The following is a 142344-nucleotide window of genomic DNA, read 5'->3' on the forward strand; positions in this document are numbered from 1 at the left end:
ATGAGATCGTAGAAGACAGACAACCCCTCAGATATGCCTTAAGTGTATCCCAAAGTAAGTTAATGTTCTGAAGTTCTGAATGTGACTGAATAAAGCAGTTCAGCTGATCAACTGTTCTATCGTCCGAATATATTAGTTTAAGCCAAAAGGGATTCAATTTCCATACTCTACCATTATTTAACGTCCCAAATACAAGTTTAAGAATAATCGGACTATGATCCGAGGCCCCTCTATTACCGTGTTCCACACTATCCACCCACCGCACCAGGTCACCGGATCCAAAGATATAATCTATGCGAGAAAGGGAACTTCTAGTGGATGAATGGCAGGTATATCCCCTCTCCCCGGGGTGATGCATCCTCCATAGATCTACCCAGCCGCTACCTTCCATGAACAATGTTAACTGAGTCGGGGTCGAAGAAGAGGAAGAGGACAAAGATTCCCCAAGCGACCCATCTCCCAACCGCATTCTATCTAAATTACTGTCCATAACTAAGTTGAAGTCACCCATACAAATAACATGTGCGTCCGGGTAGCTTAACGCAAAGCTCATTGCCATCTTAAGTACTGAAGTATTAGCTGGGGGGGGGGGTTATATATGCATAATATAACGTATTCGCGGGAATTAATGCATGAACAAAAACAAAACGTCCCTCTAGATCTCGTCGAGTCGTCTGGGCCTCCCATTGGACGTCTTTGTGTACTAATAGTGATACCCCTCTCGAGTAGCTAGTGTGAAACGCGTGAGCATACCACTGTACCCATGGTTTCTGTACACCTCTGGCTGTATCTCTAGTTAGATGTGTCTCTACCAGGGCCACAATATGAGGATGATATCGTCTAATTTGAGAGAACACCTTAATTTTCTTCCGGGGTGATTTAATGCCCCGAATGTTCCATGTCATACATATCAACTCAGACCCCATATCTAGCATTTAAAAACATGGTATGCATTGATGGTGAGAAAAGTCTGCTGATTACGCATGGGAAGTCATAATGGCTTTGGAGGCGGTTCTTACCCAAATACCTACTAAAACTAATTAAATCTAACAGAAGAAAAAAACAATTTGACAAAAACTGAACAGTAGAGGAGTAAGATCCTGTACTCCTACAGTCAAATATGAAAGGGGATACACTGAATCCTGCGTCCGGTATTGTTAACAACCTTAGCACCCACTTAGAGAGCTCCATTTATGTTACCATTGGACAAGGAGCATAAATTGGGAGTCTTTTCACATTAGACACCCTGCGAGACCGTAACCATTCGGCCGCCTCCGCTGGATCTGTGAAGAATAAGGTGGAACCATCATGAACAATGCGCAGTCGAGCCGGATAAAGCATGGAGTAAATGATACTCTTATCTCTAAGTTGTTTCTTGATGTCCATGAACCGCGCTCGCTGCTTTTGGAGTTCCATGGAAAAATCCGGAAAAATTGATATGGTAGCATTGTTGAATTTAATAGGGCCCTTCTGTCGTGCCAGACGAAGAATAGCATCTCTGTCTCTACAGTTGAGAAGACGTGCCAGGAAGGGTCGGGGTGGAGTTCCAGGGGGAAGAGGTCTTGTTGGGACCCTATGGGCTCTCTCCACTGCAAAAGTTGAAGAAAATTCTTCCCCCAGGGAGGCCATAAGCCAGTCCTCTAGAAATTTTTCGGGTTGCTGAACCTCCGAACGTTCCGGCAGACCAATAATTCGGATATTATTACGACGCAGTCTGTTTTCCAAGTCATCTGCCTTTTGTTTCCAGGCGTTTACTGAGCCAGCGGCTTTTGTCAACTTAGCCTCCATAGGGGTGATGGTATCCTCTATATGAGACACTCTTGTTTCAACCTCCGAAATACGCCCTCTCATAGCTTGCATATCATGCCGCAGTCGACCCACCTCAGTGTGTACGTCCTCAATTTTTTCTGTGAGAGATGATCTAGTGAGGGATATAGCTTGCATTAGCTGCTCTGACGCCTGTTTAAGAGTCAGTTCATCTTGTTCTCCCTCCTCATTACTATCAGAAAGACGATTTTTACGTTGGGTCTGTGCAGGGTTATTTCTGAGAGTGCGTGTATTATCAGAAGGATCCTCCCTGGCATACTTCCTTAGTTTATCAGCAGCCCCTGTTCCCTTAGAGTGATGCATGGCAGGCAGCTAGAGGGCTCTACTGGTTAATTACAGTTATATGTGTATACAGTGCACTCTCCAGATCCAGCCACAGCGGAGTTAAATGTAGGATTGTATTCCAGAGAGACCACTAGATGGGCAGCTGGGATATTGAGAGTGTTATATGCTGCAGTTTTAATATGCACCCAGGCTCTGTATGTTAGAGCAGATCCACAGGCTCCACAGGGGGAACAGCAGAGCGAGGGGGGGGAGGGTTAACCCCTCTAAAGTTATGGCGCTGGCAGGAGGAGTGCTTGTATGGCAGGGGGCACGGGGCCCAATCTTTCAGGGCACACACACCGTGCCACCTCCTTGCTGTGTCAGGCTAATCTTTCACCTCCTGATTTGCGCCGCAGATGAGGCTGAGAGCGCCGCTTCCCCCACTGTCAGGGTGCGCGCTGTGTTGATGTGCCCCCCCGTGGACACCGCCGTCCACCTCCGGTCCTTCTGCCCCCGCTCACCGGTACTTTCCAGCGATCACCGCTATGTTCGGGGAACTCCGCTTCCAAAAGGGAGGACGCCCGACACCAGGAAGAGCCGGCGCTGTGCCTGGTCTCCTCAGCGCGCGCACTCACAAGATGGCCGCCGCTGCATGTGGAGTCTGCCGCCCGTCCAGGCCACCACCGCTCCTTCGTCCCAGATCCTCACCGCAGCCGTCCGGAGGGCCCGCTGGGTTCCTGAGCCTATGCGGTATCAGCACCAGCCGGCACAGCGCGTTAATTAAGGGTCCAAGTGGCAGGATAAGTTCAGGATCGCTGGAGCTCACACGAGGTGCGTCTTTCCTCCTCAGTTACATAGCCACGCCCCAACGTTGTGGGTTTTTATTGGAGCCCTTGCAGTGTCCTATTCCATTGAGAGGAATTGATGCTACACCTTTGGCCAAGAATAAGCCTCAATACTGGACCCAGCTGACCATGTGCATGGCTCCTGCACATCAGGAGGTTATTCGCTTTCTGGTGTTGCATAATCTGCATGATGTGGTCGTGTTGGGGTTGCCATGGCTACAAGCCCATAATCCAGTATTGGATTGGAATTCCATGTTGGTGTCCAGCTGGGGTTGTCAGGGGGTACATGGTGATGTTCCATTTCTGTCAATTTCGTCATCCACCCCTTCTGAGGTTCCAGAGTTCTTGTCTGATTACCGGGATGTCTTTGATGAGCCCAAGTCCGATGCCCTGCCTCCGCATAGGGATTGTGATTGTGCTATCAATTTGATTCCTGGTAGTAAATTCCCAAAAGGTCGACTGTTTAATTTATCCGTGCCTGAGCACACCGCTATGCGCAGTTATGTGAAGGAATCCCTGGAGAAGGGGCATATTCGCCCGTCATCGTCGCCATTAGGAGCAGGGTTCTTTTTTGTAGCCAAGAAGGATGGTTCGCTGAGACCGTGTATAGATTACCGCCTTCTTAATAAGATCACTGTTAAATTTCAGTACCCCTTGCCATTGTTATCTGATTTGTTTGCTCGGATTAAGGGGGCTAGTTGGTTCACTAAGATAGATCTTCGTGGTGCGTATAATCTGGTGAGAATCAGGCAAGGCGATGAATGGAAAACTGCATTTAATACGCCCGAGGGTCATTTTGAGTATCTAGTGATGCCGTTCGGACTTGCCAATGCTCCATCAGTGTTTCAATCCTTTATGCATGACATCTTCCGTGAGTACCTGGATAAATTCCTGATTGTGTACTTGGATGACATCTTGATCTTCTCGGATGATTGGGAGTCTCATGTGAAGCAGGTCAGAACGGTTTTTCAGGTCCTGCGTGCTAATTCTTTGTTTGTGAAGGGATCAAAGTGTCTCTTTGGTGTGCAGGTTTCATTTTTGGGGTTCATCTTTTCCCCTTCTACTATCGAGATGGATCCGGTTAAGATCCAAGCCATCCATGATTGGACTCAGCCGACATCTCTGAAAAGTCTGCAAAAGTTCCTGGGCTTTGCTAATTTTTATCGTCGCTTCATCTGCAATTTTTCTAGTGTTGCCAAACCATTGACCGATTTGACCAAGAAGGGTGCTGATTTGGTCAATTGGTCTTCTGCTGCTGTGGAAGCTTTTCAAGAGTTGAAGCGTCGTTTTTCTTCTGCCCCTGTGTTGTGTCAACCAGATGTTTCTCTTCCGTTCCAGGTCGAGATTGATGCTTCTGAGATTGGAGCAGGGGCTGTTTTGTCCCAGAGAGGTTCTGATTGCTCAGTGATGAAACCATGCGCCTTCTTTTCCAGGAAGTTTTCACCTGCTGAGCGAAATTATGATGTGGGCAACCGAGAGCTGCTGGCCATGAAGTGGGCATTCGAGGAGTGGCGTCATTGGCTTGAAGGAGCTAAGCATCGCGTGGTGGTATTGACTGATCATAAGAACTTGACTTATCTCGAGTCTGCCAAGCGCTTGAATCCTAGACAAGCTCGTTGGTCGTTGTTTTTTGCCCGTTTTGACTTTGTGATTTCGTACCTTCCGGGCTCTAAAAATGTGAAGGCGGATGCTCTATCTAGGAGTTTTGTGCCCGACTCTCCGGGTTTATCTGAGCCGGCGGGTATCCTCAAGGAAGGAGTAATTGTGTCTGCCATCTCCCCTGATTTGCGGCGGGTGCTGCAAAAATTTCAGGCTAATAAACCTGATCGTTGCCCAGCGGAGAAACTGTTTGTCCCTGATAGGTGGACGAATAGAGTTATCTCTGAACTTCATTGTTCGGTGTTGGCTGGTCATCCTGGAATCTTTGGTACCAGAGAGTTGGTGGCTAGATCCTTTTGGTGGCCCTCTCTGTCGCGGGATGTGCGTACTTTTGTGCAGTCCTGTGGGATTTGTGCTCGGGCTAAGCCCTGCTGTTCTCGTGCCAGTGGGTTGCTTTTGCCCTTGCCGGTCCTGAAGAGGCCTTGGACACATATCTCTATGGATTTTATTTCTGACCTTCCCGTTTCTCAAAAGATGTCAGTCATTTGGGTGGTCTGTGATCGCTTTTCTAAGATGGTCCATCTGGTACCCTTGTCTAAATTGCCTTCCTCCTCTGATTTGGTGCTTTTGTTCTTCCAGCATGTGGTTCGTTTGCATGGCATTCCAGAGAATATTGTTTCTGACAGAGGTTCCCAGTTTGTTTCGAGGTTTTGGCGAGCCTTTTGTGGTAGGATGGGCATTGACTTGTCTTTTTCCTCGGCTTTCCATCCTCAGACTAATGGCCAGACCGAACGAACCAATCAGACCTTGGAAACATATCTGAGATGCTTTGTTTCTGCTGATCAGGATGACTGGGTGTCCTTTTTGCCTTTGGCTGAGTTCGCCCTTAATAATCGGGCCAGCTCGGCTACCTTGGTTTCGCCGTTTTTCTGCAATTCTGGGTTCCATCCTCGTTTCTCTTCAGGACAGGTTGAGTCTTCGGACTGTCCTGGTGTGGATACTGTGGTGGAGAGGTTGCAGCAGATTTGGACTCAGGTAGTGGACAATTTGACCTTGTCCCAGGAGAAGGCTCAACTTTTCGCTAATCGCAGACGCCGTGTGGGTCCCCGACTTCGTGTTGGGGATCTAGTTTGGTTATCTTCTCGTCATATTCCTATGAAGGTTTCCTCTCCTAAGTTTAAACCTCGTTTTATTGGTCCGTATAGGATTTCTGAGGTTCTTAATCCTGTGTCTTTTCGTCTGACCCTTCCAGATTCTTTTTCCATACATAACGTATTCCATAGGTCATTGTTGCGGAGATACGTGGCACCTATGGTCCCATCTGTTGAGCCTCCTGCCCCGGTTTTGGTGGAGGGGGAATTGGAGTATATTGTGGAGAAGATTTTGGATTCTCGTGTTTCAAGACGGAAACTCCAGTATCTGGTTAAATGGAAGGGTTATGCTCAGGAAGATAATTCCTGGGTTTTTGCCTCTGATATCCATGCTCCCGATCTTGTTCGTGCCTTTCATGTGGCTCATCCTGGTCGGCCTGGGGGCTCTGGTGTGGGTTCGGTGACCCCTCCTCAAGGGGGGGTACTGTTGTGAATTCTGTGGCAGAGTTCACTCCTGTGGTCACAAGTGGTACTTCGGCTGATTCTCTCTGGGAGATTCCGTTTGTGGAGGAAAGTGGTACTGCAGCTTCTGAGTTTCCTCCCTCAGGTGATCTGGTGAGGTCGTTAGCTGCTTCTCTACTTAACTCCACCTGATGCTTTGATACATGCTTCCTGTCAATGTTCCAGTGTTGGACTTGTGTTTCTCTGGATCATTCCTGTGGCCTGCTGCTCTGCATAGCTAAGTGCTTCTTTGCTATTTGTTGCTATTTTTTCTGTCCAGCTTGTCTATTTGTTTTGCTGGAAGCTCTGGGACGCAAAGGGTGTACCTCCGTGCCGTTAGTTCGGTACAGAGGGTCTTTTTGCCCCCTTTGCGTGGTTTTCTTTAGGGTTTTGTGTAGACCGCAAAGTTATCTTTCCTATCCTCGTTCTGTCTAGAATATCGGGCCTCACTTTGCTGAATCTATTTCATCCCTACGTTTGTCTTTTCATCTTACTCAGTCATTATATGTGGGGGGCTGCCTTTTCCTTTGGGGTATTTCTCTGAGGCAAGGTAGGCTTATTTTTCTATCTTCAGGCTAGTTAGTTTCTCAGGCTGTGCCGAGTTGCATAGGGAGCGTTAGGCGCAATCCACAGCTGCCTCTAGTTGTGTTTGGAGAGGATCAGGAATTGCGGTCTACAGAGTTTCCACGTCTCAGAGCTCGTTCTATTATTTTGGGTTATTGTCAGATCACTGTATGTGCTCTGATCGCTATGTACATTGTGTTACTGAATTGCCTATCATAACAGAGAGGGTGCCATTCATATCCTTTATGATCAGTGTGTCAAAGAAATTGATTTTGGAGGGGTCACAAGACATCGTGAAACAGAGACCAGGCCAAGAGGAATTGAGAAAATCAAAAAAGTAGGTCCAAGGACTCCAATGTGCCACCCCATATGCCAAAAACATAATCAATATATCGTTTACAAAGTATGACAGTGTTTTGATAAAGATGATTACTATATATGGCTGTTTCTTCAAAATCCGCCATGTAGCAGTTAGCGTAAGAGGTGCCACATTTGAGCCCATTGCTGTACCCCGGATCTGCAAATAAAAAGTATCCTTGAACATAAAAAAGTTATTTGTAAAGTACTACGGAGAGAAGTTCCACACAGAGATTAGTTTGATTCATATCCATGTCAGATGTGACAAGAAGTCGAAGTACTAATTGTATACCAAGTTGATGTGGGATTGAGGTATATAAATCCCTAACGTCGAATGATACCAAAAGGGCATCTTTGGGGATACTATCCAAATCCTTGATGATTTGTAAAAAGGCCCCAGTGTCAAGGAGAAAAGATTCAGTCCTTTGGATGAGTGGGGTGAGGAGCTTCTCAAGGTAAATAAAGATGGGAGAAAGAATAGGTTCAGTGGAGGCCACTATGGGTCTACCGGGAGGCTGTTCCAAATTCTTGTGAATTTTTGGTAGCGTATAGAAAACCAAAATCACTAGGTTATTTTTAGTGAGGAATTCACAAGTTTTCTGATCCAGAAGGCACAAACCGGTAAACTTAAGAATAGTGATGAGCGAGTATTCCCGTTGCCCGGGTTTTCCCGAGCACGCTCGGGTGGTCTCCGAGTATCTGTGACTGCTCGGAGGTTTAGTTTTGTTGAAGCAGATGCATGATTTTCAGCTGTTAGTCAGCCTGAGTACGTGTGGAGGTTGCCACCGCCCGAGCATGCTCTGGAAAACCCAAGCAACGAGAATGCTCGCTCATCACTACTTAAGAAGTATGTCACTAATTTTACATTGGATGTCATAGATGGGTGTTATGATGCGGTGGTTTAGGAGCAACATGGAACGAGCTCTGAATGAAGTGGTAACTGTACTGACCGCAGTCCCTAAGCTAAACACAACACTAGAAGTAGCCGTGGAATGCTCCTAACTCTGCCTAGGCATCTCGTCACAGCCTAAGAGCTAACTACCCCTAAAGATAGAAGCAGGAAAACTATCTTGCCTCAGAGAAAATCCCCAAAGGATAGATTAGCCCCCCACAAATAATGACTGAGTGGAGAGGGAAAAGACATACACAGAATGAAACCAGGATGAGCACAGGAGGCCAGTCTAGCTTGATAGATATGACAGGATGGGATACTGTGCGGTCAGTATAAAACACTACAAAAATCCACGCAGAGTTTACAAAAAATCTCCACACCTGACTAAAGGTGTGGAGGGTAAATCTGCTTCCCAGAGCTTCCAGCAAGACAGAATTAATTCATACTGATAAGCTGGACAAACATAGAAAGCACTAAACAGATAAGTCCACAATCTGTGAACAGAACAGAGCAAGCAAGAACTTAGCTTTGCTGAACTGGTCAGGAAAACAGGGAAATCCAAAGAGATATGAATCCAACCAGAAACCATTTACAAGTGGCACTGGCTGAAGGAACAGCCAGGCCTATATAGCCGAGCAGAAGAGACGATAAGTGGAGGCAGCTGATGACAGCTAACTCCAAGGAGCAGCCATACCACTTGAAACCACAAGAGGGAGCCCAAGAGCAGAACTCAGAAAAGTGCCACTTACAACCACCGGAGGGAGCCCAAGAGCGGAATTCACAACAGGTGGGGTCATTTCATAATTCTGAATAAATGGAGGTGTCATTCAGTTGTCAATGTACAGTATTTCTGATATATAGTCAGATTTATTCATAACAACAATTGCCCCTCCTTTGTCTGTTGGCTTGATAATCAAGCTGTTAGGGTATGTTTCCACGGTCAAGAATGGCTCAGTATTTGCTCAGGATTTGACACAGGTAAAATCTGCATCTGAGGTCACTGGCAGGTCACCTGCATTTTTTACATGCATTTTCTTCCGCATGCGTTTTTTCAATACATGTGTTTTTTTTTGTCACTTGAAATAAAGCTTACTGAAAGTTGGCTTTTTTGAAGGAAAAAAAAGTGATTTTCTGTTTGCAGATAGGGTATGTGCACAGGGTCAGTAATCGCTGCGGGTTGGACGCTGCGTACATCTGCACCGTCCAACCCGCAGCGTCCAGATGTTACAGCATAGTGGAATCCCATCTCCACTATGCGTTCAGAGACGCAGGCGGCAGACCTACGTGACCAGACATACGATGCTTCTTTCTAGACTGTCCGTCCCCGCAGTGTAAATTTCCCATAGGCTATCATTACATGCGGTAAAACCACATCTATTGATTAGTCACATGCGTAATAACTGCGAAAACGCTTTATCATGCGAGCAGTGTTGCAGCAAAACGCACGTCGGGGTGGCACCCAATTCAGGGGACTTCAGTACCGGGTAAGAGAACCACTATGTGTTATCCCTATGTGAGTTTTGATGCCAGTTGGCACTATATGAATGTTTCTCATGGGATTTCCCATAGGTTGGTCTGAACCTCGGGCTTACCAAGAGCCAGGCCCCTATGTAATAGCCAGATCAAGCATGACTTTGTGATAGTGGGTCAAATTAATAGGCTTGATGGTTCCGGGGTTTTTGATGCGGTATGTCTTTCCTTCCACACTATTACGCACAAATATTTATGCGAGTGTTACCTTTACTGTTATGGATATGGTACTGGATGTCAGTTAATGGTGTCCTCATTTGGTGTATTTTTACGTGTTTTTTATTGGATTTTTCAATAAACTTCGTACATTTATCATTTTTTTTTAGAAAGATAATGCTCCTGGGTCCTCCTTTTGGAAAATGAGAGCTGGTGTTTTTAGCACATTGGTGTCAATAACCATGGTCCCTTCTTAGGATATGAATATCAGCCAGCATCTGTCTGCATAGCCTTTCTGGCTATTAATTATAGGGGAACCCCAGCCTTACTGACCTCTCTGCTTTCGGGAACTTCCTGTGTGGCCGGGGTCACATTTTCGAGTGTGATGCGAGAAACTTGCCCGAGTCTCTCGCATCAACACCGGCAGTGCCATCGGCATTCGGGACTGGAGTGTGCGGCTGCATGTATTTGGAGCTGACAAGCAGCGGACTGTTGTGAATTCTGTGGCTGAATTCACTCCCGTGGTCACAAGTGGTACTGCAGCTTCTGAGCTTCCTCCCTCAGGTGTTCTGGTGAGCTCGTTAACTGCTTCATTACTTAACTCCGCCTGATGCTGCTATCCTTGCTCCTTGTCAATGTTTCAGTGTTGGATCTGAGCTTCTCCTGATTGTTCCTGTGACCTGCTGCTCTGTATAGCTAAGTGCTTTTTGCTTTTTTGTTGCTTTTTTTCTGTCCAGCTTGTCTTTTGTTTTGCTGGAAGCTCTGAGACGCAAAGGGTGTACCGCCGTGCCGTTAGTTCGGCACGGTGGGTTTTTTTTTGGCCCCCTTTGCGTGGTTTTGCTTTAGGGTTTTTTGTAGACTGCAAAGTTCGCTTTACTGTCCTCGCTCTGTCCTAGAATATCGGGCCCCACTTTGCTGAATCTATTTCATCCCTACGTTTTGTCTTTTCATCTTACTCACAGTCATTATATGTGGGGGGCTGCCTTTTCCTTTGGGGAATTTCTCTGGGGCAAGTCAGGCCTATTTTTCTATCTTCAGGCTAGCTAGTTTCTTAGGCTGTGCCGAGTTGCCTAGGTAGTTGTTAGGCGCAATCCACAGCCGCTTTTAGTTGTGTTTAGGATAGGATCAGGTGTGCAGTCTACAGAGTTTCCACGTCTCAGAGCTCGTTCTTGTATTTTTGGGTATTTGTCAGATCACTGTGTGCGCTCTGATCGCTAAGCACACTGTGTTTCTGGATTGCCTTCATAACACCTGTCATTAGCAAACATAACAGTACAAGGAGCCTAACTAATGATTCTCAATAGAGGGAAAGAAAAAGTTCTGACATCATTTTTTTTTTTTTTTCTGCTGTGTTCACTTTTTTTTTTTTTCCCCTAGACATTTGGGTGATTCTGGACACAGGTGTGGACATGGATATTCAGGGTCTGTGCTCTTCAATGGATAATCTCGTTATAAATGTACAAAAAATTCAAGATACTATTGATCAGAAATCTATGTTAGAACCAAGAATTCCTATTCCTGATTTGTTTTTTGGAGATAGAACTAAGTTTCTAAGTTTCAAAAATAATTGTAAGCTATTTCTGGCCTTGAAACCTCATTCTTCTGGTAATCCTATTCAACAGGTTTTGATTATTATTTCTTTTTTGCGCGGCGACCCTCAAGACTGGGCATTTTCTCTTGCGCCAGGAGACCCTGCATTGAGTAGTGTCGATGCGTTTTTCCTGGCGCTCGGATTGCTGTACGATGAGCCTAATTCAGTGGATCAGGCTGAGAAAAATTTGCTGGCTTTGTGCCAGGGTCAGGATGATATAGAAGTATATTGTCAGAAATTTAGGAAATGGTCAGTACTCACTCAGTGGAATGAATCTGCGCTGGCAGCTTTGTTCAGAAAGGGTCTCTCTGAGGCTCTTAAGGATGTCATGGTGGGATTTCCTATGCCTGCTGGTTTGAATGAGTCTTTGTCTTTGGCCATTCAGATCGGTCGACGCTTGCGCGAGCGTAAATCTGTGCACCATTTGGCGGTACTGCCTGAGGTTAAACCTGAGCCTATGCAGTGCGATAGGACTATGACTAGAGTTGAACGGCAGGAATACAGACGTCTGAATGGTCTGTGTTTCTACTGTGGTGATTCCACTCATGCTATTTCTGATTGTCCTAAGCGCACTAAGCGGTCCGCTAGGTCTGCCGTCATTGGTACTGTACAGTCCAAATTCCTTCTGTCCATTACCTTGATATGCTCTTTGTCGTCGTTTTCTGTCATGGCGTTTGTGGATTCGGGCGCTGCCCTGAATCTGATGGATTTGGATTATGCTAAACGTTGTGGGTTTTTCTTGGAGCCTTTGCGGTGTCCTATTCCATTGAGAGGAATTGATGCTACACCTTTGGCCAAGAATAAACCTCAATACTGGGCCCAGCTGACCATGTGCATGGCTCCTGCACATCAGGAAGTTATTCGCTTTCTGGTGTTGCATAATCTGCATGATGTGGTCGTGTTGGGGTTGCCATGGCTACAAACCCATAATCCAGTATTGGATTGGAATTCCATGTCGGTATCCAGCTGGGGTTGTCAGGGGGTACATGGTGATGTTCCATTTTTGTCGATTTCGTCATCCACCCCTTCTGAGGTCCCAGAGTTCTTGTCTGATTATCAGGATGTATTTGAAGAGCCCAAGTCCGATGCTCTACCTCCGCATAGGGATTGTGATTGTGCTATCAATTTGATTCCTGGTAGTAAATTCCCTAAAGGTCGATTATTTAATTTATCCGTGTCCGAACACGCCGCTATGCGCAGTTATGTGAAGGAATCCCTGGAGAAGGGACATATTCGCCCATCGTCATCACCACTGGGAGCAGGGTTCTTCTTTGTAGCCAAGAAGGATGGTTCGCTGAGACCGTGTATTGATTACCGCCTTCTTAATAAGATCACTGTTAAATTTCAGTATCCCTTGCCATTGTTATCTGACTTGTTTGCTCGGATTAAGGGGGCTAGTTGGTTCACTAAGATAGATCTTCGTGGTGCGTATAATCTGGTGAGAATCAGGCAAGGAGATGAATGGAAAACTGCATTCAATACGCCCGAGGGTCATTTTGAGTATCTAGTGATGCCGTTCGGACTTGCCAATGCTCCATCTGTGTTTCAGTCTTTTATGCATGACATCTTCCGTGAATATCTGGATAAATTCCTGATTGTTTACTTGGATGACATTTTGATCTTCTCAGATGATTGGGAGTCTCATGTGAAGCAGGTCAGAATGGTTTTTCAGGTCCTGCGTGCTAACTCTTTGTTTGTGAAGGGATCAAAGTGTCTCTTCGGTGTGCAGAAAGTTTCATTTTTGGGGTTCATCTTTACCCCTTCTACTATCGAGATGGATCCAGTTAAGGTCCAAGCCATCCAGGATTGGATTCAGCCGACATCTCTGAAAAGTCTGCAAAAGTTCCTGGGCTTTGCTAATTTTTATCGTCGCTTCATCTGTAATTTTTCTAGCATTGCCAAACCATTGACCGATTTGACCAAGAAGGGTGCTGATTTGGTTAATTGGTCTTCTGCTGCTGTGGAAGCTTTTCAGGAGTTGAAGCGTCGTTTTTGTTCTGCCCCTGTGTTGTGTCAGCCAGATGTTTCTCTTCCGTTCCAGGTCGATGCTTCTGAGATTGGAGCAGGGGCGGTTTTGTCACAGAGAGGTTCTGATTGCTCAGTGATGAAACCATGTGCTTTCTTTTCCAGGAAGTTTTCGCCCGCTGAGCGTAATTATGATGTGGGCAATCGAGAGTTGCTGGCCATGAAGTGGGCATTCGAGGAGTGGCGTCATTGGCTTGAAGGAGCTAAGCATAGCGTGGTGGTATTGACTGATCATAAGAACTTGACTTATCTCGAGTCTGCCAAGCGCTTGAATCCTAGACAGGCCCGTTGGTCGTTATTTTTTGCCCGCTTCGACTTTGTGATTTCGTACCTTCCGGGCTCTAAAAATGTGAAGGCGGATGCTCTGTCTAGGAGTTTTGTGCCCGACTCTCCGGGTTTATCTGAGCCAGCGGGTATCCTCAAGGAAGGAGTCATTGTGTCTGCCATCTCCCCTGATTTGCGGCGGGTGCTGCAAAAATTTCAGGCGAATAAACCTGATCGTTGTCCAGCAGAGAAACTGTTCGTCCCTGATAGGTGGACTAATAAACTTATCTCTGAACTTCATTGTTCGGTGTTGGCTGGTCATCCTGGAATCTTTGGTACCAGAGAGTTAGTGGCTAGATCCTTCTGGTGGCCATCTCTGTCACGGGATGTACGTACTTTTGTGCAGTCCTGTGGGATTTGTGCTAGGGCTAAGCCCTGCTGTTCTCGTGCCAGTGGGTTGCTTTTGCCCTTGCCGGTCCCAAAGAGGCCTTGGACACATATTTCGATGGATTTCATTTCTGACCTTCCCGTTTCTCAAAAGATGTCAGTCATTTGGGTGGTCTGTGATCGCTTTTCTAAAATGGTCCATCTGGTGCCCTTGGCTAAATTGCCTTCCTCCTCTGATTTGGTACCTTTGTTCTTTCAGCATGTGGTTCGGTTGCATGGCATTCCTGAGAATATTGTTTCTGACAGAGGTTCCCAGTTTGTTTCAAGGTTTTGGCGAGCCTTTTGTGGTAGGATGGGCATTGACCTATCCTTTTCCTCGGCTTTCCATCCTCAGACTAATGGCCAGACCGAACGAACCAATCAGACCTTGGAAACATATCTGAGATGTTTTGTTTCTGCAGACCAGGATGATTGGGTGTCCTTTTTGCCGTTGGCTGAGTTCGCCCTTAATAATCGGGCCAGCTTGGCTACCTTGGTTTCTCCATTTTTTTGCAATTCTGGGTTCCATCCTCGTTTCTCTTCAGGACAGGTTGAGTCTTCGGACTGTCCTGGTGTGGATTCTGTGGTGGATAGGTTGCAGCAGATCTGGACTCAGGTAGTGGACAATTTGATCTTGTCCCAGGAGAAAGCTCAACTTTTCGCTAATCGCAGACGCCGTGTGGGTCCCCGACTTCGTGTTGGGGATCTGGTTTGGTTATCTTCTCGTCATATTCCTATGAAGGTTTCCTCTCCTAAATTTAAACCTCGTTTTATTGGTCCGTATAGGATTTCTGAGGTTCTCAATCCTGTGTCTTTTCGTTTGACCCTCCCAGACTCCTTTTCCATACATAATGTATTCCATAGGTCGTTGTTGCGGAGATACGTGGCACCTATGGTTCCATCTGTTGAGCCTCCTGCCCCGGTTTTGGTGGAGGGGGAATTGGAGTATATTGTGGAGAAGATTTTGGATTCTCGTGTTTCTAGACGGAAACTCCAGTATCTGGTTAAATGGAAGGGTTATGCTCAGGAAGATAATTCCTGGGTTTTTGCCTCTGATGTTCATGCTTCTGATCTTGTTCGTGCCTTTCATGCGGCTCATCCTGGTCGGCCTGGGGGCTCTGGTGAGGGTTCGGTGACCCCTCCTCAAGGGGGGGGTACTGTTGTGAATTCTGTGGCTGAATTCACTCCTGTGGTCACAAGTGGTACTGCAGCTTCTGAGCTTCCTCCCTCAGGTGTTCTGGTGAGCTCGTTAACTGCTTCATTACTTAACTCCGCCTGATGCTGCTATCCTTGCTCCTTGTCAATGTTTCAGTGTTGGATCTGAGCTTCTCCTGATTGTTCCTGTGACCTGCTGCTCTGTATAGCTAAGTGCTTTTTGCTTTTTTGTTGCTTTTTTTCTGTCCAGCTTGTCTTTTGTTTTGCTGGAAGCTCTGAGACGCAAAGGGTGTACCGCCGTGCCGTTAGTTCGGCACGGTGGGTTTTTTTTTGGCCCCCTTTGCGTGGTTTTGCTTTAGGGTTTTTTGTAGACTGCAAAGTTCGCTATACTGTCCTCGCTCTGTCCTAGAATATCGGGCCCCACTTTGCTGAATCTATTTCATCCCTACGTTTTGTCTTTTCATCTTACTCACAGTCATTATATGTGGGGGGCTGCCTTTTCCTTTGGGGAATTTCTCTGGGGCAAGTCAGGCCTATTTTTCTATCTTCAGGCTAGCTAGTTTCTTAGGCTGTGCCGAGTTGCCTAGGTAGTTGTTAGGCGCAATCCACAGCCGCTTTAAGTTGTGTTTAGGATAGGATCAGGTGTGCAGTCTACAGAGTTTCCATGTCTCAGAGCTCGTTCTTGTATTTTTGGGTATTTGTCAGATCACTGTGTGCGCTCTGATCGCTAAGCACACTGTGTTTCTGGATTGCCTTCATAACACCTGTCATTAGCAAACATAACAGCGGACACTGCGTCTTTCTCCAGGAAAGTGCGCACATTCAGGTTCCCTGGCTTGTTTACCATTGGGGTTTTTTCCCCTTTAGATGTCCCATACTCTTGTGAAAGATCCCACGAATCCCTGACACTCCTGTAGTTTGTAATTGATAAAGGCCAGATGCGGCCGAAACGTTTTGCCTTGACTACATTAAAAGTCAAAAAAATTCATCTTTAAGTTGAGTGCCTAGTTTATTTTGTATTACTTCATGGTGTGGGATCCTACTACGGCACCTTCCTTAGTAGTGCACATGGTTCTCTATTGATACAGGGAGACTGTCCAGAAAGACTGCATCATGTGAGTATGTGAATGACAGAAAAACGACCGGCACATCCAAACTGGTGTGAATAGGTGCATACCAGGAGCAGCTACCTCCATATACAATATACAGAAAAGGTTGCACTCTATCGTGCCAAATGTCATGTCTAATATGAAATACATGAAATATGAATAGCAAAATGGCTTTTGAACATTAGGAAAAATATTTGAGAGACGCTTTGCACAGAATTTAGCCAAATAGTGTGAGCCCATCAACCATCGTCAAGGTGGTCTCATTAATCTGATAGGTCCCTGACCTCCTTGTCCAAATGTGAACACTTACCGAAGGCTAATGTCTTTATGCTTGGGTGAATGTGGACACCTCTCTCAGTAAAGCCTACATATTGGTTGGCCGGAACCAAGTGTGAATTAGATGTAATTAAAAACCACATGGTTAAGGGAGGAGGACTATGTGAAAGCAAACTCTGCTGTGACTGGAGAGGTGCGCCCTGATGGCCGTGCAGAGACAGTGACCCGTGCAGAGACAGTGGCTTTTCACAATATTTTCCCAGGCTTGAGTTCATATGAGGACATCCAGCAGAGGGCGCATCACCGCGACTCGAGGTAACTACAGGTCATTCCCCTGCATTCCATTCATTCCCTGGGTTTTTACAGCCATGAGCACAGCTGCATTAGCAGAGCTCCTGAGTGTAAAATGATTTAACTCCTTCAGATGGATTTACAGCGTGGGACAAGACTGAACGACGGAAGGTATGGAATATTGTTGTTGTTTTTTTTAACTTTGTTCCAGGTGACAAGGGTCTTCAGGTGGATTAAGAGTATAATAAAATACTAAAACACCCTGTGTCTTTATTTCATTAAAATAATTTGTAATAATGTGTGTGTTTTATTAACCATTTCGTACTATTGGATTAATAATTAATTATATATATATACTAGATGGCAGCCCGATTCTAAAGAATCGGGAGTCTAGAATCCATATATACTTTATTTATTCAAATGTAAGAATAATACAATTAATAAATAATAGTAAGAAAGAACAAAAATAATAGGCAGTATATGGAGAAAACACCAAACAAAAGTTCAAAATTGGTGTGAAAATGTCACTGAACCACTTCACAACTAAATATATATAGTTTTGGTAAATGGTATTATCATTTTTTTGACGAAATTCGGCAGGAGCTTGAAGAGCAACGTCACTGGGCCCGCCTCCACGCAGTAGAAACTTGCTGTGAGGTAAAAATTCAAAAATCACACCAAAATGGCGGGCGGAGTGTGTCACAGTATGGCACGTTTCTGATTGGTCGCTCGCAGCAGGTGGCAACCAATCAGACACTGGACACTGTTGACGTCACTTATCTCCGAACATTAGCTCCGGACATTAGCTCCGGACATTAGCTCCGGACAAAGCCACGGAAGTTGGCACAAATTGCAGGAAGTAGTATTCTAGGCAATTATATATTATATATATATATATATATATATATTATAGGTATATATATATACCTATTATGTTTTAGCGAATATTTGAGACCATGGATCCATTGTATGTCCGTTTTGCAAACCTGCGAGAAAATCTTGCAGTACGGATGCCATACGGATTACATATGGAGGATGACATGCGCAAAATACGCTGACACACCCTGCCTACGGATGACATACGGATTACTATTTTGGGAACATTTCTGCGTATTACGGCCGTAAAAAACGGACCATATTTTCATACGCTGAGTGTGACGCCGGCCTAATGCTGTAGATAAGCCCCCGATCCGACCTGAAAAATAAGTTTTATTAAACTCACCCCGGGGGAATGGTCCGGTCTGATGGGTGTCGCAGGCCTGGGTCCGGCACCTCCCATCTTCTTGTGATGCCGCCCTCCTGTTTTCATCGTCGCTCCCAGGCATCGCGCTTCTGCGCATGCGTACTTCTCTGCCCTGTTGAGGGCAGAGCAAAGTACTGCAGTGCCCAGGCGCTGGGCCTCTCTGACCTTTCCCAGCAGCTGTGCACTGCAGTACTTTGGTCTGCCCTCAACAGGGTAGAGAAGTACGCCTGTGCAAAAGCACGATGCCGGGGAGCGACAATGCAAGCAGGAGGGCGGCGTCACAAGAAGATGGGAGGCGCTGGACCCAGACCTGTAAAACCCATCGGACCGGACTGCCCCTCCCGTGAGAACATGTTGGGCAATATATGTGGATACACCTGGGTGGGCCATTTATAAAGTTGGATCCAAAATGGCCAACTTCAAAATGGCCGCAATGGTCACCACCCATCTTGAAAAGTTTCCCCCTCCCATATACTAATGTGTCAAAAACAGGAAGTTGATATCACCAACCATTCCCATTTTATTTAGGTTTATCCATATAAATGGCTCACCCTGTATAATAAGGGTATGTGTCCACGTTCAGGATTGCATCAGGATTTGGTCAGGACTCAGGATTTTATGTCAGTATTTGTAAGCCAAAACCAGGAGTGGAACAATTAGAGGAAAAGTATAATAGAAACATGTGCACCACTTCTGTATTTATCAGCCACTCCTGGTTTTGGCTTACAAATACTGACATAAAATCCTGACCAAATCCTGATGCAATCCTGAACGTGGACACATGCCCTAAAACTTATTTTTCAGGTCGGACCGGGGGCTTATCTGTCATGATCCCAATGGCAGGGGATCACAAAAGGACAAGCACAAAAAACAAAACAAGCTCTAGGGTGATGGAAACTGAGCTGACCGCGATCCTGAACCTCAACACACAACTAGCTGTAGCCGGGGAACGTGCCTGCGATGATTCTAGACGTCTCGCGCCAGCCGAAGAACTAACTTTCCCTATTAGAAGAAACACAGACCTCTCTTGCCTCCAGAGAAACACCCCACAGAAATAGCAGCCCCCCACATGTAATAACAGTGAAATGAGAGGAAAGCACATACGTAGTTATGAAAACAGATTCAGCAAAATGAGGCCCGCTAAAGCTAGATAGCAGAGGATACAAAAGTGAACTGCGCGGTCAGCGAAAAACCCTACAAAAAAACCATCCTGAAATCACTTGAACTCATCTTCCAACTCATGGAACATGAGGAGTAATATCAGCCCACTAGAGCAACCAGCAAAAAGGAATCACATATCTGCAAGCTGGACTAAGACAAAAATTAAGCAAAACGTGGAACAGGAAAATCAAAAACTTAGCTTGTCCTGAAGAATACAGAAGCGGGAAGCAGAGGTAACAAGACACACTGATTACATTGATAGCCGGCGAGGAAATGACAAGAAAGCCAGGTTAAATAGGAAACTCCCATATCCTGATAGAACAGGTGGACACCAGAGACCGCAGAGAACACAAGTCACCCAGTACCATCTGTAACCACCAGAAGGAGCCCAAAAACAGAATCCACAACAGTACCCCCCCCCGAGGAGGGGTCACCGAACCCTTACGAGAACCACCAGGGCGACCAGGATGAGCCCTATGAAATGCACGGACCAAATCAGCAGCATGAACATCAGAGGCAACCACCCAAGAATTATCCTCCTGACCATAACCCTTCCACTTGACCAAATATTGGAGTTTCCGTCTGGAAACACGAGAATCCAAGATCTTCTCCACAACATACTCCAATTCTCCCTCCACCAGCACCGGAGCAGGAGGCTCAAGCGAAGGAACAACAGGTACCTCATACTTCCGCAACAACGACCGATGGAACACATTATGAATAGCAAACGATGCCGGGAGATCCAAACGAAACGACACAGGGTTAAGAATTTCCAAGATCCTATAGGGACCGATGAACCGAGGCTTGAACTTAGGAGAAGAGACCTTCATAGGAACAAAACGAGAAGACAACCACACCAAGTCACCAACAAGAAGTCGAGGACCCACGCGGCGACGGCGATTAGCAAACTGCTGAGCCTTCTCCTGGGACAACTTCAAATTGTCCACCACATGACTCCAAATCCGATGCAACCTATCCACCACCATGTCCACTCCAGGACAATCAGAAGGCTCCACCTGACCAGAGGAAAAACGAGGATGAAACCCCGAATTACAAAAGAAAGGAGAAACCAAGGTAGCAGAACTAGCCCGATTATTAAGGGCAAATTCGGCAAGCGGCAAAAAGGTAACCCAGTCATCTTGATCAGCAGAAACAAAACACCTTAAATAAGTTTCCAAGGTCTGATTAGTTCGTTCCGTCTGGCCATTCGTCTGAGGATGGAATGCAGACGAAAAGGACAAATCAATGCCCATCTTAGCACAGAACGTCCGCCAAAATCTAGACACAAGCTGGGATCCCCTGTCAGAAACGATGTTCTCCGGAATCCCATGCAAACGAACCACGTTCTGAAAAAACAGAGGGACCAACTCAGAGGAGGAAGGCAACTTAGGCAAGGGTACCAGATGAACCATCTTAGAAAAGCGGTCACACACAACCCAGATGACGGACATTTTTTGAGAGACAGGGAGATCCGAAATAAAGTCCATGGAAATGTGCGTCCAATGCCTCTTCGGAATAGGCAAAGGTGACAACAATCCACTGGCCCGAGAACAGCAAGGCTTAGCCCGAGCGCAAACTTCACAAGACTGCACAAAAGAACGCACATCCCTCGACAAGGAAAGCCACCAAAAAGACCTGGCCACCAAGTCTCTAGTACCAAATATTCCAGGATGACCTGCCAACGCAGAAGAATGGACCTCGGAGATGACCCTACTGGTCCAATTATCCGGAACAAACAGTCTTTCAGGCGGACAACGATCAGGTTTATCCGCCTGAAACTCCTGCAAAGCACGTCGCAAGTCTGGGGAGACAGCCGACAAAATCACCCCATCCCTAAGGATACCAGTGGGCTCAGAATTTCCAGGGGAGTCAGGCACAAAACTCCTAGAAAGAGCATCCGCCTTCACATTCTTTGAACCTGGCAGGTATGAAACCACAAAATCGAAACGGGAGAAAAACAGTGACCAACGAGCCTGTCTAGGATTCAGACGCTTGGCAGACTCAAGGTAAATCAGATTTTTGTGATCAGTCAAGACCACCACACGATGTCTAGCACCCTCAAGCCAATGACGCCACTCCTCAAATGCCCACTTCATGGCCAAAAGCTCCCGATTACCAACATCATAATTCCGCCCAGTGGGCGAAAACTTTCTAGAAAAGAACGCACATGGCTTCATCACTGAGCAATCGGAGCTTCTCTGTGACAAAACCGCCCCCGCTCCAATCTCGGAAGCATCAACCTCAACCTGAAAAGGAAGCGAAACATCTGGCTGACGCAACACAGGAGCAGAAGAAAACCGGCGCTTAAGTTCCTGAACGGCCTCCACAGCCGCAGGAGACCAATCAGCAACATCAGCACCCTTCTTAGTCAAATCCGTCAAAGGCTTAACAACACTAGAAAAATTAGTTATGAAACGACGATAAAAATTAGCAAAGCCCAAGAACTTCTGTAGACTCTTAAGAGATGTAGGCTGCGTCCAGTCACAAATAGCCTGAACCTTGACGGGATCCATCTCAATAGTAGAAGGGGAAAAAATATACCGTATATACTCGAGTATAAGCCGACCCGAGTATAAGCCGACCCCCCTAATTTTGCCACAAAAAACTGGGAAAACTTATTGACTCGAGTATAAGCCTAGGGTGGAAATGCAGCATTTACCGGTGAATTTCAAAAATAAAAATAGATCATTATTTCCCCATAGCTGTGCCATATAGTGCTCTACACCATTCATTATTTCCCCATAGCTGTGCCCCATATAGTGCTCTGCACCGTTCATATTTCCCCATAGGTGTGAACCATATAGTGCTCTGCACCGTTCATATTTCCCCATAGGTGTGAACCATATAGTGCTCTGCACCGTTCATTGTGCCCCCTAGCTGTGCCATATACGGTGCTCTGCACCGTTCATTGTGCCCCATAGATGTGCCATATACGGTGCTCTGCACCGTTCACTGTGCCCCATAGCTGTGCCATATACGGTGCTCTGCACCGTTCACTGTGCCCCATAGCTGTGCTGTGCCATATACGGTGCTCTGCACCGTTCACTGTGCCCCATAGCTGTGCCATATACGGTGCTCTGCACCGTTCACTGTGCCCCATAGCTGTGCTGTGCCATATACGGTGCTCTGCACCGTTCACTGTGCCCCATAGCTGTGCCATATACGGTGCTCTGCACCGTTCACTGTGCCCCATAGCTGTGCTGTGCCATATACGGTGCTCTGCACCGTTCACTGTGCCCCATAGCTGTGCTGTGCCATATACGGTGCTCTGCACCGTTCACTGTGCCCCATAGCTGTGCTGTGCCATATACGGTGCTCTGCACCGTTCACTGTGCCCCATAGCTGTGCTGTGCCATATACGGTGCTCTGCACCGTTCACTGTGCCCCATAGCTGTGCTGTGCCATATACGGTGCTCTGCACCGTTCACTGTGCCCCATAGCTGTTCCACATAAATTTGTGCCGCCGCTGCCGCAATAAAGAAAAAAAAACACATACTCACCTCCCTTGATTGCAGCTCCCGGCGTCTCGTTCCGGCGCCTCCATTTTCCCGGCGTCTCTGCTCTGACTGATCAGGCAGAGGGCGCCGCGCACACTGTATGCGTCATCGCGCCCTCTGCCTGATCAGTCAGAGAGCGCAGACACCGGGAAGATGGAGGCGCCGGCCGGGAAGATGGATCGGCGCCCGGCGGCTGGAACGAGGACAGGTGAATATAACATACTCACCTAGTCCTGGCGATCCTCGCGCTGTCCCCTCCTGTCTTCGGTGCCGCAGCTTCTTTCTCTATCAGCGGTCACCGGCACCGCTGATTAGAGAAATGAATAAACGGCTCCGCCCCTATGGGAGGTGGAGCCGCTTATTCATTTCTGTAATGAGCGGTCCCACGTGACCGCTGAAGAGAGGAAGAAGCTGCAGCACAGAAGCCCGTGGGACGGCAGGGACAGCGCGAGGATCGCTGGGACTAGGTAAGTATACCCCAGCGCCCTCACCCCCTCACCTGCCGACCCCACCGCTACCGTGACTCGAGTATAAGCCGAGGGGGGCACTTTCAGCCCAAAAATTTGGGCTGAAAATCTCGGCTTATACTCGAGTATATACGGTACCCCAAAAAAGAAATCTTCTGGACTCCAAAGAGACACTTTGAACCTTTTACAAACAAAGAATTGGCCCGCAGGACCTGAAACACCTTCCTGACCTGCTGAACATGGGACTCCCAGTCATCCGAAAAAAACAAAACATCATCCAAATACACAATCATAAATTTATCCAGATATTCACGGAAAATATCGTGCATAAAGGACTGGAAGACAGAAGGAGCATTAGAAAGTCCAAAAGGCATCACCAAATACTCAAAATGGCCCTCAGGCGTATTAAATGCGGTTTTCCACTCATCACCCTGCTTTATCCGCACAAGATTATACGCACCCCGAAGATCAATCTTAGTGAACCATTTAGCCCCCTTAATGCGAGCGAACAAATCAGTCAACAATGGCAAAGGATACTGATATTTAACTGTAATCTTATTCAAAAGACGGTAATCTATACAAGGCCTCAAGGAACCATCTTTTTTGGCCACAAAAAAAAAAACCTGCTCCCAAAGGGGACGAAGATGGACGGATATGTCCCTTTTCCAAGGACTCCTTAACATAATCCCGCATAGCAATATGCTCTGGCACTGACAGATTGAACAAACGACCTTTAGGGAATTTACTGCCAGGAATCAAATCTATAGCCCAATCGCAATCCCTGTGAGGAGGAAGCGAACTGAGCTTAGGCTCCTCAAAAACATCCCGATAATCAGACAAAAATACCGGAACCTCAGAAGGAGTAGATGAAGCGATAGAAATCGGAGGTGCATCATCATGAACCCCCTGACATCCCCAGCTTAACACAGACATCGTTTTCCAGTCCAAGACTGGGTTATGAGTTTGTAACCATGGCAGACCAAGCACTAAGACATCATGTAAATTATACAGTACCAGGAAGCGAATCACCTCCTGATGAACGGGAGTCATACGCATGGTCACTTGTGTCCAGTACTGAGGTTTATTCATAGCCAAAGGTGTAGAGTCAATTCCTTTCAAAGGAATAGGGACTTCCAGAGGCTCCAGACTAAACCCACAGCGGTTGGCAAATGACCAATCCATAAGACTCAGGGCAGCGCCTGAATCCACATAGGCATCGACGGAAATGGCTGATAATGAACAAATCAGAGTCACAGACAGAATGAACTTAGACTGTAAAGTACTAATGGCAACAGACTTATCAACCTTTTTTGTGCGTTTAGAGCATGCTGATATAACATGAGCTGAATCACCACAATAAAAACACAACCCATTTTTCCACCTATAGTTTTGCCGTTCACTTCTGGACTGAATTCTATCACATTGCATTGTCTCAGGTGCCTGTTCAGAAGACACCGCCAAATGGTGCACAGGTTTGCGCTCCCGTAAACGCCGATCAATCTGAATAGCCATAGTCATAGACTCATTCAGACCTGTAGGCGCAGGGAACCCCACCATGACATCTTTAATGGCCTCAGAAAGGCCATCTCTGAATCTTGCAGCCAGGGCGCACTCATTCCACTGAGTAAGCACCGACCATTTCCAAAATTTCTGACAATCTATTTCTGCTTCATCTTGCCCCTGAGAGAGAGCCAATAAAGCTTATTCAGCCTGAATCTCTAGGTTAGGTTCCCCATAGAGCAAACCCAATGCCAGAAAAAACGCATCCACATTGAGCAACGCAGGATCCCCTGGTGCCAATGCAAATGCCCAATTCTGAGGGTCACCCCGCAGGAAAGATATAACAATCTTGACTTGCTGAGCAGGGTCTCCAGAAGAGCGAGATTTCAAAGAAAGAAACAACTTGCAATTGTTCCTAAAATTCAGAAAACTAGATCTATCTCCAGAAAAAAACTCTGGGATAGGAATTCTAGGTTCAGACATAGGAGCATGTACAACAAAATCTTGTATATTTTGAACCTTAGCAGCAAGATTATTCAGGCTGGAAGCCAAACTCTGGACGTCCATGATAAACAGCTGAGGTCAGAGCCATTCAAGGATTAAGAGGAGGTAAGACGCAGCCAGGCTGCAATTAAGGCTATGCAGCAAACTCTGAGGGGAAAAAAAAAAAAAAAAAAAAAAAACTTCCTCAGACTACTTTTCCTCCTACTTCAGCCAATACGATTACCACTTTTTGGCCGGCTATACTGTCATGATCCCAATGGCAGGGGATCACAAAAGGACAAGCACAAAAAACAAAACAAGCTCTAGGGTGATGGAAACTGAGCTGACCGCGATCCTGAACCTCAACACACAACTAGCTGTAGCCGGGGAACGTGCCTACGATGATTCTAGACGTCTCGCGCCAGCCGAAGAACTAACTTTCCCTATTAGAAGAAACACAGACCTCTCTTGCCTCCAGAGAAACACCCCACAGAAATAGCAGCCCCCCACATGTAATATCGGTGAAATGAGAGGAAAGCACATACGTAGTTATGAAAACAGATTCAGCAAAATGAGGCCCGCTAAAGCTAGATAGCAGAGGATACAAAAGTGAACTGCGCGGTCAGCGAAAAACCCTACAAAAAAACCATCCTGAAATTACTTGAACTCATATTCCAACTCATGGAACATGAGGAGTAATATCAGCCCACTAGAGCAACCAGCAAAAAGGAATCACATATCTGCAAGCTGGACTAAGACAAAAATTAAGCAAAACGTGGAACAGGAAAATCAAAAACTTAGCTTGTCCTGAAGAATACAGAAGCGGGAAGCAGAGGTAACAAGACACACTGATTACATTGATAGCCGGCGAGGAAATGACAAGAAAGCCAGGTTAAATAGGAAACTCCCATATCCTGATAGAACAGGTGGACACCAGAGACCGCAGAGAACACAAGTCACCCAGTACCATCTGTAACCACCAGAGGGAGCCCAAAAACAGAATCCACAACACTTATCTACAACATTAAAAAATGCTGTAGATAAGCCCTGAAAGGCGATGGCTGCATTTTATAGCGGCCAAAACAGGTGACAGGTTCGCTTTAAATCTTTCAATCTCACAAATGCAAGATGATCTTGACTATGTGTTAACGAGCACGATGGCTTTCAGCTCCTAGGTGTAGCAATATTTACTGAGAAATAAATTAATAAACATGTTAACAGAAATACTTCATTAGCATTGCTTAGAGGAGATACTTATTCCCCTACAGTATATTCAGGTCAATGGGAAATTACAGTGTCAGTAGATTTTACAATGCAAACTGCATACATTATACAATAGATTTCTTAGAACTCAAGAGGTTTGCCAACTTATTTTGATAGTTCATGTTAGAATGGCTCGATAATCCTTTTGGAAACTTTTTGTGCAAGCTCTGCCCTAGTCTGATTGACAGCTCCTCAGTGTCCCTCCTCCCTGCTGTCGATAAAATCTCACTATTCAGTACAAGCTGCAGCTGTCGTCAGGCTGGATCGAGTACATACAGACTCATGAGCTCACTCACACTTTAGCCAGATTATTTAACCATTTCAATATGGATTTTCAAAGTAAGTAATCCAGCCTCATCAGTTCTAAAAGATCTATTCAATACATGCAGTTTGTATTTTGAAATCTTGTCAGATAAACTTTAAAGTTAATGAGGTTCCAAACACAGACATATTAGTAGTCAAAGTGAGGAGGGTCTATTCTTAATGCAATAAGAAGGTCCCATCTCCTATTTCCTCTGCAGACATTGCCATTCATATGCAATCACGCTATACTGAAATGAATGGGCAACCTGCCACTGCTCCCTGATTATAAAGGCGGAGTTCACAAATTCGCGGTTAGGCTTCAATCACACATGCAGTTTTTTTTCTTTCTTTTTTTACACACTTTTTGAAAACCATGTGTGGACCATAAAGGAGGCAATGTGAAAAAGGAAAGACTTCAATTCCTTCTACATCCACACCACACCTTGGAAAACAAACTGCTCAGAACTGCATGTGTGAACACAGCACAAGAAAGAATAAAAGAGAACGACTTGCATGCTTATCCATCAACTTCTTACAAATACAGGCTTTTCAAGAAATCTGGATTTCAAACCGACACATGACCTGAAGCACATTCAGAAAATAAGCGGAGGTTCACTTCAGAATTAGCAGCGGCAACAGCTTGGCTTTGGAGTGCATTCTGGGTTGCAGCATGGCCTCAATGCAGGGTCTGTGCCTTTGTTAATCTCACTTTTGGCATAAGTCATACTTTTCAGAAATCTATCTCGCTCCTTTAGTATTTCATTGACAATTGGTTCTAGCTCTTCAGGGATAACTGGGTTCAGTAAGTTGTAGTTTTCGGCAGGATCTGTCTCCAGGTCAAACAGCAGAGGAGGGTTATGTTCCTTCAGCAAAGCAGTGACGTGGCAGTCAGGATCTGGAGTTGTCTCACTGTGAAATGCTCCTGTGGATAGAGAGAAACATGAAAAGTCTTAAAAGATAAATTTGGGGAATAAAACATAGATATGAGAGTAGTGGCCCATTTAGAAAAGTCTGTGGTCATCTATTGGCTTGTGTAAACAGATCGGTGAATTCAGGAGCACATCATCTGCTTACATCGAACAATGTGCTGCAGAGAACCATGATTTTGAGTCTTTGAGGTGGGCATTAGAATATCAGAATAACATTATACCCAGGGATTAATTATTTTTACTGCTTATAACCATGGATACCCTATGGTCTGCATAGGAGCTCAAGACACAAAACTCAAGGAGACTATTTGCAAAGTTACCGTACCTCATTTAAGGTGTTCAAAAATACAAAAATAGGTAATTCAAGTCAATTTAACGTGAGCAAGTATTCATAAAAACATCACATATGGCTACATGACATTTATTCATGGTGGACATTAGATAGTTTGCATAAAAACATAGACTCTTTATCTTATGTGAGTTTCAGTCATTCTTATGTTTTGTTATGCTGGAGGCCATCACATCAGCCCCCCTTCTCTTTTTACTGAAATGATACAGATGCTGTACATAGTGGATGCTTTCCTGAAACGGAAAGTACTTGCAAGCAGCATAATACAAAGAATAGCATGTTTACCCAGAATCCTTTGCAGTAGGCGGAGCTATGCAAATCATCTCTTTCCACCCCAGTCTAATCCACAGCGCTTGGAACCGCCAAGCGTGCAATGCTGCGGATTAGCTTCTAAATTTACACAGCCAACCAATTCCTACCTGTGGACACGTGTTTCGGGCTTTAGGCCCTCGTCAGCACAGGGCTGGAATTGGTTGGCTGTATGGAGTGGGGCTCGGTGTATTTCCTTTAAGTAGAGGGCTTTTCGGTCTCTTTCGTCCCGCTACATTTAGCCCAACTTGGGTCTCTCCCTAAGGTGGCTAGCATGTGTGTAACAGATGCTGTACAAATTCCATGTATTCTGCCAGCTCTACGCTCTCAGCCTTGTAAATGGAATAATGTAAAGGACGTGTTCACTTAAGAACGAAAACTTTTCTGATGTACCTTTTGTGTGTTGTAATATTTTATGCATTTGTTGACTATATATTAGTTCCATGTCACATGAAGCATCCTATAATTCTTAGAAAATAAATGCATATTATACAGGGTGGACCATGTGTATGGATACACCTAAATAAAACAGGAATGGTTGGTGATATCAACTTCCTGTTTGTGGCACATTAGTGTATGGGAGAGGGAAAACGTTTCAAAATGGGTGGTGACCATGGTGGACATTTTGAAGTCGGCCATTTTGGGTCCAACTTTATTTTTTCCAATGGGAAGAGGGTCATGTGACATCAAATTTACTGAGAATTTCACAAGAAAAACAATGGCGTACTTGGTTTTAACATAAGTTTATTCTTTCATGAGTTATTTACAAGTTTCTCTTTGTTTACAGCCATTGACATGTCGCAGAGGTTAAAACGTGAGGAGCGGATAGAAATTGTGTTGATGTCTGGTGAACGCAGTACCCGGGTCAATGCAGCAGATTTCAGTGCAAGACACCCTACGCAAGAAATCTGTCACCATTCCCATGCTATTTAGGTGTATCTATTGTAGGGATTTCACTCACTCAGGTGCGACGGCTGACACTCAGGAGGCATGTTCCTTTAAAAGTTCACAGGGTTTATTACTTCATAAACCACATGGCAAAAATAACAGAAAACAAATAGCCTTTTGCTCAGGAAAAGAAAAACAAGTGTCCAGTCCATCAGGCTCAGTCCTGGAGCCTTAACACACTCTGGAGGCTAGCACCTCCACACACATCCACTGTGTTAAGCATTAGGCTTTCTTTTATATGTCTAACCACACCCAGAACCTATCACATGACCAGACATGTGGTTGTGACATCACCACAGGTCCTGAAACACATATAGGTAGCTATGGTTACATCACAGCGGCAAGCCATCTATGTGACACATATCTCCCGTCGATTAGACACCCTTTAGCCACGCTACATACCTCCCCCTCTGCCTAATGCCATGGGGCTTGGCACTTTCGCCCACTAGACAAGGGATTCTTGACAGGGCATCAGCATTACCGTGCAGCTTTCCGGCCCTATGTTCCACATGGAAACAGAAGTCCTGCAGGGCTAAGAACCAACAGGTGACCCTAGCATTTCTACCCTTTGTTTCCCTCATCCACCTAAGTGGGGCATGGTCGGATATCAGTCTAAATTTACATCCCAGCAGATAGTACCGTAATGTGTCCACCGCCCACTTTATGGCCAAGCACTCCTTCTCTATGACTGAGTAGTTTTTTTCAGATGAGGACAGCTTCCTACTCAGATAGAGAACAGGATGCTCCTCCCCGTGTAGTTGTTGGGAAAGGACTGCTCCTACCCCAACATCTGAGGCATCTGTCTGAAGGATAAACTCTTTCTTGAAGTTTGGGGCCATCAGAACGGGTTGCTTACACAGAGCCTCTTTCATCTCTTGGAAGGCTATCTCTGTTTCTTCAGACCATTTAACCATTACTGATTTTGTCCCTTTTAGCAGATCACACAGAGGCGCAGCCATCGTGGCGAAGTTTGGGATGAACCTCCTGTAATATCCCACGATTCCCAGGAAGGCTTTAACTTGCTTTTTGGAAACTGGTTTTGGCCATGTTTGAATTGCCTCAACTTTACTGATTTGGGGTTTTATTTCTCCATGACCTACTATATATCCAAGGTACTTAGCTTCTTCTTTACCCAAGGCACACTTCTTCGGGTTTATTGTAAACCCCGCCTCTCTTATAGCATCAAACACCGCTTGGACCATTTCCAGATGACTCTCCCAGTCCGGGCTAAAGATGACGATATCATCCAGGTACGCAGCAGCGTATGCCTTGTGGGGTGCAAGGATTCTATCCATAGCCCTTTGGAAGGTGGCCGGAGCTCCCTGTAGGCCAAATGGCATCCGGACATACTGGAAGCATCCATCTGGTGTAGAAAACGCTGTCTTCTCCTTGGCTTCCTGTGCCATGGGGATCTGCCAATACCCCTTCGTCAAATCCAAGGTGGTTATGTACCTGGCGGGCCCAAGCCTTTCAATGAGCTCATCAACACGGGGCATGGGATATGCGTCGAACTTGGAGACCTCATTCAACTTTCTATAGTCGTTGCAAAATCTCCACTCCCCATCAGGTTTTGGGACCAGGACAATTGGGCTCGACCAACCGCTCTTGGATTCCTCAATGACTCCAAGCTTCAACATACGCTCCACTTCCTTGGAGACTACTTCTCGACGGGCCTCAGGAATTCTATAGGGCTTCACGTTCACGCGCACATGTGGCTCTGTCAGGACCTCATGCTCTATGACCTTCGTGTACCCAGGCAACTCAGAAAACAGGTCCCTGTTTTTCTGGAGTAACTCCCGACACTGCTGTTTCTAGGTCTTCGATAGCGTCTCCGCTATAGTAACCGCTCCAACCTCACCTTCTGGGTTGCTTAACAACGATGGAGTTACTGTCGGCTCTCTATCTTGCCACGGCTTGATGAGGTTGACATGGTATACTTGGAATGGTTTCCGTCTTCCTGGTTGGTGAATTTTATAATTTACTTCACCAAGTTTCTCGACAACCTCATACGGCCCTTGCCATTTGGCCAAGAACTTGCTTTCCACCGTCGGAACTAACACAAGAACTCGGTCTCCCGGATTGAACTGCCTCACTCTTGCAGACCGGTTGTAGACTCTGGCCTGAGCTTCTTGTGCCTGGAGGAGGTGTTCTTTCACGATAGGCATCCCCTTTGCAATCCTCTGCTGCATCAGGGCCACATGCTCAATGACGCTTCTGTGGGGCGTGACTTCGGCTTCCCAGGTTTCCTTGGCTATATCCAGGAGTCCTCGCGGATGTCGGCCATATAGAAGCTCAAACGGTGAGAACCCTGTGCAGGCCTGTGGAACTTCACGAATGGAAAACATCAGATAGGGTAAGAGACAATCCCAGTCTCTACCGTCTTTCTCTATAGCTTTTCTCAGCATGCTCTTCAGTGTCTTGTTAAATCTCTCAACAAGGCCATCTGACTGGGGATGGTACACCGAGGTCCTCAACTGGGAGATTTTCAGGGCTTTGCATAATTCCCTCATCACCTTGCTCATGAAAGGTGTCCCCTGGTCAGTCAGGATCTCCTTCGGCAGACCTGTCCGGGAAAAGACATGGACCAACTCGCGAGCTATACTCTTTGAGGAAGAATTTCTCAAGGGAATTGCCTCAGGATAGCGTGTGGCATAGTCCAGGATGACTAATATATACTGATGGCCCCGGGCTGATTTAATGAAGGGACCGACCAAGTCCATGGCAATTCTCTCGAATGGCACCTCAATAATGGGCAGTGGCACAAGGGGGTTCCACAAATGAGGAGTGAGAGCAGTTAGCTGACATGTAGGGCAGGACCTGCAATAGTTCACTATTTCCCGGTGATACCCAGGCCAATAGAACCTCTGCACAACCCGTTCCTGCGTTTTTTCCACCCCTAGGTGTCCACCCAAGATGTGTGAATGGGCCATGTCCAACACCTTATGTCTATATGGACCCGGCACTACCAACTGCTCTACCAACTCCTCCCTTATTTTCGTGACCCGGTACAACAACTCCCCACTCATTAAAAAATGGGGAAATCTTGTGTCCGCCCCCGGCTCCTGTACCACCCCGTCAATAACTGTGACATTATTAAAGGCTTCCCTCAGAGTGGGGTCCCTATGTTGGGCAGTCCCAAAATTTTCACCGGTCACCTCTAACTCCAGAATGTCAGATGAAGGGGACACTTCCTCCTCATCCCCAACCAGAACACAAAAAGGAAACCTGTCTGACTCTGGGTGTGGCGATACCTTTTTAGGGTTCATTGGTTCCCTACTCTTGCTAGCGACCTCAGAACCCTTACCCCATAAATCCCAAAACAAACAGAAATCTCGACCAATAATTATAGGGTGCAACAAGTCCCGAACGACGCCAACTTCATGGGACTCAGTGCCACACGCCGTTTCAATATCCACCCTGGCCATAGGGTAGTCCTTGGCATCACCATGTATGCACCGCACGCCAGCCTTCTTTCCCGGGAGCAGGTGGGGAGGGAAAGTGGCCGTCACCAGGGTCACTAAGCTCCCCGAGTCTAACAGCGCTGTTACTGCTCGACCGTTCACCTTTACAGAACACGCTTGAGGCCCCTCGTTGGGCGGAGAGTTTACACTGCAGGCTGGATATGCATAGTATGAACTACGGCGTCCCATGCTGCAGTCCATCTGCTCAGTGGTCTGGGAACAACGGGCAGCTATATGTCCTGGCCCGTGGCACCTCCAGCAAAAAATATCACCCGTAGGGACCTTGGGCACCACCTCCCCCGCCCTTTGTGACCTTGGACGCCCCACCCCTTTTTGGGACTCAGCACCTTTCTGGGATCCCCAGTACATCATGGGCTGCCTCCCAAAGGAGCCTTCCATCCCTTGGTATCTCTCGACCAGTCCGATCAGTTCGTCGGCATTCTGGGGATCACCCTGGGCAACCCAAGTCTGTATGGACCTCGGGAGGGAATGCACAAACCGATCCATCATCACCCGTTCTACCATCTGTGCAGGCGTAGAGGACTCTGGCTGCAGCCATTTCTGGACCAGTTGCAACAGTTCAAACATTTGGGAGCGAGGTGGATTGTACCGATGATAGGCCCAGCAGTGAACTCGCTGTGCCCTAACAGTCAGTGTCACCCCCAAACATGCGATAACCTCGGATTTCAATTTGTGATATTCCTTGGCATCCTGCAAGGTCAAATCATAGTACGCCTTCTGAGGTTCCCCCGTCAGGTAAGGCGCTAATACCTCTGCCCACTGCTCTGGCGGAAGTTTTTCCCTCTCAGCGACCCTCTCAAACACCGTCAGGAAGGCCTCAACATCATCCCCGGGAGTCATTTTCTGCAATGCGCGTCTTACCGTCTTCCGGACGTGGGTGTCATCAGCCAGACCTGGGGTTGGGGCGCTCGTCTTGCCCTGGATGGCGGTTGCCAGAAGCTGCATCTGCTGCCGTTGCTCCTGCTGGTTCTGTTGCATCTGCTGCCGTTGCTCCTGCTGGCTCTGTTGTATATGCTGCATCAACAGCCTGTTGGTCTCTTGCTGCTGTGACTGCAACAGCCTTTTGGTCTCTTGCTGCTGTGACTGCAACTGGACCAAGTGTTTCAGCAGTTCCTCCATTTTTCCCGGCAATGCTTGCTGGCTTACAACAGACTTGACCCAGGACATCCAATAATAGACTTATGTCTTCGCTGGGAACGCTGCCCGCACGTCTACCACCAATTGTAGGGATTTCACTCACTCAGGTGCGACGGCTGACACTCAGGAGGCATGTTCCTTTAAAAGTTCACAGGGTTTATTACTTCATAAACCACATGGCAAAAATAACAGAAAACAAATAGCCTTTTGCTCAGGAAAAGAAAACAAGTGTCCAGTCCATCAGGCTCAGTCCTGGAGCCTTAACACACTCTGGAGGCTAGCACCTCCACATACATCCACAGTGTTAAGCATTAGTCTTTCTTTTATATGTCTAACCACACCCAGAACCTATCACATGACCAGACATGTGGTTGTGACATCACCACAGGTCCTGAAACACATATAGGTAGCTATGGTTACATCACAGCGGCAAGCCATCTATGTGACACATATCTCCCGTCGATTAGACACCCTTTAGCCACGCTACACCATATAAATGGCCCACCCAAAAAAGTTTGCCTCATCACTGAATATAATGTTCTGTGTAAACTCAGGGTCCTGTTCCAATTTTTGTTTTACCCATTCTGCAAATTCAGCGCGCCGAACTGGCACCAGTCGAACATTCCTTTGGCGGATATTAGCTACTCACTAATGGCACCCTTACAAAATCCAGCTGCTGCAGCACCTCAAGGAGGATGAGCCAGATCGGCGCGCTGAACTTGCAGAATGGGCAAAACATGTCTACATTCTGTAGACAGCCCCTGTATAACGATGCATTGGGATTGGGAATTCCCCAATTTCTTAAATTGCTCTCTCCTGTAAATAGTGTAACGGTGCTAGAGAAGTAATACAAAAACATCATTTACTAAAATAAGGAAATTAAAAAGAAGAAAGCTGTAAAGATTGAGGTTCTCAGTTCAGAAACTGAATAACTACTGGGTAGTGTACAGATAAAGAAAGGATGGATTTACCTTGTGTATAGAAGTGAGCCTTGTATTTTCCCATCCTCAGGGCGTGGATCCCTCTTCTAGGATCAATAGATGAAGGATAATAATAAAAAGTGTTTCTTGGACTCTGCCATGAGATAAACACAATTAGATTTTACGTCTGTAAACTTTGAAAAGAATAAAATAAAATCAAGCAACAATGATCAAAAGGTATCGTTAACCCCTTCATGACATGGCGATTTTCCTTTTTTGTTTTTTTCCTCCCTTTCTTCCAAGACATATAACTTTTTTTATTTTTCCATCAATATAGCTGGATGAGGGATTTTTTTGTGGGACAAGTTGTAATTTTGAAGTACATCATTCATTCTACCACATAGTATTCTAGAAAATGGAAAAACATTCCAAGTGCGTTCAAATTGAAAATAAAAGCAATTCCACAATTTTTTTTTTTTTTTTCCATGTTCACTATAATGGTAAAACTGACCAGGCAATATGATTCTCCTGGTCAGTTCGAATACACCGATACCAAACATGCATTTTTTTATTATTTAAGTGGTGAAATAAAATTTTGAAAAAATTGCTTGTGTCGCCATTTTTCGAGACCCCTAACGTTTTAATTTTTTGGGATATGGGGCTCTGTGAGGGCTTATTTTTGGGCCATTTTTTGCTGATTTTTTTACCTCTTGGTGCATTTTATTGCAATGTTGCGGAAGCCAAAAAACTTTAATTCTGGAATTTTGATTTTTTCTTTTTCACTACGCCATTTACAGATTGGAAAGCATCACCAAACCAGGGATTCAAGCTTGAGGAGGATAATTTGCATATTCCAGGTGCCTTCTGGGAAAAGCGAAGAGTCTCCCTCAGCAAGAAGATCGTTGGGTACAGCCGGGACCAGCTGCTTGGAAAGCATCACCAAACCGCGCGCCTTACGGCGCGCAAATTTTTGCCTGTAGGACATTATTGCAAGAAAGCTTAGCTGAGTAGATTACACAAGAAGGAAAACACACAGCAAGTCAGCAGGATCTAGGAGCAACATGGCAGATGTGACAACCTACATGGTGAGCTGCAGCATGTGCTACATGTTCACAGATCGACCAGAAGAAGAATCCAATTTCACCTGTCAGAAGTGTAGACTAGTGGCCCTTTTAGAAGAAAAGGTACGGGGTCTGGAAGAAAGAATAGCAACTTGAAACTCATCAAAGAGAATGAAGGCTTCCTAGACAGAACAGAAGCATCTCTACTGGTCACAGAAGGGGAAAAAAGTGTCAGAGAACCTCCAAAAGCAGATGAGTGGAAGCATGTGACCAAAAGAAGCAAGAAGACCATGGAGAAATAACCAACCACACAACTGAAGAACCGATATCAAATCTTTGTTGAGGATGAAGATGGCACACCTAAGGATGAAGCAATACCAGCAAGCAAAAAAGAAAAGGGCACACAGCAACAAGTGACAGCAAAAAGTACAACCAAGAAGCAACGAAGAGTGGTGGTGGTGGGAGACTCACTACTGAGAGGCACAGAAGCAGCCATCTGCAGACCGGACATAACCGCAAGAGAAGTATGCTGCCTTCCAGGTGCAATGATCAAGGATGTGACCGATAGGATACCAAAGCTCTTCAGCTCCAAGGACGTCCACTGTTGTGAATTCTGTGGCTGAGTTCATTTCTGTGGTCACAAGTGGTATTGCAGTCTCTGGGCTTCCTCCCTCAGGTGTTTTGGTGAGCTCGTTGGCTGCCTTGCTATTTAGCTCCACCTGAGTCTGTCTTCCTTGCTCCTTGTCAATGTTCCAGTGTTGGATCTGAGCTACTGCATCTTTCCTTGGGCCTGCTGCTCTGCTAGATAAGTGCTTCTAGTTTGTTTTCTGTTTTTTCTGTCCAGCTTGCTATTAACTTTTGCTGGAAGCTCTGAGAAGCAAAGGGGTGCACCGCCGTGCTGTTAGTTCGGCACGGTGGGTCTTTTTGCCCCTTTGCGTGGTTTTCGTTTTAGGGTTTTTTGTAGACTGCATAGTTCTCTTTGCTATCCTCGCTCTGTCTAGAATATCGGGCCTCACTTTGCTGAATCTATTTCATTCCTACGTTTGTCTTTTCATCTTGCTAACAGTCATTATATGTGGGGGGCTGCCTATTCCTTTGGGGTATTTCTCTGAGGTAAGTCAGGCTTGTATTTCTATCTTCAGGCTAGTCAGCTCCTCAGGCAGTGCAGAGTTGCATAGGTAGTTGTTAGGCGCAATCCACTGCTGCTTATAGTTGTGTGAGGATAGATCAGGTACTGCAGTCTACAGAGATTCCACGTCTCAGAGCTCGTCCTATTGTTTTTGGTTATTGCCAGATCTCTGTATGTGCGCTGATTACTGCACGCTGTGTTGCCTGATTGCCAGCCATAACAGTCCACCCATTTCTTCTGATACATGTTGGCACCAATGACACGGCAAGGAAGGACCTACCGACAATCTGCAAGGACTTTGAAGAGTTGGGGAAGAAAGTAAAGGAACTGGATGCACAGGTTGTTTTTTCTTCTATCCTTCCAGTAGACGGGCATGGCACCAGGAGATGGAACAGGATCCTTGATGCGAACAACTGGCTAAGACGATGGTGCAGACAACAAGGATTCGGATTCCTGGACCACGGTGTGAATTACTTGTACGATGGACTCCTCGCCAGAGACGGACTACACCTCAACAAACCTGGGAAACACACATTTGCCAGAAGACTCGCTACACTCATCAGGAGGGCGTTAAACTAGAAGAAGAGGGGACGGGAAGAAAAACATTAGACTGGAACAAAGAAGACCCAGGAAAACATACTCAGAAGGGAGGTAAGAACATTTCTAAAACAATCCACAGCGAGGAGATTGGAACAAAACAAAATCCTCTAAATTGCATGCTCGCAAACGCCAGAAGCCTGACAAACAAGATGGAAGAACTAGAAGCAGAAATATCTACAGGTAACTTTGACATAGTGGGAATAACCGAGACATGGTTAGATGAAAGCTATGACTGGGCAGTTAACTTACAGGGTTACAGTCTGTTTAGAAAGGATCGTAAAAATCGGAGAGGAGGAGGGGTTTGTCTCTATGTAAAGTCTTGTCTAAAGTCCACTTTAAGGAAGGATATTAGCGAAGGGAATGAGGATGTCGAGTCCATATGGGTCAAAATTCATGGAGGGAAAAATGGTAACAAAATTCTCATTGGGGTCTGTTACAAACCCCCAAATATAACAGAAATCATGGAAAGTCTAGTTCTAAAGCAGATAGATGAAGCTGCAACCCATAATGAGGTCCTGGTTATGGGGGACTTTAACTACCCGGATATTAACTGGGAAACAGAAACCTGTGAAACCCAAAAAGGCAACAGGTTTCTGCTAATAACCAAGAAAAATTATCTTTCACAATTGGTGCAGAATCCAACCAGAGGAGCAGCACTTTTAGACCTAATACTATCTAATAGACCTGACAGAATAACAAATCTGCAGGTGGTCGGGCATCTAGGAAATAGCGACCACAATATTGTACAGTTTCACCTGTCTTTCACTAGGGGGACTTGTCAGGGAGTCACAAAAACACTGAACTTTAGGAAGGCAAAGTTTGACCAGCTTAGAGATGCCCTTAATCTGGTAGACTGGGACAATATCCTCAGAAATAAGAATACAGATAATAAATGGAAAATGTTTAAGAACATCCTAAATAGGCACTGTACGCAGTTTATACCTTGTGGGAATAAAAGGACTAGAAATAGGAAAAACCCAATGTGGCTAAACAAAGAAGTAAGACAGGCAATTAACAGTAAAAAGAAAGCATTTGCACTACTAAAGCAGGATGGCACCATTGAAGCTCTAAAAAACTATAGGGAGAAAAATACTTTATCTAAAAAACTAATTAAAGCTGCCAAAAAGGAAACAGAGAAGCGCATTGCTAAGGAGAGTAAAACTAATCCCAAACTGTTCTTCAACTATATCAATAGTAAAAGAATAAAAACTGAAAATGTAGGCCCCTTAAAAAATAGTGAGGAAAGAATGGTTGTAGATGACGAGGAAAAAGCTAACATATTAAACACCTTCTTCTCCACGGTATTCACGGTGGAAAATGAAATGCTAGGTGAAATCCCAAGAAACAATGAAAACCCTATATTAAGGGTCACCAATCTAACCCAAGAAGAGGTGCGAAAACCGGCTAAATAATATTAAAATAGATAAATCTCCGGGTCCGGATGGCATACACCCACGAGTACTAAGAGAACTAAGTAATGTAATAGATAAACCATTATTTCTTATTTTTAGGGACTCTATAGAGACGGGGTCTGTTCCGCAGGACTGGCGCATAGCAAATGTGGTGCCAATATTCAAAAAGGGCTCTAAAAGTGAACCTGGAAATTATAGGCCAGTAAGTCTAACCTCTATTGTTGGAAAAATATTTGAAGGGTTTCTGAGGGATGTTATTCTGGATTATCTCAATGAGAATAACTGTTTAACTCCATATCAGCATGGGTTTATGAGAAATCGCTCCTGTCAAACCAATCTAATCAGTTTTTATGAAGAGGTGAGCTATAGGCTGGACCACGGTGAATCATTGGACGTGGTATATCTCGATTTTTCCAAAGCGTTTGATACCGTGCTGCACAAGAGGTTGGTACACAAAGTGAGAATGCTGGGTCTGGGGGAAAATGTGTGTAAATGGGTTAGTAACTGGCTTAGTGATAGAAAGCAGAGGGTGGTTATAAATAGTATAGTCTCTAACTGGGTCGCTGTCACCAATGGGGTACCGCAGGGGTCGGTATTGGGACCTGTTCTCTTCAACATATTCATTAATGATCTGGTAGAAGGTTTACACAGTAAAATATCGATATTTGCAGATGATACAAAACTATGTAAAGCAGTTAATACAAGAGAAGATAGTATTCTGCTACAGATGGATCTGGATAAGTTGGAAACTTGGGCTGAAAGGTGGCAGATGAGGTTTAACAATGATAAATGTAAGGTTATACACATGGGAAGAAGGAATCAATATCACCATTACACACTGAACGGGAAACCACTGGGTAAATCTGACAGGGAGAAGGACTTGGGGATCCTAGTTAATGATAAACTTACCTGGAGCAGCCAGTGCCAGGCAGCAGCTGCCAAGGCAAACAGGATCATGGGGTGCATTAAAAGAGGTCTGGATACACATGATGAGAGCATTATACTGCCTCTGTACAAATCCCTAGTTAGACCGCACATGGAGTACTGTGTCCAGTTTTGGGCACCGGTGCTCAGAAAGGATATAATGGAACTAGAGAGAGTACAAAGGAGGGCAACAAAATTAATAAAGGGGATGGGAGAACTACAATACCCAGATAGATTAGCGAAATTAGGATTATTTAGTCTAGAAAAAAGACGACTGAGGGGCGATCTAATAACCATGTATAAGTATATAAGGGGACAATACAAATATCTCGCTGAGGATCTGTTTATACCAAGGAAGGTGACGGGCACAAGGGGGCATTCTTTGCGTCTGGAGGAGAGAAGGTTTTTCCACCAACATAGAAGAGGATTCTTTACTGTTAGGGCAGTGAGAATCTGGAATTGCTTGCCTGAGGAGGTGGTGATGGCGAACTCAGTCGAGGGGTTCAAGAGAGGCCTAGATGTCTTCCTGGAGCAAAACAATATTGTATCATACAATTATTAGGTTCTGTAGAAGGACGTAGATCTGGGGATTTATTATGATGGAATATAGGCTGAACTGGATGGACAAATGTCTTTTTTCGGCCTTACTAACTATGTTATTATGTTACTATGTATAGACCAGACTTTTTTTTTTTTACCAATGCAGCAATACCAAATATGCATATTTTTAATTTTTTTTGATGGTTTATTTTTAATGGGGCAAAAAGGAGGTGATTTGATTTTTTTTCCCTTCACTTTTTACTGTATTTAATAGTTGCGATCATCTGATCATTTGTGCAATACATAGCAGTGAATTAGTACAGCTAAGTACTGGAAAAAAAAAAAAAATCACGATATCCACGTGCTGGTGTTCACCGGAGAATTATAGGCAAAACACAGAAGAAAAAAGACTAGACCACTAATGGTATACACACCCATAAATAGTACGAAAAAATCAAAATACTTTAATTGCACCTCAGAGAAAGACAAAAACAGAATAAAACCATTTAAAATAGGCCTAAGTATAGGACCAATGACCATCACCCCTATATAGATCATGCATGATATGACATAACCAAAGCATAAAGTGCAGATACCAATCAATATAAATAATGTGCTTGGTTATGTAAATACAAATAAGCAATGTCTCTTGTTCATGGGTCTAGTACATCAAATGGCAAGAAGATATAATAGAACAAGCATAATATTGCAAATACAAAAGTAAAAACTGAATAATGGCATATGTAAAAATATAACGGATATGCAATGGTTTACTGTATGTAAACCATGTCTCATATCCTGTCAGGTTCGGTAATGATTTAGCAAAAGCCGACAAATGAATTACCGGCTTTTCTGCTATCTAGCTCTGCATGAAGTATATATATATATACTAGCTGAAGAGCCCGGCGTTGCCTGAGTATAGTAAATATCTGTGGTTAGTTATAGCACCTAACTTCTCTTATTTTCCCATCACCCCTCTCATTTAGCACATCACTTCTCTCATTTTCTCCCTCACACCTCTTATTTCCCCCCTCACTCCTCTCATAACCCCCTAACACTTGTCATTTCGACCTCACATCTGTCATTTTCTGATCACTCCACTATTTTCCCTTACTCCTCTCATTTTCACCTCACACCTCTCATTTTCACCTCACACCTCTCATTTTCCCCTCAGTATATACATGTTTGTCATCTCCCTTATATATAGTATACACCTATATGTCATCTCCTGTATATAGTATATACCTGTATGTCATCTCCCCTGTATATAGTATATACCTGTATGTCATCTCCCCTGTATATCGTATATACCTGCTGTATGTCATCTCCTCCTGTATACTGTATAAACCTATGTGTCATCTCTTCCTGTGTATAGTATATACCTGTATGTCATCTCTTCTGTATATAGTATATACCTGTGTGTCATCTCCTCCTATATATAGTATATACCTGTATGTCATCTCCAGTATATAATATATAACTGTATGTCATCTCCCCTGTATATAGTATATACCTGCTGTATGTCATCTCCTCCTGTATATACCTATGTGTCATATCCTCTTTTATATAGTATATACTTGTATGTCATCTCCTCATGTATATAGTACAGGTCCTTCTCAAAAAATTAGCATATAGTGTTAAATTTCATTATTTACCATAATGTAATGATTACAATTAAACTTTCATATATTATAGATTCATTATCCACCAACTTAAATTTGTCAGGTCTTTTATTGTTTTAATACTGATGATTTTGGCATACAACTCCTGATAACCAAAAAAACCTGTCTCAATAAATTAGCATATTTCACCCATCCAATCAAATAAAAGTGTTTTTTAATAACAAACAAAAAAACCAACAAATAATAATGTTCAGTTATGCACTCAATACTTGGTCGGGAATCCTTTGGCAGAAATGACTGCTTCAATGCGGCGTGGCATGGAGGCAATCAGCCTGTGACACTGCTGAGATGTTATGGAGGCCCAGGATGCTTCAATAGCGGCCTTAAGCTCATCCAGAGTGTTGGGTCTTGCGTCTCTCAACTTTCTCTTCACAATATCCCACAGATTCTCTATGGGGTTCAGGTCAGGAGAGTTGGCAGGCCAATTGAGCACAGTAATACCATGGTCAGTAAACCATTTACCAGTGGTTTTGGCACTGTGAGCAGGTGCCAGGTCGTGCTGAAAAATGAAATCTTCATCTCCATAAAGCATTTCAGCCGATGGAAGCATGAAGTGCTCCAAAATCTCCTGATAGCTAGCTGCATTGACCCTGCCCTTGATGAAACACAGTGGACCAACACCAGCAGCTGACATGGCACCCCACACCATCACTGACTGTGGGTACTTGACACTGGACTTCAGGCATTTTGGCATTTCCTTCTCCCCAGTCTTCCTCCAGACTCTGGCACCTTGATTTCCGAATGACATGCAAAATTTGCTTTCATCAGAAAAAAGTACTTGGGACCACTTAGCAACAGTCCAGTGCTGCTTCTCTGTAGCTCAGGTCAGGCGCCTCTGCCGCTGTTTATGGTTCAAAAGTGGCTTTACCTGGGGAATGCGGCACCTGTAGCCCATTTCCTGCACACGCCTGTGCACGGTGGCTCTGGATGTTTCCACACCAGACTCAGTCCACTGCTTCCTCAGGTTCCCCAAGGTCTGGAATCGGTCCTTCTCCACAATCTTCCTCAGGGTCCGGTCTCCTCTTCTCGTTGTACAGCGTTTTCTGCCACATTGTTTCCTTCCAACAGACTTACCATTGAGGTGCCTTGATACAGCACTCTGGGAACAGCCTATTTATTGAGAAATTTCTTTCTGGGTCTTACCCTCTTGCTTGAGGGTGTCAATGATGGCCTTCTTGGCATCTGTCAGGTCGCTAGTCTTACCCATGATGGGGGTTTTGAGTAATGAACCAGGCAGGGAGTTTATAAAAGCCTCAGGTATCTTTTGCATGTGTTTAGAGTTAATTAGTTGATTCAGAAGATTAGGATAATAGGTCGTTTAGAGAACCTTTTCTTGATATGCTAATTTATTGAGACAAGTTTTTTGGGTTATCAGGAGTTGTATGCCAAAATCATCAGTATTAAAACAATAAAAGACCTGACAAATTTCAGTTGGTGGATAATGAATCTATAATATATGAAAGTTTAATTGTAATCATTACATTATGGTAAATAATGAAATTTAACACTATATGCTAATTTTTTGAGAAGGACCTGTATATACCTGTGTATCATCTACTCCTGTATATAGTATATACCTGTATGTCATCTCCTCCTGTATATATTATATACCCGTGTGTAATCTGCTCCTGTATATAATATATACCTGTGTGTCATCTCCCCTGTATATACTATGTACCTGTATGTCATCTCCTCCTGTATTAGACCTCGTTCACACGTTATTTGGTCAGTATTTTTACCTCACTATTTGTAAGCTAAATTGGCAGCCTGATTAATCCCCAGCCAACAGGAAGCCCTCCCCCCTGGCAGTATATATTAGCTCACACATACACATAATAGACAGGTCATGTGACTTACAGCTGCTGCATTTCCTATATGGTACATTTATTGCTCTTGTAGTTTGTCTGCTTATTAATCAGATTTTTATTTTTGAAGGATAATAGCAGACTTGTGTGTGTTTTAGGACGAGTTTCATGTGTCAAGTTGTGTGTGTTGAGCTGCATGTGACTACATGCATGTAGCGACTTTTGTGAGATGAGTTGTGTGGCGACATGCGTGTAGCAACTTTTTGTGTGTCGAGTTGCATGTGACAGGTTAGTGTAGCAAGTTATGTGAAGAAGTTTTGCGCATGGCGAGTTTTGCGCGTGGTGAGTTTTATGTGTGGTGCTTTTTGAGTATGTGCAAGTTTTGTGTGAGGCAACTTTCACATGTGTTGCAACTTTTGTGCATGTGGCAATTTTTCCGCATGTGCAAGTTTTTCGTGTGGCGAGTTTTCCATGAGGTGAGTTTTGCACGTGTGGTGAGTTTTGCGTGAGCCTAGTTTTGCATGTGGCGAATTTTGCGCATTACGAGTTTTGAGCAGTGACTTTTGTGTTTCGACTTTTATGTGGCGAGGTTGGTGTATGTGTGGTGAAATGTGTGCTGAGGGTGATATATGTGTTCAAGCACGTGGTAGTGTGTGGTGCATTTTGTGTGTGTGTTCATATCTCCGTGTGTGGTGAGTATCCCATGTCGGGGCCCCACCTTAGCAACTGTATGGTATATACTCTTTGGCGCCATCGCGCTGATTCTCTAAGTCCCCCTTGTTCACATCTGGCAGCTGTCAATTTGCCTCAAACACTTTTCCTTTCACTTTTTCCCCATTATGTAGATAGGGGCAAAATTGTTTAGCGAATTGGAACGCGGGGTTAAAATTTCGCCTTACAACATAGCCTATGACGCTCTCGGGGTCCAGACGTGCGATTGTGCAAAATTTTGTGGCTGTAGCTGCGACGGTGCAGATGCCAATCCCAGACATACACACATACATACATACATACATACATACAGTGGGGCAAAAAAGTATTTAGTCAGTCAGCAATAGTGCAAGTTCCACCACTTAAAAAGATGAGAGGCGTCTGTAATTTACATCATAGGTAGACCTCAACTATGGGAGACAAACTGAGAAAAAAAATCCAGAAAATCACATTGTCTGTTTTTTTAACATTTTATTTGCATATTATGGTGGAAAATAAGTATTTGGTCAGAAACAAAATTTCATCTCAATACTTTGTAATATATCCTTTGTTGGCAATGACAGAGGTCAAACGTTTTCTGTAAGTCTTCACAAGGTTGCCACACACTGTTGTTGGTATGTTGGCCCATTCCTCCATGCAGATCTCCTCTAGAGCAGTGATGTTTTTGGCTTTTCGCTTGGCAACACGGACTTTCAACTCCCTCCAAAGGTTTTCTATAGGGTTGAGATCTTGAGACTGGCTAGGCCACTCCAGGACCTTGAAATGCTTCTTACGAAGCCACTCCTTCGTTGCCCTGGCGGTGTGCTTTGGATCATTGTCATGTTGAAAGACCCAGCCACGTTTCATCTTCAATGCCCTTGCTGATGGAAGGAGGTTTGCACTCAAAATCTCACGATACATGGCCCCATTCATTCTTTCATGTACCCGGATCAGTTGTCCTGGCCCCTTTGCAGAGAAACAGCCCCAAAGCATGATGTTTCCACCACCATGCTTTACAGTAGGTATGGTGTTTGATGGATGCAACTCAGTATTCTTTTTCCTCCAAACACGACAAGTTGTGTTTCTACCAAACAGTTCCAGTTTGGTTTCATCAGACCATAGGACATTCTCCCAAAACTCCTCTGGATCATCCAAATGCTCTCTAGCAAACTTCAGACGGGCCCGGACATGTACTGGCTTAAGCAGTGGGACACGTCTGGCACTGCAGGATCTGAGTCCATGGTGGCATAGTGTGTTACTTATGGTAGGCCTTGTTACATTGGTCCCAGCTCTCTGCAGTTCATTCACTAGGTCCCCCCGCGTGGTTCTGGGATTTTTGCTCACCGTTCTTGTGATCATTCTGACCCCACGGGGTGGGATTTTGCGTGGAGCCCCAGATCGAGGGAGATTATCAGTGGTCTTGTATGTCTTCCATTTTCTAATTATTGCTCCCACTGTTGATTTCTTCACTCCAAGCTGGTTGGCTATTGCAGATTCAGTCTTCCCAGCCTGGTGCAGGGCTACAATTTTGTTTCTGGTGTCCTTTGACAGCTCTTTGGTCTTCACCATAGTGGAGTTTGGAGTCAGACTGTTTGAGGGTGTGCACAGGTGTCTTTGTATACTGATAACAAGTTTAAACAGGTGCCATTACTACAGGTAATGAGTGGAGGAAAGAGGAGACTCTTAAAGAAGAAGTTACAGGTCTGTGAGAGCCAGAAATCTTGATTGTTTGTTTCTGACCAAATACTTATTTTCCACCATAATATGCAAAAAAAATGATAAAAAAACAGACAATGTGATTTTCTGGATTTTTTTTTCTCAGTTTGTCTCCCATAGTTGAGGTCTACCTATGATGTAAATTACAGACGCCTGTCATCTTTTTAAGTGGTGGAACTTGCACTATTGCTAACTGACTAAATACTTTTTGCCCCACTGTATATATATATATATATACATATATAATTATGTGTTTTCTTGAGTATTTGAGCCCATGAATCCATTATATGTCCATTTTGCAAGCAGGCGAGAAAATCTCACCATACGGATGTCACACGGATGACGATTCTTGTCCGTCTAAAACGGACCAATTTTTTTTATACGTTGTGTGTGACGCCGGCCTAAGACAAGATACCAGGAGGGGAGCGAGACAGAGCATGCGCACAGACCAATGGTATGAACCGAGGGAAAATTATACAGGAGTGTCCGTGAGAAAAAGGAAGAGTAATGCATAGAAATGTGATGAGAACAGCTAATAAATATTAAAAAAATAACAATAAAATATGGCGTGTTATGCTAACATAACTGAGTCCAGGACAATAGCGAACTGGACCTAAAGTGCAATATAGGGAATACTTTAAAAATACTTAGTAGCGACATTACAAATACCAGAATACATGGAGGCAAGATAAATATATAGGATGTTATAAATAACCAACTTAAATGGACCATGACTACTTGGCCAAAGGTTGCTTTATCCTGGTTTGACGAAATATGCAGTCAATCCAGATATGAATAAATAGTACAATGGTTTATCCAAGAGGAAGAAGTCAATTTTGCCCAAAAAGGTGTATTTGTAGAGAACATAAAACTGTGGACACTTTGACATTCGTTCGGGTTAGTGCATTCCAGAGAACTGGTGAAGCATGAGAAAAGTCTTAAAGACAGGAGTGGGAGTTTGGATTATTGTGAATGTTACTGTTAGATCATAGCTATAACAGATAGTGAACATAGGGTTGTTAGACACAGATAAGGGAGGAGATGTAGGATGGTGTGGCATTTGCGATAACTTTGTGGAAAACTGTGATAAGGTTATATTCTTTTCTATAGAGGATGGTAAACAAATGCAATGACAAACATCTTGGCATCTAATAGATCGGAGAGGTTATAGCTTGTTAAGAAAACAACTGATTAGTAGTTGCATGATGAGAATGAATCACAACGACAATACACTGTGCGCAGAATTATTAGGCAAGTTGTATTTTGATCACATGATACTTTTTATACATGTTGTCCTACTCCAAGCTGCTCAGGCTTAAGAGCCAACTACCAATTAAGTAAATCAGGTGATGTGCATCTCTTTAATGAGGAGGGGTGTTGTCTAATGACATCAAAACCCTATATAAGGTGTGCTTAATTATTAGGCAACTTCCTTTCCTTTGGCAAAATGAGTCAGAAAAGAGATTTGACGGGCTCTGAAAAGTCAAAAATTGTGAGATGTCTTGCAGAGGGATGCAGTAGTCTTGAAATTACCAAACATTTGACGTGTGATCACCGAACAATCAAGGGTTTCATGGCAAATAGCCAACAGGGTCTCAAGAAGCATGTTGGGCAAAAAAGGGGCAAAATAACTGCCCATGAATTGGGGAAAATCAAGCATGAAGCTGCCAAGATGCCATTTGCCACCAGTTTTGCCATATTTCAGAGCTGCAACGTTACTGGAGTAACAAAAAGCACAAGGTGTGCGATAGTCAGGGACATTGCCAAGGTAAGGAAGGCTGAAAAACTACCACCTTTGAACAAGAAACATAAGATAAGACATCAAGACTCGGCCAAGAAATATCTTAAGACTGACTTTTCAAAGGTTTTATGGACTGATGAAATGAGAGTGACTCTTGATGGGCCAGATGGATGGGCCAGAGGCTGGCTCAGTAAAGGGCAGAGAGCTCCACTCCGACTCAGACGCCAGCAAGGTGGAGGTGGGGTACTGGATGAACTTGTGGGACCTTTTTGGGTTGAGGATGGAGTGAAGTTCAATTCCCAGACCTACTGCCAGTTTCTGGAAGACAACTTCGTCAAGCAGTGGTACAGGAAAAAGTCAGCATCGTTCAAGAAAAACATGATTTTCATGCAGGACAATGCTCCATCACATGCCTCCAACTACTCCACAGCGTGGCTGGCCAATAAAGGTCTCAAAGAAGAAAAAATAATGACATGACCACCTTGTTCACCTGATCTGAACCCCATAGAGAACCTGTGGTCCCTCATAAAATGTGAGATCTACAAGGAGGGAAAACAGTCCACCTCTCGGAACAGTGTCTGGAAGGCTGTGGTGGCTGCTGCATGGAATGTTGATCATAAACAGATCAAGTAACTGACAGAATCTATGGATGGAAGCCTGCTGAGTGTCATCATAAAGAAAGCTGGTTATATTGGTCACTAATTTTTTGGGGTTTTCTTTTTGCATGTCAGAAATATTTATTTCTAAATTTTGTGCAGTTATATTGGTGAAAATAAACAAGTGAGATGGGAATATATTTGTTTTTATTAAGTTGCCTAATAATTCTGCACAGTAATGGTTACCTGTACAAACAGATATCCTCCTAAGATAGCCAAATCTTTAAAAAAAAACACTCCAACTTCCAAAAATATTAAGCTTTGATATTTATGAGTCTTTTGGGTTGATTGAGAACATAGTTGTTGATCAATAATAAAAATAATCCTCTAAAATACAACTTGCCTAATAATTCTGCACACAGCGTAGGTGTTTATGGAGTTCCCATGGTTAAGAAAATGGCGAATTCCGCTAATGTTTTTAAGGTGTAAGTGACATGAGTTTTGGTATACCTATGGTGGGTGCAAAGGTTGCAGCAACACCCAGAGCACCCCAAAAGATCTCTTTGGCTCATATGAGAAGACCAATTCTAAGAAAAAAACAGTGATAATCGGGGGCCCTGTTCAAGCTTTTGTACTGGGGCCCCCAGAGTGTGAACATGAATGTGTGACTGGATATACATAGTGCAGATGCAAATACACAACTCAACATGACACCACCAGGCTACATGTGGCTTATGCTAGTGTGAGCAACCTGCATGATCTAAATGTGCATCCATGGCCTGAAGCATCTCAAGACTGGTCTCTCATTGAGCACATCTGGGACATCATTGGTCAACAACTGCAAAGGGAACTGCCAACAGCAGATTTTGATGAATGCTCATTAAGCGTGGAAGATAATATTCTTGTGCATGGCACTGAATATGAATAAAACAAGATGTCAATGTTTTTTTTATCACTTGCAGATAATTAACATGTCCATTGATCCTGTGATTTCTAAAATTTCAAGACCTTTCCTTCTTGGTGTTGCAATTTCAATGTGGAGGAGATATGATATAACATGTGGTATTCACTGTCAGAGTACATTGACTGACAGTCAGCTTTGCAGCAGGAGGTCAGTCAATGTGAAGTGAATTGATTACAGCGAGTTCACAGTTCACAGTGGGTTAATGCTCCCTACACTGCCCCAATGACTGGAAATGAGCGCCACAAGGAGGATATACCTTCATTTTCTCTCGCTGGCCGCTGATCCAATAAGTCTGCCAGGCATGATTTAATTGCCATTTACCTTCAGATTGCAACTATACCTGTAGGTAAATAGTGCATTTTGCCGATGACAGGTTCACTTTGAATTTTTACATGATTGTAGTTTGTATGGTGATCTTATTTTCCACCAGTCGTATTTCACTGAGGACAGCATACACTCCAATCAAGGTCAGATGTTTATACTCAATTTCCTTTTTGAAGGGAGTCAATGAATTGTGTTTCCTCTTCTCGTTGAACCATAAAGAACAATATATTAGATATAAAAAGCCAGCAAATAGAGGAAACATAAATGGAATATATTTATTTAGACTGCTTTGCAACCAGAGTACTAATGGTTTCTCTGAACCGGGCGCAAACACCTTAAAGAATTGTAAAAATAGGAAACATTTAGTAATGTAGGGAAAACAATCTCATGAATGGACAGCGATCAGTCAAAACATTAAAACCACTGAAAGATTATGTAAACTAAATACCATTGATTACCATGTGTCAATAGTAGCACTTGACAAGGATTGGAATATATTGAGCATCAAGTAAATAATCATTTCCTGAAGTTGCTTTGTTGATGTTGGAAAAATGGGTAAAGATCTAAGCAGCTTTGACAAGGGTCAAATTGCAGTGGCCAGAGGACTATGGCAAATCACAGCCTCTACAAACCAGAAGTCTTGGTGTGTGTTCCTGCAATATAGAGGTCAGAACTACCAAAATGGTCAAAGGATGAACACTTGGTGAACTGGCAACAGACTCAAGGTTTTCCAGGATTCACTGATGTGCATGGAGATCAAAGGTTAGCCTGCCTTGTTCTGCTCACATCACTTTAGTGGGGGGTACATGTCACTGGATAAAATCATGGTGCAGCCCTGGTGCCCGGACCCATGCTCATCGGTGATCACAGTGATCTGAGCATAGCAGTTATGTTATTGCAGCTGCACCACTCAGATCACAGTAATTGTCTGCAAAGCGGTGTATCTAATATGATCATCTATGATACAGTGCGCAGAGTCATGTATCCAATCTGGAAATAGTTGGTAGAAAAAAGACAGCACAATAGGGTTTTAAATAAGGTTGTGCCAGCCTGGTTTAGTTGTGTATACACAACATTTCCATCACTTATAAATCCAGCTTTAGCATGTCCAACGGGACATCAGACCGGGAAAACACAGATAAGATGGATTTGCAGATAATCTGTGCTGCTGGTATCTCGTATAATAGATACAAGTCCAGACAGAAAGTATATGCGGTTTTTCTTTATTCAGATACCACGTTTTGAAGTACTATAGACTTCTTCATCAGGACAGGAAAAGCATGTATTTCTTGCCCTGATGAAGAAGTCTGTAGTACGCATATACTTTTGGTCTGGAATTGGATTTATCATATGGGATACCAGCAGCGCAGATTATCCGCAAATCTTCCTTATTTATGTATCTAATCCGAACATGTGTGAGACAGAGTAGAATGTAAGCCCGCAAGGGCAGGGTCCTCGCCCCTCTGTATCAGTCCGTCATTGTTAGTTTGTTTACTGTATGTGATATTTGTAACTTGTATGTAACCCCTTCTCATGTACAGCACCATGGAATCAATGGTGCTATATAAATAAATAATAATAATAATAATAATAATAATAATACTGTGTATCTAATTCTATCATGTGTGACACAAACCATTGAGGCGGTATCTAAACCTGTCAAGAATCTACTGAGCTATGTATCTAAGGCTACGTTCACATTTGTGTTGTGCGGGGCTGCGTCGGCGACGCAACGCACAACGCAAACAAGAACGCATGCAAAACGCATAGTTTTGCGACGCATGCGTCCTTTTTTTGCCGGATTTTGGACGCAAAAAAAAAGCATCTTGCTGCGTCCTCTGCGCCCTAACGCTTGCGGCAAAAAAGACGCATGCATCGCAAAATGCATGCAAACGCATGTCCATGCGCCCCCATGTTAAATATAGGGGCACATGGCGCAGGCGTCGCCGCGGCTGCGCCCGACGCAGCCCGGCAGAACGCAAATGTGAACGTAGCCTAATCCTATCATGTGTGATGCAGTGCACAGAACCACGTATCTAATATGATCATGTTTGATATATACTGCAGAGTTATGTACCTGATCCTATCATGTGTAATTCAGTCTGCAGGGCCATGTATTTAATTTGATATTGTGTGATACAGTCCGATGAGCTGTGTATCTAATCCTATCATGTACAGTATGATTGAGTCAGCAGTTGTGCAATTACTGTGATCTGAGTGCTGCAGTTGCAATGATATGACTGCTCCGCTCCGATCTCTGTAAAGAGCAGAGCAGCGCCAACTAACATGAAGGCGCTGCCAGCGTTCCTTGGTGATATTGCCCACATCTTGGTATCACATCGCAGTCAGAAACAAAATGGCTCTGCGCTGTGATCCTAAACTTTATCCTCTTATTCTTTTGCAATTATTTTTCATATTTTATACCATTAGCCCAGCCCATTTTCTTTTTGGTGTTTCTGTTTTTTGCTCCCCTGCTTCCCAGAGCCATAACTTTTTTATTTTTCCGGCACTATGGCCATGTGAGGGTTTGTTTTTTGCGAGACAAGTTGTACTTTTGAAGGACGCCATTGGTTTTACCATATCGTTTACTGGAAAACAGGAAACAAATTCCAAGTGTGGTGAAATTGCAAAAAGAAGTGCAATTCTATAACTTTTTTTTTTTTTGACCAGGTTCACCAAATGCTAAAACTGACCTGCCATTATGATTCCCCATGCCTTTTTTTCCCCGAAAGGAAATTTACTAGTGATGAGCGAGTGTACTCGTTGTTCGGGTTTTCCTGAGCATGCTCGGGTGATCTCCGAGTATTTGTTAGTGTTCGGAGATTTAGTTTTCGCCGCAGTTGAATGATTTACAGCTACTAGCCAGCCTGAGTACATGTGGGGGTTGCCTGGTTGCTAAGGAATCCCCACATGTATTCAAGCTGTCTAGTAGCCGCAAATCATGCTGCTAGGGCGATGAAAACTTATTCTCTGAGCAGTTACAAATTCTCGGAGATCACCCTAATTCTGAAATTCTGATACAATTTTCTCTGAGAGTGGGGGTAATTTTAAGAATACAGTTTGTCAGGTCATTTACTTTAATTCTCACGTAAGTATCACATAATCTGCGAAAAGCCCCAATTTGGCCTACTGAGAACTAACAGGTATACCTTTGTACAGATTGGAATCTTACAGATTGCAGGTCAAAGGCTCTAAAGCCAGAACAAATAAGAGTGGTGACAAGGGACACCCCTGACGGGTTACCTCGGTAAGTGCAATAAGTGGCGATAAAGATAAGGGTTGTGTAACCTGGCTATGGGGGCCGTACAAAGCCCTGCCAAGTACAGTACATTTGAAGACATCTCCCATCTTATTCAACACTAAGGCAGGTGGCATCCATGGTATGGCTGAATAATAAATGCATGTATAACCAGCAATAAACAAGACAAGACAATAAAACAGTTTATGTTCTATATGGTTTACTACAATATAAACTCCCTTAGCGCTAGCTGTCGGGGTGATAGCTCAGTGTAATTTAAGATATCTTCATTGCTCACAGAGGGGTTGCAGAAACAGTAGGCATTTTGGAGTTCTTAGTTACAGGACAGAAGTCCAACTGGGAGATAATTGTTTATTTGTAAGTATACCGTCAACGCAAATGTAGAAAACTGTTAAAGAACAGCTACAGTACCCATAATGATTCAGCAACTCTCCCCAAGTCATTTCCATTTAAATGAACTATGCAAGGAGAAATCTGATTGAGTTAGCAAAAATGTCTAGGATTTTAAACAAAAATAGGTAAATTAAAATAAATAAATAAATTAGCTCACGTGATGAAGGTGCAGTGAAAATGCAGGAAAACAAAAACTCAATTCCATCATTTTTGAGGGGGGTTTGTTCTTGCAACATTCATTGCGTGAAAGAAAAGGGTCACTTGAAATTTGTAGGAAAAAAAAAGGGTTTGGTTTGTGTCGCCATATTTTGTGACCCACAGCTCCATGGACAGGAAAATAAAAAGTTATGCGAGGGCTTTATTTGGACACCTAAACTGACATTTTCAATGATACCATTTTGGGTTAAAATACACATTCTATTGGTATTTTATTCCAGAAAAGCGCAGAGACCAAAAAAAAAAAAAAAGGTAATTTTAGTGTTCCGATTTGTTTTTCTTTTCGGCTTTTAACGTAAGGTTTAAATAATTTTATATCTTGATGGATATATTTGGTATTGTGGCCAAAAAATGAGTTTCATTTTTTTTTTTACATTTTAAAATTCTTTATTTTGGAAGGAAGAAAAGGGGGTGATTTAAATGTAAAACTTTTTTCCTTTTATACTTTGTTTTTTAGTCCCCTTAGGGGACTTAAAACTGCGGTTGTTCAAATGCCTATACAGTAGACTGCAATGCCATCGTGGTTCTCCTATGAAGTTCAGCCTAGAGAGCATGAGACTATACACCGCCATCAGACTGCTGAGAAGTCTAATCACTGCTAACTTATCATCTAGCCTATGATTTACAATAATTTCAAATCGCTTACCTTTTCACCGCTAAAAAGAAGTTCACTTAGATCATATCCATCCAATGGGACTTTAGGAAGAGGGGCGCCTGCTAAAGATGCTATTGTTGGCAGAATGTCCAGTGTACTGGCCAACTCAGAGGTCACACCTGCAGGGGAACAGATAACCACAAACTTTATAAGGAAATAATTTAGGCTACCGACATGATATAAAAACCTAGAATGACAAACTTCATATTAGGAATAACCATCACAGAAATGTTGGGGAAAAAAAAAGGAATTGAGTAAAACATACCCAGGTCTTTGGTCATGTTGTTAGAAGGATATATATTTTGATCATAACATAACTATTTACAGGAATAACTATTAGCAAAATCAAGCTTTTATTTAGAAAAAAAAAAGAAAATATAAGCCCATCTCTAGAGCTTGCAACTCCACACCCACCCCATACTTAATTGTCTAGAAAGCTGGGTATTTATCCTCTGGACTGCTCCTACTCTACAGCTGTTCAATCATCCTAGCACGAATCATGGCTGATTAACCCCTCTCATCACTTAGTGTGCTGAATGATTTTTCCCAGGTTTATATTACTGAAGCTAACAACCTCAGTGGTACATACAGTGGAGGAAATAAGTATTTGATCTGTTGCTGATTTAGTAAGTTTGCCCGCTGACAAAGACATGAACAGTCTATAATTTTAAGGGTAGGCTAAATTTAACATTGAGAGACAGAATATCAAAAATAAAATCCAGAAAATCACATTATATAAAAAATTAAGGTATATTTTTTGAGTAAAAATTGTTATTTTATTCTACAAACTACTGACAACATGTCTCTGATGTTCCAAACACTAAATTTTGTATTTATTTTCTGAAAATGAGAAATGGTCAAAATAACAAAAAAATGCATTGCTTGCAGACCTCAAATAATGCAAAAGAAAAAAAAAAACAACCAAGTTCATAATCATTTAGAAACAATACTAATGTTTGAACTCAGGAAGAGTTCAGAAATCAATATTTTGTGGAATAACCATGATTTTGAATCAAAGCCTTCATGTGTCTTGGCATGTTTTCCACCAGTCTTTCACACTGCTTTTGGGTGAACTTATGCCACCCCTGGTACAAAAATTTTAGCAGTGCTTCTTTCTTTGATGGCTGGTAACTATCCAACTTCCTCTTGATTACATTCCAGAGGTTTTCAATGGGGTTCAGGTCTGGAGATTGGGCTGGCCATGACAGAGATTTGATGTGGTGGTCCTTCATACACACCTTGATTGACCTAGCTGTGTGGCATGACGCATTGTCCTGCTGGAAAACTAGTCCTCAGAGTTGGGGAACATTGCCAGAGCAGAAGGAATCAACTTTTTCCAGGATAACCTTGTATGCGGCTTGACTCATACGTCCTTCGCAAAGATTAACCTGCCCAATTCTAGCCTTGCTGAAGCATCCCCAGATCATCAACGATCCTCCACCAAATTTCACAGTGGGTGCAAGACACTGTGGCTTGTATGCCTCTCCAGGTCTCCGTCTAACCATTAGATGACCAGGTGTTGGGCAAAGCTGAAAATTAGACTCATCAGAGAAGATTACCTTACTCCAGTCCTCTATGGTCCAATCCTTATGGTCTTTGGCAAACTTCAGCCTCGCTCTCCTTTGCTTCTCATGGATGAAAGGCATTTTTCTAGCTTTAAAAGACTTAAGTCCTGCCTCTAGGAGCCCGTTATGAACTGTTCTTGCCATGCACTTCACCCCATCTGCCATTTCTTTTGTAGGTCACCTGTTGTTGCTGAGTGACATTCGAATAAGATGACGGTCATCCCGATCAGTGGAGAGTTGTTTTCGCCCTCTGCCGGTCTGTAGCTTCATTGTCCCCAATGTCTGCTGCTTAACCTTGTTGTAATAGACTGCCGTCTTAGAAATTTTAAGGATGGAGGCAACATGACACTGTTGAGGGAGGATCTAAAGTGATCCTTCACGGTTGACTCAGTGATTTTCAAACTGATCCACAGGGCGTTGCCAGTAACTGAAAATGACCAGACTGAGACGTGTGTCTCTGTTTGGGAGGATCGAGCAGATCTCTGGCCCCCGTTTATTGTGTCGCACTTTTCATAATCTTAACAAGTTACAATTCAACCAATCAACATAAGAACACGCTCACAGTTCTTAACCTATAAGAATGCAGGAGCAGTCTGTACGTCAACGTCTCGTAAAACAATACACCCTCAGTCTCATGTCCTGTCAAGGTCTCATAACAGCTGTGAACTTTACCTAGTAACAAAATGTATCTTAAAACAGCAAGATGGAGTCGAAAAGCACAAAATGAAGCCTGCTTTAATTTTTCTTAGTTTAACCTTTCAAAATGCTCACTGTGTCCTCCTGCTAGTACAGCCTGAATTGATCCCTTCTTTTTGTGACTCAAGACTTTTCTTTTCAACTCCTCTGACATGTTTAAAAGTTATTTTTTTATTCCAATTACTTTTGAGATATTACTAGCACTTGTTTTGGCATCCAGTCTGTCCTATTGCAAGAGGATTGTGAACACCACAGCAGGGTTTTTTATACTTTCCTTCGTTAAATAAGTGTCACGATCCGCTGCAGCCGCAGAAGCGGCCCAGCCCATAGATGCCCCCAAGCCGACCAACCTCGGAAGGCGTGGGGCGTACGTCCCCCGGGGACGAAATACGGACCCTTTAAACCGCAGAGGGGGACCCGCCTACCCGAACTAGGGGGAGGGCAGAGACCGGGGTTCTGTGGCAGCTGAGCATGTGGACAAGGAAAGAGACACGTAGGACATGATTTCACTGATACTTCAGGTATAGAGAAAGTAAAGTTTACTTAAAGCAAAGTCACACAGTACATAAACAAAACATGACGATGTCAGGCTCCCGATTCCACACCTCAGAAGGGTACCACCCAGTGGACCCCAAGGCACCAACGGATCACCGAGGCACAGATAGGTGGGACATCAGGACCCAGGCAGGACATCAGGGTACATGAGGACATCAGGACATCAGGACACAGGCAGGGCATCAGGACACAGGTGTATTGGACAGACATCTGGGACACTAGCGTGGCAGCCCAGGTCATCAGCTGGGACACTGGCGTGGCAGCCCAGGAAATCAGGTACATCAGGATATGACACAGGGAGGACATCAGGGAACAGACAGGATATCAGGACATCAGGGTCCATGAGGTCATCAAGACACAGGCAGGACATCAGGGTACAGACAGGACATCAGGACATCTGGACCCAGGGTCACCGGCAGACATCAGACAGGAGTCGTTCGGTTCCGGACATCCGACACGACCTACAGGCACCACCAGAGACATCAGGCTCCAAGCTCCAGACAGCGGTCATCAGGTTCAAGACTGCGGTCGTCAGGCTCCGGGCATAGGACCTACGGTAGGAAGGAACTCAAGCGTGATGGTGCAGACACCGCCGTACTGGACATGAGCCAGATGGGGTTAACACCGCATGGTACTCAGAGCACAGAGTAGTAGATGCTCAGCAGAAACACCGGTTTCAAGAGACTCAAAGTCACTGGGAGTGAGGCTCCAGATGCAGAGGGATTCCAGGAACATAATCACAGCAGACACAGTTCAGACAGGTTCAGGTACAGGATCCAGGATTCGGGCCTGGATATACGGCCTCCAGAACAGGCGCCAGAACAGGACAAAACAGGAATCAAGGCAAGGACTTTGGTACCAAAACATAGACAGGAGAGGTCCAGGAACATAACACAGCAAAATTCACGAGCTTTGTGAGTGTAGCTCAGGCCCTGCCCATAGGGCAGGGGAGCTTTATATATGAGCTGCCCCTCAGCAATTGGCTGGGGACAGCATTTGTTGAAGTACACACCCTAACCCTGATAAAAGCAAGGGAGGTGTGGCCGTGCACGCCCTAAGCACACATAGAAACCATTACAGCACACACAGTGCAGGATCTAAGGCTCAGGGCACCTGGCTGAGACTGCATGCATTGAGCCACGTGGAAAGTCATGCACCAGCTGCAAATGACCTCACAACCGGCGGACAGCTTCACAGCAGCAACCAGGGACCGCACATGAGGAAGGTATGCAGCAGGGCAAATACCTAAATGCCCATGTACGACTGCGCAGCAGAGCAGGGAACTGAGAAGGCTCCATTAAGGTAACAGCCAGCAGTATCCCAGCTCAAATTAGGGGGAAAAGAGTAAAGGGTTAAAGCAAACATATGCATTGTCATGCCAAAAACCAGAAACAGACAGAATGGCATGACAATAAGATTTGGTTCAGGTGATCACCTAATCAAAAGCACATTAAGTAGAATGAGATGTACTCTGGTTGGAATTCAACTTACACTTGAACGGAATGGCTGTCAGACATGTAGAGAAGCTGATTTTTATAATTATATATATATATATTTATTTATTTTTATTATACATAATATACACACAGAGCCAAAAGTTGTGTACCTTTGGCACGGAATACATTTTTTTTTCAGGTTTTTTGGTACGTTTCGTGCGAGACTTCTTTTTCCTATATTTTATCATTACCCATTAGCCAGTAGATTAGGAGGACTGCACCCACAGTTTGCAAGACTGGTGAGAATCCACTTTCTTTTCTCATTTTTATGTTATACTTTATACACGCACACGCTGTATATAATAAATCTGTGTACATGTATCTATTAATACACTCATCTATCGTTGCCTTCTCCGTGATACAGGGCCATCCTTCTCTGTTTCTAAGTGACCGCTCGTCAGACTCTCCAAGTCACACTTACTCTGTGTGACCCCGAAATGGCTTTTACAATGTACGCCTATGGAGCGTCAGCTTTTATACAGGCATTATGAGGAAGCCCATGAGACAATACTAGTCCTTGTTGCCTGATGCACTCTTCAGCAATGTGCAAAATGGGGCTGGGCAATTTTTTTAGCAATTCACACAAAATTAATTTCAAATTGTCTGAATTCGCTGGGATCATAAAATTTGACAAATTTCATTCTTATGGAATGGATTCGCTCAGCTTTATTCTTTACCTTATTGTCAATAAACTTGACGGGCAATGTTCTTACCTGGTTTTATCTTTCCTTCCCAATACATAATAGCAGGTTCTCGTAATCCTCCCTCATAAGTCGTACTTTTGCCACATTTCAGTAGCCCTGAGCTACCCCCTCTTTCCTTACGCATGGTCTCTGGTCTGATGAAGAGAAAAAAATATCATCACTCATATATTATATTATTTATTTTTATAGCACCATTAATTACATCAAAATACAAATATCACTTATAGTAGACAAAACTAACAATGAAAGACTGATACAGAGGGAAGAGGACCCTGCCATTACGGGCTTACATTCTACAGGCTTATGGGGAAGGAGACAGTAAGTCGGGGGTTGCAGTAGCTCTGATGGAGTTGAGGTGGCCATGTGGTCATTACAGGTTGTAAGCTTTTTTGAAGAGATGGGTTTTCAGGTTCTGTTTGAAGGATCCAGACGTGTTGGGGCACAGAATTCCAGATGATGGGGGATATTCGGGAGAAGTCTTGGAGGCGATTGGGTGAGAAGCGAATAAGCGTGGAGGAGAGAAGGAGGTCTTTGGGAGGATCGGAGATTACGTGAGGGAAGATATTGAGAGATTAATTTGGAAATATATGGAGGAGAAAGGTTATGGATAGCTTTTTAGGTCAGTGTTAGTAGTTTAAACTGGATATGCTGGGAAATTGGGAGCCAGTGAAGGGAATTGCAAAGAGGGGAAGCAAGAGTGTAGCGAGGAGAGAGATTAATTAGTGGGGCAGCAGAGTTAAGGATGGACTGGAGGGGTGCGAGAGTGTTAGAAGGTAAGCGACAGAGGAGGATGTTGCAGTAATTGAGGTGGGAGATGATTAGGGCATGCATAAGAATTTTGGTGGAGTGAGGGTTGAGGAAAGGACGGATTCTGGAAATATTTTTGAGCTGGAGGCGACAGGAGGTGGCGTGTGCTTGGATGTGCGGTATAAAGGACAGGGTAGAGTCAGGGGTTACTCTGAGGCAGCGGATTACCGGGACAGGGGAAAGTGTGAATTAATTTATTGTGATAGATAGATCAGGTAAGGTGTGCAAGACGGAGGAAAGATAATTAGTTCAGATTTGTCCACATTGAGTTTGAGGAAGCGAGAGGAGAAGGAGGATATGGCTGATAGACACTCTGGGATTCTGGAGAGCAGAGAGGTGACATCTGGGCCATAGCTTTGGCTGTAAGTAGGTCTTTTGTAAGTTTGGTCAGGGCAGTCTCAGTGGTATGGTGGGGACGGAAGCCAGATTGTAGGTTGTCGAAGAGCGAGTTAGATGCAAGGTGAGAGACTGGGCGGTGGAGGCACGTGACATTTGGGACCGCACACAGGATGCCTTTCGGGCCTCCAAGGAGAGAATGAGGGTCTCTGCCGATGCACACCGGCACCCTGCTCTGACTTTTGCTCCTGGCGACGTAGTGTGGCTCTCTGCCCGTAACATCAGGCTGCGTGTTGAGTCCACTAAGTTTGTGCCTCGCTACATAGGTCCCTTCAAGGTCCTGGAACAGGTCAACCCTGTGCTCTATCGTCTGGCCCTTCCTCCAAGCCTAGGTATCACCGACACCTTTCATGTGTCCCTCCTAAAACCCGTTCACATGTACCGGTTTTCCAAGTCATCTGCCGGGACATCGGGCTTCTCCACGGACGATTCTGAGGTGAACGGCATCGTTGGGTGCAAGGTGGTACATGGCAAAAAGTACTATCTGGTGGACTGGAAGGGTCATGGCCCAGAGGACAGGACCTGGGAGTCTATTGAGCACATTTGGGCTCCTCAGCTCATTGCAGCTTTTGAGCGTAGAGAGGCCCGAAGGGGGCCCCTAGGAGGGGGGTAATGTTAGGTGTCGAGTTCGCGCCACTGCACAGGTGGAATCTCGAACTATGTCTTCTGCGGTCTCCCATTCTTCCCCAGCTGCAGGAGCCTGCTCAGCAGAGACGTCGGTCCAGCGTCTTGCGCAAGCTGATGCTGTGCGTCTGGTTACTGCTGCCATCCCAGGTCCAGTCCAGCCCAGGTAACCAGCATTAGTCAGCGGCGAGCAGATGCTCCTGGGACTAAGTCCTGCTTTTTGTCTATTGAGCATGCCCGTGGGATGACCTCTCATTGGAGGTCGGGGGGTCGCATGCCCAGGTCCTCAAGCGGCTCTGATTGGACCACTGGCAAGGTCCCGGAAGGCTGTAACTATAAAAGGTTTGCATGGCCGCTCGGCCATGCGCTAGTATAAACTGAAATCGTGTGTGAGTGTGTGGGAGTGTGTGTGTGTGTGTGGCTATGTGTATGTTATCTGGTGAAAGCTCCTAATCAACCCCTTCCCTAGTGTTGTGTGTGGTCAGGTGTTTAGAGCTGACTAGTGCTAGTTAGCGCCATCCAGCACGAGGCACGATCCTATAGCGTCAATTTACCAGCATGCGGCGCCATGCGCATCTAGTGCGCTTTCCTGTCCGTAGTAAGGGTGGATAGTGGCGTCCACCAGAGCGGCACTGCGTGCACTCAGAAGATGCATCTCTTTTGATGAGTATTAACGACCCCTCCATATCACAGACTGGTAACCTTGATAAAACTCCTATTCCTGTAAATGCATGTTTCAAAGGGGGAGTGTCTTCTAATTTCATGCCGCCAATCTCACCAGGAAATGTGATTGATCTCTTTCAAGATCAAGTTATTAAAGATGTAGAGGCGATATTTTACCGTACACCGAATAAAAATTTGACTAGTGGTGAATCTAAAGCTTTGGGAGAATTAAAAAAATGGGATGATGTAATAATTAGGAGGGCAGATAAAGGAGGTAATCTGGTTGTTCTAGATCGAGCATACTATGTGAATGAAGCCCTATCCCAATTAAATGATCGTAATACATACTGCCCTTTAGAAATTAACCCCACTCAAAAATATAAGGACAAATTAAGATCTCTATTGAGAAAATATGTAGAAAAAGGCGTTTTATCAAAGAGGAGAGCAGAAAATCTACTCCCTGAATTCCCACAATTTCCATATTGGTACAGTATACCAAAAATTCATAAATGCATTGACAAACCGCCCGGACGACCGATAATATCGGGTATTAACTCAATAACGGAACCGCTATCTCAATACATCGATTGGTTATTAAAACCCCTTTTACCATCTATCCCCTCTTTTATTAGGGACGACTCAGGGGATTTTGCCCTTGCATTAAAAGAAATCGACTGGCAGATCAGCTTTTCATTAACATCTATTGACGTGGTAAATTTATGCACCAGCATTCCCCAAAACAAGGGTATTGAAGCCATCCATAAAATACTGATAAGTACTGACACAGATCCAGATTTGATAGCTTTTATAGTGGAGGGTCTGAATTTCATCTTATCCCATAATGCTTTCAGATTTTTGGATAAATGGTATGCACAAAAGGTTGGGACCGCTATGGGCACGCCCACTGCATGCGTGTTCGCAAATTTATTTTTAGCAGTTTTCGAAGAAACTTATATAAATAATATATCTAATCCATTTAGACATTTACGATTATACCTGAGATTTGTGGATGATATTTTCATCACATGGGACAGTACAAAGGATGAATTTGAAAACTTTGTCAGTTATTTAAATCTAACGAATGCAGAAAATATGTTGTTTCCTGCTAGTTATGGACATCAGAGCCTTGAATTTTTAGATGTAAAAATCGATATCATTGACGGTAATATTAGTACACAAATATACAGAAAACCCACAGCGACGAATATGTTACACTATGAAAGTGCACATCCTGCACATACAAAAAAAGGCTCCCTTATTAGCCAGATGGTGAGACTACGAAAAATCAATAATAATCAAAAGACTTTTAAAAAACAGGTTGATGAATTGAAAGTGCGGTTTTTGAAAAAAGGATATCCAGCGATTTTATTAGATGAAGCTGAAAGTCGTATTAGTAACATTACACAAATGGATACGGTATATTAAAAAGGAAAAAGAACATAGAAATAAAGGAATCACAAATACAAGATAGAGATTTACCTTTTGCTTTAAACACAGTAATATGGATAGTCCAATACACTCAGCAATTCGTAAGAATTGGCAAGTATTGCAATCAGATAGAGTTGACCGAGATTTATGCTAATGCTCCACAGTTTGCATATAAGTGTTCTAATAATTTGTCAGATGTTCTGGTTCATAATCGTTTGCCACGAGTAAACAATAACTGGCTAAGAAAGAACACACCACAAGGGAATTATAAATGTGGCAACTGCAATTTTTGTCACCTGCATAATGTTCAAAATCCTTTGCACATCGGTCCCATTTTACATACTGTTCGTGATTTTATTTCGTGTAAAAGCAAATTTGTGGTATATGTTTTACACTGCCCCTTTTTATTTTTCTATATTGGAAAGACAATCAGACCAATGGTCACCAGATTTAAAGATCATTATAACTCTATAACTTCTGGAAAAGGATGCCTAAAATTAATCCAACATATGAAGGACAAACAGTTCTAATCCTGATTTACTAAAGTTTGCTGGCTTAGAAGTGGTTAAACATCCCTCACAGGGCGGTAACCACAATAGCAATATTAATGCAACATGAAGCCAGATGGATCATAGAAACTGGTGCACAGGGTCCAATTGGCTTAAATGATAGATCTAACCTATCAGTATTTTTGTAAAAAATTATAGTCCGCAATTATGATGTTATCACGTTTTTAAATATGCACACTAATTGAATATTTTGTTCACTATCAATATGTTTGTGTACGCACGTCAAAAGCCTTTAAAAGGAAATGACGTGTTAATGAAGCACCTGGACCCGTTGAAGTGCTCAGTGTGCGAAATGGCTGTCGTCCACCTTCTTCTCCCCACACCCCTCAAACCACCTGCCGTTCCCATGAACTGAAATCGTTTAAACCTTTTATGGAGCAATAAAGACTATGATAGCAATGCAAAAGGGTGAGTGCCGCACTTTTTTTTTTCTATTTCCATTTATTTACTCATTGACTTATGCTGAGCACCTACTACCCGATATTTTGCAAAACTGCACATTGGTCTAACTTACAGATCCACCATACAAATAGTGCATATGACCCTGGTGCCATTTCTTCATTTTTTCTTGTTGGAAATCTATTGTTTAGTTTACTCTGGCACCGCAGGTGCGGCGTCGAGCGCTAATGGGTTTAGAGGGACTCTAACCCCGTGTCCTTGGGACACAGTCCTGTGACCGAATACTAGCATTCATTCAGCGTTATTGCGGCCCTGTGATGCAACAGGGTCCGTCTCCTTACATATCGGGTGATGTTATCCCATGTGTGTTCTCATTATACCGCCATATTCTGTCCGCCATTACTGAGTAGCAAGTAATAGCTCTGCGCAGTGGACCCTGGGCTGCGAACACACCTTATATCTTCCTTTATATTATTTGGTGCGTTCTGGCAGCCCTAACACTATAAATCTTTGTCATTTCAGTCTACATAATGGTCAAAAACATTATCGCTTCATAATAGATGACATTACCCATTGTCAGAAGTAAAGATGATGAGTGTGTTGTTCTCAACTCCCATATCAAACACAGACTTGACCAGTTCTCCCACTGTTCCATCAACTTCCAGCAAAGCATCCCCAAATTTTCCCCTTGGAGATGGCCCGTATACCGAGCACTTGCAAACTGAGGATAATGTGTATGCTGAGAAAAAAAACAAGAGCCATGAAAACTAAATGACTAAATATCTCATTAAGTTAACTTCTACATGGAGACAATCCTATACCAACTGATAAAGCAGAAACAAATACATCCAGTGAGTAGACAGTGGACACAAACTATTTATACTGTTACATTAGTGAGTAAATTCTCAGTTTGTTCTAAAAACAATCTATACTTAAAATACTGTGAATTGAAGTTTAAGGCTATGTGCACACGTTCAGGATTTTTTGCAGAAATTTCCTGAGCAAAACCATACATTTTACGCAAGAAATCCGCATGCGGTTGTTTCGTGTTTTTTTCCGGAGCTTCCCAATGCATTAAATAGCGCAAAATTAATGAACATGCTGCGTTTTTTTACCGCGATGCGTATTTTTCACAGAAAAAACGCATCATGTGCACAAAAATTGCGGAATACATTCTAAATGATGGGATGCATAACGTATGCGTTTTTTATGCGTTTTATAGCGAAAAAAACACGAAAAAACAGGAAAAAAACGCAACGTGTGCACACAGCCTTAGGCCGGTTTCACACGTCAGTGGCTCCGGTACATTTGGTGACAGTTTCCTCACGTACCGGAGCCACTGACACACGTAGACACATTGAAATCAATGCATCTGTGCAGATTTCATTGATTTTTTGCGGACCGTGTCTCCGTGTGCCAAACACGGAGACATGTCAGTGTTCGTGGGAGCGCACGGATTACACGGACCCATTAAAGTCACGTTGTCTGTGTGCAGTCCGTGTGCCGTGCAGGAGACAGCGCTACAGTAAGCGCTGTCCCCCCCACTGGTGCTGAAGCCCCATTCATATCTTCCCTGCAGCAGTGTTTGCTGTAGAGAAGATATGAATATTCCTTTTATTTTTTTGTTTCTCGTGTTTAAAATAAATATCCATGTCCCCAAACCCCCCTCCCACCCCCTGTGCGCCCACCCGCTGTTCTGAAAATACTCACCCGGCTCCCTCGCTGGCTGGCGCTGCTTCCTGACCTGGCCGCACCTTCTACTGTATGAGCGCCAGCCAGCGAGGGAGCCGGGTGAGTATTTTAAGAACAGCGGGTGGGCGCACAGGGGGTGGGAGGGGGGTGGGGACATGGATATTTATTTTAAACACGAGAAACAAAAAAAAAAGGAATATTCATATCTTCTCTACAGCAAACGCTGCTGCAGGGAAGATATGAATGGCGGCTTCAGCACCAGATGCAGAGGACAGCGCTAAACTTTAGTGCTGTCTCCTGCACGGTGCGTGTGGTACCTGTTATGACCTGGTGGTTAGGACAATAATGGACCTGGTGGTTAAGAGCACACGGAATGACCTGATAGTTACTAATAATATAGGACGAGCTCTGAGACGTGGGAACTCTGCTGACAGCAATCCCTAATCCTATCACACACACTAGAAATAGCCGTGGATTGCTCCTAACGCTCCCTATGCAACTCGTCACAGCCTAAGAAACTAGCTAGCCCTAAAGATAGAAATATAAAGCCTACCTTGCCTCAGAGAAACTCCCCAAAGGAAAGGGCAGCCCCCCACATATAATGACTGTGAGTAAAGATGAAAATTACAAACAAAGAGATGAAATAGATTTAGCAAAGTGAGGCCCGACTTACTGAACAGACTGAGGATAGGAAAGGTAACTTTGCGGTCAGCACAAAAAACTACAAAAGACCACGCAGAGGGCGCAAAAAGACCCTCCGCACCGACTCACGGTGCGGAGGCGCTCCCTCTGCGTCCCAGAGCTTCCAGCAAGCAAGACAAAAATCAAAATAGCAAGCTGGACAGAAGAATAGCAAACAAGAGAAAAACAAGCAGGAACTTAGCTTCTGCTGGGAAGACAGGTCACAAAAACGATCCAGGAGTGAACTAGACCAATACTGGAACATTGACAGGTGGCATGGAGCAAAGATCTAAGTGGAGTTAAATAGAGCAGCCAGCTAACGAATTAACTTCGTCACCTGTGGAAGGAAACTCAGAAGCCGCAGCCCCACTCACAACCACCAGAGGAAGCCCATGGACAGAACCAGCCGAAGTACCATTCATAACCACAGGAGGGAGCTTGACAACAGAATTCACAACAGTACCCCCCCTTGAGGAGGGGTCACCGAACCCTCACCAGAGCCCCCAGGCCAACCAGGACGAGCCAAATGAAAGGCACGAACCAGATCGGCAGCATGAACATCGGAGGCAAAGACCCAGGAATTATCTTCCTGACCATAACCCTTCCACTTGACCAGGTACTGGAGTTTCCGTCTCGAAATACGAGAATCCAAAATCTTCACCACATACTCCAACTCCACCTCAACCAACACCGGGGCAGGAGGATCAACGGATGGAACCACAGGCGCCACGTATCTCTGCAACAACGACCTATGGAACACATTATGGATGGCAAAAGAAGCTGGAAGGGTCAAACGAAACGACACAGGATTGAGAACCTCAGAAATCTTATACGGACCAATGAAACGAGGCTTAAACTTAGGAGAGGAAACCTTCATAGGAACAAAACGAGACGACAACCAAACCAAATCCCCAACACGAAGTCGGGGACCCACACAGCGCCGGCGGTTAGCGAAACATTGAGCCTTCTCCTGGGACAATGTCAAATTGTCCACCACATGAGTCCAAATCTGCTGCAACCTATCAACCACAGTATCTACACCAGGACAGTCCGAAAACTCAACCTGCCCTGAAGAGAAACGAGGATGGTAACCAGAATTGCAGAAAAACGGCGAAACCAAAGTAGCCGAGCTGGCCCGATTATTAAGGGCGAACTCAGCCAAAGGCAAAAAGCACACCCAATCATCCTGATCAGCAGAAACAAAGCATCTCCGATATGTTTCCAAAGTCTGATTAGTTCGTTCGGTTTGGCCATTTGTCTGAGGATGGAAAGCCGAGGAAAAAGACAAATCAATGCCCATCCTAGCACAAAAGGCTCGCCAAAACCTCGAAACAAACTGGGAACCTCTGTCAGAAACGATGTTCTCCGGAATGCCATGTAAACGAACCACATGCTGGAAAAACAATGGCACCAAATCAGAGGAGGAAGGCAATTTAGACAAGGGTACCAAATGGACCATCTTAGAGAAGCGATTACAAACCACCCAAATGACCGACATCTTTTGAGAGACAGGGAGATCCGAAATAAAATCCATAGAAATATGCGTCCAGGGCCTCTTCGGGACTGGCAAGGGCAAAAGCAACCCACTGGCACGAGAACAGCAGGGCTTAGCCCGAGCACAAATCCCACAGGACTGCACAAAAGAACGCACATCCCTTGACAAAGAAGGCCACCAAAAGGATCTAGCCACCAAATCTCTGGTACCAAAGATTCCAGGATGACCAGCCAACACCGAACAATGAACCTCAGAGATAACTCTACTAGTCCATTTATCAGGGACAAACAGTTTCTCCGCTGGGCAACGGTCAGGTCTATCAGCCTGAAATTTTTGCAGCACCCGCCGCAAATCAGGGGAGATGGCAGACAAAATTACCCCCTCTTTGAGAATACCCGCCGGCTAAGGAACACCCGGAGAGTCAGGCACAAAACTCCTTGACAGGGCATCAGCCTTCACATTCTTAGAGCCTGGAAGGTACAAAACCACAAAATCAAAACGGGAGAAAAATAGAGACCAACGAGCCTGTCTAGGATTCAACTGTTTGGCAGACTCGAGATAAGTCAAATTCTTGTGATCCGTCAAGACCACCACGCGATGCTTTGCTCCTTCAAGCCAATGACGCCACTCCTCGAATGCCCATTTCATGGCCAACAACTCTCGATTGCCAACATCATAATTGCGCTCAGCAGGCGAGAATTTTCTAGAAAAGAAGGCACATGGTTTCATCACCGAGCCATCAGAACTTCTTTGCGACAAAACAGCCCCTGCTCCAATTTCAGAAGCATCAACCTCGACCTGAAACGGAAGCGAAACATCTGGCTGGCACAACACAGGGGCAGAAGAAAAACGACGCTTCAACTCCTGAAAAGCTTCCACAGCCGCAGAAGACCAATTGACCACATCAGCACCCTTCTTGGTCAAATCAGTCAACGGTTTAGCAACACTAGAAAAATTACTGATGAAGCGACGATAAAAATTAGCAAAGCCCAGGAACTTTTGCAGACTCTTCACAGATGTCGGCTGAGTCCAATCATAAATGGCCTGGACTTTAACAGGGTCCATCTCGATAGTAGAAGGGGAAAAAATGAACCCCAAAAATGAAACCTTCTGAACTCCAAAGAGACACTTTGACCCCTTCACAAACAAAGAATTCGCACGAAGGACCTGGAACACCATTCTGACCTGCTTCACATGAGACTCCCAATCATCCGAGAAGACCAAAATATCATCCAAATATACAATCAGGAATTTATCCAGGTACTCTCGGAAGATGTCATGCATAAAGGACTGAAATACTGATGGAGCATTGGAAAGCCCGAATGGCATAACCAGGTACTCAAAATGGCCCTCGGGCGTATTAAATGCTGTTTTCCATTCATCGCCCTGTTTAATACGCACAAGATTATATGCACCACGAAGATCTATCTTGGTGAACCAACTAGCCCCCTTAATCCGAGCAAATAAATCAGACAGCAGCGGCAAAGGGTACTGAAATTTGACCGTGATCTTATTAAGAAGGCGGTAATCAATACAAGATCTCAAAGAACCATCCTTCTTGGCCACAAAAAAGAACCCTGCTCCCAATGGTGACGACGACGGGCGAATATGACCTTTCTCCAAGGATTCCTTTACATAACTCCTCATAGCGGCGTGCTCAGGCGGGCACAGATAAATTGAACAGTCGGCCCTTAGGAAACTTACTACCAGGAATCAAATTGATAGCACAATCGCAATCCCTATGAGGAGGTAGGGCACTGGATTTTGGCTCATCAAATACATCCCGGTAATCCGACAAAAATTCCGGGACTTCAGAAGGGGTGGATGACGAAATAGACAAAAATGGAACATCACCATGTACCCCCTGACAACCCCAGCTGGACACAGACAAAGTTCCAATCCAATACTGGATTATGGACCTGTAGCCATGGCAACCCCAAAACGACCACATCATGCAGATTATGCAACACCAAAAAGCGAATATCCTCCTGATGTGCAGGAGCCATGCACATGGTCAATTGGGTCTAGTACTGAGGCTTATGCTTGGCCAAAGGCGTAGCATCAATTCCTCTCAATGGAATAGGATACTGCAAGGGCTCCAAGAAAAAACCACAGCGCCTGGCAAACTCCAAGTCCATCAAATTCAGGGCAGCGCCTGAATCCACAAATGCCATAACAGAATAGGATGACAAAGAGCAAATCAGAGTAACGGACAAAAGAAATTTCGACTGTACCGTACCAATGGTGGCAGACCTAGCAAAACGCTTAGTGCGCTTAGGACAATCGGAGATAGCATGAGTGGAATCACCACAGTAAAAACACAGCCCATTCCGACGTCTGTGCTCTTGCCGTTCAGCTCTGGTCAAAGTCCTATCACACTGCATAGGCTCAGGTCTAAGCTCAGATAATACCGCCAAATGGTGCACAGCTTTACGCTCACGCAAGCGTCGATCGATCTGAATGGCCAAAGACATAGACTCATTCAGACCAGCAGGCATGGGAAATCCCACCATGACATCCTTAAGGGCTTCAGAGAGACCCTTTCTGAAGATTGCTGCAAGGGCACATTCATTCCACTGAGTGAGTACAGACCACTTCCTAAACTTCTGACAATATATCTCTACCTCATCCTGACCCTGACACAGAGCCAGCAAGATTTTCTCTGCCTGATCCACTGAATTTGGTTCATCATAAAGCAATCTGAGCGCCAGAAAAAACGCATCAACATCACGCAATGCTGGATCTCCTGGCGCAAGGGAAAATGCCCAGTCTTGAGGGTCGCTACGTAACAAAGAAATAATGATTTTCACTTGTTGAACAGGGTCACCTGAGGAGCGAGGTTTCAAAGCAAGAAACAATTTACAATTATTTTTAAAATTCAGAAACTTAGATCTATCCCCAAAAAACAAATCAGGAATTGGAATCCTAGGCTCTAACATCGGATTCTGAACCACAAAATCTTGAATGTTTTGTACCCTTGCAGTGAGATTATTCATACAAGAGGACAGACCTTGAATGTCCATATCTACACCTGTATCCTGAACCACCCAGAGGTAAAGGGGAAAAGAGAGACAAAACACACTGCAAAGAAAAAAAAATGGTCTCAGAACTTCTCTTATCCCTCTATTGAGATGCATTAATACTTTGGGCCACCTGTACTGTTATGACCTGGTGGTTAGGACAATAATGGACCTGGTGGTGGTTAAGAGCACACGGAATGACCTGATAGTTACTAATAATATAGGACGAGCTCTGAGACGTGGGAACTCTGCTGACCGCAATCCCTAATCCTATCACACACACTAGAAATAGCCGTGGATTGCCACACGTGTGCCACACTGATGTGCCACAGAAACGCACGGGCACACGGACACGGATAATTCCGGTACCGATTTTTCCGGTACCGGAATTATCTGGATGTGTGGGACTGCCCTTAGAGTTCCATGACCCAAGTAAGAAACGATAGTATACAGTGGCATGTAAAAGATTGGGCCCCTTGGTCAAAACTACTGTTATTATGAACAGTTAAGCAAGTTGAAGATGAAATGATCTCTAAAAGGCCAAACGTTAAATTAGACACTTCCTTTTTTTTTTTTGGGGGGGGGGGGGAGGGGGAATATGTAATCTTTTATACTTTAAACATTACAAAAAGGTATGGACAATGCAATAGTCTGGGCATCCTGCATGGTTAGTACCTATTAAATCACTAAAGAGTCCAACAATATCATGTGCCAAACACATATATAACAAACCACTCCGTAACACTCTGCTCCCTAAGAAAGGAGAAGTGAACGAAAAAAGCACATATAATCACAAATATAATAAAAATACAATTTTTTATTAACAAATTTCATACAATAAATCCCAATGTTAAAATACAAATCAAGACCTCAGATGTGAGAGACACCTGGCTAAAGAATCCATTATACACATAACATCAAATATCCTTTTGCTGTATAGCATTACAAAAGGTCAATGAGAAAAAGAGATAAATCAAAAAAATCCCTGTAGCCCCTTAGCTGATAATATATCCACCTTCCTGTATAGTTAGGCTATATATCAGAGCAAATTGTGAATGAGCTTGGTCAATTACTGTCCTTACTACTTATCACGCCTGATATGCCTCTATCTAAAGATCCACAGCATGGCTAGTACATAAACATTTCAAAAAGTGCACAAATCTCTCCTTTATAACTTACTGAATGTGTGGATTCGATGCTGTGTCCCTCGACCCCGACAAGCGTTTCGTACACACTTCTTCAGGGGGCGCCTGATAAGTAAAGACAGTAATTGACCAAGCTCATTCACAATTTGCTCTGATATATAGCCAACTTGTTACACCCGGTTCGGTTCCTGTACCTTTGCGGGGTCCCCGTCGGGACTCCCGCTCTGTGCTGGCTCCGCGCTGTCAGGACAGGGCCCCTGCTTCTCCTCCCTCCTCTGCTCCCTGGCATGCAGCCACCGGGTCCTCGCGCTATGTGCTTGTGACGCTGTAAGAATCTGGCTGCACTCGGATGTCACCCGAGTGCAGTCCTAAAGAGCATGTAGATTCAAACAGTGAAAAACGGAGAGTGGACCCACTGGACCGTGATGACGAACCCCTCTCGGACGAGCTGACCAGGTGGACTGCCCCCTATACAGGGAGAGTTAGGGGCAGGCCCGTGAGGGACTATCGCCACGGAAGCTGGAGGGGCGACTGAGATCAGATGGGTACACAGCAGGCACAAAGAGAAAGAGGGAACAGAAAGGAACTACTGAGACAAGGGAGAAGATGGGAACACTACGGAGGCATGGAAGCTGGCAGGACAAAATGGAGACACTGAGGCTGACGGGAGCAAGGAAAAGATATAGGAGCAGGGCAGGTACCGCAGAGGAACAGGAACTGAAGGAACAAGGCAGGAACACAGGAAACAGGCAGGCACTGCAGAGGGCGGAGGAGACCCAAAGTCAGAGAGCTAGGAACGCTCAGAGACCACAGGTGACCAGAAGCACTTGTAAACACAAATGAACATCAGGCACAGAGAAGCAGCAGGAAGCAGTTTACATAGCAGCAAGGGAGCTACTTCCGGGTTACAGTCCTCCAGGATGACGGAGAGGACAGGAAAGAGCGCCAACAGAAGAATCAGATGTGCGCACGCGCAGAGCTGAATGCGACGTGCGCGCGCACTCGGCGAGCTGCAGTGGGGAGTGATGGCGGCAGCAACGGCATGACAGTGCTTAGGTCGCGAGCGCGCACTCGCTCCCGGTCTCTTAAAGAGACAGTGCGCATTTTCCAAAAGGTACTTCTGACCAATGGCGTGTGAATGATTGCTATTTCTAGTCCCCCCAAAATAGGGAGGGTGACGGAGCAACAAGTATCATCGGTTGCTAACTTCATCTTCCTGCTAGCATGTGCTTCTGTTCTGAAGTCTGTCAGTGCTTCGCTTACACTGTTTGTCTACACAGACTATCTGCTACGTTACCTGGCTTTTCTGGACAATCTCCAACCTGCTTATTCCAGTTCCGTCTCGTCCCGCCATTCAGTCACCTGAAACTCAGGACGTCGATACCGCTGGAACCAGTTTCTACCCGTACCCCTGGTATCTACCGGTTAGCTTTACGTCACCTGCTAACCCTGTTTGTCCATCTGTCCCGCTGGGTCAGCTACCACGAGTCTGGGGTCTAACTGGAGGTAGCACCCGTGTCCCCCAGGTATCCCATTCCGACCCTGTTCGAGGGGTCTTCCTATGGGTGTCTGGGGCTCACGTAGTTACGTCCCCTTCGGAGCCCCCCGAACCGTGGTCCAGAGGTTCCACGTTCTATTACATTAAAAACTAATGCGAACTTTACCACCTGTGCCTCCTTTTCCATTTGTTACATAAATATACAGGAAGGTAATGTGGATATATTATCAGCTAAGGGGCTGCAGGGATTTTTTTGATTTATCTCTTTTTCTCATTGACCTTTTGTAATGCTATACAGCAAAAGGATAGTTGATGTTACGTGTATATTGGATTCTTTAGCCAGGTGTCTCTCACATCTGAGGTCTTGATTTGTATTTTAACATTGGGATTTATTGTATGAAATTTGTTAATAAAAAAAATATGATATTTTTATTATATTTGTGTTTATATGTGCTTTTTTCATTCACTTCCCTTCTTAGGGGGCAGAGTGTTATGGAGTGGTTTGTTATTTATGGTTAGTACTTAGTAGCACCCCCTTTTGAAAGGATCACAACTTGTTATTGCTTTTTGTAGCCAGCCAAGAGACTTTCAATTCTTGCTTGAGGGATTTTTATCTATTCTTCTATGGAAGAAATGTTGAATGTAGAAATGTTTCCAGTTCTGTGAGATTCCTGGGTCGTCTTGTATGCACTGCTATTTTGAGGTCTAGCCACAAATTTTCAATGATGTCACAAAAGTATACAGAAAAAAGTATACTGGCGCTCCTAGACTAAAATATATAGGTTGGTAGCCGCAAGTCAAGGCGCAGGCTCTGTGCAAATCTGGCTAAATACACTAATATTAATTAAAAAAACAGAGGGGTTATCACTGCGCTTACTCTCAGAGGCTCACAGATAATGGATGTTGAACTGATGGAACAATGTGGAACACTGTAACAAAAAGCTCCGGTGCACTGCGATGTGCTAGTGAGTGACACTGTGTGCAGCCACTTACTTGTATAGATAAAAAGCAGAGTTGCTAATATCGTGCTGTAGTTTGTAAAGGTGCAGGAAGACTGGAGCATGGGGAGCATCCTCCCTCGCTGCTTACAGGAGGAGGTGCACAGGATCACAGGCGGTGATGTGTGGAGGCTAGAGAATGTGACGTCACGCGGCTGGTAAGGACGGGGGCGCATAGGGGTCAGACTTACCAGTCGCGTGATGTCACATTCTCTAGCTGATCGGCAGTTTTGTTTTCTATTTTACGGCGGCGAAACTTCCGGCCGGAGCCCGCCGCTACTCTTTCTGCCTCCACACATCACCGCCTGTGATCCTGTGCACCTACGCCTGAAAGCAGCAAGGGATGACACTCCCAATGCTCCAGTCTTCCTGCACCTTTAGAAACCACAGCACGATATCAGCAACCCTGCTTTTGAGCTATACAAGTAAGTGGCTGTACACACTGTCAATCACTAGCACATCGCAGTGCACCGCAGATTTTCAATGATGTTCACATGAGGGGACTGTGAGGGCCATTGTAAACCTTCAGCTTTCACCTTTTAAGGTAGTCTATTGTGGATTTTGACGTGTGTTTAGGATCATTATCCATTTGTAGGAGCCATCCTCTTTTCAACTTCAGTTTTTTAACAGATGGTGTTATGTTTGCATCAAGAATTTGATTAAATTTCATTGAATTCATTCATTGTGGCCAAAGAGTTCTATTTTAACCTCATCTTTCCATAGGACGCGTTTCCAAAATGCACCAAACTTGTTTAAGTGTTCTTTTGCATACATATAATGTGGCATTTTATGTTGAGGAAGCAAGAGAGGTTTTCTTCTGATGACTCTTTCATGAAGGCCATATTTGTGCAGGTGTCTCTGAATGGTAGAACAATGTATCACAACTGCTAAATCTTTCTGAATGTCTTTTGCAGTCAAGTGGGGGTTCTGAATTGCCCCTCTAGCAATCTTACGAGAAGCTCTCGCTGAAATTTTGCTTGATCTTCCAGACCTTATCTTGACCTCCACTGTTCCTGTTAACTGCCATTTCTTAATCACATTTTGAACTCAGCCTTCGCCTGGCTTTGTGAACCTCTATCATTTTCAGAGTGTTAGGCAGCTGCTTCGAAGAACTAATGGCTGCAGTTTTTTGCCACAAGGTTAGAGGATGCTGGGTTTTTATAAAGCTTGGTAATGATTCACGTGTCCTTTCCCAATGATAACAGTGAACAAGCCATAACCCTAATTAAAGGGAAGGTGCCACCAGTTTTCTTGTAGTTTTTTTTTGTGAAATTAAGCTTAAAATAGTAAATAAAATGTATTAATGCAATGTCTGCAGTGTTTGCAAACATTTCTATATGAAAAATATATATTTTATTACAAATATATATTTACCACTAGGGGCAGCATTTTCTGTTTTAGACCTCAAGCAGCTATAGTGAGACATACCAGCTTTACGGTTAGCTGGAAAATTGGGGCAGTAACTGCTGATATCACCATCTTCCTCCCCTTTTGGGTGGTCTAGTATCCCTGGGGCAGAATGAAGAGTAGCATCACAGGGCAGCGCCATTTTGTATGAGACTGCCCTGTGACCTACTATCACCAGCAGTTACTGCATCAGAAGCACAGCTTGTTTACAGAGGAGCAGAAGATGGTGGACTCTGCAGCATGGTGGACTGGAGGAAGAGTGAAGACATGTGGTGTGTATGGAGCAGCATTATCTGAGTGGAGCTGTCTGTGACTCATACATCAGTAAGATAAGAAGGAGATCCAGGTCTGCAGTGAATAGCCAGGCATTGTGGAGGGAGGGGAGATACATTAGTATGGCTGAGAGAGACTGATGGGAGAGCGAGACATGTAGAATGATGAGTGAGACATGGAGCATGATGGGGAGAGATACACATGGAACAGCAGGGGTGAGACACATGGAGCGTGATGGGGAGAGAGATACACATGGAACACCAGGGGTGAGACACATGGAGCGTGATGGGGAGAGAGATACACATGGAACAGCAGGGGTGAGACACACGGAGCATGATGGGGAGAGATACACATGGAACAGCAGGGGTGAGACACATGGAGCGTGATGTGAGAGAGATAAACATGGAATAGCAGGGGTGAGGCACATGGAGCGTGATGGGGAGGGAGATACACATGGAATAGCAGGGGTGAGACACATGGAGCGTGATGGGGAGAGAGATACACATGGAATAGAATTTTGATTCTCTTCTGCAGCGTTTTTGGATGTGCGGAATTGCATCAAATCCGCAGTGAAGTGCACCACCAATGTTAGTCAGTGGGAAATTGAGAATTGTTTTGCACATGCTTTTATTGATTAATTGTTGTGCACATGTTTTATTTTTCGCACCATGTCAATTCTTTTTGCGGATCTGCAGCGTTTCTGCACCCATTGACTACCATTGAGTTAGGCCAATCCGCAGCAAAACCGCAGGTGTAAAAATCTGTGGTTTTGATGCGGAGTTGCGTGCGATAAATGCTGCAGATAGGGAGGAGGAAGAGTGTGTGGGCGGAGACTGTGAGTTGTGAATATGTACATGTCTGTGTGTATCTGCGTGTGTGTGTGTGTTCGGGAACAGGGAGTATACTGCTGGTTTATTATTTTATTGTTTTTTAAAGATCGAGGGCGTTGCATGGATTAGCTGAATAATAAAGATTGGAAACTGTGTAGTGTTTTATTTCATTAAAATACTTTATTCTGGCTGTGTGTTTATTTAACCATATTACACGCTTGCGCAAGGCAAGATTGCCTTGTGCAGGCATGTACTACGGAGGACAGAGAATGAACTTCAATCCAATATTGCAGCCAGCAAGGAAAGGTAAGGAAAGGGTGAATCAAAACCCCGAAAACCCCGCCCCTATAGCTGAAGATTGTTCCCTCCAAATTCAGGTGGCAGAGTCCCTTTAAAGTCATTTAACACACAAAATACATTTCACATATATTCAAAACTTGGTTATAACAGCATCTTATGCTACATTACAGTGATTTATAAATGAGCTACAAACGCGGTACCTTCCTTAAGGTTGGAAACCTTGGTCAAAGTTCTCTACAAATCTCAAAGGGTGCCCAAACTTTTGCATCTGCCCATTTTCCTTTTTTTTTTTAACCAATTAACTTTTTATTGAGCAAAAAAAAAGGAGAACATAACACATCACATATCACATACCACCAACAAGGGAAAGAAGGAAGAAGGGAGGGAGCAAGGGGAAGAGAGGGAAAAACAAAGTACATGGTGATCAAGAAACCACAGTACATCCAATACAGAAATACAAGGTTACAGTGCAAACCAAACCCATTTTCCTTTTTGTAAAATTTAAAAAAAAAAAAAAAACACATTTTTTTGCCTAAATTACAAAGGAAATGTGTCATCTTTAACTTTAAACCTTTTAGAGATCATTTCATCGTAAACTTGCTTAACTGTTCGCAATAACAGTATTTTTGATCAGGGGTACCCAAACTTTTAAGTGCCACTGTATAATCATGTAAACTGTTAAATAAGTACTCTCACTACAGTTTTTATTCTCTTAATATATTGCAATCATATTATACAGCACTGTGTACTTACAATTGCTCGTTTTTGTTTTTGTACCCAGTTAACCCCTTCACCCCGAAGCCTGTTTTCAACTTCCTGACCAAGCCATTTTTTTCAATTCTGACCACTGTCACTTTATGAGGTCATAACTCTGAAACGCTTTAACGGATCCTGATGATTCCGAGATTGTTGTCTCGTGACATATTGTACGTTATGATAGTGGTAACATTTCTTCGATAAGACTTGCGTTTATTTGTAAAAAAAAACAGAAATTTAGCGAAAATTTTGCAATTTTCAAAATTCATTTTTATGCCCTTAACCCCTTCGTGACATGCGCCGTACTAGTACTGCGCTGCCGGCACTGCATTTGTGCCAGCAGCAGTACTAGTACAGCGCACCGATCACTGCGGTCTCGCGCTGAGCGCCGCGGTGATCGGGGGCGGGTGTCAGCTGTATATGACAGCTGACACCCCGCAGCAATGCCCACGATCGGCGGTAGCGCCGATCGCAGGCATTTAACCCCTCTGATGCCGCTGTCAGTAGTGACAGCGGCATAGAGGGGGATCGCGCAGGGACGGGGCTCCCTGCGCTCTCCCACCGGAGAAACGCGATGAGATCGCGTTGCTCCGGTGATCCGGAAGGAGTCCCTGGATCCAAGATGGCCGCAGGACTCCTTCCGGGTCATGAAATGACCTGGCTAGCCGACGCCTGCTGAGAGTTGCTGAGAGCAGGCGCCGGAAAACCTCCTGAACTTGCCTGTCAGATCGTTGATCTGACAGAGTGCTATGCACTCTGTCAGATCAACGATCTGATCTAATACAGTGATGTCCCACCCTGGGACAATGGTAGAAAGTAAAAAAAAAAAAAAATAGAATGTATAAAAAAAATTTTAAAAAAATCCCGAAATAAAGAAAAAAACACATTTCCCAGTAAATCCATTTATGTAAATTAAAAAAAAAATAAAAGTACACATTTGGTATCGCCGCGTCCGTAACGACCCGCTCTATAAAACTATCCCACTAGTTAACCCCTTCAGTAAACAACGCAAAAAAAAATAAAAAACAAGGCAAAAAACATTGCTTTATTATCATACAGGCGAACAAAAAGTGGAATAACACGCGATCAAAATGACGGATATAAATAAACATGGTACCGCTGAAAACGTCATCTTGTCCCGCAAAAAAAAAGCCTCCATACAGCATCATCAGCAAAAAAATAAAAAAGTTATAGCTCTCAGAATAAAGCGATGCAAAAACAATTATTTTTTTTATATAACATAGTAACATAGTTAGTAAGGCCGAAAAAAGACATTTGTCCATCCAGTTCAGCCTATATTCCATCATAATAAATCCCCAGATCTACGTCCTTCTACAGAACCTAATTGTATGATACAATATTGTTCTGCTCCAGGAAGACATCCAGGCCTCTCTTGAACCCCTCGACTGAGTTCGCCATCACCACCTCCTCAGGCAAGCAATTCCAGATTCTCACTGCCCTAACAGTAAAGAATCCTCTTCTATGTTGGTGGAAAAACCTTCTCTCCTCCAGACGCAAAGAATGCCCCCTTGTGCCCGTCACCTTCCTTGGTATAAACAGATCCTCAGCGAGATATTTGTATTGTCCCCTTATATACTTATACATGGTTATTAGATCGCCCCTCAGTCGTCTTTTTTCTAGACTAAATAATCCTAATTTCGCTAATCTATCTGGGTATTGTAGTTCTCCCATCCCCTTTATTAATTTTGTTGCCCTCCTTTGTACTCTCTCTAGTTCCATTATATCCTTCCTGAGCACCGTTGCCCAAAACTGGACACAGTACTCCATGTGCGGTCTAACTAGGGATTTGTACAGAGGCAGTATAATGCTCTCATCATGTGTATCCAGACCTCTTTTAATGCACCCCATGATCCTGTTTGCCTTGGCAGCTGCTGCCTGGCACTGGCTGCTCCAGGTAAGTTTATCATTAACTAGGATCCCCAAGTCCTTCTCCCTGTCAGATTTACCCAGTGGTTTCCCATTCAGTGTGTAATGGTGATATTGATTCCTTCTTCCCATGTGTATAACCTTACATTTATCATTGTTAAACCTCATCTGCCACCTTTCAGCCCAAGTTTCCAACTTATCCAGATCCATCTGTAGCAGAATACTATCTTCTCTTGTATTAACTGCTTTACATAGTTTTGTATCATCTGCAAATATCGATATTTTACTGTGTAAACCTTCTACCAGATCATTAATGAATATGTTGAAGAGAACAGGTCCCAATACTGACCCCTGCGGTACCCCACTGGTCACAGCGACCCAGTTAGAGACTATACCATTTATAACCACCCTCTGCTTTCTATCACTAAGCCAGTTACTAACCCATTTACACACATTTTCCCCCAGACCAAGCATTCTCATTTTGTGTACCAACCTCTTGTGCGGCACAGTATCAAACGCTTTGGAAAAATCGAGATATACCACGTCCAATGACTCACCGTGGTCCAGCCTATAGCTTACCTCTTCATAAAAACTGATTAGATTGGTTTTAGTAGTTTTTATTGTGTAAAAGCACCAAAACATAAAAAAATTACATAAATGAGGTATCGCTGTAATCGTACTGACCTGAACAATAAAGCTGCTTTATCAATTTTACCACACGTGGAACGGTATAAACGCCCCCCCTAAAAGAATTTCAGGAATTGCTGTTTTTTGTTCATTCCGCCTCACAAAAATCGGAATAAAAAGCGATCAAAAAATGTCATCTGCCCGATAATGGTACCAATAAAAACGTCAACTCGTCACGCAAAAAACAAGATCTCACATGACTCTGTGGGCCAAAATATGGATAAATTATAGCTCTCAATATGTGGTGATGCAAAAACTATTTTTTGCAATAAAAAGCGTCTTTTAGTGTGTGACAGCTGCCAACCCTAAAAAATCCGCCAAAAAAAACGCTATAAAAGTAGATCAAACCCCCCCTTCCTCATCCCCTTAGTTAGGGAAAAATAATAAAATGTAAAAAAATGTATTTATTTCCATTTTCCCATTAGGGTTAGGGCTAGGATTAGGACTAGGGTTAGGGCTAGGGTTAGAGTTGGGGTTGGGGCTAGGGTTGGGGTTAGGGTTACCGTTGGGATTAGGGTTAGGGGTGTGTTTGGATTAGGGTTTCAGTTATAATTGGGGGGTTTCCACTGTTTCGGCACATCAGGGGCTCTCCAAACGCGACATGGCGTCCGATCTCAATTCCAGCCAATTCTGCTTTGAAAAACTAAAACACTGCTCCTTCCCTTCCGAGTTCTCCTGTGCGCCCAAACAGTGGTTACCCCCAACATATGAGGTATCAGCGTTCTCAGGACAAGTTGGACAACAACTTTTGGGGTCCAATTTGTCCTGTTACCCTTGGGAAAAAAAAACCTGGGGGCTAAAATATAATTTTCGTGGAAAAAAAAATATTTTTTATTTTCACAGCTCTGCGTTATAAACTGTAGTGAAACACTTGTTGGTTCAAAGTTCTCACAACACATCTAGATATGTTCCTTGGGGGGTCTAGTTTCCTATATGGGGTCACTTGTGGGGGGTTTCTACTGTTTAGGTACATCAGGGGCTCTGCAAATGCAACATGATGCCTGCAGACCAATCCATCTAAGTCTGCATTTCAAACGGCGCTCCTTCCCTTCCGAGCTCTGCCATGCACTCAAACGGTGGTTCCCCCCAACATATGGGGTATCAGCGTACTCAGGACAAATTGGACAATAACTTTTGTGGTCCAATTTCTCCTGTTACCCTTGGCGAAAAAAAAAATTGCGGGCTAAAACATCATTTTGTGGAAAGAAAAAATGATTTTTTAATTTTCACACCGCTACATTCTAAACTTTAGTGAAACAATTGGGGGTTAAAAGTGCTCACCACACATCTAGATAAGTTCCTTAGGGGATCTTCTTTCCAAAATGGGGTCACTTGTGGGGGGTTTCCACTGTTAAGGCACGTCAGGGGCTTTCCAAATGCGACATGGGTTCCGATCTCAATTCCAGCCAATTTTGCATTGAAAAGTCAAATGGCGCTCCTTCCCTTCCGAGCTCTGCCATGCGCTTAAACAGTGGTTTATCCCCATATATGAAGTATCAGCGTACTCAGGACAAATTGCACAACAACTTTTGGGGTCTAATTTATCCTGTTACCCTTGGGAAAAAAAAATTGGGGGCAAAAAGATCATTTTTTGTGAAAATTAATATGAAATTTTTTTTACGGCTCTACATTATAAACTTCTGTGAAGCACTTGGAGGTTCAAAGTGCTCACCACACATCTAGATTAGTTCCTTAGAGGGTCTACTTTCCAAAATGGTGTCACTTGTGGGGGTTTCCACTGTTTAGGCACGTCAGGGGCTCTCCAATCGTGATATGGGCTCCGATCTCAATTCCAGCAAATCTTGCATTGAAAAGTCAAATGGCGCTCCTTCCCTTCCGAGCTCTGCTATGTGCCCAAACAGTGGTTTACCCCCACATATGAGGTATCGGCGTACTCAGGACAAATTGTACAACGACTTTTGTGGTCCAATTTCTCCTGTTATCCTTGATAAAATGAAACAAATTGGACCTGAATTAAAAATTTTGTGGAAAAAAAGTTAAATGTTCAATTTTTTTTAAACATTCAAAAAATTCCTGTGAAGCACCTGAAGGGTTAATAAACTTTTTGAATGTGGTTTTGAGTACCTCGAGGGGTGCAGTTTTTAGAATGGTGTCACTTTTGGGCATTTTCTGTCATATAGACCCCTCAAAGTCACTTCAAGTGTGAGGTGGTCCGTAAAAAAATGGTTTTGCAAATTTTGTTGCAAAAATGAGAAATCGCTGGTCAACTTTTACCCCTCATAACTCCCTAACAAAAAAAAAATTATGTTTCCAAAATTGTGCTGATGTAAAGCAGACATGTGGGAAATGTTGTTTATTAACTATATTATGTGATATAACTCTCTAATTTAAGGGCATAAAAACTAAAAGTTTGAAAATTGCTAAATTTTCATAATTTCCGACAATTTTTTGTTTTTTTCACAAATAAATGAAAGTCATATCGAAGAAGTTTTACCACTATCATGAAGTACAATATGTCACGAGAAAACAATGTCAGAATCACCAGGATCCATTGAAGCGTTTCAGAGTTATGACCTCAAAGTGACAGTGGTCAGAAATGTAAAAATTGGCCCTGTCACTTAGGTGAAAACAGGCTTTGGGGTGAAGGGGTTAAATAAGAGAGTCATATCACACAAAATAGTTCATAAATAACATTTCTGCTTAACATCAGCACAATTTTGGAAACATAATTTTTTTTTGTTAGGAAGTTATAAGGGTTAAAAGTTGACCAGCGATTTCTCATTTTTACAACAACATTTGCAAAACCATTTTTTTTAAGGACCACCTCACACTTAAAGTGACTTTGAGGGGCCTATATGACAGAAAATGCCCAAAAGTAACACCATTCTAAAAACTGCACCCCTCAAGGTACTCAAAACCACATTCAAGAAGCTTATTAAACCTTCAGGTGCTTCACAGGAATCTTTGGAATGCTTAAAAAAATGAACATTTAACTTTTTTTCCCAAAAATTTACTTCAGATCCAATTTGTTTTATTTTACCAAGAGTAACAGGAGAAATTGGACCCCAAAAGTTGTTGTACAACTTGTCCTGAGTACACCGATACCCCGTAAGTGGGAGTAAACCACTGTTTGGGCGCATGGCAGAGCTCGGAAGGGAAGAAGCGCCATTTGACTTTTCAATGCAAAATTGGCTGGAATTGAGATCGGACACCATGTCGAGTTTGGAGAGTCCCTGATGTGCCTAATCAGTGGAAACCCCCACAAGTGACACCATTTTGGAACGTAGACCCCCTAAGAAACTTATCTAGATGTGTGGTGAGCACTTTGAACCCCTAAGTGCTTCAACAAGTTTATAATGTAGAGCCGTAAAATAAAAAAAATCATATTTTTTTCACAAAAATGAGCTTTTCGCCCCAATTTTTTTTATTTTCCCAAGGGTAACAGGAGAAATTGGACCCCAAAAGTTGTTGTGCAATTTGTCCTGAGTACGTTGATACTCCATATGTGGGGGGAACCATCGTTTGGGCGCATGGCAGAGCTCGGAAGGGAAGGAGCGCCGTCTTGGAATGTAGACTTTGATGGAATGGTCTGCGGGAGTCACATTGCGTTTGCAGAGCCCCTGATGTACCTAAACAGTAGAAACCCCCCACAAGTGACCCCATATTGGAAAATAGACCCCCCAAGCAATTTATCTAGATGTGTTGTGAGAACTTTGAACCCCAAGTGTTTCACTAAAGTTTATAATGCAGAGCCATGAAAATAAAAAATATATTTTTTTCCACAAAAATGATTTTTAGCCTCCAAATTTTTATTTTCACAAGAGTAACAGGAGAAATTGTACTGCAAAAGTTGTTGTTCAATTTGTCCTGAGTATGCTGATACCCCATATTTGGGGGTAAACCACTGTTTGGGCGCATGGCAGAGCTCGGAAGGGAAGGAGAATCATTTTACTTTTTCAAATCAGAATTGGTTGGAATTGAGATCGGACGCCATGTCGCGTTTGGAGAACCCCTGATGTGCCTAAAGAGTGGAAACCCCCCAATTCTAACTTCAACCCTAACCCCAACACACCCCTAACCCTAATCCCAACCCTAACCACACCACTAACCCGAACACACCCCTAACTCCAACACATCCCTAACCCCAACACACCCCTATTGTAAACGTAATCCAAACCCTAACACCAACTCTAGCCCCAGCCCTAACCCTAACTTTAGCCCCAACCTTAACGGAAAAATGGAAATTAATACATTTTTTTATTTTATTATTTTTCCCTAACTAAGGGGGTTTGATTTACTATTTATAGCGGGTTTTTAGGTTTGGCTGCTGTTACACACTAAAAGACGCTTTTTATTGCAAAAAATAGTTTTTGCATCACATTTTGAGAGCTATAATTTATCCATATTTTGGCCCACGGAGTCATGTGAGGTTTTGTTTTTTGCAGGACGAGTTGACATTTTTATTGGTACCATTTTCGGGCACATTACATTTTTTGATCGCTTTTTATTCCGATTTTTTGAGGCAGAATGAACAAAAACCAGCAATTCCTGAATTTCTTTTTGGGGGGAGCGTTTACACCATTCCGCATGTGGTAAAATTGATAAAACAGTTTTATTCTTCGGGTCAGTACGATTACAGCGATACCTCATTTATATATTTTTTTATGTTCTGGCGCTTTTACACAAACTATTTTATATAAAAAATAATTGTTTTTGCATCGCTTTATTCTGAGAGCTATAACTTTTTTATTTTCTGCTGATGGAGCTGTATGGCAGCTTGTTTTTTGGGGACAAGATGACATTTTCAGAGGTACCATTTTTATTTACATCTGTCTTTTTGATCGCGTTTTATTGCACTTTTTGTTCGGCTGTATGATGATGAAGCATTGTTTTTTGCCTCGTTGTTTATTAATTTTTTTACGGTGTTCACTGAAGGGGTTAACTAGTGGGATAGTTTTATAGAGCGGGTCGTTACGGACGCGGCGATACCAAATATGTGTACTTTTATTGTTTTATTTACATAATAAAATGGATTTATTGGAAAAATATATATATTTTTTTTCTTTATTTGGGGATTTTTAAAAAATATTTTTATACATTCTAATTTTTTTATTTTATAATATTGTCCCAGGTTGCGACATTACTATATAAAGTCAGATCGCTGATCTGACACTTTGCATAGCACTGTGTCAGATCAGCGATCTGACAGGCAGTGTTAGGAGGCTTACTGGCGCCTGCTCTCAGCAGGCGCTGACAAGCCACCTCACTGAAGGACCCTGCGGCCATTTTGGATCTGGGGTCTCCATGGAGACCACGGGAACAACGTGATCGCATCGCATTGTTCCAGTGGGAGAGCGCAGGGAGCCCCCTCCTTGCGCGATTGTTCTCTATGCCGCTGTCACTACTGACAGTGGCATCAGAGGTGTTAAATGCCCACGATCGACGCTAGCACCGATCGTGGGCACTGCTGGGGGGTGTCAGATGTCACATACAGCTGACATCCGCATGCGATCGCTGCGGCGCTCACCATGAGATCGTGCCGCCGTACTAGTACTGCGGTTTGCTTTTCTCTGCTCCATGTAGAACCAGGAAGTCCCTTTTCCCTACATTTATCATTCCGCTATTCGACTTCCTCAACCAAATGCTCCGCTCCTCCACCTCCCCCTGACATTTGAAGTGACTTATGAGTTATACAGGGAAAATGTACCTCCTGTTTCTATTTAGAGTTTAGAAGGATTCAGCCAATCTGATTTTAATCACGTGATGCCATAGACCTAATGGAAAAGAGAAGAATTAGCTGGGTAGAAAGGAAAAATGAGCAATTGAAAGTACACAGTGCTGTATAACATGATGATTGCAATATTGCAATATATTAATGGGTAACATTTTTGATGGAAGTGCTTCTTTAATGGCATTTAGTGCTTTTAAATAGGGCCCGTCACCGGCTCTGGTGACAGGTCCAGTTCTTGCTCTAATTTTATACTTCTCCCCTAAGTATCCCAGTGTTTTAGTTTTTAAGTCTGTCAAATGTTTCCAGAGACATGGGCCTTTTATTCATCGCTTATAGTCTTTACCAGGGAGCGTTGCTTAAAGAACAATTATGCAGGCAACCTTAAAAAAAACAAAAAAAACAACAAAAACCGCCCCCTGGAAATTAATGTGTGCAATGCCTCCTTGGTAAAAACATAAAATCAGTACTAAATGAAAAAAACCCTATGCCTGAGACTGTATTAAAAAAAAAATACTGAAGTAAGTAGCATGATAAAATTAAGAGCAAGAGCTGGCCACTTACGATCTTCCTGTTAATTTTCATATAGGTGGTCAATCTTTAAGATGGGTTATCAATACCAGATCAGTGGGGGTCCTGGCAGCCTCACTGGTCAGCCGAACGAAGCAGTCATTGTGCATGGGAAGTGGCATAGCTCCATACATTATGTTGTAGCCCCAAATGCCATGAAAGTTCTGTCCCTTTCACAGGCACTCCAACCCCTTCACATCAATAGGACAGGCATGTAGTACCATCCATAGCCACTACACAGAGTACAGATCTGTGGCAGTTCTTGTGCACCGTTGTCCTTTCACTTAGATTGGGGAGACCAGCTGTAGCACTCACAACCATTACACTATGTATCGAGATACTGCAGTTACAGAGCACTACATCCCCTCTAATTACATAATGTGATCAGTGGTGGTGTAGTGATTCAGTCATCAATGATAAAAACCCCTCTTAAGCTGCCCTGTTGTGAATTCTGTTGTCGGGCTCCCTCCTGTGGTCATGAATGGTACTTCGGCTGGTTCTGTCCATGGACTTCCTCTGGTGGGTGTTTCTGAGTTTCCTTCCACAGGTGACGAGGTTAATTCGTTAGCTGCTGCTCTATTTAACTCCACTTAGATCTTTGCTCCATGCCACCTGTCAATGTTCCAGTATTGGTCTAGTTCACTCCTGGATCGTTCTTGTGGCCTGTCTTCCCAGCAGAAGCTAAGTTCCAGCTTGTATTTCTTTGGTTTGCTATTTTTCTGTCCAGCTTGCTATTTTTATTGTTGTCTTGCTTGCTGGAAGCTCTGGGACGCAGAGGGAGCGCCTCCGCACCGTGAGTCGGTGCGGAGGGTCTTTTTGCGCCCTCTGCATGGACTTTTTGTAGGTTTTTGTGCTGACCGCAAAGTAACCTTTCCTATCCTCGGTCTGTTCAGTAAGTCGGGCGTCACTTTGCTAAATCTATTTCATCTCTGTGTTTGTATTTTCATCTTTACTCACAGTCATTATATGTGGGGGGCTGCCTTTTCCTTTGGGGAATTTCTCCGAGGCAAGGTAGGCTTTATTTTTCTATCTTCAGGGCTAGCTAGTTCCTTAGGCTGTGCCGAGTTGCATAGGGAGCGTTAGGCGCAATCCACGGCTACCTCTAGTGTGTCTGATAGGATTAGGGATTGCGGTCAGCAGAGTTCCCACGTCCCAGAGCTCATCCTTTATTATCAGTAACTATCAGGTCATTCCGTGTGCTCTTAACCACCAGGTCCATTATTGTCCTGACCACCAGGTCATAACAGTACAGGTGGCCCAAAGTACTAATGCATCTCAATAGAGGGATAAGAGAAGTTCTGAGACCATTTTTTTTTCTTTGCAGTGTGTTTTGTCTCTCTTTTCCCCTTTACCTCTGGGTGGTTCAGGACACAGGTGTAAACATGGACATTCAAGGTCTGTCCTCTTGGATGGATAATCTCACTACAAGGGTACAAAACATTCAAGATTTTGTGGTTCAGAATCCGATGTCAGAGCCTAGGATTCCAATTCCTGATTTGTTTTTTTGGTGATAGATCTAAGTTCTTGAATTTCAAAAATAATTGTAAATTGTTTCTTGCTTTGAAACCTCGCTCCTCAGGTGACCCTGTTCAACAAGTAAAGATCATTATTTCTTTGTTACGTGGTGACCCTCAAGACTGGGCATTTTCCCTTGCGGCAGGAGATCCGGCATTGCGTGATGTTGATGCGTTTTTCCTGGCGCTTGGATTGCTTTATGACAAACCTAATTCAGTGGATCAGGCAGAGAAAATCTTGCTGGCTCTGTGTCAGGGTCAGGATGAAGCAGAGATATATTGTCAGAAGTTTAGAAAGTGGTCTGTGCTCACTCAGTGGAATGAATGTGCCCTGGCAGCAATCTTCAGAAAGGGTCTCTCTGAAGCCCTTAAGGATGTCATGGTGGGATTTCCCATGCCTGCTGGTCTGAATGAGTCAATGTCCTTGGCCATTCAGATCGATCGACGCTTGCGTGAGCATAAAGCTGTGCACCATTTGGTGGTACTATCTGAGCATGGGCCTGAGCCTATGCAATGTGATAGGACTTTGACCAGAGCTGAACGGCAAGAACACAGACGTCGGAATGGGCTATGTTTTTACTGTGGTGATTCCACTCATGCCATCTCCGATTGTCCTAAGCGCACTAAGCGGTTCGCTAGGTCTGCCACCATTGGTATGGTACAGTCTAAATTTCTATTGTCCGTTACTCTGATTTGCTCTTTGTCATCCTATTCTGTTATGGCATTTGTGGATTCAGGCGCTGCCCTGAATTTGATGGACTTGGAGTATGCTAGGCGCTGTGGTTTTTTCTTGGAGCCCTTGCAGTATCCTATTCCATTGAGAGGAATTGATGCTACGCCTTTGGCCAAGAATAAGCCTCAGTACTGGACCCAATTGACCATGTGCATGGCTCCTGCACATCAGGAGGATATCCACTTTCTGGTGTTGCATAATCTGCATGATGTGGTCGTTTTGGGGTTGCCATGGCTACAGGTTCATAATCCAGTATTGGACTGGAAATCTATGTCTGTGTCCAGCTGGGGTTGCCAGGGGGTACATGGTGATGTTCCATTTTTGTCTATTTCGTCTTCCACTCCTTCTGAAGTTCCAGAGTTTTTGTCGGATTATCGGGATGTATTTGATGAGCCCAAAGCCAGTGCCCTACCTCCTCATAGGGATTGCGATTGTGCAATTAATTTGATTCCTGGTAGTAAGTTTCCTAAGGGCCGATTGTTCAATTTATCTGTGCCAGAACACGCCGCTATGCGGAGTTATATAAAGGAATCCTTGGATAAAGGCCATATTCGCCCGTCGTCATCATCGTTAGGAGCAGGGTTCTTTTTTGTGGCCAAGAGGGATGGTTCTTTGAGACCTTGTATTGATTATCGCCTTCTTAATAAAATAACAGTCAAATTTCAGTATCCTTTGCCGTTGCTGTCTGATTTGTTTGCTCGTATTAAAGGGGCTAGTTGGTTCACCAAGATAGATCTTCGAGGGGCGTATAATCTTGTGCGTATTAAACAAGGCGATGAATGGAAAACAGCATTTAATACGCCCGAGGGCCATTTTGAGTACCTGGTTATGCAATTCGGGCTTTCCAATGCTCCATCAGTATTTAAGTCCTTTATGCATGACATCTTCCGAGAGTACCTGGATAAATTCCTGATTGTGTATTTGGATGATATTTTGGTCTTTTCGGATGATTGGGAGTCTCATGTGAAGCAGGTCAGAATGGTGTTCCAGGTCCTTCGTGCGAATTCCTTGTTTGTGAAGGGGTCAAAGTGTCTCTTTGGAGTTCAGAAGGTTTCATTTTTGGGGTTCATTTTTTCCCCTTCTACTATCGAGATGGACCCTGTTAAAGTCCAGGCCATTTACGATTGGACTCAGCTGACATCTGTGAAGAGCCTGCAAAAGTTCCTGGGCTTTCCTAATTTTTATCGGCGCTTCATCGCTAATTTTTCTACTGTTGCTAAACCGTTGACTGATTTGACCAAGAAGGGTGCTGATGTGGTCAATTGGTCTTCTGCAGCTGTGGAGGCTTTTCAGGAATTGAAGCGTCGTTTTTCTTCTGCCCCTGTGTTGTGCCAGCCAGATGTTTCGCTCCCGTTTCAGGTTGAGGTTGATGCTTCTGAGATTGGAGCAGGGGCTGTTTTGTCGCAAAGAAGTTCTGATGGCTCGGTGATGAAGCCATGTGCTTTCTTTTCTAGAAAGTTTTCGCCTGCTGAGCGTAATTATGATGTTGGTAATCGTGAGTTGTTGGCCATGAAGTGGGCATTCGAGGAGTGGCGTCATTGGCTTGAAGGAGCCAAGCATCGCGTGGTGGTCTTGACAGATCACAAGAATTTGACTTATCTTGAGTCTGCCAAACGGTTGAATCCGAGACAGGCTCGATGGTCGTTATTTTTCTCCCGTTTTGATTTTGTGGTTTCGTACCTTCCGGGCTCTAAGAATGTGAAGGCTGATGCCCCGTCAAGGAGTTTTGCGCCTGACTCTCCGGGTGTTCCTGAGCCGGCGGGTATTCTCAAAGAGGGGGTAATTTTGACTGCCATCTCCCCTGATTTGCGGCGGGTGCTGCAAAAATTTCTGGCTGATAGACCTGACCGTTGCCCAGCGGAGAAACTGTTTGTCCCTGATAGATGGACTAGTAGAGTTATCTCTGAGATTCATTGTTCAGTGTTGGCTGGGCATCCTGGAATCTTTGGTACCAGAGATTTGGTGGCTAGATCCTTTTGGTGGCCGTCTTTGTCACGGGATGTGCGTTCTTTTGTGCAGTCCTGTGAGACTTGTGCTCGGGCTAAGCCCTGCTGTTCTCGTGCCAGTGGGTTGCTTTTGCCCTTGCCGGTCCCGAAGAGGCCCTGGACGCATATTTCTATGGATTTTATTTCGGATCTCCCCGTCTCTCAAAAGATATCGGTCATTTGGGTGGTTTGTGATCGCTTTTCTAAGATGGTCCATTTGGTACCTTTGTCTAAATTGCCTTCCTCCTCTGATTTGGTGCCATTATTTTTCCAGCATGTGGTTCGTTTACATGGTATCCCAGAGAACATCGTTTCTGACAGAGGTTCCCAGTTTGTTTCGAGGTTTTGGCGATCCTTTTGTGCAAGGATGGGCATTGATTTGTCTTTTTCCTCGGCTTTCCATCCTCAGACAAATGGCCAAACCGAACGAACTAATCAAACTTTGGAAACATATCTGAGATGCTTTGTTTCTGCTGATCAGGATGATTGGGTGTCCTTTTTGCCGTTGGCTGAGTTCGCCCTTAATAATCGGGCCAGCTCGGCTACTTTGGTTTCGCCGTTTTTCTGCAATTCTGGTTTCCATCCTCGTTTCTCTTCAGGGCAGGTTGAGTCTTCGGACTGTCCTGGTGTAGATACTGTGGTGGATAGGTTGCAGCAAATTTGGACTCATGTGGTTGACAATTTGACATTGTCCCAGGAGAAGGCTCAATGTTTCGCTAACCGCCGGCGCTGTGTGGGTCCCCGACTTCGTGTTGGGGATTTGGTTTGGTTGTCGTCTCGTTATGTTCCTATGAAGGTTTCCTCTCCTAAGTTTAAGCCTCGTTTCATTGGTCCGTATAGGATTTCTGAGGTTATCAATCCTGTGTCATTTCGTTTGGCCCTTCCTGCTTCTTTTGCCATCCATAATGTGTTCCATAGGTCGTTGTTGCGGAGATACGTGGCGCCTGTGGTTCCATCCGTTGATCCTCCTGCCCCGGTGTTGGTTGAGGGGGAGTTGGAGTATGTGGTGGAGAAGATTTTGGATTCTCGTGTTTCGAGACGGAAACTCCAGTACCTGGTCAAGTGGAAGGGTTATGGTCAGGAAGATAATTCCTGGGTTTTTGCCTCTGATGTTCATGCTGCCCATCTGGTTCGTGCCTTTCATTTGGCTCATCCTGGTCGGCCTGGGGGCTCTGGTGAGGGTTCGGTGACCCCTCCTCAAGGGGGGGGGGGGGTACTGTTGTGAATTCTGTTGTCGGGCTCCCTCCTGTGGTCATGAATGGTACTTCGGCTGGTTCTGTCCATGGACTTCCTCTCGTGGGTGTTTCTGAGTTTCCTTCCACAGGTGACAAGGTTAATTCGTTAGTTGCTGCTCTATTTAACTCCACTTAGATCTTTGGTCAATGCCATTTGTCAATGTTCCAGTATTGGTCTAGTTCACTCCTGGATCATTCTTGTGACCTGTCTTCCCAGCAGAAGCTAAGTTCCAGCTTGTATTTCTGTGGTTTTCTATTTTTCTGTCCAGCTTGCTATTTTTATTGTTGTCTTGCTTGCTGGAAGCTCTGGGACGCAGAGGGAGCGCCTCCGCACCGTGAGTCGGTGCAGAGGGTCTTTTTGCGCCCTCTGCATGGACTTTTTGTAGGTTTTTGTGCTGACCGCAAAGTAACCTTTCCTATCCTTGGTCTGCTCAGTAAGTCGGGCCTCACTTTGCTAAATCTATTTCATCTCTGTGTTTGTATTTTCATCTTTACTCACAGTCATTATATGTGGGGGATGCCTTTTCCTTTGGGGAATTTCTCTGAGGCAAGGTAGGCTTTATTTTTCTATCTTCAGGGCTAGCTAGTTCCTTAGGCTGTGCCGAGTTGCATAGGGAGCGTTAGGCGCAATCCACGGCTATTTCTAGTGTGTTTGATAGGATTAGGGATTGCGGTCAGCAGAGTTCCCACATCCCAGAGCTCGTCCTTTATTATCAGTAACTATCAGGTCATTCCGTGTGCTCTTAACCACCAGGTCCATTATTGTCCTGACCACCAGGTCATAACACTGCCCATACAGAATGTGTAGAGGCTAATGCCGAGTACTGCAGATCAACTACTATTCAACGTTTACATCTGGCTGCCACTGAAGATAATAACAGCTGACCAATGAAGGTGCTGGGTGTTGGACCCCAACGATCTGACATTGGTGACATATCCTAAGGCAGGGGTCCCCAATCTGTGGCTCTGGAGCAACATGTGACTCGCAGGGCCATGGTGTGTGGCTCATGGAGGTCTGCCACCTTGGTGCATTAGCAAAAGGTCTAGCAAACAGCTATGAAGAGAAAGACTCCATTATGGTAAGCTGGAGATAGACGATGCCTTAAGAAAGGTTGAGGACCAATGTCCTAAGGATAGGCCTTTAATATCATATTACTAGACAGTCCCTCTAACTTTTCAAAAATAGTGTAACATATAGCCCAAACTTAAAAATAAATGTGGCCTCCTTTCAATCCCCAGTTCTCAGCCAGTGCTCCGGTCTCAGGGTTTTTTTCTGCAGAAAGGATGTCACATCGACAGCTCACATCACTGCTACAGCCTATTACTGAGTTCATTGACTTATGCCGTCTCCTTGGCCAAACCGATCAGCTCAATGGTTACATACACTGATGATGTGAGCTGTTGACGAGAAGGCACAACTACAACCAAAACAGACTGGAGCAGTTGCAGTTGAGGCAATGATCAATCATGTCTGGAAAATTTATTGGAAGAGTGGCTACTGGGAGAAAATGAAGTTTTATTCTCAATGCAGTCGTTCACTTCCAGTCAATGGGGCGGTGCAGGGAGCCGATACAGTCACCACTCACGACACAGTGATTGCTCTGTAATTCCTCCCATGCACATTCACCAATAACCTACTCCACAACATGAGTGCAAAGCAAGCTGTCATTGTGCAGGGCAGGGCTGTGGAGTCGGTAAGCCAAACCTCCGACTCCTCAATTTCCATGACACCGACTCCAATGCCACAGCCCTGCCAGGGCTGTTGAGTCGGTAAGACAAACCTCTGTCTCCGGCTCCTCAATTTCCATGACACCGACTCCACCAAAATGGGCTCCGACTCCACAGCCCTGGTGCAGGGGAGGGATTACAGAGTAATCACTGTATAGCAAATGGTGACTAACCTCTCCCTGCCTCGCCCAGATGACTGGAAATGAGCAGCTGTAAGGAGGATATAACTGCAATTTCTCCCGGTAGCTGCTGTTACAATAAGCAGGGCTGTGGAGTCGGTAAGCCAAACCTCCGACTCCAACTCCTCAATTCCCATGACACCGACTCCCTCATACATGGCTCATGTTTAAGTTTAAGTGATAAATTTACTGTAGTAAAATAGTAACATCAGGTTTTTAATCTGTATTATGATACAATAATCAAGCAATTTAGATAGATTTTATGTTCTATTTATTGGAATACAACTTTAGAACAATTTTTTTTGCATATTTACAATTTATTATACACTCTGCAGTAAGTGGGAAAAAACAGTTTTCAACAAAAACGTACTGAATAGCATTTATGCAGTCTATGAATTTGTTCTGAGAAATAGTATCGCCTCTATCAGATCCTCTTTTATAGATGACCTCAAATCTGACCTAATTATTTTAAGGCTAGAGAACAACCTCTCTACACTAACTTGGGTTGGTGGCAAAGCAGTAATCACATGGGCAACATCTCTAACAATTTCAGGGTATAAAGGAATTGCATCGTGCACAGTCAGTTTTGATGATGAACAATTGAATTCCTCTACTTTGAGAGCAAGTGAAAAATTTTGCTGAAATATGGTCAATCTGTTTTCTATGGGAGTGGAATCATTTTCCCTGTAGCAACGCTTTGCCTGCTCCATGTCGTCCAAATACTTGTCGAAATCAAACTCATCTGATGAGGATGAAGGAACGGCAGCAGCAGCACTAGCAGTACCCGAGCCCTCTTGCTCTTGGCCGTCCTGTAGCCCACTCATCCTAACTGCTACCTCAATTAAAGCTTCTTTTCCTTTAGTAAGCCGTTGATCATCCAGCAATATAGGATGACTCAGGTCCATATAAACAGCTGCCAGAAGAATTTTATTTTCTAATAGCAGTGTCTCTCTCCGTTTCATTGAAGCAGCAATGCCATCTGTGATTAAACCTCCTCTTTGGGACAGGCAAAACAACAAAATCTTCCACTCCTTTATAAAATGCAGTTAAATCCTCAGCTTGTAACTTTTTAGTCACTGTAAATGGGTGATTAAGCAACTCCTTCAATTCAGCCACCTGTGTCCATTGACCTTCATGTAGTGTTGCCTGAGGGTTAGCCATATCTACAAGGAAGGGTTTCAGCTCAAGCCATCACTCAATCATTAAAATAGGTACTGCCCCGAGTGGCTTGATCCACAATTGCCCCTTTTCCAGCAGGTCTCTCCAAGATGGAATCAATTTTAGGGGATCTGGCAGGAATAGCCAATTTCCTCACTTTGCTAGTCAGAAATCCAGCATGTCCCTCTTGCACAATATTTCTTATTGCCAGCTGCAGCATGTGCACAATACTGCGCATGTAATGCATAGGAAAGAGGTGTGAAGCAGCTGCAACAAGATCATCTAATTGTAAAGAATCATTTTGCTGTTCTGTAGTAATATCAGTTTGTTCCTCCGTTATGGGAACAAGACTGTTGCCTTCCATCTCCAACATACTGAATGTGAAATGTTCTTCTAACTGCTGTTCATCTTCATTATTCTCATTCATCAGTTTAATTGTACTTATGTTTGAAGCATTATCAGTTACAATAGCAAGAACCTGTTCTTTTTTGAGCTCATAATCTTGCAGAACTTTTTCCAGTAAGGTCTGGAGAAACTGGATGCTGTGATGAGCTTTAGTAAGTTTCATTGCCAGTGTTTTAGTAACAATTTTTTTGTTGTCACAAACATATCGAATGTTGATAGCAAAATAGTTCACTCTGATGTGTGCAGGCATCCATTTAAAGAAATACAAAGCATCTTGAGAGTCTTTTTAAGATCTTCCTTTTGGTTAAGGGCTTCTTCAATCACTAATTTTCTAATACTTTCTCTTGCCAGAGAAACACCAAGTTTGCGAGCCAATTCTCCATCAAGAGCTGTAAAAGCTGGCCGTGCAAATAATGATAATGGTACACAGTCCTTCACAACAAGCTCGATGAGCTGTCTCTTAAACACAGCCTCCGTCACAGTAACTTTGTCACTTACAAAATATCTTGTAACTGACGTTTGAGACGCTCTTTCCTCCTCCTTTGCCTGGCGGGAAGTGCTGGTCTCTGGTTTCTTGGCGCTGCTGTGATCTTTTTCAGTCACAGCTTTGTAAACTTCTGGGTGGCAGCGTTGTAAATGTCTTTTTAGATTGGAAGCTCTTGAAGGAGCATTTTTGCCAATGCCTGAGCATGCACTGAGTTTGGCATCACAACATTTGTTTTCATCTGGGTCACTTATACACTGACACACAAAATATTTATTATCTTGAGTCACTGTGAAATGCTCAAATACAGAGGACTTCATAAAATGCTTCTTAGACATTTTGTAATTATGTAAATTCGCTCTTAAAATAATTTTGTCCTGTAAAAAAAAATAAAGTACATTGTAATTCTTGCAAGAATAGGGAATCATGCACTGTATAATTTGAAATAGAAATAAAACAATCCTTGCATAAATCAATAGGACAGATTATAAGTATAAAGTTTGTAAAATGTGTTGTTAAATAGCTTTACTTTGAAAGTTCAATATGAAGGCTTGTCTCAGCAGGGTACAGCTCACTAAATGCTTCACATCATATTTTTTCACAGTCTATGAAGAGGGGAAGAGGGAGGGAGCATGTTTGTGCTGAATCACATTCCAGAACACACACATATATATATATATATATATATATATATATATATATATATATATATATATATATATATATATATATATAACTGTATTTCTGAATTTGAGATGTTAGAAAACATTTTTGCCCCTTATATTCTATGTATAGTGCATATAAGTGATCAGAGCAGCTAATTTCTCCAAACATGAGATAAGAGGAAAAACAAACTAAAACATCAAGCATACAGAGACCACATATACTGGACTATTGATTTATGCACAGTTTACTGAAAGTTTAGATATGCTTTAGGAAGTACTTACCTTCTTTAATCCTGCTTTCCTGTTCACTCCGGAAATTCTGGGATGAATGTAGGCTTTTCTTCCCTGTGTGTTTATTTTTCCCCTTATCTGTAGAGGAGAAGCCTCACTACTTATCATGAACAAAAAATGCGGCACAGATTCATCTCAGCTAAAAGTCTAGACCTTAGATCACGAATAGGACAGACATTTATAGGACATTTCATAACTTTCCCAAATTCTTATGAAAAAAATATTCCCCACAAACTGCATTGAACTGCTGAACCCAAGTTATTATATATTTTAGGAGTCTGAGTTGGTCTATTTTATACCGACTCCAACTTTGTCTCCGACTCCACCAAAATGGGCTCCGACTCTACAGCCCAGCCAATAAGCCTGCCAGATATGATCTAAAATACTATTCACGTGCAGATTAACACTATATCTGCAGGTAAACAGAGTTTTTGAGATTCCTTTAAACGTATAGATTTTCTATTATGCTTTGGAACACTTACATGTGGAGCGTAGTACAGAAAGAATGGTTTCTTTTCAGTCACTGCTTTATGAATGAATGCCTTACTGAATTCCTGATATAGAGGGACTAGTCCAGGAAAGTTCACCGGTTGCTCCAAGATGTTCTCATTGATGAATACAGGAAGAAGAGTCTCCCCCAAGTCACATGTCCCATAGCACAGGGTGTTTGGTGGGAAACATGTCAAGTTCTGACAGGGACCCTATAGAAACACATGAGGTATAAATATTATACAATACGGCACTAGTCTCATGACAAAAGTTTAGAAGTGTTCATAATGAATTGCAATTAAAATTGGTGTAAATCGATTCGCCCATCAAGTCTATCGGCCACGTCAGTAATCTCTGGCTGCAAGCTGGGAGAACTGTTCTTAGACTATGTTCACAGTGAGATTTTTAGAGATTAAACTGAGCAGAAACTTTCCAAATCCTTTTAAAAAACTTGGAGTACCACTCCATTTCTGCTTCAAAAACTCAGCATAAAGACTGGGTGAGGACACACCCTTACTTACCATCATCCGTGGTTCTTTTTTTGGTTCGCCGGAAAGGTGCAATGTCATCATTATTGCATAATGCACAAGTGACATTTGATTACTTAGGCCGGCTAATCAAAAGAAGAGCCATGGATGTCAGCAGGTAATTGGAGATTCTCACAGTTTCTATCCAGCTGCCAAAGACTACTGACGTAGCCGATGGACCAATTTGTGCAAATCAATTTGCACCATCTCTATGTCAAATACCTCAATAAAACTACTTTACCTGATCATGTGAATAAGGAACTCCCAAATAGTACTGAAATCCTTGCCGTGTGGGCAGGAAAGTCCCATTACGTCCCAGTCCCAGATGCCATTTGCCTGCCATGGCTGTGACATATCCACGAGATTGTAGTACCTCTGCAATGGTAACCTCACTCAGAGGAAGTCCCCCCACAGAGCTGGGGTAAAACACTCCAGGGTATACCCCAGAACGGGTCTGGAAACGACCTGTCAGAAGACCGGCTCTGAATAGATGGAAAGTAAAGACAAAATCGTAAGAATGTTAATATAATAAGAGTAGAGTAAGAAATGGTCTGCTCAACTGCAAATGGTTTGTGCCCAAAAGAATGACCTTAGGTCAAGAAATATAAAAATCACAAGATGCAAGAAAGACTAATTGCTCGAGTGGTGTTTATTAGTCTCCAACCAATGGAATAAACCGGATTACTTACCGGTAATGCTCTTTTATAGAGCCACGACAGCACCCACCGAGAGAGGGGATCCGCCCCTAGGAACAGGAAACCCTATAGAGAGATAAAAGGGGTGGTCCCCCTCGCTCCCACAGTTGGGTTACAAAGAATGAGAGGAACCGCCCACCAATTTTAGTAGGCTATCCAATATTTCTATCTGTATTTATTTAACTATACAACTAAACAAATGAACTATTCACCCCTACAAGTTAACTATGCGTAACTACTATTAGGGAGGGAAGTGAGTGGGTGCTCTCGTGGCTCTATAAAAAAGCATTACCGGTAAGTAATCCATTTTTTTCTCTTCGCCACGACAGCACCCACTGGGAGATTTCTAGAGACAATCACCTGGGGGGGGGGGGGGAGGTGATCACCGTGTTAAGAATTGATCTACCAAAAACTAAGTCGGTAGAGGAAGATAAGTCCAGTCTGTAGTGACTGTAAAAGGTGGAAGGTGAAGACCAAGTTGCGGCCTTACATATTAGTTCGATTGTGACATCCGCTCTTTCAGCCCAGGATGATGCTAAGCTCGAGCGGAGTGTGCTTTCACACCTTCAGGCGGGTTCTCTCCTTTCGATGAGTAAGCCAGACAAATTGCGTCTCGAATCCACTGAGATAGCGTGCCTTTCGTGATTCCAGATCCCTTCTTGTGGCCCTGGAAAGAGACAAAGAGAGCCCTGCTCTTCCTCCAGGGGCTAGTCCTATCTAAAGAAGCTATTATAGCCCTTCTCTCATCCAGTGTATGATATCTTTCTTCTTCCTGATTTGAGGGGTTATTATAAAAAGAAGGAAGGAAAATTTCATGAGACCTATGGAATCTAGTGGATACTTTAGGCAAGTAGGAAGGGTCTGTTTTCAGGACTATTTTATCTTGAAGTATTGACAGAAGGGGGGGATCTATTGACAATGCCTGAATGTCACTTACCCTTCTTGCTGACACTAGGGCCACCATTAGGGCCGTTTTGAGGGAAACATATTTTATCGGGGCCGAGTGTAGTGGCTCAAATGGGACTTCTGTCAAAATTTCTAAGACTAAGTTGAGATCCCAAGGAGGTATCTGGGGAATCTGTACCGGCTCTGCCCTTTGACATGCTGAAATGAAGCGAGCTACCAATTTGTCCCCTGCAACATTGTGACTATATAAGGCCCCTGGAGCAGATATTTGTACTTTCAAAGCATTGACTGAAAGGCCTAATTCACGCCCCTTCTGTAGGAACTCTAAAATAGCAGGAATGGGAACTTCTCTGGAAAGACATGCTGAATGGAAACTAAGAAATTTCCTCCATACCCTTACATAAATTTTTGTGATGGCCGTTTTTCTGCTTTGTAAAAGGGTATCAATTAGTTTCTCAGAAAAACCTCTAAGTCTTAGTAATTGCCTCTCAAATTCCAGGCTGTCAGCCACAAGCCCTTCACTTGAGGGTGGTAGAAGGGCCCCTGAGACAGCAGATCCTGATCTCCCGGGAAAATCCAGGGGTCTGAGCCAGGAGAACCATGTCATGGTCTCTTGGGCCAAAATGCTGATATTAGAATCACATTCGCCTTTTCTGTCCTTATCTTCCTGATAACTATTGGCAGAATTATCATTGGAGGAGGTAATGCATACGCCCGATGAAATGTCCATGGGACTTAAAGGGAGTCGAGAATATCCGGGTTGTCTGTCATATATACAGTAATGAAGCAAACTTTTCAACTTGTCTGTTGCTCCTCGTCGCAAAAAAGGTCTATTTCTATTGGAGTACCCATTCTCCTTGGTGCAAGGTCCGACGGCTGAGGAAATCTGCTTTGGAGTTGTCTACTCCCCTGACATGCAGAGATGACAAGGATAGGAAATGTTTCTCAGCTATTAGGATTTTGTCCGCAATAGACATGAGAGCTCCTGATCTTGTTCCTCCTTGATGATTTATATATGCCACGGATGTCATATTGTCGGATAGTACTCTTGCGTGTGTTCCTTGTAACTGCGGAAGAAATTTAGATATGGCATGATAGATGGCCTTCAACTCCCTTACATTTGAAGAATCATTTGCTTCACTAATAGACCATTGCCTCAACTATCTGTTCTTCTAGGTGAGCACCCCAACCTCTAGGACTGGCATCTGTGAAAATTATCTTTGACGGTTTAGTAATAGTAACCCAAGGAATCCCTTGTAAGAGATGGTCTGGCTCTAGCCACCAGGTTAGACATTCAATTATTTCTGCTGATAAGGACAAAAAAACTCCTAAACAACCGAGTAGTCTTTATTCTTCCTGCAGTATGGTATACTGTAGCTGTCTAGTATGGAAGTGAGCCCATGGGACTGCTGGAATACATGATGTAAAAGAACCAAGAAGGGACATGCCCTGCCTAAAGGATATTGTAGGGTTGTTGATCACTGACCGTACTTTATTAATTATAGTTAGTTGTTTTGCTTCTGGAAGGAGGCACCTCTGACTTACGGAGTTTAGGAGAAGGCCCAGGAATGTTTGACAGGTTACCGGGCACAGTTTGGACTCTGTTATGATCCGGTGACCTTGGAGCAGCATAAAAACTTTCACTGGAGTAGGTGGTAACTATACTGACCGCAAATCCTGATCTTAACACCGCAACTAGAAGTAGCCGTGGGGTGTGCCTAACAAATCCTAGACACCTCGTCACAGCCGGAGGACTAGATACCCCTATAGATGGAAATAGGAATACTATCTTGCCTCAGAGCAGAACCCCAAAGGATAGGCAGCCCCCCACAAATATTGGCTGTGAGTAGGAGAGGAAAGACAAACACAGGCAGAAAACAGGATTTAGCACAAGAGGCCACTCTAGCTAAAATAGGAAAAGATAGAACAGAGTCCTGTGCGGTCAGTATTAAAACCCTTCCAAAAATATCCACAGCAGATTATACAAAAAATTCCTCCATCTAACTAAAGACGTGGAACGTATATCTGCAACTCCAGAGACTCCTACACTCAGAGCAGGAATACAATCAAAAAACAAGCACACAGCTTGTGTGCCATAGAAAAAGAAACAGACACTTATCTTTGCTGAATTGGCAGCTAAGCAGGAGAAGCCAGACAGGGATCCAACACTTCCCAAGAAACATTGACAACTGGCAAGGACTAATGAGTCCTGCAAACCTAAATACCCCAGTCAGAATTGCAATTAGCAGATACACCTGTCCAGGACTGCAGGCCAGGGACAACTGCATTACCACCTACAACCACCGGAGGGAGCCCAAAAGCAGAATTCACAACAGGACTCTTCCCAATTGATTAACCATCCCAACTCCTGTAAAAATGAGATTACATTAACTAGACGTCGCTGACACTGAAGCAGAATTTCCTACCACCAGTAGGTCATCCAGGTATGGGACTATAAGAGTGTCCTTTAACCTCAAATATGACATCACCTCTGACATCAATTTGGTGAAGACTCCGGGAGCCACAGACAGCCCGAAGGGCATTGCTGTATGCTGGAAGTGACAAACTTGACCTTCCATCATGATCGCCACGTGGAGTTATTGTTGATGCTCGATATATTGGTAGATGGTAATACGTATCTTTGAGGTTGAGGACCGACAAAGCACCTGGGAAACAAAAATTTTATAGTTGATTGGATGGACTCCATCTTGAAAGTCTGGTTTTCTAAAAAGACATTCAATTTTTTCAGATTTATTATGGTCCTATATGAACCATCTGGTTTAGATACCAGGAATAGAGGGGAGTAGAACCTCCTTCCCCTTTGATGTGCCGGAACTTCTATTAGAACCTGTTTGGACAATAGATTTCTTATTTCCAGCTCCAAAACCACCTGTTGAGATTGGGATTTTAGAGAAGTCAATAGGAAGGTGTCCGGGGGAAGACGGGCAAATTTTAACTTTAAGCCTGATGTTACAAGGCTAATAGCCTATGAGTTGGATGTTATCTCCATCCATTGCTGGCAGAAAAAGGATAGTCTACCACCCACCGGCAGGTCAGATTTAACGTGGTTTATCTTCCAATCTGAATGGACGTTTGCCGAACAAGGCACCTTTTAGTTTGGTTTCTCTGTAGGCCCAGCGGTCCGGGTTTCTAAAGTCCTTCCTCCTGTTAAATGCGGGTTTCTGGAAGGCTCTCCTATAGGATGGTATGTAATTATTAGGAAACCCCTTCTTCCTATCACCCGCTTTGATGAGAATCTCATCCAATTTTGTACCAGTTACTCACCCTGGCATCGTAGGCTGCAGAGCTTGGATTTGGTCTGTGCATCTCTCTTCCAACCCTTTAACCATAGAGCCCGACGTGCTGCATCGATCAGCCTTGCTAACTTGGCCGCTAGGCGTATAGAATCGGCTGAGGCGTCCGCTAAGAAGGCTGTGGCGCCTCTAATCAGAGGGATTGAGGACATTAATTTATCTCTGGATAGGCCGCCTTTTATGCCTTCTTCCAGATCGTTTAACCATATTAACATGGATCTTGCCGTACATGTAGCCGATATTGCCGTCTTAAATGCCCCTGTACCTGATTCCCAAGATCTTTTTAGAAGGGAATCTGCTTTACGATCTAGCGGGTCCTGTAAGGTACTTGAGTCCTCTACAGGTAACAAGGATCGTTTTGATGTGGACACTATGGCCGCATCCACCTTTGGGGCTTTTGCCCATGTAGACAGATTATCAAAGGGATAATGTCTTTTGGATGTTGAAGGAAGACCTTTTTGTCCTTGTTTCTCCCATTCCTTTTTGACTAACTGATTAATTGCTGTAATCACAGGAAATGTTTGTGTCTTTCTTTCGGATAGACCTGCGAACATAATGTCCTGGGGGGTTTTGGGATCTCTAGTGTCCGTAAGACCCATGGTCCCTCGAACTGACCTGACAAGATTGTCAATATTTTCAGTTGGAAAACATGTATCTTGTTCTCCTTCTGAGGAATGGGACTCTTGGGAGAAATCTGAGCCTCTATCATCAATATCCGAGGAATGATCTCAGTGAGTCATATTTCTTATTGGATTTTATTCCCGTAACGCTACCTGAACCCTTTAAGGCCTGCAATTCTCCCTAATGATTAGTCTGATATCCTGTGTTCCTATAGAGGACTCTTCTTGTAGGGTATTTTCAATGCATATATGACAAATCCTTTTTGGGTAGCTGTCCGGAAGGAGCTGGGAACACAGGGTTCATTGTTTATGCTTAGACTTTCCGGCTTTTTTTTGCCTAGGGTATATAGAAGAAAAAAGGGGCTATCAGCTTAATAGGTGGGAATAACACTCACCCAGTGAAGCTTCTGTCAATATGGTATCGGTTGTGGAAGAGAGGGCACAGGCTGTGATGTGGACCAGGGTCCAGATCCTTCGTCTTTTACACTCTTTGGTGAGGACCTGCTCTGTTTAGAGCATCCACTGCTGCTTTTGCGGCTGCTGTGTACTGTGATTGCTCTATCCTCCAAGGGAAGTACAGCGGCGTTTTCTGGGGATGCCATCTTGCACACCGGTGGCCTTCCCGCTGGTGTTTTATGCTGAAACGCCAGAACTGATCTCGTTTTTTTCTTCTTCTCCCGGAAGTACTCAGTACTTCTGGATAACAGCCGCACTGTGCACGCCTGCGCGGCATCGCTGCTTGTATGCAGGCGCAACCTCAACCCCCTGGTACCTTCCGGAAGTTAGTCGGTCACTTCCGGCAAAACACGCCGTGGCTGCGCGCATCCATGTTACCTCCTCCAGCATGTGCAGCCCCGTACAGGCATCAATCCCTCCAGCCATAACGCGCTCTCCGTGAGCCAGGGCGACTCTCCGGATTGTGGCCTCATGGTGTCCTGTCAGCTGAGGGGGGAGCTGACAACAGGAATCTCCCAACGCCGCTTCTGGTGCTGGGGCCCCTGCCGTTCCAACAGCAACCGCGCAAGCGGCATATAGCCCAGGTATCCTCTTCTCTCCACAGGTTCCCTAGGAACAGGAAACCAACTGTGTGAGCAAGGGGGACAGCCCCTTTTATCTCCCCATAGGGTTTCCTGTTCCTAGGGGCAGATCCCCTCTCTTGGTGGGTGCTGTCGTGGCGAAGAAAAAAGATAAATACCCAACGTTTCGGCTGCACTGGCCTTTATCAAGGTTTATTTGGGTGAAACAGTGCACACAGGAACATATTAACCATATGTACAATAATGTAGACCTTATTAGAGAGTACCAACCATAATCTGCATTTACAAGTTGAACGTGATATATGCTAAAGTAAATAGAATATCATATAACAAGCGGTAAGTATTAGTGCTTGTATGCGGTTCAGGCAGGAAGTCAGAAAATGGTCACCAAAAAGCCCTAGGTATAAGGCAAGTAAAGCTTACAGTAGTAATACTGAGTATTCAGGACTCAAAGGGTGGTTCACGAGTCACTGTAGAGAAAAAGGGACATGGATCACTGTGTGTACAGGTAATAAGTACCGGTTAAAGGAGAAAGGGAACATACAATGCAAAATACAGCAGGGAGAAAGCTGAAGGCAGTGGACACAGGAAAACGAGAACAGACATTATGATTGGTAATCTCTGATAATTTCTGTACATTATTGTATTTATGGTTAATATGTTCATATGTGCACTATTTCACACATAAACCTTGATGAAGGCCAGTCCGGCCGAAACGTTAGGTATTTATCTATTCCATTGGTCGGAATCTACTAAACATCACTTGACCAATCAACATTTCTTGCACTTTTTCAGCACTCTTATCTACTATATAATTGTCTAAGGGTCACTTCCGTCTTTCTGTCTGTCGTTCTGTCTTTCTGTCACGGATATTCATTGGTCGCGGCCTCTGTCTGTCATGGAAATCCAAGTCGCTGATTGGTCGCGGCAAAACAGCCACGACCAATCAGCGACGGGCACAGTCTGGAAGAAAATGGCCGCTCCTTACTCCCCGCAGTCAGTGCCCAGCGCCCGCATACTCCCCTCCAGTCACCGCTCACACAGGGTTAATGCCGGGGGAAACGGACCGCGTTATGCCGCGGGTAACACACTCCGTAACCGCTGCTATTAACCCTGTGTGTCCCCAACTTTTTACTATTGATGCTGCCTATGCGGCATCAATAGTAAAAAAATAACAAAAAAACCTGCTATTCTCACCCTTCGTAGTCCTCCGAGCCGCACGCTCCTGCTGCCATCTTCCATTCCCGGCGATGCATTGCGAAATTACCCAGAAGACTTAGCGGTCTCACGAGACCAAGTCATCTGGGTTATTTCGCAATGCATCCTGGGAACGGAAGATGGCGGCAGCCGCGTGTGTATCGCCGGAGCTTCGCTGGATCCCAGGGGTGAGTGTATAATTATTTTAATTCTTTTTTTAACAGGGATATGGTGCCACACTGCTGTATACTACGTGTGTTAGATACTGCGTGGCTGCTATATACTACATAGGCAGTGTTATATACTATGTGGGCTGTGATATACTCCGTGGGCTGTGCTATATATTACGTGGCCACTGTTATATAGTGCGTGGGCAGTGTTATATACTACATGGCTGCTATATACTGCGTGGGCTGTGCTATATATTACGTGGCCAGTGTTATACACTGCGTGGCCTGTGTTATATACTACATCGCCTGTGTTCTATACTGCGTGGCTGCTATATACTGCGTGGGCTGTTATATAGTACGTGGCTGTGCTATATACTGCGTGGCCACTGTTATATATTGCGTGGCCTGTATTAAGGCATCGGGTATTCTACAATATGCATGTATATAGCAGCCACATAGTATATAGCACAGGCCACGTAGTATTTGTCTGCTATATACTACATGGCTCCTATATACTACGCGGCCTGTGCTATATACTATGTGGCTGCTATATACATACATAAATACATATTCTATAACCCGATGCGTTAGAATCGGGCCACCATCTATTATCTATATACATAAATTGTGTAAGGGGTACTTACCGTCTGTCCTTCTGTCACGGTTATTCGTTCGCTGATTGGTCTCGGCAGCTGCCTGTCATGGCTGCCGCGACCAATCAGCGACGGCCACAGTCCGATTAGTCCCTCCCCTACTCCCCTGCACTCACTGCCCGCCCGCCTATGCAGCATCAGTAGTAAAAATATGTGTTAAAAATAATTAAAAAAACAAAAAACCTGCTATACTCACCCTCCGCCGCCTTTCTCGCTCCTCTCCACGCTCCCAAGACCGCTCCATTGCAAGCGGCAGCTTCCGCTCCCGTCCCAGGGCTGGTGTGCGACAAGGACCTGCCGTGACGTCACGGTCATGTGACCGTGACATCATCATAGGTCCTGCTCACACCAGCCCTGGCACGGGACCGCAAGCTGCCGCTTGCAATGGAGCGGTCCCGGGAGCGTGGCGAGGAGCGAGAAAGGCGGCAGAGGGTAAGTATAGCAGGACTTCAACGGGCTATAGGTGAGTATATATATATATTTTTTTAATTTTCTATACTACGTGGCTCTTTGCTGGGCAATATACTACGTGACTGGCTAATATACTACGTGGCTGGGCAATATACTACGTGACTGGACAATATACCGTACTACGTCGGCTGTGCTATATACTATGTGGCTGGGCAATACGTGACTGGGCAATATACTACGTCGCTGGGCAATATACTACATTGCTGGGCAATATACTACGTGGCTGGGCAATATACTACGTGGCTGGGCAATATACTACGTGGCTGGGCAATATACTAAGTGGCTGGGCAATATACTACGTGGCTAGGCAATATACTACATCACTGGGCAATATACTACGTGGCTGGGCAATATACTACGTGGCTAGGCAATATACTACATCACTGGGCAATATACTACGTGGCTGGGCAATATACTACGTGGCTGGGCAATATACTACATGGCTAGGCAATATACTACATCACTGGGCAATATACTACGTGGCTGGGCAATATACTACGTGGCTAGGCAATATACTACATCACTGGGCAATATACTACGTGGCTGGGCAATATACTACGTGGCTGGGCAATATACTACGTGGCTGGGCAATATACTACGTGGCTAGGCAATATACTACATCAATGGGCAATATACTACGTGGCTGGGCAATATACTACGTGGCTGGGCAATATACTACGTGGCTGGGCAATATAGTACGTGGACATGCATATTCTAGAATACCCGATGCGTTAGAATCGGGCAACCATCGAGTTAATATAATAATCCTTGTGAAGCGTTATGCCCGGTGACCCTGCATGATGTCCCATTCTGCCACCATACGGAGACGCCGGCTTACTCACTGCCCCGGCCCGTGGCACTATCCCCAGCATGCTCCTTTTCCTGCCTCCTTCTTCCTCTGTGCACGCAGCACTGTGCCACGGCAGCATGCACTCTCCCCTGTTCTTAAAGGTGTAGTGCGGCACATGGTAAATGCTCCCAGCAGGGAGACGTCTTGTATATAAGGCATCCTCCACTACTGGCAGGTGCCTGAGCAACCCCTATAGTTCTGTTAGGTGGTTGGTGGTAACTGTATGTTGCCAGGTCCTCCTTCCCTAGTCGGTTAGTGCCCAGATTCCCATGTTCCCGCTAGTCTGCCATAGTTAGCCCTTGTTTCCTGTGACCACTTGGCAGTACCTGTCTGCAATCCTGGGAGCTTAATACCCAGGCCAGCATTGTGAACTTATCCCTGTGGCTGCCCTGTCTGCCCAAGGAGAACCTGTCACAGTGGCTGTCCTATGTGAACTTGTCTCATGAGGCAGTCCTGCTTTTTCTGACTATCTGAAGTGACGTCTCTGTACCTTTGGGGTCAGCGGCTAATGTCGGACAGCTCCCTGGAGTGGTACCTGGCAGCGACCTGCTGCAAACGTCTATCCTCACCACTAGAGGCTCCAGCTAACACCTAGGTAGCTGCTTAGTCACACCCCTCCAGGGTAAGTCTGGTCTGTGGCACAGTCAGTAGCACACCGATACAGTTACATTCTGCGGCAGAGCAGGGAGAAACGATCTCACTGCTCTGCCGCCTGGCCGCTATGGGGCCCGTCATCGCAAGGTCGGCTGTACTGGCATTTAGCTGATACAGCTGATCACATTGATGGGAGGAGCGCTACGCTCCTTCTCCCATCATTCTCCCACTGACAGGGGGCAAGATTACGTCACTAACAGGCGCCCGCTGTCAGGAGATGAGCGGGAGCTCAGAGCTGCGGAGGAAGCAAGGTATTTATTTTTGTGTGGGCTGCCTTACACTCCAGGGTCTGACTGTGTGGGGGGGATGCTGCCTTATACTACAGGGTATGCCTATAGGGGTGCTGCCTTATACTACAGGGTCTGCCTATGGGGGTGCTGCCTTATACTACAGGGTCTGTCTATGGGGGTGCTGTCTTATACTACAGAGTCTTCTTGTGGGGGTGCTGCCTTATACTACATGGTCTGCCTATGGGGGTCTGTCTTATACTACAGGGTCTGCCTATGGGGTGCTGCCTTATACTACAGGGTCTGCCTATGGGGGTGCAGTCTTATACTACAGGGTCTGCCTGTGGGGTGCTGCCTTATACTACAGGGTCTGCCTATAACATAGTAACATAGTTAGTAAGGCCGAAAAAAGACATTTGTCCATCCAGTTCAGCCTATATTCCATCATAATAAATCCCCAGATCTACGTCCTTCTACAGAACCTAATTGTATGATACAATATTGTTCTGCTCCAGGAAGACATCCAGGCCTCTCTTGAACCCCTCGACTGAGTTCGCCATCACCACCTCCTCAGGCAAGCAATTCCAGATTCTCACTGCCCTAACAGTAAAGAATCCTCTTCTATGTTGGTGGAAAAACCTTCTCTCCTCCAGACGCAAAGAATGCCCCCTTGTGCCCGTCACCTTCCTTGGTATAAACAGATCCTCAGCGAGATATTTGTATTGTCCCCTTATATACTTACTAGATTGTGGCCCGATTCTAACGCATCGGGTATTCTAGAATATGCATGTCCCCGTAGTATATGGACAATGATGATTCCAGAATTAGCGGCACACTGTGCCCGTCGCTGATTGGTCGAGGCAACCTTTATGACATCTTCATCGCCATGGCAACTATTATGACATCTACGTCGATACTGTGCCCGTCGCTGAATCAGAAACGTGAGATGTCTACGTCCTTTATGACATCATCGTCGCTGTGCCCGTTGCTGATTGGTCGAGGCCGCTAGGACAGACAGACAGACAGATTTCCAGGACAGACAGACAGACAGACAGACAGACGGAAAAACCCTTAGGCAATTATATATATAGATACATGGTTATTGGATCGCCCCTCAGTCGTCTTTTTTCTAGACTAAATAAACCTAATTTCGCTAATCTATCTGGGTATTGTAGTTCTTCCATCCCCTTTATTAATTTTGTTGCCCTCCTTTGTACTCTCTCTAGTTCCATTATATCCTTCCTGAGCACCGGTGCCCAAAACTGGACACAGTACTCCATGTGCGGTCTAACTAGGGATTTGTACAGAGGCAGTATAATGCTCTCATCATGTGTATCCAGACCTCTTTTAATGCACCCCATGATCCTGTTTGCCTTGGCAGCTGCTGCCTGGCACTGGCTGCTCCAGGTAAGTTTATCATTAACTAGGATCCCCAAGTCCTTCTCCCTGTCAGATTTACCCAGTGGTTTCCCATTCAGTGTGTAATGGTGATATTGATTCCTTCTTCCCATGTGTATAACCTTACATTTATCATTGTTAAACCTCATCTGCCACCTTTCAGCCCAAGTTTCCAACTTATCCAGATCCATCTGTAGCAGAATACTATCTTCTCTTGTATTAACTGCTTTACATAGTTTTGTATCATCTGCAAATATCGATATTTTACTGTGTAAACCTTCTACCAGATCATTAATGAATATGTTGAAGAGAACAGGTCCCAATACTGACCCCTGCGGTACCCCACTGGTCACAGCGACCCAGTTAGAGACTATACCATTTATAACCACCCTCTGCTTTCTATCACTAAGCCAGTTATTAACCCATTTACACACATTTTCCCCCAGACCAAGCATTCTCATTTTGTGTACAAACCTCTTGTGCGGCACTGTATCAAACGCTTTGGAAAAATCGAGATATATCACGTCCAATGACTCACCGTGGTCCAGCCTATAGCTTACCTCTTCATAAAAACTGATTAGATTGGTTTGACAGGAGCGATTTCTCATAAACCCATGCTGATATGGAGTTAAACAGTTATTCTCATTGAGATAATCCAGAATAACATCCCTCAGAAACCCTTCAAATATTTTACCAACAATAGAGGTTAGACTTACTGGCCTATAATTTCCGGGTTCACTTTTAGAGCCCTTTTTGAATATTGGCACCACATTTGCTATGCGCCAATCCTGCGGAACAGACCCTGTCGCTATAGAGTCCCTAAAAATAAGAAATAATGGTTTATCTATTACATTACTTAGTTCTCTTAGTACTCGTGGGTGTATGCCATCCGGACCCGGAGATTTATCTATTTTAATCTTATTTAGCCGGTTTCGCACCTCTTCTTGGGTTAGATTGGTGACCCTTAATATAGGGTTTTCATTGTTTCTTGGGATTTCACCTAGCATTTCATTTTCCACCGTGAATACCGTGGAGAAGAAGGTGTTTAATATGTCAGCTTTTTCCTCGTCATCTACAACCATTCTTTCCTCACTATTTTTTAAGGGGCCTACATTTTCAGTTTTTATTCTTTTACTATTGATATAGTTGAAGAACAGTTTGGGATTAGTTTTACTCTCCTTAGCAATGTGCTTCTCTGTTTCCTTTTGGCAGCTTTAATTAGTTTTTTAGATAAAGTATTTTTCTCCCTATAGTTTTTTAGAGCTTCAATGGTGCCATCCTGCTTTAGTAGTGCAAATGCTTTCTTTTTACTGTTAATTGCCTGTCTTACTTCTTTGTTTAGCCACATTGGGTTTTTCCTATTTCTAGTCCTTTTATTCCCACAAGGTATAAACAGCTTACAGTGCCTATTTAGGATGTTCTTAAACATTTCCCATTTATTATCTGTATTCTTATTTCTGAGGATATTGTCCCAGTCTACCAGATTAAGGGCATCTCTAAGCTGGTCAAACTTTGCCTTCCTAAAGTTCAGTGTTTTTGTGACTCCCTGACAAGTCCCCCTAGTGAAAGACAGGTGAAACTGTACAATATTGTGGTCGCTATTTCCTAGATGCCCGACCACCTGCAGATTTGTTATTCTGTCAGGTCTATTAGATAGTATTAGGTCTAAAAGTGCTGCTCCTCTGGTTGGATTCTGCACCAATTGTGAAAGATAATTTTTCTTGGTTATTAGCAGAAACCTGTTGCCTTTATGGGTTTCACAGGTTTCTGTTTCCCAGTTAATATCCGGGTAGTTAAAGTCCCCCTTTAACCAGGACCTCATTATGGGTTGCAGCTTCCTTATACTACAGGGGTGCTTCCTTATACTACAGGGTCTGCCTGTGGGGTGCTGCCTTATACTACAGGGTCTGCCTATGGGGGTGCTGCTTTATACGACAGGGTATGCCTATTGGGTGCTGCCTTACACTACAGAGTCTGCCTATGGGTGCTGCCTTGTGCTGTAGAGTCTGCCTATGGGGGATGCATTATACAATATAGAGTTTGCCTATGGGGGCTGCCTTGTGCTATAGAGTCTGCCTATGGGGGTTGCATTATACAATATATAGTAGGCCTATGGGGAGTGCTTTATATTATTTGGAGGCTTATGGGGAACGTATTATACTATATGGAGGCTTAGGGGGAGTGCATTATACTACATTTAGGACTATCTGGTGCATTATACTATATGGAAGCTATCTGGAGGGGCATCATACAGTGTGCAGATTACAGTGAGGGGGCCATCGTACAGTGTGGGGATTACAGTGAAGGGGCTATCATGCAGTGTTGGAGCCATCAAACAGTTTGGAGGCTACTAAGGGGTCAGTATACTGTGTGGGTGGTACTATACAGTGAGGGGGCATTATACTGTGTATAAGAGAGCATCATACTGTGTATAGGGGAGCGGTACAGGGGACAGACATTATTAAATGTAAAGTGGGCACTTATTGTTATAGGGGGACTAAGGTTACTGTGACTATCAAAGGGGCACAAAGGGCATTATTATTTTCTAGGGGGCAAAATATGGGCACAGTTTTCTAGGGAACTTGCACCTGGCATTACTATATTATAGAGGGTTACTTTAGAATTTAGAGGGCACAGAGAACCACACAGCAGGTGCAGTAATACGGTCACATACGGCAGCAGCGGCTCACTATTGGGTATCAGGTGCAGTAATAGGGAAACATACGGCAGCAGCGGCTCACTATTGGGTATCAGGTGCAGTAATAGGGCAGCAGTGGCTCAGTATTGGGATATCAGCAGGATGAGCAGTCTGGGCAGCTTGGGAATAGATGGCGATGGCTTGAATATGAGAAGTGAAATGTGTCTTTGTTGTATTCTCTGCAGGCAAGTTCTGGCTGGAAGAAGTTGTCATGTCGGTCTGGGCCAGATGGAAAAGACGTGAAAAGTGAACGATTCCATCAGAAAGAACGTCAGCGGTAAGTCATTATCTGTAACTGTGCTGTAATCTATGTTCTGTAGGATTGGTATCTACCACTGACCATATGACGGTAATATCCATGTTGGTCTTTGCATAGAGATTATCTTCAGTAACAGCTCGGTCATCTGCTGAGGTTCTACCCCCCCTCCCCCCAACCAAAACCCTAGCTACGCCTCTGGGCAAAGTGGATCCACGAATCAGGTGCGCCACCTAGTAGTAGTAACCTTGCCAGTCTTTATATGTACTTGTAGCGATTGGTGGACATCATGCAGTTAGTAGGTGAAACAAATAAAAGCACCAGTGATACAAATAAAACTGTGGCATGTGTTATCCAGCTATAGTATAATTAGGACACTGCTGCGGTTTCTCTGTATGAAAAACACTTTCTGTAATTTCTCCCTAGACACAATTGTAATAAATAAAATATAATGCGTCATTTTAGTAAGTCACATACGTTTTCTACTGGCTCGATTCCACCTCCTTCATAGATGCAAATAGGCATAGGCCACAAAAATCAGAAAATCAAAAATAATCAGCTATTAAAGAGATTGTCCAGCTTGGGACAAAGTCTCTGGAGTCACTCTAGGTGACTGCTGAATCGTGACAGTGTGCACGTTGTCATTTTCCAGTGTGAGTGACGGTGTTATCTGACTACTTGGGCGTCACGTGCCGTATAGACTCGTCCGAGTACAATACAAGTGAACGGAGAGAAGTTCTACAATCACATCACCACCGCTCGCACCGGGGAATCCTGACTGTGTGCACACTGTACAATTAGACTGCAGTCAAATTCAGAGACTGCAGACTTTTGTCCCAAGCCTGGACAACTCTGCAGAGCAATGCCACCATACTATGACCTAGTGACATCAACCATCCCCGGAGGACATCATATTACCTGGACGGTGAGCACACAGCGGCGGCGGAGTAGAAATCTGTGAAGCGCAGTCCTCTGGCCGCCATAATGTCAAGATTAGGAGTATGGGAAGTAGGGTGTCCATAGCACCCCAGGTCACCATAGCCAAGGTCATCAGCGAAGATCAGGATGAAATTGGGGGGATCAGACGACGTGGCAGCATGACACAGAAGACATATGAGGATGATGAAGGGGGTCATGGTGAACTAAGCAGTTTGGGGTCTTCTTCTTCCTCAGAACCTGCTGTCATAAAACGTTCATTATGGAGATAATAACACTTTCTTCAGGGCTTGTGTCTCCTGAACACTTGGGAAATGGTGACAGTAATGCAGCCTTATAGAGGAAGGCAGACATCTAATGCATTCCCAGCAGGAAGTACTGTCCCAGTGCAATAACTGTAGCTACAGGCGGGTATATATGGGGAAGACAGTGCTGCTACAGAGCCACGTGACAGAGGAGAAATGAGGAAGTCAAAAAGAGCATACAGGTAACACTGCTGCAGGTAGGGGGCAGCATTACCACAGCACATGCTGGTTATACAGCCGCCTGCAACACCACGTGACCAGGGAGCAGCAATGCATGGCGGGAACTGTAGTCTTTCCTCCGCCTACATCAGGCTATCTCCTCGCACTCAGTCTTTGGTTCTTCGTCCCTGTGTGAGGCTGGAGCAGCCGGCCTCCTCCTACCGAGCAGTGCACGGACGGTCATCAGCGGAGTGTGCGCTGCAGCTGTGACTCTCCACCTCAGAGAGCAGATAGAAGGCTGAGCACGGGCGATCAATGTGTGCAATTATATGAGCAGCAGAGAAATGTGGAGCAATGAGAGGAGCGGCCATAACAGCACAGCGAGCACAGCTCTGTACTGTGCAGACATACACAGGAGCACAGCTCCCATAGAAGAGCATAGGGCTGCACACTCCGAGCCTTCGACACGACGGCTCAGGCTCTGTTCACATTTGCACAGGGCGCCGCTGCACAGAAACGCCTGAATTATACAGAGCGTAGTCACATGTACAAGGCGGCATAGCCATCGAACGGGCAAGACGTGGTTAAAAAAAAAAAGATATTTTGAAGCCGGTTTGTCAGGTTGCCGTTGTATTGTGTATTTTGGTCCCCAAAAAAGTGTGAAAGATAAATACATTTTACACCATTATTCGCATAGTGAGAAGTATTGAAACATCTAGCGCTACATCTCATTATGTATAACCCCTTCATGACCGGGGGATTTTCCATTTTTCCGTGTTCGTTTTTCACTCCCCTCCTTCCCAGAGCCATAAGTTTTTTATTTTTCCGTCAATTTGGCCATTTGAGGGCGTATCTTTTGCGGGACGAGTTGTACTTTTGAACGACATCATTGGTTTTAGCATGTCGTGTACTAGAAAACGGGGAAAAAATTCCAAGTGCAGTGAAATTGCAAAAAAAGTGCAGTCCCACACTTGTTTTTTGTTTGGCTTTTTTGCTAGGTTCACTAAATGCTAAAACTGACATTATGATTCCCCAGGTCACTACGAGTTCATAGACACCTAACATGTCTAGGTTATTTTTTACCTAAGTGGTGAAAAAAAAATCCAAACTTTGCTAAAAAAAAAAAAATTGCGCCATTTTCCGATACTGGTAGCGTCTCCATTTTTCATGATCTGGGGTTGGCTGAGAGCTTAACCCCTTTACCCCCAAGGGTGGTTTGCACGTCAATGACCAGGCCAATTTTTACAATTCTGACCACTGTCCCTTTATGAGGTTATAACTCCGAAACGCTTCAACGGATCCTGGTGATTCTGACATTGTTTTCTCGTGACATATTGTACTTCATGATAGTGGTAAAATTTCTTTGATAGTACCTGCGTTTATTTGTGAAAAAAACGGAAATTTGGCGAAAATTTTGAAAATTTCGCAATTTTCAAACTTTGAATTTTTATGCAATTAAATCACAGAGATATGTCACACAAAATACTTAATAAGTAACATTTCCCACATGTCTCCTTTACATCAGCATAATTTTGGAACCAATTTTTTTTTTTGTTAGGGAGTTATAAGGGTTAAAAGTTGACCAGCAATTTCTCATTTTTACAACACCATTTTTTTTTAGGGACCACGTCTCATTTGAAGTCATTTTGAGGGGTCTATATGATAGAAAATGCCCAAGTGTGACACCATTCTAAAAACTGCACCCCTCAAGGTGCTCAAAACCACATTCAAGAAGTTTATTAACCCTTCAGGTGTTTAATAGGAATTTTTGGAATGTTTAAATAAAAATGAACATTTAACTTTTTTACACAAAAAATTTACTTCAGCTCCAATTTGTTTTATTTTACCAAGGGTAACAGGAGAAATTGGACCCAAAAAGTTGTTGTCCAATTTGTCCTGAGTACGCTGATACCCCATATGTGGCAGTAAACCACTGTTTGGGCGCATGGGAGAGCTCGGAAGGGAAGGAGCGCTATTTGACTTTTCAATGCAAAATTGACAGGAATTGAGATGGGACGCCATGTTGCGTTTGGAGAGCCACTGATGTGCCTAAACATTGAAACCCCCCACAAGTGACACCATTTTGGAAAGTAGACCCCCTAAGGAACTTAGAAAGAGAAAAAAATGAAGAGACTGGATCAAGGGTAAATATAGCCATAAAAACAATAAATTTATTAATTAACAACAGGATAAAATCAGCTTGACATAACACCAATAACAAAGTGAGAAGCAGTCACATAAGCGGAGTCGCTACAGAGCCAGAGACTGAGATAACCTCCCCCCAATACAAGTATCTGCCAATCAAGGCACGGCTAGTTAAACTATAAATGCACGGCATACGATAGGAGAACACCATAGGTCTGATCTCATAAGTAGAAACATCAAATATATAAGTAATCTAAACCTTACTTAGGTGTATACACTCATCCTACATTGATCAGATGCCGGTTAGCTAGCCCAGGCTACATAGGTGGTAAGAAGCAAAATAGTTATAATACCTGCAGTCATATTGTATAGCCGAAGAGAGAGGGGGGTCACACAGCCCAGAGTGCACCTCGACGCGCGTTTCGCCGGACAGCCGGCTTCGTCAGGAGGTGGAATCCAAGTGCTGTCTCTGTCTTTTTATAGTGGACTTATTATCCTAGATCCCCGGCATGTGTGGAAAACGCCGCAACGACGTCATGATGGGACGCCGCCGAGAGAGATGGCGCTCAGTGCGCGCGTCATCCGGTCACATGCCCGGGTCACATGACCCGGCACGTAACCAAGACGACGCGTCGCAACAGTAGACCGCCCTCCCACAGCGGCGGCACAGCGCATGCACGTCGTGCGCCCACACACAAACCGGCAGGATGTAAGTCTCGCAGCGCTAGCGTCTGTATTGCCACAGTTACAGCATATCTACTGCTCAGAAATCAGGGGCAAATATGCAAACGCCCCAATAAATATACAACCACATCCCAAATATATTATTCAAATTAACACAGCCCACCAAAAAGACCAAAATACAAACAAAAGCATAATCATAAAACAATGTGGGATACCTAGGTAACGGCAACCTCTCATAGGAGTAGAGAGGTGTGTACATCCTACAGAATGTACCAACAACAGAAGAAGACATGTTTAAATTCTGTCCAGTCTTAGTGCGTCTGATGATCATAAGTATATCTTCATCATTGTTGCACGTGTAGAGAAAAAATGTTCACCTCCAGAGAAGTACTGTAACTGATGAAGTAAACATCATCCACCAGATATGCCAATGGTCGATGGTCGCCGTTACTATACTAGGATAAAATGCAAATGATAATTAACAAACATAAAACAACCCACATGAACATAATAAACAATGATAAAAATACCAAAAAAGGTAGAGCATAAACAAACAATAATACATACAACAGAGACAACCTAAAATTCGCGCTACCCTAAAAAGGATTTAAAGCTAACATATTCATTAAGACCCTTGGGGGCAACCGTATCCAGATCCACCATCCATCTGGTTTCTTTTTTAAGTAGCTCTTTTTTGTAATTGCCACCTCTGATCCCCAGCTGGACACGATCTATACCTCTAAATTTAAGCCATTTGGGATTACTATTGTGGTGTATCCTAAAATGTTTAGGTATTGTTTTTAACATGTTTATGTCCACCACTTGAGCTCCATTTTTTATATCTCGTACGTGTTCAAGAACACGCACACGTAATTCCCGTGTTGTCATTCCAATGTAGATTAAGCCGCATGCACATTTAGCATAATATACTACATTCTCAGTTTTGCAGTTGATATAATGCATAATAGAAAAGGTTTTGGTGGAATCACTATTTGCAAATGAGAAGGTTCTTTCCATAAATTTGCACGCTGAACACCCTCCACACTGGAACGACCCCCATTTTAGACCCACTGATGTCGAGAAAATTGGCCTGTGCGGAGCCACATAGTGGCTTCTAGTCAGCAGATCTTTAAGATTTTTAGATCTACGCCAGGTAATTGACGGGTGGTGAGAGATGTGTGGTTCAACGTCCTCATCTGCCAACAACACAGGCCAATATTTCTTAAGGATACCTGATATCTCTTTCCATTCCGAATTAAACGTGGTTATGAACCGCACGGGCTGGTTCATAGGGCTTTTCTTGGACAGCTCGTGTCTGGACTGAGCCAAAAGTGTGTCTCTAGCTGTAAATTTCGCCCTCCTGTAGCCAGCTCGTATGGTTCTATGATTATAACCCCTCTGCTGAAGATTACTTTTCAATATTTTCGCTTGCTGTTCAAAAGTCTCATCATCTGAGCAGATCCGTCTAATGCGGAGGAATTGGCTAATAGGCACGGAGCGAAAAGTTTGAGGGTGATGTGATGACTTAGCATGTAATAATGCGTTAGTAGCAGTAGACTTACGAAAAACGTTGGTAGTGACGAATCCTCTGTCATCTTTGTTAAGAATGACATCCAAAAACTCAACTGTATATTTGCTATATTTCCATGTCAAATTAATGTTCAGTTGGTTATCATTAAGCCTATTGAGAAACAAAATGAGGGAAGACTCAGACCCCTGCCATATAAACAAAACATCATCTATATAGCGAGACCATGAGACCACGGCGTCAATACCCTCGGTGTTGTTGACTACTTCCCTTTCCCACAGCCCCAGGAAAAGGTTAGCGTATGAGGGCGCACAAGTCGCCCCCATCGCTGTTCCCTGGAGCTGTAGGAAATAGCGGTCCTTAAAGACAAAAAAATTATGTGTTAAAGAAAAATGTAACAGTTCTAAAATAAAAGAACCCAAATCTTCATCTAAATTAGCCATGCTCAAAAAGAAACTACACGCCGTGATCCCATGGTCATGCCCTATAGATGTGTATAAAGACTCAACATCACATGTTACAAGATACATGTTGTCCTCTAGTTGTACACCATTAAGGCGGTTCAAAATGTCAGTCGTATCGCGGATAAATGAAGGTAATGTCTCAACACATTGTTGGAGGTAAAAATCAATAAATCTACATACACCTTCAGTCAAACTACCTATCCCCGATACGATGGGCCGACCTGATGGGCCGACCTGATGTAGTATATTATGCTAAATGTGCATGCGGCTTAATCTACATTGGAATGACAACACGGGAATTACGTGTGCGTGTTCTTGAACACGTACGAGATATAAAAAATGGAGCTCAAGTGGTGGACATAAACATGTTAAAAACAATACCTAAACATTTTAGGATACACCACAATAGTAATCCCAAATGGCTTAAATTTAGAGGTATAGATCGTGTCCAGCTGGGGATCAGAGGTGGCAATTACAAAAAAGAGCTACTTAAAAAAGAAACCAGATGGATGGTGGATCTGGATACGGTTGCCCCCAAGGGTCTTAATGAATATGTTAGCTTTAAATCCTTTTTAGGGTAGCGCGAATTTTAGGTTGTCTCTGTTGTATGTATTATTGTTTGTTTATGCTCTACCTTTTTTGGTATTTTTATCATTGTTTATTATGTTCATGTGGGTTGTTTTATGTTTGTTAATTATCATTTGCATTTTATCCTAGTATAGTAACGGCGACCATCGACCATTGGCATATCTGGTGGATGATGTTTACTTCATCAGTTACAGTACTTCTCTGGAGGTGAACATTTTTTCTCTACACGTGCAACAATGATGAAGATATACTTATGATCATCAGACGCACTAAGACTGGACAGAATTTAAACATGTCTTCTTCTGTTGTTGGTACATTCTGTAGGATGTACACACCTCTCTACTCCTATGAGAGGTTGCCGTTACCTAGGTATCCCACATTGTTTTATGATTATGCTTTTGTTTGTATTTTGGTCTTTTTGGTGGGCTGTGTTAATTTGAATAATATATTTGGGATGTGGTTGTATATTTATTGGGGCGTTTGCATATTTGCCCCTGATTTCTGAGCAGTAGATATGCTGTAACTGTGGCAATACAGACGCTAGCGCTGCGAGACTTACATCCTGCCGGTTTGTGTGTGGGCGCACGACGTGCATGCGCTGTGCCGCCGCTGTGGGAGGGCGGTCTACTGTTGCGACGCGTCGTCTTGGTTACGTGCCGGGTCATGTGACCCGGGCATGTGACCGGATGACGCGCGCACTGAGCGCCATCTCTCTCGGCGGCGTCCCATCATGACGTCGTTGCGGCGTTTTCCACACATGCCGGGGATCTAGGATAATAAGTCCACTATAAAAAGACAGAGACAGCACTTGGATTCCACCTCCTGACGAAGCCGGCTGTCCGGCGAAACGCGCGTCGAGGTGCACTCTGGGCTGTGTGACCCCCCTCTCTCTTCGGCTATACAACATGACTGCAGGTATTATAACTATTTTGCTTCTTACCACCTATGTAGCCTGGGCTAGCTAACCGGCATCTGATCAATGTAGGATGAGTGTATACACCTAAGTAAGGTTTAGATTACTTATATATTTGATGTTTCTACTTATGAGATCAGACCTATGGTGTTCTCCTATCGTATGCCGTGCATTTATAGTTTAACTAGCCGTGCCTTGATTGGCAGATACTTGTATTGGGGGGAGGTTATCTCAGTCTCTGGCTCTGTAGCGACTCCGCTTATGTGACTGCTTCTCACTTTGTTATTGGTGTTATGTCAAGCTGATTTTATCCTGTTGTTAATTAATAAATTTATTGTTTTTATGGCTATATTTACCCTTGATCCAGTCTCTTCATTTTTTTCTCTTTCTATGCCCATTATATATTGATGGAGGGGTCTTACTAATATTATGAGGACATTTGTTTATATTACCCCTAAGGAACTTATCTGGATGTGTGGTGAGCACTTTGACCCACCAAGTGCTTCACAGAAGTTTATAATGCAGAACCGTAATAATAAAAAATCATATTTTTTCACAAAAATTATATTTTTGCCCCCAATTTTTTATTTTTCCAAGGGTAAGAGAAGAAATTGGACCTCAAAAGTTGTTGTCCAATTTGTCCTGAGTACGCTGATACCCCATATGTGGCAGTAAACCACTGTTTGGGCGCATGGGAGAGCTCGGAAGGGAAGGAGCGCAGTTTGACTTTTCAATGCAAAATTGACAGAAATTGAGATGGGACGCCATGTTGCGTTTGGAGAGCCACTGATGTGCCTAAACATTGAAACCCCCCACAAGTGACACCATTTTGGAAAGTAGACCCCCTAAGGAACTTATCTAGAGGTGTGGTGAGCACTTTGACCCACCAAGTGCTTCACAGAAGTTTATAATGCAGAACCGTAAAAATAAAAAATCATATTTTTTCACAAAAATTATATTTTTGCCCCCAATTTTTTATTTTTCCAAGGGTAAGAGAAGAAATTGGACCTCAAAAGTTGTTGTCCAATTTGTCCCGAGTACGCTGATACCCCATATGTGGCAGTAAACCACTGTTTGGGCGCATGGGAGAGCTCGGAAGGGAAGGAGCGCCGTTTGACTTTTCAATGCAAAATTGACAGGAATTGAGATGGGACGCCATGTTGCGTTTGGAGAGCCACTGATGTGCCTAAACATTGAAACCCCCCACAAGTGACACCATTTTGGAAAGTAGACCCCCTAAGGAACTTATCTGGATGTGTGGTGAGCACTTTGACCCACCAAGGGCTTCACAGAAGTTTATAATGCAGAGCCATAAAAATAAAACAAAATTTTTTTCCCACAAAAATTATTTTTTAGCCCCCAGTTTTGTATTTTCCCTAGGGTAACAGGAGAAATTGGACCCCAAAAGTTGTCCAATTTGTCCTGAGTACGCTGATACCCCATATGTGGGGGGGAACCACCGTTTGGGCGCATGGGAGGGCTCGGAAGGGAAGGAGCGCCATTTGGAATGCAGACTTAGATGGAATGGTCTGCAGGCGTCACATTGCGTTTGCAGAGCCTCTAATGTACCTAAACAGTAGAAACCCCCCACAAGTGACACCATTTTGGAAAGTAGACCCCCTAAGGAACTCATCTTGATGTGTTGTGAGAGCTTTGAACCCCCAAGTATTTCACTACAGTTTATAACGCAGAGCCATGCAAATAAAAAAAAATTTTTTCTCCACAAAAATTATATTTTAGCCCCCAGTTTTGTATTTTTCCAAGGTTAGCAGGAGAAATTGGACCCTAAATGTTGTTGTCCAATTTGTCCTGAGTACGCTGATACCCGATATGTGGGGGGGAACCACCGTTTGGGCGCATGGGAGGGCTCGGAAGGGAAGGAGCATCATTTGGAATGCAGACTTAGATGGATTGGTCTGCAGGCGTCACATTGCGTTTGCAGAGCCCCTAATGTACCTAAACAGTAGAAACCCCCCACAAGTGACCCCATATTGGAAACTAGACCCCTCAATGAACTTATCTAGATGTGTTGTGAGAACTTTGAACCCCCAAGTGTTTCACTACAGTTTATAACGCAGAGCCGTGAAAATAAAAAATCTTTTTGTTTTCCCACAAAAATTATTTTTTAGCCCCCAGTTTTGTATTTTCCCAAGGGTAACAGGAGAAATTGGTCCACAAAAGTTGTTGTCCAATTTGTCCTGAGTACGCTGATACCCCATATGTTGGGGTAAACCCCTGTTTGGGCACACAGGAGAGCTCGGAAGGGAAGGAGCACTGTTTTACTTTTTCAACGCAGAATTGGCTGGAATTGAGATCGGACGCCATGTCGTGTTTGGAGAGCCCCTGATGTGCCGAAACAGTGGAAACCCCCCAATTATAACTGAAACCCTAATCTAAACACACCCCTAACCCTAATTCCAACGGTAACCCTAACCACACCTCTAACCCTGACACACCCCTAACCCTAATCCCAACCCTATTCCCAACTGTAAATGTAATCTAAACCCTAACTTTAGCCCCAACCCTAACTGTAGCCCCAACCCTAACCCTAACCCTAGCCCTAACCCTAGCCCTAACCCTAGCCCTAACCCTAGCCCTAACCCTAGCCCTAACCCTAACCCTAGCCCTAACCCTAACCCTAGCCCTAACCCTAGCCCTAACCCTAGCCCTAACCCTAGCCCTAACCCTAGCCCTAGCCCTAACCCTAGCCCTATCCCTAGCCCTAATGGGAAAATGGAAATAAATACATTTTTTTTTATTTTTCCCTAACTAAGGGGGTGATGAAGGGGGGTTTGATTTACTTTTATAGCGAGTTTTTTAGCGGATTTTTATGATTGGCAGCCGTCACACACTGAAGGACCCTTTTTATTGCAAAAAATATTTTTTGCAATACCACATTTTGAGAGCTATAATTTTTCCATATTTTGGTCCACATAGTCATGTGAGGTCTTGTTTTTTGCGGGACGAGTTGACGTTTTTATTGAAAACATTTTTGGGCACGTGACATTTTTTGATCGCTTTTTATTCCAATTTTTGTGAGGAAGAATGACCAAAAGCCAGCTATTCATGAATTTCTATTGGGGGAGGCGTTTATACCGTTCCGCGTTTGGTAAAATTGATAAATCAGTTTTATTCTTCGGGTCAGTACGATTACAGCGATACCTCATTTATATCATTTTTTTATGGTTTGGCGCTTTTATACGATAAAAACTATTTTACAGAAAAAATAATTATTTTTGCATCGCTTTATTCTCAGGACTATAACTTTTTTATTTTTTTGCTGATGATGCTGTATGGCGGCTCTTTTTTTGCGGGACAATATGACGCTTTCAGCGGTACCATGGTTATTTATATCTGTCCTTTTGATCGCGTGTTATTCCACTTTTTGTTCGGCGGTATGATAATAAAGCGTTGTTTTTTGCCTCGTTTTTTTTTTTTTTTTCTTACGGTGTTTACTGAAGGGGTTAACTAGTGGGACAGTTTTATAGGTCGGGTCGTTACGGACGCGGCGATACTAAATATGTGTACTTTTATTGTTTTTTTTTTTTTATTTAGATGAAGAAATGTATTTATGGGAATAATATATATATTTTTTTTTCATTATTTTGGAATATTTTTTTTTATTTTTCTTACACATTTGGAAATTATTTTTTTAACTTTTTTACTTTGTCCCAGGGGGGGGGACATCACAGATCAGTGATCTGACAGTTTGCACAGCACTCTGTCAGATCACTGATCTGACATGCAGCGCTGCAGGCTTCACAGTGCCTGCTCTGAGCAGGCTCTGTGAAGCCACCTCCCTCCCTGCAGGACCCGGATCCGCGGCCATCTTGGATACGGGGCTGGAGGGAGCAGGGAGGGAGGTGAGACCCTCGCAGCAACGCGATCACATCGCGTTGCTGCGGGGGGCTCAGGGAAGCCCGCAGGGAGCCCCCTCCCTGCGCGGTGCTTCCCTGCACCGCCGGCACATCGCGATCATCTTTGATCGCGGTGTGCCAGGGGTTACTGTGCCGGGGGCGGTCCGTGACCGCTCCTGGCACATAGTGCCGGATGTCAGCTGCGATAAGCAGCTGACACCCGGCCGCGATCGGCCGCGCTCCCCCCGTGAGCGCGGCCGATCGGCTATGACGTACTATCCCGTCCAGGGTCAGATAAGCCCAGGGCACCTCGACGGGATAGTACGTCTAAGGTCACAGAGGGGTTAAAAAATGAAAAAAATACAGGGATATTTTCTCTGAATCCTGCTTATACAGGTACTATACAGATGATCAGGTTTTTAAATACATCAGATAGGGATTATATACATTAAATAGGACTGCTCTATTATGGGTATACCTTGACGATTGGTGGAGCAGCTTAACCCCTTAGCAACCGCCGATACGCCTTTTAACGGCGGCCGCTAAGGGTACTTAAACCACAGCGCCGTTAATTAACGGCGCTGTGGAAAAAGTGTATAGCGCCCCCCAGAGTCCGATTTTCTCCGGGGTCTCGGCTGCCGGTGGGTAGCCGAGACCCCAGAGAACATGATTCGGGGTTTTTTTTTACCCACCCCGCATTTGCGATCGCCGGTAATTAACCGTTTACCGGCGATCGCAAAAAAAAAAAAAAACGCGATTTGCGTTGTGTTTCTCTCCCCTCTAATGTGATCGGACATTAGAGGGGAGAGAAATAGGGTCCCCCGAGCCCCCCACGGTACCTAATGTACCGGTGAAGGTGCCCCCCCGGTCCCCGACCCTCCTCCTTCCTGTCCGGGCTCCAAAATGGCGGGCGCAAGTGCAGATGCGCCCGCCAAAACCTAGCTTCCCCCGCCGTGTATTGGGGTCGGTTTTTACCGACCCCTGGAGCGATCGCAATCCCGGGGGTCTTTACAGACCCCCGGGGTTGCGATCGCTGCAAATAGTTTGTAAAAAAAAAAAAATGCTTTGCATTTCTCTCCCCTCTGATGTGATCGCACATCAGATGGGAGAGAAATAGAGCCCCCGAGCCCCCCACCATACCTCCTGCACATCAGTGCTCCTGTCCCCGGTCCCCGATCCTCAGCCCATGGTCCCCGGTCCTCAGCCCACGGCTCCTGGCCCCCCTTCTTCTTCTCTGCTGGAAGAAAATGGCGGGCGCATGCGCAGTGCGCCTGCCATGATCTGCCAGCAGAGACCCAGCAACCTATGAGAATTTTCTCATTGGCTGCTGGGTTTTGATTACTGTAATATGTCCAATTACAGTGATCAAAACCCCTAATATTTGATAAACATGGCAGCACTTGGGCTGTACCTTTCTCTTCTCTCCTTGTAGTTGTTCTAGGAGAGAAGAGAGAGAGACTACAGTTCAAGTGCTGCCCTGTCAGTTACAAAAAACATAATATCTGCCTCCGCCAGCATCCCATTTACCAACCCCCGTTCTCCGTAATCCCTGCATCATCAGCAGAGGATTATAAAAAAAAAAAAGAAAAAAAAAAAAATTATAATTTTTTTAAAAAATTTTTTGTTAGGGTTAGGGGAGGAATTAGATAAAATGGCCCGCAGAACTTTTAGCGCGGAGCAAGCTTACAGCCTGCTTTGCTCCGGCAGCGAAACAGATTCTGCCCCTGAAGTTGAGCAGCTTTCAGACAGTGATGACGACTCTTCCTCCACGGGATCCCCCAGCCCGGTGGTAGCGGAGTCGGTCGTCACTGCTGAAGCTTCAGAGGCAGGACCAAGTACCGCAGTCCCCCCACCGCTGTGGTATAATGACACCTCATTTTCCCCTCAAATTCCCCCTTTTTCTGCAGTCCCTGGAATAAAGTAGATGTCGCCAATTTTACCCCCATTGATTTTTTTGAAATTTTCATTAGCCCCGAAGTCCTGCAATTAATCGTCCACCAAACAAACCTATATGCCCGGCAATATATTTCCCAAACACCCACTGCCTTTCATTCCCGTTCCTGGATCCCCACAAATGTCCCTGAAATAAAAAAATTCTTAGGCCTCACCCTGAATATGGGTATAATAAAAAAAAACACTCTCCGCTCTTACTGGGCAACAAAAGCTGTCCACTGCACCCCTGTATTTGCAGCCATCATGTCCCGAGCCCGTTACGAAGCCCTGATGAGATTCCTCCACTTCAGTGACAATTCCCAAGCTCTCCCAAGAACTGACCCCAACTACGATCGGCTAAATAAATTAAGACCCCTAATTTCCCTCCTAAAAACTTCCTTTCTAAATTCCTATACCCCAGAGCAAAATATGGCAGTCGACGAGTCCTTGATGAGCTACAAGGGCCGTCTGTTATTCCGCCAATTTATTCCCTCCAAGAGAGCCAAATACGGCGTAAAATTATATAAAGCTTGCGAGAGCTCATCAGGGTACACGTTCACCTTCCTAATTTATGAAGGTAGGGACCGCCAAATAAACCCCCCAAACTGCCCCCAGACAATTGGTATCCCAGGCAAAATTGTCTGGGAGCTAATGACGCCCTTTCTCAATCAAGGGTACCACGTGTATACCGACAACTATTACATGAGCATCCCCCTATACAAATCCCTCCATGCTGCAAATACAGGGGCCTGTGGGACAGTGAGGAAAAACAGAGTGGGGTTTCCGTCACAGTTGGTGTCCAGACGTTTGGAGAGGGGGGCGTCATTTTCACTTGCAAGCGACCAACTTCTTGCAGTGAAGTGGAAAGACAGGAAGGACGTCTATATGCTTTTCACACTGCATACGGACACCACTGTGACGGTCAGAGAGAGGGGTGCCACCAGGGACAAAGAAAAACCTGTCTGCGTCACAGACTATAACAGACATATGGGTGGCGTAGACCTGTCAGACCAGGTTCTGCAACCATACCTGGTCAAGAGGAAGACCAGGGCGTGGTATAAAAAGGTGGGAATCTATCTAATTCAAACTGCCACATATAACAGTTTTGTCCTATATAAAAAATCTCAAGGACCACTTACGTTCCTGCACTTTCAGGAAAAAGTAGTAGAGAGCCTCATATTTGAGTCCATGGCACCGGGGAAGCCTTCGACTCTGAGGATTCCCAGAGACTATCAGAACGCCATTTTCCTCACCCTGTCCCTGTCACTCCCACCCAAAGGTATCCTCAAAAAAGGTGCCGAGTTTGCAGAAAGCATGGCAGGCGGAGTGATTCCCGATTCTATTGCCCCACATGCCCATCCCAACCAGGCCTTTGTATCTCCCCCTGTTTTGAGACCTACCACACCACCTACAATTATTAGTTTGCTTTTTTTTCAATAATTTTTTATTTTCTGCTTAGTGGCCCCAGTAGTACAATTTGGAACAATTGATAAATAATATTTTAATTAGTAGATCCCATTTTACCCCATTTCACAATTAATTCCAGAACTTGATCAATCCCATACCAAACTACTATCCCAACAAATTCTCGTCCACGTACCCACGTCTGTACGCTCTAGAGTGTGGACCCCACAAATGTTTTTGCAAAGTCAAGTCATCTGAAAATTCTACAACTCGATCAATCCCATACCAAACTACTATCCCAACAAATTCTCATCCACGTACCCACGTCTGTACGCTCTAGAGTGTGGACCCCACAAACGTTCTTGAAAAGTCAGGTCATCTGAAAATTCTACGACTCGATCAATCCCATACCAAACTACTATCCCAACAAATTCTCATCCACGTACCCACGTCTGTACGCTCTAGAGTGTGGACCCCACAAATGTTCTTGCAAAGTCAGGTCATCTGAAAATTCTACGACTCGATCAATCCCATACCAAACTACTATTTCAACAAATTCTCGTCCACGTACCTATGTCAAGGTAGAATGTGGACCCCAGAAATGATCTTGAAAAGTGAAATCATCTGAAAATGAATTCTAGGACTTGATTACTCACAAACATTTTTGACCATTTATCTAACTTTGACTATTTTATGACTCTTGCTACACAAAACTTTGGCTTCCATTTATATTACTTATATTTATGTTGATGATACGGGCATGATCATTTTATTGTAGGATTTCTAAAAAAATTAGGAAGTTCCGTACTTATACACTATGGGCTTTACTTTATGGTTCTTGCCGAACCTCTGGTACCAGACAATACTTTCTATAGAGAACTGGTTGTTTTGTGCATATAGCGGTTCTGACCTTGGCGGGTGGGAGCTTGCTATGGTGTACCACGTCTATTGGCACATTCGTCTCTCATAGGGATTGATGGAGCTAAAAGGACGTTGTACGACCAGTCTCTGAAAGTGTCTGCCATTCTAGCCCTGATGGTGTTCTTTCATCTTTGGAACAAACTCCGCTTTGCCACATAGTTGGCTGCATTTTCCTACACATTTTGCCCTTCATTCCAGTACAGTTTATTCTTCCTGCTACAATATACGCAAATGCGGGACAACTGTTTTGTTAGCAAGACCAATTTTATAGTCAGCCATTGTGTTTTAGGAGCATGCCTCCCTCTGTGAGTAATAATTCCTGGAAGGATTTTCTTTTTTGCTCAATGTCTCTAGAAGCTTTGAATGGGTCCTGGATCTTCAATTTCAAATAAAGCCAAATTTGTCACATTGTGCCCCTTTCTGTCCAAGCCCTGCCATTTGTCCAAACAGAACTTTTTGACTACATATGGGATATCGCTGCGCTCATAATAAAGTGGGTAACGAATTGTGGGGTCCACTTTTTGATGTTATTTCTGAAAAAGTGAGACATTCAGGTCTAAAACAAGATTCTCGTGGAAAAAAATGAATTTTTTCAATATGACGACCTAATGTTATCAAACTCTGTGCCATACATGTGGGTTCAAATTGCTCAATATACCCCTGATTAAAATCTTTGAGGGGTGTAGTTTCCAAAACGGGGTCAGTTGTGGGGGGTTTCTGCTGTTAGGCACATCTACAAACCCAAAATGGCGTCCGCTCTCACAATTAAGAGATTAAAAATTCAAACGGCGCTCCTTCCCTTCCAAGCTCCGCAGTGCGCCCAAACAGAGGTTTACCCCCACATACGGGGTATCGACATACTCAGGACAAATTGCACAATAACTTTTGGGAACCAATTTCTCTTGCTACCCTTAGGAAAATAAAAAATTGGGGGTGAAAAGATCATTTTTGTGAAAAAAAAATGATTTTTAATTTTTTCGGCTCTACGTTATAAACTTGTGAAGCACTTGGGTGTTCAAAGTGTTGACCACACACCTAGATAAGTTCCTTAGGGGGTCTAGTTTCCAAAATGGTGTCACTTATGGGGGGTTTCCACTGTTTAGGCACATCAGCGGCTCTCCAAACGCGACATGGTGTCCGATCTCAATTCCAGAGAATTCTATGTTGAAAAAGTCAAATGGCGCTCCTTCCCTTCTGAGCTCTACTGTGCACCCAAACAGAGGTTTACCCCCACATACGGGGTATCAACATACTCAGGACAAATTGCACAACAACTTTTGGGGTCCAATTTGTCTTGCTACCCTTGGGAAAATAAAAAATTGGGGGTGAAAAGATCATTTGTGTAAAAAAAAATGATTTTTAATTTTTTCGGCTCTACGTTATAAACTTGTGTGAAGCACTTGGGTGTTCAAAGTGTTGACCACACACCTAGATAAGTTCCTCAGGGGGTCTAGTTTCCAGAATGGTGTCACTTGTTGGGGGTTTCCACTGTTTAGGCACATCAGCGGCTCTCCAAACGCGACATGGTGTCCGATCTCAATTCCAGGGAATTCTATGTTGAAAAAGCCAAATGGCGCTCCTTCCCTTCTGAGCTCTACTGTGCACCCAAACAGTGGTCCTTCCCCACATATGGGGTATCGGTATTCTCCGGACAAATTGCACAACAAATTATGTGGTTCATTTTCTTTTTTTACACTTGTGAAAATAAAAAAAATTGGTTCTGAAGTAAAATGTTTGTGAAAAAAAGTAAAATGTTCATTTTTTCCTTCCACATTGCTTCAGTTCCTGTGCAGCAACTGAAGGGTTAATAAACTTCTTGAATGTGGTTTTGCGCACCTTGAGGGGTGCAGTTTTTAGAATGGTGTCAATTTTGGGCATTTTCTGCCACATAGACCCCTCAAACTGACTTCAAATGTGAGGTGGTCCCTAAAAAAAATGGTTTTGTAAATTTTGCTGTAAAAATAAAAAATTGCTGGTCAAATTTTAACCCTTATAACTCCCTAATAAAAAAAAATTTTATTCCAAAATTGTGCTGATGTAAAGTAGACATATGGGAAATGTTATTTATTGACCATTTTGTGTGACATATCTCTTTGATGTAAGGGAATAAAAATTCAAATTTTGAAAATTGCTAAATTTTCAAAATTTTCGCCATATTTCCGTTTTTTTAATAAATAATCGCAAGTAATATCGAAGAAATGTTACCACTAACATGAAGTACAATATGTCACGAAAAAACAATCTCAGAATCAGCGGGATCCGTTGAAGCGTTCCAGAGTTATAACCTCATAAAGTGACAGTGGTCAGAATTGCAAAAATCGGCTTGGTCATTAAGTACCAAATTGGCTCTGTCACTAAGGGGTTAATATACATTTTTTTGCAAAAAAAACATTAACTAAATACCCTGTATTTTTTTCATTTTTTGACTAGCACTTGCTTATTTACTGAGACTTTTTTACAACAGAGTATTTTTGACCTCGATGTGCACTTTTGTGTCTACAAACTCTAAAGGTACCGTCACACTAGACGATATCGTTAGCAATCCGTGACGTTGCAGCGTCCTCGCTAGCGATATCGTCCAGTGTGACAGGCAGCAGCGATCAGGCCCCTGCTGTGCTGTCGCTGGTCGGGGAAGAAAGTCCAGAACTTTGTTTCGTCGCTGGACTCCCCGTAGACATCGCTGAATCGGCGTGTGTGACACCGATTCAGCGATGTCTTCGCTGGTAACCAGGGTAAACATCGGGTAACTAAGCGCAGGGCCGCGCTTAGTAACCCGATGTTTACCCTGGTTACCATCCTAAAAGTAAAAAAAACAACCGCTACATACTTACCTACCGCTGTCTGTCCTCGGCGCTCTGCTTCTCTGGTCTGGCTGTGAGCACAGCGGCCGGAAAGCAGAGCGGTGACGTCACCGCTCTGCTTTCCGGCTGCCCGGCGCTCACAGCCAGACCAGAGAAGCAGAGCGCCGAGGACAGACAGCGGTAGGTAAGTATGTAGCGTTTGTTTTTTTACTTTTAGGATGGTATCCAGGGTAAACATCGGGTTACTAAGCGCGGCCCTGCGCTTAGTAACCCGATGTTTACCCTGGTTACCAGCATCGTTGGTCGCTGGAGAGCTGTCTGTGTGACAGCTCTCCAGCGACCAAACAGCGACGCTGCAGCGATCCGGATCGTTGTCGGTATCGCTGCAGCGTCGCTTAGTGTGACGGTACCTTAAGCTGTTGCTGAGCCCCCAGTCAGATTAACCCCTGATAAACTGAACTCTGAATAATACACTGCCAGGTCTGTGAAATCATGCAAACACAAGCTTATGCTATCGTTTGGATGTGTGTAGGGCCACAAATGGAGCCCTCATCAAACTTCACTGAATAGCTATGAAACTGGGAGAGTTTTTCTTTTATTTGGAGCACATTTCACATTTCTATCGCTTTTTGTTGCTTTCCAGTGACTGGTCAAAAGTGCACCATGATTTTATGGACACACTGTTGAATAAAAGAACAATTTACATTTTACTCAAAAATATACCTATAAAGAGAAAAATCAGACAAACTGAACATTTTGCAGTGGGCTCTTAATTTTTGCCAGAGCTGTATAAGTGAATGCTGCGACAGGTTCCCTTTAGCCCCCAAGGTGATTTGCACATTAATGACCAGGCCAATTTTTGCAATTCTGACCACTGTCGGTTTATGAGGTCGTAACTCTGGAACTCTTCAAGGGATCCCACTGATTCTGAGACTGTTTTTTTGTGACATATTTTACTTCATGATAGGAGTAAAAATTCTTTGATATGACTTGCGTTTATTTGTGAAAAAAACGGAAATTTAGCAAAAATTTGAAACATTTTGCAATTTTCAAAATTTAAATTCTTATGCTCTTAAATTAGAGAGATGTGTCACACAAAATAGTTAATAAGTACCATTTTCCACAAGTCTACATCATTACAATTTTTGGAACACAACTTTTTTTTGTTAGGAAGTTATAAGGGTTAAAAATTGACCATTGAACATTTACAAAACCATTTTTTTAGGGACCACCTCATATTTGAAGTGACTTTGAGGGGTCTATATGATATAGAAAATATCCAAAAGTTACACTATTCTAAAAACTGTACCCATCAAGCTACTCAAAATCACATTCAAGAAGTTTATTAACCCTTCAGGTGCTTTACAGGAATTTTTGGCATGTGGAAAAAAATGAACATGCACCTTTTTTCACACAAAAAATAATTTACAGTACAGACCAAAAGTTTGGACACACCTCATTTAAAGATTTTTCTGTATTTTCATGACTATGAAAGTTGTACATTCACACTGAAGGCATCAAAACTATGAATTAACACATGTGGAATTATATACTTAACAAAAAAGCGTGAAACAACTGAAATTATGTGTTGTATTCTAGGTTCTTCAAAGTAGCCACCTTTTGCTTTGATGACTGCTTTGCACACTCTTGGCATTCTCTTGATAAGCTTCAAGAGGTAGTCACCGGGAATGGTCTTCCAACAATCTTGAAGGAGTTCCCTGAGATGCTTAGCACTTGTTGGCCCTTTAGCCTTCAGTCTGCGGACCAGCTCACCCCAAACCATCTCAATTGGGTTCAGGTCTGGTGACTGTGGAGGTCAGGTCATCTGGCGTAGTACCCTGTCACTCTCCTTCTTGGTCAAATAGCCCTTACACAGCCTGGAGGTGTGTTTGGGGTCATTGTCCTGTTGAAAAATAAATGATGGTCCAACTAAACGCAAACCGGATGGAATAGCATGCCGTTGCAAGATGCTATGGTAGCCATGCTGGTTCAGTATGCCTTCAATTTTGAATAAGTCCCCAACAGTGACACCAGCAAAGCACCCCCACACCATCACACCTTCTCCTCCATGCTTCACGGTGGGAACCAGGCATGTAGAGTTCATCCTTTCACCTTTTCTGCATCGCATAAAGACACGGTGGTTGGAACCAAAGATCTCAAATTTGGACTCATCAGACCAAAGCAAAGATTTCCACTGGTCTAATGTCCATTCCTTGTGTTGTTTAGCCCAAACAAGTCTCTTCTGCTTGTTGCCTGTCCTTAGCAGTCGTTTCCTAGCAGCTATTTTATCATGAAGGCCTGCTGCACAAAGACTGCTTTTAATAGTTGTTGTAGAGATGTGTCTGCTCCTAGAACTCTGTGTGTCATTGACCTGGTCTCTAATCTGATCTGCTGTTAACCTGCGATTTCTGAGGCTGGTGACTCAGATAAACTTATCCTCAGAAGCAGAGGAGACTCTTAGTCTTCCTTTCCTGGGGCGGTCCTCATGTGAGCCAGTTTCTTTGTAACATTTGATGGTTTTTGCCACTGCACTTGGGGACACTTTCAAAGTTTTCCCAATTTTTCGGACTGACTGGCCTTCATTTCTTAAAGTAATGATGGCCACTCGTTTTTCTTTACTTAGCTGCTTTTTTCTTGCCATAAAACAAATTCAAACAGTCTATTCAGTAGAACTATCAGCTGTGTATCCACCAGACTTCTGCTCAACACAACCGATGGTTCCAACCCCATTTATAAGGCAAGAAATCCCACTTATTAAACCTGACAGGGCACACCTGTGAAGTGAAAACCATTCCCGGTGACTACCTCTTGAAGCTCATCAAGAGAATGCCAAGAGTGTGCAAAGCAGTCATCAAAGCAAAAGGTGGCTACTTTGAAGAACCTAGAATATAAGACATAATTTTAGCTGTTTCACATTTTTTTGTTAAGTATATAATTCCACATGTGTTAATTCATAGTTTTGATGCCTTCAGTGTGAATGCACAATTTTCATAGTTATGCAAATACAGAAAAATCTTTAAATGAGAAGGTGTGTCCAAACTTTTGGTCTGTACTGTATGTATTTATATTGTTTCCACAAAAAAATATGTATTGTATGTTGGAATTTACAGTCAGACATTCACACATTGTGTTTCACAGCATTGCATCAATATCACCTGACATCTAGTATATTAGCTGCTCTAATCATATGGAAAAAGAGGTAAATATACATCTGGTGTTTGAATAACAATTTTTATGTCTAATTATAGTAAACCCACAGATACATATATAAAGTATGCAAAATATAACATAAAATCAGCAATAGTTTTATATGCAATTATATTTTGAGTGGACCAACAATTATGTACACATTCACATTCCAACCTGCGTTTTGCGTCACTCGCTTCCTCAGGTGGCGTGGCTACAGTGGGTCCGGTGACTACTTCATATGACCGACCCATCGGAGTCACCTGATCTATCTCAATCAATGATAGCATGTGCATTAAATTCCATGCCCTCCAAACTCCTCCTCGCTAGTCTGATCGCTCCACACCTGTATTTTGTTCATTTTGTTTCAATCTTGGGTTTTGTCTTTTTAATGGCCAGTGTGAACATGCTCCTACATTTTGCATACATACCAACTTATACTCCAGTTCATTTTTGTCAGCTAAGTAGCACTTTACAAAGCATTAGTATGACCTCATCTGGTATATGCAGTTCAGTTCTGGGCATCAGTTTATTGAAAAAGATGCCCCGGAACTAGAAAAAGTACAGAGAAGAGCCACAAAGCTAATAAAGGGCACAGGGGATCTCAGTTATGTATAAAGATTAAAAGATTTAAATTAGTCTTGAGAAGTGGCTAAGCATGTGCAGTGGTGCAGGGTAATAACTGGCAGTGGAGGTAAACTGTCACTATAGTGTCACCGTTTTAAAACAGGTATGTGGACATTGTGATAGCTTTTCTACTAGGTTTTTCCTAATGGGTAATTTGGCTATATGCCTCCGACGCACTGGCTATTTCATTTATATGTGTACCTATTGTTGAATGTTACTTGCCCACTACCTATCTTTATATATATATTAAGGTTTTACACCTTTATTAGTTTATTAACCAAATGTTAGGACCTTACAATCCTTTTTAATCGTATTGTTTTAAAGGTAACCTGTCACTTTGGAAAATGCTATTTGCCTGTAGATATAGGGTTGATCTGCCTTTAGTTAGGGTCAGCATGGTGGCTCAGTGGTTAGCACTTTGCAGCACTGGGGTTTTGGGTTCAAATTCCACCAAGGACAACATCTGCAAGGAGTTTGCGTGGGTTTTCTTCCGGGTATTCCGTTTTCCTCCCACATTCCAAAAACACATACTAATAGGAAATTTAGATTGTGAGCCCCAATGGGGATAATGATGATGATGACTGAAAGCCAACAGCTCCTGGAAGGAAGTGGTTGGGCAGAATTAACCCTAAAACTGCAGGCAAATAGTGTTTTCTAAGATGACAGGTTTCCTTTAAAGAATTTCACTAAATATTATGTTATTTTGATCCTATTTGCCTCTAGTACTTGTTGTGTTGGTTTACTTATTTCTGAAAGAATCTGCAACCAGTGTTTAAGTGTCACTTGATGGACTATAAGGGCATTTTGATAATAAATATTTCATTCCATAATTTATGCTAGTTGCTTTATATGCAAGTTGCTTTATATGCCAGTTTTAAAAAGCGTTGAAAAGGCTGAGGCTTCACACAGTCGTGTCTATGAGTAAAGCTCCTTGTTTTATCTGTCTTCCCATATTTTATGAATGGAGGCAGCTGAGGGAATGTGGTAGTGGGCTGTGTATACAATGATTTTGTTATTTTACATTCTATTGTTCATTGACTCATTCATTCATGAGCAATTAGGTCACATTTTTATTTTCAGTAATTATTCAGTGTCTGTTTCAGTGTATGCTGAATCTTTATAATGAGTCTGAATACACAAGCTACAGAAGTAGATTAGTGCACTAACGTGTCTCACTACAAAAAATACATTTCTACTGAGCAATGAACAGTGTATCACAATTAATTATTCTCAAGCTCTGCAGATTCTGTTTATGACCACATTCGTACAGTATGGGTTTGCTTTCTATGCATTTATGCAGAGGCGTAGCTAGGTTTTTGGTTCAGGGGGGCGAAACGTCTGAGTGGGCCCCTAACCAGGTAACTTTGATTACAACTGGGTGACGCACCCTAATAGTGCAGGAGAACCTCAGCAGATGATCACTCTGTTGCTGAAAATAATCTCTATATAAACACCAATATTGATATTACCGCCATATGGTCAGTGGTAGATAACAGACCTAAGGAACATATAAGAGATTACTGCCTAGCTATAGATAATGACTTACTGCTGACATTCTTTCTGATGGAATCGTTCATTTTTCCCGTCTTTTCCATCCGGCCCAGACCGATATGACAACTTCTTCCAGTCAGGACTCGGCTGCAGAGATTACAACAAAGACACCTTTCACTTCTCACATTTTCAGCACCATCAATAATGGGACTATTCCCAACCTGCACAAACTCCTCATCGTGCTGATACCCCAATGCTGAGCCGCTGCTGACGCATGTGTCCCTTTTACTGCACCTGATACCCCAATACTGAGCCGCTGCTGCCGTATGTGTCCCTATTACTGCACCTGATACCCCAATACTGAGCCGCTGCTGCCGTATGTGACCCTATTACTGCACCTGCTGTGTGGTTCTCTGTGCCCTCTAAATTCTAAAGCAACCCTCTAGAATATAGTAATGCCGGGTGCAAGTGCCCTAGAAAACAGTGCCCACATTTTGCCCCCTAGAAAGTAATAATGTCCTTTTGACAGTCACAGTAACCCGAGTTCCCCTATAACAATAAGTGCCCACTTTACATTTAATAATGTCCTGAGTCTCCCACTGTACAGCTCCCCTATACACAGTGTGATGCTCTCTTATACACAGTATAATGCCCCCTCACTGTATATATACTGACCCCTTAATATCCCCCAAACTATTTAATGGCTCCAACACTGTATGATGGCCCCATCACTATAATCCCCACACTATGATGGCCCCCTAGATAGCCTCCATATGGCATAATACACCAGATAGTCCTCAATACAGTACAATGCACTCCCTACAGGCAGAATTTATAGTATAATGCACTCCCCATAGGCCTCTGTATAGTATAATGTACTAACTATAGGCCTCCATATAGTATAATGCACTCCCTATAGGCCTCCATATAGTATAGCGCACTCCCCATAGGTCTCCATATAGTATAAGCAGTCTATAGTATAATGCACTCCCCATAGGCAGATTCTATATTATAATGCAGCCCCCTCTCAATAGCAGCCACTGTATTATGATGCAGCTCCCCTTTCATAAGCAGCCTCTGTAATATAATGCAGCCCCCCTCTCATAGGCTGCCTCTGTAATATAATGCAGCTCCCCTCTCATAGGCAGCCTCTGTAATATAATGCAGCCCCCCTCTCATAGTCAGCCTCTGCATTATAATGCAGCCCCCTCTCATAGGCAGGCTCTGTATTATGATGCAGCCCCCCTCTCATAAGCAGCCTCTGTAATATAACGCAGCCCCCCTCTCATAGGCAGCCTCTGTAATATAATGTAGCCCCCCCTCTGATAGGTATCCTCTCTATTATAATGCAGCCCCCCTCTCAGGCAGCCTCCCTATTATAATGCAGCCCCCTTCTCATAGGCAGCCTATATATTATAATTCATCCCCCTCTCATAGGCAGCCTCTCTATTAGAATGCTGCCCCCCATAGGCAGCCTATCTATTATAATGCAGCCCCCAATAGGCAGCCTCTCTATTATAATGCAGCACCCATAGGCAGCCTCTCTATTATAATGCAGCACCCATAGGCAGCCTCTCTATTATAATGCAGCCCCCATAGGCAGACTCTCTATTGTAATGCAGCCCCCCCATAGGCAGCTTCTCTATTATAATGCACCCCATTAAAAAAATAACAAATAAATACTCGCCTCTCTTCCTCCTGCTTCCTCCGCTGCTCTGAGCTCCGACCCACTCATCTCCTGACAGCGGGTGCCGAGTAGTGATTTCAGCGTGCCTCAGCGTGCCCGCTGTCAGTGTCTGCGTTAAACGCTGAGAGGGGAATGATGGGAGAGGGAGCGTAACGCTCCTCCCATCAATTCGGTCAGCTGTATCACCTAGATGCCAGTACAGTGGACCCTGCAATAAGAAGTGGGGGGGGGCCCACTGCTGGCACTGTGCCCCCCCCCCCCGCCTGCTCAGGGACCCCATAGCACCCGGGCGGCAGAGCAGGGATATTGTGTCTCCCTGCTCTGCCTCAGAATGTAATTGTATCGGCACGCTGTGCATGCCGATACAGTTACAGTAGCATAGCTCCGGGTGGGCCCCCTCAGAGAGCGGGGCCTGGGGCGCCCGCACCCTCTGCCCCCCGGTAGCTATGCTACTGCATTTATGGTATGTGTTTAGCACATATGAATGTCTATCTAGGGCTCATTCAGATGTAAAATTAGAAAGTATGCTGTCCTTGGGTGCCACTTTATTGTGTGACCCTTTATTGTGACAGTGCACATGGCTGATTTTCCACATGTACTGCTTGTCTGCGTAGAAAAAAATCACAGCATGTGCTACTTTCACAGACCATAATGATGCATGTAATGTAAAGAAGGCGCCTTTACCTGTCCAGGCTATGGACAAGCAGACAAAGCCAGTCATGTTAGCTATGCAGTTTATCACCCACTCCTGGTTTTGGCTTACAAATACTGATGTAAAATACTGACCAAATACTGCTAGTGTGACGGCAGCCTTAAGTGTGACAAACATGCAAAGAAATATGAAATCAGGAAGGGGGCAAATACTTTTTCACACAACTGTATGTAGACTTGAATATCCCATTTTTCCATATGGCTTTCTGAACCTGACCAAATCAATTTTTGCTTTTATTCCACAGACTTTAAGTATATTACTGCGGCATTGTTATGGTTGTGTTCATATCACATTCTGAGCCTTTTGTCAGATCTACATGTCAGGAGTAGGGTTGAGCGAAACGGGTCGTTCATTTTCAAAAGTCGCCGACTTTTGGCAAAGTCGGGTTTCATGAAACCCGATCCGACCCCTGTGCAGGGTCGGCCATGCGGTACGCGACTTTCGCGCCAAAGTCGCGTTTCAATGACGCAAAAAGCGCCATTTCTCAGCCAATGAAGGTAAACGCAGAGTGTGGGCAGCGTGATGACATAGGTCCTGGTCCCCACCATCTTAGAGAAGGGCATTGCAGTGATTGGCTTGCTGTCTGCGGCGTCACAGGGGCTATAAAGGGGCGTTCCCGCCGACCGCCATGTTACTGCTGCTGATCTGAGCTTAGGGAGAGGTTGCTGCCGCTTCGTCAGAAGCAGGCATAGCGTTAGGCAGGGTCCATTAACCACCAAACCGCTTGTGCTGTAGCAGTTTGCACTGTCCAACACCACCTTGGGTGTGCAGGGACAGTGGAAGCTACATTTTTTTTTTTTTTCCTCAGCGCTGTAGCTCATTGGGCTGCCCTAGAAGGCTCCCTGATAGCTGCATTGCTGTGTGTACACCGCTGTGCAAACCAACTGCTTTTTTCAAAGCACAAATCCTCTTGTTCCTTCCTTTCTGCACAGCTATCTTGTTTGTTTGTCCACACTTTTTATTTAATTTGTGCATCAGTCCACTCCTTATTGCTGCCTGCCATACCTGGCTGAGATTACTGCAGGGAGATAGTAATTGTAGGACAGTCCCTTTTTTTTTTTTTTTTGTGGGAGATTAAGATTGGCATTTCTGCTAGAGTGCCATCCCTGTGTGTGCCATCTCTCAGTCAGTGGGCCATAGAAAGCCTATTTATTTTTTTGCTTGATTTGGGTTCCAAAATCTACCTGAAAAAATCACTACATCAATCAGTGGGAGAAAAATATTGGCCTCAGGGCTTGTGTGCCACTCCTGACTCCTGTGTGTGCCATCTCTCAGTCAGTGGGCCATAGAAAGCCTATTTATTTTTTTGCTTGATTTGGGTTCCAAAATCTACCTGAAAAAATCACTACATCAATCAGTGGGAGAAAAATATTGGCCTCAGGGCTTGTGTGCCACTCCTGATTCCTGTGTGCATCATCACTCACTCAGTGGGCCATAGAAAGCCTATTTTTTTTTTTTTGCTTTATTTGGGTTCTAAATTCTACCTGAAAAAATCAATAAATCAATCAGTGGGAGATTAATATTGGCCTTTGGGCTTGTGTGCCAGTCCTAAGTGTGCCATCTCTCTCACAAATAGTGGGCCATAGAAAGCCTATTTATTTATTTTTTTTGGTTTTATAAATTCTCCCTGAAAAAAAAAGGGAGATTAATATTGGCCTTTGGGCTTGTGTGCCAGTCCTAAGCGTGCCATCTCTCTCTCTCAGATAGTGGGCCATAGAAAGCCTATTTATTATTTTTTTTATTGGGTTTATAAATTTTCCCTGAAAAAAAAAAAAAATAGTGGGAGATTAATATTGGCCTCTGGGCTTGTGTGCCACTCCTGACTCCTGTGTGTGCCATCTCTCAGTCAGTGGGCCATAGAAAGCCTATTTTTTGTTTTATTTGTTTTCTAAATTCTCCCTGAAGAAATCATTTTATTTTATTTGGTTTCTAAATTCTTCCTGAAAAAATCATTTTATTCTATTATTTTTTTTTTCTAAAGTCTCCCTGAAAAAAAAAAAAATCAGTGGGAGATTAATATTGCCCTTTCTGCTTGTGTGCCAGTCTTGACTCCTGGGTGTGCCATCTCTCTCTCTCTCTCTCCAATTGTGGGCCATAGAAAGCCTATTATTTTTTTAGCTTGATTTGGGTTCCAAAATCTACCTGAAAAAATCACTACATCAATCATTGGGAGA

At 44.0% G+C, this 142344-nt stretch overlaps 1 protein-coding gene across 1 annotated transcript; it reads right to left on the bottom strand.

The window, feature by feature from the left end:
• Positions 1 to 27189: 27189 nt before the first annotated feature.
• On the bottom strand, positions 27190 to 115110 carry ARSA (arylsulfatase A). Its single transcript, XM_069765492.1, is given in 9 exon segments — positions 27190 to 27602; positions 34806 to 34908; positions 54453 to 54580; positions 59487 to 59611; positions 64934 to 65063; positions 65066 to 65102; positions 98151 to 98369; positions 98926 to 99166; positions 114749 to 115110. Coding segments are annotated over 9 exon segments (1500 nt in total). The 5' UTR covers positions 114967 to 115110; the 3' UTR covers positions 27190 to 27303.
• Between the last annotated feature and the right edge of the window lie 27234 nt (positions 115111 to 142344).

Source organism: Ranitomeya imitator, chromosome 4 (assembly GCF_032444005.1).
Source record: "Ranitomeya imitator isolate aRanImi1 chromosome 4, aRanImi1.pri, whole genome shotgun sequence".
Taxonomy (NCBI): Eukaryota; Metazoa; Chordata; class Amphibia; order Anura; family Dendrobatidae; genus Ranitomeya; species Ranitomeya imitator.